Raw genomic sequence first — 143,043 nt, 5'->3', positions numbered from 1 at the left:
AGCGGGGGGTGCAGATAAGGAATAGCTCTTTTTGAAAAATTAAACAATTGTTTAAATTTATACTGCAAAATATTCTAGCCCATAACGTCCCCTCTTGGCAATTATGAAGGCTAATTTTACTAAAAACCGTATTTCGATACCTGAGATGGGTACAGCACAGATAGCCACACACACACAATCATAGAAAGCTAATTTGTTATTCTTCAATAAATAACATCTGTTCTCCCACCGGAAGATATTGTTGTAATAATACACATTATACAATATACCCCAGTAAGATAACCTATTGTTCTATAGACCCCTCCGATACAGGTTAAATGCTTTCTAAACTTCTATTTTATAAGTGTATCAGGTCTGTATATGCCTTTTTGTATTGAAATATCAGTATCAGCAAAGAATGTAACTAATATCTTTATATAATCACTGTACTATTCCAAACTTATGTGGTATTTTCGGATTAACTAGTTTGTCTAAAACTATTAGATAGTTAGATAGTTAAATCCTCTAATAACAGCATATTAGTAAGCAGTTTTATGGAGACTACTTGACAACTTGACTGAGTTTACGTGCGTGAGAGAAATTTTGATAATGGGTAATTTTAACGAAATGAACACAATATTTATTATAAAACAAACGTAAAGAAATCACAGCGTACTTACTTTCACACAGAAAAATCAGCCACTATTATGGAACATGAATACATTCACAGCTTTCTCTCCAGATAAGTATCTATAGAACTAAAACACAATTATTTTATAGTATGGTCTTTATTTGACGAATTCCCAACAGAACTTAACTTAGAAAGTGACTTGAATTCTATAGTTAAATTCAATCTTTTTTTATTAAGTTGACATTACCACTTCGTTACCTTAGTTCTCTCATACCATTAGTCGGTTGTAAAACACAGATGTTGTCAGTTCGGCCAGTAAAATATATTACAGTTGTTAGTTTTTTTTCCAATATGGGTGATTTATGATATTTTAATATCTATCTGGTAGAAGAGACAGTTTTAACTACAGAAAACAAAGAAGCAAAGGACTATAACTATGAAATAAGGCACACTGTAATAATAAAATGTCCGAAGGTTTTATATGGAGAAAGACAAGTGAGAGTTTCATAGTTGGTTGAACGAAAAAGACAGTAGTCGGAGTGAAGAAAACAAAACCTTGTTGACAAATAATTTAACAAAAATAACGACAGGCAATCACGCATATTAGTATTACTGAGTTTTAAACAATAAAAAAATTATTCAACCCTCTCCGAGTAACTAGACTGTAAGTATGAAGGTTTATTAAACAACGCCCATCATGGATGACCCATTGCATAGCTTCGCGTTTACAAAGAATTAACAAAAAGATTGCATTTACTTAGAAACTTAATTTGAATGAAAATAAAATTGAACTTACTGAAAAACTAGCAACATAGTACTTATTCTAGTCACATTAAGTAACTCCTGTGACTCTGTATACCGAACCACATTTTAGTCATATTTGAAAGTGTAGGGTAATACCACACTTATTCTAAATGCTGTAACACTACTATTATCATATTTCTTAACATATCTAAACACTCTTACAATACATCAAAACAACTTTACATCTGATTTTAAAATATCTCTACATGTGTGAGGGATAAGTTAGCGAATTGGATAGAAGAGTTGCTGTATGGTAAAAAGCAGAAGGCTGTTACAAATGGAGTTCAGTCAAATTGGATTAATGAAGCAAGCGGAGTACCTCAGAGCTCAGCCTTAGTATTTTGTTTTTTAATTTACAGCAATGGCATAGATAAAAGAATGGTCAATAAATTACTTAAATTTGTACATAATATTAAAGTCTTGGTTGTTGCTAGCTGTGAAGAGAATATTGTTGATTTACAAAAGGATTTAGATTGTTCACTGAGTTAGGCAAATAAATGCTAGATAGGTTTTAATTATAATGTAAATGTAAGATAATGCACGTGGGTTATCATAATTTGAATTATATGCATAATTTGGATGGGAATAATCTTAACATTGTTATGAGGGAAAGGGGTCTTGGTGTAACAGTTGAACAGTCTCTAAAGCCATCCAAATAGTGTGCTGTTGCTAGTGTTAATACAAATAGGACTTTATGTTGTATTTACAGAAATATTGAATTCAAGTATAAAGAGGACATAATTTCATTGTATAGGTCACTGATTAAGCCACTTTTAGAATACCGTGTTCAGTCTTGGGCTCCTTGCCTTGAAAAAGACATTGAAGTGTTGGAAAGGATTCAGAGAAAAGTTACTAGAATAGTGCATGGGATGGAAGAGTTATGATGCGAAGCAGGGTTAAATCTAGCAATTTTTTTTTTTTTCAAAAAAGGAAAGTTAGGTCGGATTTAGGTTTTAAGATTGTAAAGGAAGTTGATAGTGTTGATGTTCTTTCGTTTTTCATACTTATTAATGAGAATAGGACAGTTATGGAACACAAATATAAATTCTAGCAGAGCATGATTCAGTTTCAGCTAAGACAGTTTTATTTTTCTAACAAGATAGTTAGTCTTTGGAATGGGTTGCCTTCAAATGTGGTAGCAGTAAATTTAGCTGAGTTTAAGAAAAAGCTTGATAAGTATATGAATGATAAGGACTGACTTTAAGACTTTTTTTTATAAATTTGTTATTTATTGTTTTAGTTTAGTTTAGAGGATAGAACAGCTAAGAAACATCAATAGTTCCCATATTGTACCCAAACATTATTTTTGTTAGATTGACAGAAATAAGCCGTTAACAAGTTGGTAAATCATTGTTCGTTTTCGTAAACTTTTGCAAATGCGAAACACATGGTAACAGAGGAGTAGCTGCACTAAATAAAAGCCCACTGATTTTTAACCGTAGCTCATGTATTATTAGTTCTATGAATTTTTTCTTATAGAATTAATGAGAAATAGCTTTCCACGATCATTAGATCAAAACTGATTACTTAAGACTCGACGGATAAATATAAAATCAGAAATTAAGAAACAACATATTGATCCGAGACACCTTATCTATCTTAATGGCTTTCTCTGACAGCTAAGTTTTGAATTAAACTTTAGTAGTATCTCTGTTCCAATTATATTTAAAATAGTAATTAAAACTTGAAGTAGTGATACATTATCGACACGTCTCACGCGTATAAAAACAATGAAATTAGAATGTATATACCAGTTATATAAAGGTGCAATATGAAAACTGTAGTTATATCAAAGATTTATAAAGACGTATTTGTTAAAGTGGTTAAGTTAGACAAAAAAAATTAAAGGAAATAGGCTCCACCTCCTCATATATTTTAGTTTACATTAAAAAACAAAAATGGAACAGATGGATATTAAATGGTTGGAGAAGACTATAACAATGAAACTACGATAAACACCATGCTGAAGTCATGAAGGATATTAGCGAAACAAGAACAAATTTTCACTTCTTCATGAATATAACAAAAAATCCAGTTTTATCTTTTTAGATATTTTCTTACAAGATAATACAACAGATTGAAGATTTACGATATATTTCTGAACTAGGTTTCTTAAACAAAAATATTTAAGTAATTATCTTTCATACCAGTGAAAAGAATGTATAACCTAAGAATATCCTCTTCCCGAAATTGGGCCGAACGCGACCCCTTGTCAATAAAACGTATTCAGAATTTTGAGGGCATGTTAAAGTTCTCAAAGCATTGGCGGTTAATGCTATTGATTAGTTATATTCTCGTTAGTCTGCCAGTTCAAAATTGAGAAAGAAAAATGTAAATAACCATTGTGTAGCTATGTGTGAATAACCGAAACAAACTAGACCAAGCAACTGTAAAAGTTTTACTTATTTAATATTTAATACAAAGCTATATAATGGTAATCAGTACAGATTAAAATTCGTCTGAGTTAATAGTCCGACAAATCTAGTATTTGCGTTCCACTGATTTCCATTTGTCAGCAGTTGTGATTGTTGATAAAAGTGCAAAAGCCAGTGGTAAGGAGTTAATTAACAAATTGTTTTTTTGTATTTTATTCTAAAGGTCATTTATTTATAAAATGCCTAAACACTCTAATTCACACTATGTATTTCAAATAAATAAATATAAAATATAATAATAATAAATGTGATGTAATCTCAAGAGGGCGGAAAAATTTACACTTGAGTGTAGGCAGATAGAGTGGTTAATACATCTGCCAGTTATTTATCATGGAGGCAGTTTCAAATTCGTTAAATGAGGTTGAAAAAGAAATCGTCTGTAAGTTAAAATATTTAAATTGTCCTTTATTAGGAAATTTAGAGAACTGGTGGGTTCAAGAGCTAATCTTCTCTCCAGGTGAGCACAGAAATAAGTTATTATGTTGGGTGTTTTCAAGAATCGATTTTCAACTCGAAAGACTTGTTACGTCGTTAAGTAGTGAAAATAACCTGCCCAACATGATTAATTATGTCGTTTCAATTGATAAAACTTGCAAATCTTATAGTTATAATGCCCCATCTCAACTTCCAGAAACACTTGCAAGCATCGCTGGTGCCTTTGGCCTTGGATATTCTACCAAAGAATGTATAAATTTTGCAAACGGGACTTCATCTGTAAGAGAACAATGTATTTGGTGGAAATCTCTTCTAAATGTTTTATGTTGTAACGTAAAAGAGTTTACCAGTTTATCCAAAAGCGATGCTGACAGACCTAATGTCGATGGTTCTGTTGATATTGCATTAAGTAGTGAGGAACACAACCAATATCCTTGTATTGAAAGTGGCTTCATTCAGACATGTTCTGCTCTTGACAATATGGTTTGTGAACCAGGTTTGCAATTCATTCTTAGTGAAAACATTTCACTTTTACCTCCAGATTTAAAGTGTGAGCAGGAAAGAGTGTTGAAAGCCTTTGAACAACAAGAAGAAAAATCATATGGGAGAATTCCAAAGTATCCAAGCATATCTGAACTTCAGGAAAGTTTATTGCAACTTCAACAAAAATTGGATGAGAAGAAAAACATACTGCATATATTGAAAGAAGAAGTGGGGGATCTTGAATTTAACTATATTGATGGTAACATGTCAGCCACGGACAAACGTTTGAAATTAGTTCTTTCAGATCTCCATCAACTGTGCACCACGTTTACTTGCTTATATGAAGAACTGAAGCCATGGCTAGACAGGTCACAACCAGCACTTTTAACCCTGGGTGAAAAATTTGAGACATTACAGAAAGAGACTGAGAAATTTTGTAATGTACTTCAGAATTTGTCTGAAACAAGAAGTGTATTTACTCAGTTTAAAGAACTTTATGAATTGAGTGGTAAATTAAGTCAGCCATTTGTTCTTCCTTCATATTTAGAAGGGTGTATTGAAGAGTGTACAAATATTTTGGAAACTGCAGCAAGTGTTAAAGATTAGTTTGTCAAGTTTCAAGTGTTGGTGAAAATCAGATTGTTGAATGTTATAAGAGGAAAACTTATTTTTAACATTAAACAATTTCTCTCAGTGTTTATATGACATTTTGTTATTGTATGTTTGTCTCCTAAATAATGTAGGACTAACATACGTGGAAGAAGTTAATTGTATTACAACAAAATATCACATTTAAATGTGCTGGAACTTTTATTGCCAATGGGATAAAACAATTTCTAGTTTACACATGGCACAGTATCTTGTATCTTCTGTAAAAGATGTATCTATACAAGTTAAAATCAGCATGAAACTAAGGGCTATGAAAGAACTTGGTAGATTTTAATAATAGTTTTGATCTTGTTGTTTTATAAGAAGTTTAAATACCATGGTAAAGTGGCCTTGTGTATGTGGACTAATATATCACCTCATAAATCTTGTTCATACCTTGTCATCAACATTATTTGAATGTGTTTTTGACTTTCTTTATTGTACAGTAAATTTTAGCACTCTTACAATAAAAGGATACTTTCGTGAGAAGCCTCTCAGGTTTACGAAACAAGAGTTTCAAACTGTGTTACTGAAAAAAACTGCTACTGAAAATGTAACTAGAAGCTATGTTTAAAGGAATTAATGAAGAATAATGAATATGAACAAACCTACTTAATGGTATTTTGGTTTTGAGGAAGAATGATACATTAATTCTAGAAATTGTTTGAATAAATCAAGTTGTGTGTTAGTAAAATATTCTGTAAAATAATGTACTTTATTATATTAAACCTTGTGTGTTACAAAATTCACTGTGAAGAGTGAACAGATAATACAGAAACATATAAATTGTTTTCTAACAAGTTTTTATAAATATTTATTTATGTACTGGTCATGGCTGAAGTTCTACTGTAAAGTGTAAGTAATCCAGAAAAGTCAACATATCTGAATGTTCATCTTGTCTATGAACGCAACAAAATAGTTGAAAACTTTAGGTTATCAGTACAATGTCTTCCATCTGGTCAAGTGTTTAAAAACACTTATTAAAACTATCATCTACATTCTTAGTCTGATTTCAGAGCCAGACCAAAAGAAATAGTGGTCATGAGTAGCCCAAAATTGATGTATTCTTTTATTAGATAGTATAATTAAATTTTAAGTTTTGTGTTTAAAAATGTATTTTAAAACTAATTTTCTTGGATGACTGACTAAATCCCTTCAGCGATAGTAGCTAAATATAACGTGTTTTCTTAGCCACAGTTATAATGATGAGAACTAATGTATGTTGGTTAACTTTATTTTTTAAGCTAACCAATTCTGGTAATTAGAAATTAATTCAATGAATAAATATGTCAGGTTAGTAGACTGTTGCTTTTTGCTGTAATTTCTCGTATTGAATATATTTGTTACTGGTTTATGTTTTTAGAATATAACCTTGCATGTTAACACATCAGACATTCAACTGGAAGCTTTTAGTAATGTCTTTTCACTTATTTCAATCCTGTGATTTTTACACAGATTCTTTGTAGTGATACACATTTAAACTGGTATCTAGAGATATCAGTACTGTAACTAATAGTAACATTACAAAGTAGTTGGCATGTTCAACTTGAAATAAATAAACAATAATTTGAAAACAACTTTGCAATTTTTCTTTCAGTTATATAGTCTGGAGATGAAATTGTGTGAATAGAATGGAGTGAACCCACAATCAATATAAGATCTATAATACAGAAAATACAAGATTAAGGTACACAATAACTGAGTATTCTGATAATAACTAACATGTTACAAAAATAATAATTAAAATATTGTTAGACACACAGTATTTATCATAATCACCTAAAGAATCGTCACCATGTCAAAACTTGGGGTGAAGGTTTTTCCACTGATCTGGAAAGTAAAATATTTTGATAACTCTATTAATAAAGAAATGAAATATTTCTTCCTTTAGAAACTCCTTGAATCAATGCTCAAGAAATGAACTGTTTATTTTTGATAACTCCTTGAATAAAGAAATGAACTATTTCCTTTTGATAACTCCTTAAATAAAGAAATAAACTTTAATTTTGATAACTCTGAATAAAGAAATAAACTATTTAATTTTAATAACTCCTTGAATAAAGAAATGAACTATTTCCTTTTGATAACTCCTTAAATAAAGAAATAAACTTTAATTTTGATAACTCTGAATAAAGAAATAAACTATTTAATTTTAATAACTCCTTGAATAAAGAAATGAACTATTTCCTTTTAATAACTCTGAATAAAGAAATAAATTATTTAATTTTAATAACTCTGAATAAAGAAATAAACTATTTAATTTTAATAACTCCTTGAATAAAGAAATGAACTGTTTATTTTTTATAACTCCTTGAATAAAGAAATGAACTATTTCCTTTTGATAACTCCTTGAATAAAGAAATAAACTTTAATTTTGATAACTCTGAATAAAGAAATAAACTATTTAATTTTAATAACTCCTTGAATAAAGAAATGAACTATTTCCTTTTAATAACTCTGAATAAAGAAATAAACTATTTAATTTTAATAACTCCTTGAATAAAGAAATGAACTATTTCCTTTTAATAACTCTGAATAAAGAAATGAACTATTTTTTTTTGATAACTCTTTGAATAAAGAAATAAACTATTTAATTTTGATAACTCCTTGAATCGAGAATTGAACTATTTAATATTGATAACTCCTTGAATTAATAATCATGAAATGAACTTTTTCTTTTCAATAACTCCTTGAACCAATAATCAAGAAATAAACTATTTACTTTTGATAACTTCTTGAATCAAGAAATGAATTATTTATTTTTGATAACTCCTTGAATATAGAAATGGACTATTTACTTTTAATAACTCCTTGAATAAAGAAATTAGCTATTTAATTTTGATATTATAAACCACCACTTCTTACTGATTAATTACTCATTATTTTGATGACTAATTAGTGGGTTGTGTGTATGTTTATGTGGTATTCTTAGTTAATAACATTTATTTCACAAATCATACAAATGTGGAACTGATGTTTAAAAACCTTTTCTACAGACAGTGTGTAGTCAATTATTCTACAAACTTTACTGAGTGGATTTTTAATGATACCCTAAGCAGTGTGCAGTGCACGGGATTACAGTTCAGGAAGTAACCTTATTTTCATGGTTTAAGTCGTGCCTGTCAGCACCACTCCATTTATTTTACTTAGTATTTTATCACACTCACCAAAGTGGCCAGAGTCTGATTTAATACTGATATGAATAATATCACATGTATGAGTGATGTTAAATATCCTTCCATCTGTGTTGGCATCACAGAACTAGCTACAACAGTTCTGAAAGAGGTTTTCTTCCTTTTTTTTGCTCAGTGTGATGCAACATGAAATAATATTGCTAACATGTTCAGCTTTAGTTCATCAAATTTAAAAAACAAATTGTGCAATTTTGGATGATAGGAACAGTTGATACCTCATTTGTGTTTTTGAATCAAATTGACAATGATTCACAAAATTTCATGTGCTTCAGACTTTGAATTGAGTTCAAGAACTTGTAATCCATGAGTTTCAAACATTCCTCAATCAAATTGTTTCCTTTTTTCCTTTCCTCCTCAGTCTTGAGGCTCCATTCATAACTTGAATCTGATGATGCGTATCCATGTACTCTTACAGTGTGTTAGTTTCCTTTTTGCAATGAGAAGACAAAAGCTGCATACACTATTTGAAATTATGAGTTGCTACATAGGTGTAATAATATTAGTTAAATTTATTTACACCATGAGGCATTCTCACATGTAATTCAACTTCCAACCATTGATTCATCAATGATCAAATCCTTTTCTTCCTGTTTGGCAAGTTTTCTTCAAATGGTTACTGAGACTGTGATGTCTGATGACCAAATTTCACCCTGGAGTGGGTGGTCACTATTTTAGCCCCTGACATTCACTTTGTTTTTATGTCTACTTAGTGCAACATTTAGTTGCTACTCTGGCTGAGAAAGCAAAACTGCAACACCAACTCTAAGTTAATAAAACATTGCTTGCTAGGCAGCTGTTTTATACTTTGTTAAAAGACTGCCTAACTAGTGTTTATTTTCATTTGGTTTTTAGATGGCTGTACTCTGCTTGAGAAGTCATCAGACCAGATTAGCCACATCCTTAATTCATAAAAAAACTTTCTGCTTTATGGTACTAAAATACTGTCATTGCACTTAACCAATTTGTTATCCTGATGTGCCTCTCAAGTGTATTTTAATTTGATGTGAGTCTGTTCCAAGAGTGTATATAGGATGTCCAACTTTCTGTTGCCGATTCCTTTATCTCCACAGATCACTCAAATTCCCTATGGAATAATTAAACTGTGATCAGAAAGACAAGATATCATGAAACTAATTAAGAAATGGCTAGATCTTGATGATGTGGCCATTTTGTAATTCTCCACTTCATCATAAACAAAAACAATAGTATATCAATCAAGTTAGTATAAAACATGAAATATTAGTCATCAATTTAAAAAAAACTTACAATATTAATTTAAAACACTTCTTTTTAACTATAGGAAAGACTATTGTATTCCACATACTTTATCCTACATATATTATACTTGTTTTTTCTATGATATTTGACACTTCATTTACAGAGAAATAACTCCTCTTCTAGAGTTTCACTTCAAAGATATTCAATTGGGTATTTTTAAAGTAGACAGTGAGTCACTGTGTTCAAAAGAACTAAGTTAACAGGGTATTTTTAAAGTAGACAGTGAGTCATTATGTTCAAAAGCAAAGGAACTAAATGAATTGGGTATTTTTAAAATAGTGAGTCATAGGAGTCCAATGAACTAAGTGAATTGGGTATTTTAAAATAGTGAGTTATAGAGTCCAATGAACTAAGTGAATTAGGTATTTTTGAAATAGTGAGTCATTGTGTTCAAAATAAATAAGGAATAGGGTATTTTAAAATAGACAGTGAGTGATTGTGTTCCAGAAAAGTAAGTGGTTGGATGTTTTTAAAATAAACAGTGAGTGTATGGTTGAAAAGAAAAAATGAATATGGTATTTTTAAAATAGATAGTGTTTCACTGTGTTCAAAAGAACTCAGTAGATTTGGTATTTTCAAATAGACAGGGAATATTTGGGTTCAGATGGAAAATAACTAAATTAATAGGGTATTTTTAAAATAGACAGTGAGTCATTGATTGAAAAAGTAAGTGAATTGGGTATTTTTAAAATAGAAAGTGAGTCATTGTGTTCAAAAGAAATAAATGAATTGGGTATTTTTAAAATAGACAGTGAGTCGTTGTGTTCAAAACAACTTGGTGAATAGAGTATTTTGAAAATGACAACGAGTGATTGGATTTAAAAGCAAACGAATTTAGTTAATTGACAGTGAGTGAGTCTATTTTTAAAATAGACAGTAAGTCATTGTGTTCAAATAAAATAAGTGAAATGGGTAGTTTTAAAATAGTGGCTTCATGGGTTCAAAAGAACTAAGTGAATAATGTATTTTTAAAATAGAAAGTGGGTCATTGTGTTCAAAAGAAAAAAGTGAATATGGTATTTTTAAAATAGTGAGTGATTCAGTTAAAAAACTAAGTGAATTCAGTATTTTTAAGTAGACGGTGAGTGACTGGATTCAAAAGCATAGGAACTAAGTTAATAGGGTATTTTTAAAGTAGAGAGTGAGTCACTGTGTTCAAAAGAACTAAGTGAAAAAGGTATTTTTAAAATAGAAAATGAGACATTATGTTCAAAAGAATTATTTCTTTTATTCACTTATGTGAATAGTGATTTTTTCAAAGGGACAGTGAGTGATAGGTTTAAAAAAAGGATTAATTTAATAAGGTATTTTGTATTTTAAAAATAGACAGCAAGTCATTGGGTTCAAAAGAACTAAGTGAATTTTGTATTTTGAAAATGACAGTGAGTGATTGGGTTCAAAAGAACTAAGTGAATTTTGTATTTTAACACTCCTATGAAAAGCGGGGCCTAATAGGCCCCAGAGCAACTTGAAAGGTTATTAATATTAGGCTAATAATTTTGTATTTAAATGAAATTGCCATTTAAATCCATTAATGAATGGATTAACGAGATTCCCACTGTCCCTATCTACTATCTAGCGAAACCACAGCCAGGGGAACGGGCTTGGAGAAATCAGGACTAGAAACGTCTTTTCGTAGGAGTGTTAAAAATAGACAGCAAGTCATTGGGTTCAAAAGAATTAAGTGAATTTGGTATTTTAAAAATGGACAGTGAGTGATTGGGTTCAAAAGAACTAAGTGAATTTTGTATTTTAAAAATAGACAGTCATTGTGTTCAAAAGAACTAAGTGAATTTTGTATTTTGAAAATGACAGTGAGTGATTGGGTTCAAAAGAACCAAGTGAATTTTGTATTTTAAAAATAGAAAGTAAATCATTTTTTTCAAAAGAACTAAGTAAAGTCAGTGTTTTTAAAGTAGACAGTGACTGATTGGGTTCAACAGCAAAGCCCCTCTGTGTGGATTTCTGTATGTGGTGACGGGAACTCCCAAGTAAGGTTCTGTTTTTTCAGTTTATCTCCTCTGGGATCTAAACATCCACCCACGTGTTTGCTGTACATGATGACCTGTGAAGGAGAGGAGAGGAGAGGATCCTGGTGGTTTAGGGGTGCAACCCTAACACACCACTTTGGTCTTGAATTCCTGTAGACGAGCGGCCTTGGGGTTGCTCCCTTGGGCTAGGGTCAACCAAGTACCCATGTTGGATGTTCTCAACAGGTATTGTGGACATTATATCTGATGCTGGTGTTTGAGTATAGTGCTCACAAAACCCTAGCGTTGCTGCAGTATCCTTGTTTGACATTGTAGTGCGTCCCCTCGTAGGGCGCCCTGCTGGGTGGGGTCAGTGGGCACCGAAATTTCCCTTTCTTTATAATAGATACTCCAATTAAAAATCATAAAATAGTGAAAAAACAGTCTATAGGTAAACAACCACGTCTTGAAGATTCTAAGCAGCAATCCTCACCATCTGTAACACCTGTTGTACCTTATTTTCTTATACTACATTCTCTTTCAGACAAACCTTTAGGGCAAGTATCTCCCTTTTCATTCAGAAGGGACTATAGGGATTTGCTGGCTCTCTAAAGACAATAAAGAAGCTTCGATATGGTGATATATTGGTGGAAATATCCATATCTCTTGCATTCAAAGGCAATTGGAGATATACCTATTGAGGTTACACCTCATGCTACTTTGAATTGATCATGAGGAGTTATTGTTGAGAGGGATTTGAAGAACATCCCAAGTTGGAGATTCTCACTGGTTTCTCCATCCAAGGAGTTTCTGCAGTGAGGCATATCTCCACTCATAAAGATGGAATTACTATGCTGACCAATATCCTCATTCTGACATTTATGTCACCATGTTTGCCTGCCACCATCAAAGCAGGTTATCTTAATTGCAGAGTATGGCCATACATTCCAAATCCTGTCAGGTGTTTCCAGTGTCAGCGGTTTAGTCACTCAAAGACACCATGTTGTGGTTCCTTGACATGTACTCATTGTGGTGGCAAGGACCACGATGCCTATGAGTGTGAAACAGACCCTCATTGCATCAATTGCAGTGGCTCTTATATGTCCTACTTTTGTTCTTGCCCAAAATGGTTTGAAGAAAGAGTTGGAGCATTTGGAAACAATTCATAACATTACTTACCCTGAGGATCGAAAGTTGCTGTCCACCACTTCATCTTGGATGTATGCTGCTGCACTTCATTCCACTAATACAGTGGGAGTACAGACGGATTTCTCTGTGCCTCCAAAAGAATCATTCTCAAACCAACTGAAAAGTCTTTTGACCTCCATGGTTAAAAAAGTTGACGTCAACACCCATCTTTATCCATAACATACATTACATCAAACCCCATGATCCACTTCCATTGGCTCTAGGTATGGGCATTTTCTCAGGTATATCATCTACTCCCACCCCAAGATGCAAAACAATCATTCGTTCACATCCTTAGACACTGGAATCCCCTTCCAACAGCAAAGACCTGCCCAATCGACAAAGAGCAGGATCTATGGAGGTTGACAGACCTCCCTTGAATAAGGACAGTAAGGAAAAAGGACGTGGTCATAAACAGAAGGGTTCTCCACCGAATTCGCCTACACATAAATAAAAAGGGCCATCATGATACAATGGAACTGTCGAGGTTTACATTCTAATATGGATGACATCAAAACACTTTTTTCCTACCATCCTGTTTGTCTTTCATTATGGGAAACATTTCTGAAACCTGCCGATACAGTCACCTTTCGGCCATTTCTGTTGGTTGATCAGCATGTGCACACCCTGTTGTTGCCATTCAACACACCCTTGGAGACTGTAGACATCAATGTTTCCTCGGGTCATATCATCACTGTTTATTCTGTCGCCTTGAGAGACATATGATCAATCAGACCTTGATGCTTTCATTGAACAGTTGCCGTCTCCCTTTTAATCCTGCGGTACTTTAATGGACATTATCCTCTCTGGGAAGTGCTGATACAGATAGCAGGGGTCACTATGTAGGACATATGCTCTCTGATCACAACTTTTCTCTTTTCAATACTGGATCTTTTACTTATTAATCTACACCTAGTCAGTCCTTTACTGCTATTGATCTCTCAATTTGCTCCCCTTCATTATTTTCCTATTTTTTATGGAGAGTTGACAATAATCCATGAGGCAGTGAGCATTTTCTTATAATCTTGAGAGATACTGGCCGTGGTCGATGCCACCTGACCCGCATGACCAGGTGGAAGCTGGATCAGGAAAACTGGCCCTCTTTCACTGCTCTCGCAGAACTTGATCCTGCCATTGCCTGTAAGCCATCAATAGACAACTGTGTGGCAGCAGTAACTGACTGTATTATAGAAGCAGCTGGTCAATGCATTCTTAAAACCTTGACATGTTTCCACTATATCCTCATCCCTGGTGGAATCCTGCCTGCCACATGGCACAAAAATGAGCCTGGGATACTTTTCGTAGGTATCCCACACTCTCGCATTGCTTTGCTTTCCAGCAGACCCATACATATGCTTGGTGGGTAAAACATCAAAGCCAGATGGAACCTTGGATTAAGTTAACAACCAGCATATCTTATCACAACCAGCAAGTCGTATGGGACAAGATTTGAAAGGTCAGTGGACAGTATAATTCTGTCCCCTTTCGATCTTGCTCTCTGATGGCCAAGAAGTAGCTGATACCTGGAGCATCACCAATACTCTAGGTGAAAGCTTTTGCTGGGTATCTAGCACTTCTGTTTCTTCTTTCACCTTCTTAAACATCAAGATTCGGGCAGAGCAATCACCTCTTTCCTTTTGAGCTGATTGTCTCTATGACTATAAATGTCCCTTTACAGTGGTAGAACTCACACTGGCCCTTCATCAGTCTGGCAGTACCTCATTTGGACCTGATGATATACACCATGAAATACTGTTCCATCTATCTCCTGCTTCTCTTGCTGTTTTTCTGATTGTTTTTAACAGGATCTGGCAGGAGAATGTTTTTCCTGATGCCTTGCACCAGGCTCTACTCCTACCTTTCTCCAAGCCTGGGAAGTATCCCAGGATTTCTCCAAACTACCGTCCAATTGCTTTGATGAGCCATCTCTGTAAGACCTTAGACAGGATGGTTAATGCTTGTTTTTTTTTGGTTCCTCAACTCACACAACCTCCTCTCACCCACCCAGTGTGGGTTCCAACAACAGCACTGCACCATGGACCATCTTATTTGACTTGAAACGTCAATCAGAGAAGCCTTTTTCAAACGACAACATTTTGTGTCAATATTTTTGAAACAGAGTGAGTGAGTAGGTTCAAAAGCAAAGGCACTATGTTAATAAGCTAGTTTTAAAAGAGTGTGTAACTGGATTCAAAAGAAATAAGTGAATTGGGTATTTTTAAAATAGACAGTGAGTGATTGGGTTCAAATGAACTAAGTGAATTCAGTATTTTTAAAATACTGAGTCATTGGGTTCAAAAGAACTAAGTGAATTGGGTATTTTTAAAATACTGAGTCACTATGTTAAAAAAAACTAAGTAAATGGGGTATTTGTAAAACAGAAAGTGAGTCATTGGTTTCAAAGGAAGTAAGTATATAGGGTATTTTTAAAATAGGCAATGAATTATTGGTTTCAAAAGCAAAGGAACTATGTTAATATAGTATTTTTAAAGTAGACAGTGAGTGATAGGGTTCAAAAGCAAAGGAACTATAGTAATAGGATATTTTCGAAATACAGTGAGTGATTGGGTTGAAAAGAAAAGGAACTAAGTGAATTGGGTATTTTTAAAATAGTGAGTCATTGAGTTCAAACATTGTTGATATTCTCGATATTGTTTAACTTTAATTTGTTAAGCAAGAAGTTCTCAAACCTTACAGATTTATGACCCACTTCAGTCATATATACCATGGAATCAGAGGTCAATGTATAGCCTTAAATTTTACTAGAACCCATGGACCATTGGGAAAAGATGAGGGTAATTGTTCTAGTATTCTTGCTTACAGTTTGGTGGAGCTATTATAGATAATTTCAAAATAACAATATAGTTATCTTTTACTGTGGCTCTTGTTCTTTGTCCAACCAATGGGCCACTTTGGATAGACATGGATAGAAAGATTATTTACTTCCATATCAACCAGTGTGTAATCAACTGTCTGTATTCCAACCTCCCAGTGGTTTAGCTGTAAGCTTGGTGTTTCCTACAGTAGTCATAGTGTAAATAACCATTGTATAGCTTTGTGTTTCATAAAATGAAATAAACATTCTCTATTTGAAATGTAAGCAATACTTCATTTCCTTGAATTAACAAACCATGACCATGTAATTTTTGTTTGGCTCCAACAAATTACAAAATTCTTACTTCTCAACAATTTTCTGGGTATTAGTGATATTTTAAGTTTTTAGCCATAAACGTACTAAAACATGTATCACCAACACAATGAAACCATAAAACACAACATAAGCTTGTTTATTCTCCAAACAATGAGAAAACTGAGAGAAAAATATCTTCTTTCAATTTGATGTTTTCAAATCTTACCCTCTTCCACACTATCTGAAGGTTTATAAAGTTAAAAACATGGTTTTGATAATCATTTGTGGACATAGCACATTGTGTTACTTTGTACTTGAAAACCAACAAACAAACAAATTGTAGAGGATTTATGTGAACCATAAGACATGTATAATTAGATGAGGAACTAATCTGTATACAGAGAGATGGAATTAAGTTGTAGACTAAATACAATTAATTAACACTGTAGGTCTAAGAAATTGAATTGGTAACACCAAGAAAATGATTTAAAAGCACATCAATTTTTCATAACAAGAAAGGTAAGTGAATCTGAGTTATTTTAATTATGTGACACCAACACTCTTTAGCATATGTTGGATAGTTTACAGAGAATTTCTGCAGAAAGAACAGTATGGCCAAGTTTCCATACCAATGTTTTCTAGAGTATACATGAAGTTACAGAGTCTTGATGTCTGCTAGTTGGTACAGGACAAGTTTTGGGTAATTGTGTAGGTATGTTGTTCCATCAGGGAATTTTCTGACAAGAAGGATATGAATTCTGTATAGAACAAACTTTAATAATAACAGGAACAAATTAATGGAAGCCCTTTAACTTGTTCATTTCCAGGAACACCATCATGATTCAAATAGAAATAATTCTTCCTCCAGAATGTTGACATCTCCATGAGAAATTGAGGTAAGAAGACTGTTTAAAAGGTTTGAATAGATAACATGAGAAAAAGAACTAAGAATAAGGTAATGTTAAACAGTTTACAAGTTTAGGAGTGAAACTAACAGAGTGATTCAGGAGCTGATAAGACCCAAGTCTCTGAAGTTCTAGATACAAATTGCACACATGATGTGTTCAGTATAAGACTTCTATAAGTCATCCTTATAAATTCTCTTGAAACTATAATATCAGCAAGATAATTTAGGATAGTTTCATTACTTGTAATCTCTGTCTGGGTAAACAATAATATTTAATTGTTAAACCCAAAACAAACTACTGTTTTAAATAGAAAGAAGAAGAGGTATCAGTAAATAAAATAGAAAATGTCAGTACACAATTGAGAACTAGTATGTAGAGTACATACTGTTCACAGTGATAAAGACAAGAATGAAAGATCCAAGGTTACTGTACCTACAGTGGTATACGACCATTCCATGCATTAGCATCTACCCACCCTGAGCTGATACATACAACTATTCAAGTTATTTTTCCATCTTTCTTGGGTTTCAAATATTAAGAAAGCTCAAATAATTACTCAATCTTCCCTGTTATTAACAGGCATATCATGTGAGTTCACTACTGACTGTTACCATGTTATTAACGGGCATATCATGTGTGTTCACTATTGACCGTTACCCTGTTATTAACGGGCATATCATGTGTGTTCACTATTGACCGTTACCCTGTTATTAATGGGCATATCATGTGTGTTCACTATTGACCGTTACCCTGTTATTAACGGGCATATCATGTGTGTTCACTACTGACCGTTACCCTGTTATTAACAGGCATATCATGTGTGTTCACTACTGACCGTTACCCTGTTATTAACAGGCATATCATGTGTGTTCACTACTGACCGTTACCCTGTTATTAACAGGCATATCATGTGTGTTCACTATTGACCGTTACCCTGTTATTAACGGGCATATCATGTGTGTTCACTATTGACCGTTACCCTGTTATTAATGGGCATATCATGTGTGTTCACTATTGACCGTTACCCTGTTATTAACGGGCATATCATGTGTGTTCACTACTGACCGTTACCCTGTTATTAACAGGCATATCATGTGTGTTCACTACTGACCGTTACCCTGTTATTAACAGGCATATCATGTGTGTTCACTACTGACCGTTACCCTGTTATTAACAGGCATATCATGTGTGTTCACTACTGACCGTTACCCTGTTATTAACGGGCATATCATGTGTTCACTATTGACCGTTACCCTGTTATTAACAGGCATATCATGTGTGTTCACTACTGACCATTACCCTGTTATTAACGGGCATATCATGTGTGTTCACTATTGACCGTTACCCTGTTATTAACAGGCATATCATGTGTGTTCACTATTGACCGTTACCCTGTTATTAACGAGCATATCATATGTGTTCACTATTCACCATTACCCTGTTATTAACGGGCATATCATGTGTGTTCACTACTGACCGTTACCCTGTTATTAACAGGCATATCATGTGTGTTCACTATTGACCGTTACCCTGTTATTAACGGGCATATCATGTGTGCTCACTATTGACCGTTACCCTGTTATTGACAGGCATATCATATGTGTTCACTATTCACCATTACCCTGTTATTAACGGGCATATCATGTGTGTTCACTACTGACCGTTACCCTGTTATTAACGGGCATATCATGTGTGTTCACTATTGACCGTTACTCTGTTATTAACGGGCATATCATGTGTGTTCACTACTGACCGTTACCCTGTTATTAACGGGCATATCGTGTGTGTTCACTACTGACCGTTACCCAGTTATTAACGGGCATATCATATGTGTTCACTATTCACCATTACCCTGTTATTAACGAGCATATCATGTGTGTTCACTACTGACCGTTACCCTGTTATTAACGGGCATATCATGTGTGTTCACTATTGACCGTTACTCTGTTATTAACGGGCATATCATGTGTGTTCACTACTGACCATTACTCTGTTATTAACGGGCATATCGTGTGTGTTCACTACTGACCGTTACCCTGTTCTCCTATAATAAGGACAACTTACAGCATAGAGACACAATTGTTCTTTTTTTATAGGAAATCAAATATGAAATAATGGCTAGGAGATACCATGCTCTTTATACACTTTATGCTGTAAATACATAGAATACTTTATGTTTGGGTGCCAAGTTGGCTTTGTTTGTATATATATTTTTACTATATAAGGCCAGACTTGACCTGGGGCAGTTTGATTTCCAACCTTTCAGATTTGAAAATGTTAATAGATTTCCAATCAAGCACATTGAACAATAGTAGACTTCCATGAGCTTACACAGTTTGAGGTATTTCTCAGATTTAATGGATTACATTTTAATTTTTGTTTTCACATTAACATTTAGTATTAAAGAAATGAGTAATTCTGGCTTTAACAAAGACTATGGCTTCTGAGGAAGGAAAAATGTGTTCAAATGAATAGATTTAATGGTTTAAATTATCTGTTTTACTTTTCATTAAACTTGCTCTTCTGGATTTACTTTTAACTTGTGTGTGTGACGATCACATGAAGTGGCAAAAGAAACTAATAGTAATAATGGTTTTTCATTTTTCTCTTACCATTTCTACTTATTGGTGAGATACATGTGCCTTGTTGTTTGGTATGTAGTGTTAAAAATAAAAGATGTTTGGATTTGACCATTTGTGTCCCATCTCTCTTCCTGTATGACAAACTTAGTTTAAGTTTGGAGAGAAGCACACCCTATAGCTCAGTATCTATTAATTCTTCTAAAGTAAACTTAGGAGCCAGAAAATACCACAACAAAATTTAGCCTCTCCAACCACTTACTAATAAACTGTTGCTGTAGAGCCAAATGTACCTCAGATGTTGGAGAAAGATAATAAGTAATTTTATAATATTTTGTTTTATTTTGAAGAACATCAAGTTTCTAAAACACATATAAAGAAGTAAAATTTAAGTACCATCATAATCCAGTTCTAAAGAGATTAAAGTTTAATAAAACCATGACCAGCTTCTATAATGTGTTAATATTCCTGGAGCTGCATCTTGTCCATTTTGGACAAGGTTTCAAATGATTATTTAGCAGCAATACTATGTACTTGATTTCATTTACTAAGGAGATTTTTCCATCTCCCTGTGGCTTGGCATGACTACGCGGGTCAAGGTGTTTGACTCATGATCTGAGGGTCACGGGTTCGAATCCCAGTTGCACCAAACATACTCGCCCCTTTAACCATGGGCATTATTATTTCATGGTCAATCCCACTATTTGTTGGAAAAAGAGTAGCCCAAGAGTTGGTGGTGATGACTAGCTGCCTTCCCTCTATCCTTACACTGCTAAATTAAGGACAGATAGCCATCGAGTATCTTGTGTTTTTGTTACGGGTAATACTCATGGCTCATCGAGTATCTTGTGTTATCATGGCTCATATATAGTTACATTTAACTGCACAAAAGGGAAATTTCCAAATATCACCCCAGGTCTGAACTAGCTCCAAAGTCTTATTGAAGAGTACAAAATGGTACATTCATCTAGACAAACAGCATCATCATTTCTTCTGTAAAGGCACTGCATAAAATACTGTATGACTCGATTTCCAGTTCTATGGTTCCAATCTTGTAAAAGTTGTTTGGCGTTTATTGGTGCAAAGCAACTGAGCTATCTGTGCCAAACAACTAGCAAAGAAAAAAAAAAGTAAAATCATTAAAATATGTTAAGACAAAAAAAAGTCCAATTTTTTTATATAAAAACTTAAATAGAGTTAAAAAGACCAATGGCCCTGAAAAACACAACTGAGGTGGACAGTGTCATCATCGCATATGTCAGTGGTGAACCCATAGTAAAAACATATTTAAAATAGTGCCTTCGCACTCGGTCGTAATGATGGCACAACAGTAAAATGTGGGTTATTGTGACTTGAGTGTCACACAGACCGCACATCGGTGCGTTAGTCCCAGATGAAAGAAAATGATGAGTTAGAAACTGACAAATACGTAATGTAGGGAGAAAACTTCCTCCTTCTGATTCTTACAGAAGCAAAATGGCCAGAGAGCAACAAAAAGTTTGATCTGGAAAAGGTTGTAATCATGTTCCTCACTCCATGTCAGTTGCTAACTGGGACAGAGTCGAGCCTTGCATACAGGACTGTAGTACATGTATGGGACAGGCAAAGTGGTGATAGTGCTAGAACAGACAGACTTAGCTGTGGTGTCAGTTAGCTCATTCTCCCATGACTACCAAAGTGGAATGATATCCAGAAAAACTGGATAGAAGTAATTGATAAAGTTAAATGGGCCAGTCGGTTTTGAAATCAACAAAAACAAGGTGAGAACTAATGTGAAGCAATTCCATGGCCAGTAGAGAGCTAAGTGAATCAGTATAAATAGTACAGTTTATGTACTGCAAAGCTTCTACATGATCCAGGGTGAGAGAAATGAGGTACAATTCGGCAGTGAACACAGAGACTGTAGAGGGGATCCTGTGTACAACCACCAAACCACAACATACCATGGCAGAGCCTACAGAGTCACATGATTTCAAACCTTTGATATAAATGGAAATGGAAGGATGGTTTGAAAGATGTTTGTCAAATAGAAAATGATACTTCAAATCATTAGTATCCACCTTCCTCAGATGACTCAAAGAAAAATCACAGTGGGGATGGTAATAAGCCATGGTGAGATGGATTAATTAGTGGAGACAGCAATTCAGCCAGCTGTGCCTAGATACAAAGGCCAAAGGGAACGATGGAAAACCATCTATTCTTATAAAGTGTTGCTGACTGAGAAAGGAAAACATCATCTCAGATGGGATGCTGTGGCAAGAATTGAAATTTTGAAGTATACAGTAAAGACAGTTGCAAATGGCAGGTTCATGAAACTCAGTGTACCAACTCTGGACTGGAGAAATGAGGAAAACACCCATGCAGATAAAGTCATAGATGGTGAATGGAGTCCAAAACCTTCAAGGCCAAGATCCTTGCAGAAGCATAGACCAGTGACCTATAGTCCAATTTCGATTGAATGAGGGCACAATAAATCTTTAGCATAACATAAATCCACTCTCAAAGAGGTGAGGTGGAAGAGAGGACATGGAGGATGTTCAATGTCTTTGTGCACTTGACTTATAGTTGCTTGATGTGTGGAATGAAAGTCAATTTGTGGTTAAATATAAGCCCCAAGAACTTTGCCTCAAGGACAACAGGAAGCACAACTTCATCAGGATAGAGCTCAGGATCAGGGTGAATATCCCGTTAGTGGCAAAAGTGGTTCTATGACATTTCACAGCCACAATTTCGCACCCGATTCTTGACAGCCAACAATTTAACAGCCGAGCTCGTTGGTAGCGGACAATTTTGCACCTAGGAAAATTGGCAGCGGATGATTACCCAGCCAAGCAATACATAGTTAAGTTATGGTGTTGTTCATGATGTTACTACTGTTAACTTAACAACAAATTAACATCGAGTGGTAGGGGAGAGAGCACAAGATCTGGTGGACTATTTCGAGGACACCTGGATCGATAGACCTCATCAACGACGGGTAGGTGGGTGGAGAAACTGATTCGCCTCTGGAACGTGCACAAAAGGACAATCCAATGCTTCGAACGCACGAACAATAAAATAGAAGGGGGACATCAAGAAATAAACAAGCTAGTAGGAATCCGAGCCCCCAACTTCTTTGTATTGTTTGAACATCTGAAAAAGAATACCAAATGAATCTAAATCTTCTGGAACAAACGATTGCAGGGCATGAACTGCCAAGGAAAAAGGTAAAGTACGAGACTGTAAATCAAAGAGTCCAACGTATAGTTAACAAATATCAAAAAAGGGATCTTATTCGATTCCTTCGAGGAATTAGCTACTGCTTTAAACTGTGATCAAATTTGGCAGCACAGCTGTATTATTTTAACTGTGAATAAATGTGGCTACATGGCTGTATGATATATGAGTCTTTTTTTCTTAAACTGTAATGTTGATGTAAATACTCAGCTGGGTAATCATCCGCTGCCGGCTGTCAAATTGTTGGCTGCCAAGAGTCGAGCGTGAAATTGTGGCTGCGAAATGTCGGGATACTGGCAAAAGTGCATGCAAACAATTTCAAAGAAAGAGAGAAGGTAAAACCGTTTGTTGTGTTTCACATCAACAAATGATTGAGGACAGTCTATAACTGCCACTTAATAATCCTCATACTTAACAACTGATACAAAATGTGGAAGTTGTCGACATAGAGTCCATTTCCAATTGTAAGAGGGAGTTGTGCGGTGATGACATTTATCTTTATACTGAAACGTGTGGCATGCAATACACAGTCCTGATGGACTTCAAGTTCCTGTGGGAGAGAACGAGAAAGTGTCAAATTCACTCGAGCTTGAAATCCCTTGCTTATCAAAAATATTTTAATCAAACAGGCAAATGGCCATGTAACCCATACGGCCATGCAACCTATATGGCCATGCAACCCATATGAATGAAGATCTTGCAAAATGCCATTCCTCCATGTAATACAATAAACCTTCTCAAAGTAAAAAAAAAAAAAAAGATGTTGTGGCTTGAGAAAGCCTTCATGGATTGATGTTTCTAATCGAATCAGGTAATCCACGGTGGAACACTGTCATCAGAACCCACACTGGGTGTACAAAAGCAGATTGATTTAAGAAACTAACAAGATGAGCATTAACAGTCCTCTCTAAGATCTTACAGAGACAGCTCATCAAAGCCATTAGATGGTAGTTCAAAGGAATCTTGGGATCCTTTCCAGGTTTAGAAAAGGGAGTACAATAGCATGGCACCAAGCATTGGGAAAAACATTTTTTGCAAGATCCGGTTAAAAACAATCAGAAGAAAGCAAGAGAGATGGGACACCATCTCGTAATGAATATCACCAGGTCTGACTGATGTACTGCCAGGCCTATGAAGAGCAAGTTTGAGTTCCACCAGTGTAAAGGGGGTGATTACAGTCAAAAGGAAAGAGGTGATTGCTTTGCCCAAGTCTTGATGGCTAAGAAGGAGGAGGAAGAAGCAGAAGTGCTAGATACCCAGCAAAAAGCTTTCATCTAGAGCATTGGTGATGCTCCAGATATCAGCTACTTCCTGGCCATCAGAGAGCAAGATCAAAAGGGAAAGAAGTATACTGCCTACTGAATCTTGTCCAATATGAATTTGGAACTGGTGATAGTAGATATGTTAGTTGAGTACTTAATTCAAGATTCCTTCTGGCTTTATCATCTTGCCTGCTGAAATATGGATACCCATAATAGGTATCCCAGGCCCTGGGTCAAGTGGACAGGTCTCTATCAGGGGATGGAGATATTCCAGTGACTGAGGGCATGAATAAATAATCGTTCTGCATCTTGGGGCTGAAGAAGATGGACTTGAGGAAATCCAGAAGCTGATGCCAAATGAAGTGGATCATGAAAGCCATTGAAAGGAATGGTGAGAACAGAGATAGGTGTTGACATTTACTCTTCAACTCTCTTAATCATGGAGGGCAAAATGTTCCTCATGTTGTTTAGAAATTACTCTGTTGGAGGCATGGAGAGATATGTCTGCAATCTTACTGTAGCAGTGGAATGGAGCACAGCAGAATATGTCTGAGATGGAGTGGAGAACAATAAATTCCTTGCCTCTGGGAAGGAGATATTGCTCACAGTCTTTATGCTCTGCACCTATTTCTCTTCCACTCACTTAGAGCAAGATCAAAAGTATGAGGGGTGTGAACCAGTGCTGTTAACACAGTATGATTCCAGTTTGCACTTGTAAGCATTGTAGTCTTTGTCATCACATCAAGCACACGTTAAATAACTACAACATGATGTTTTTGAGTGACTGCATCTTTGACACTGGGAACATCTGAGAGAGTTGGGAACGTATGGTTGTATCTTACAGTTTAGGTATCCTGCCTTGATAGTGGCAGGTGGATATAGTGATGTAAAAATGAAACTAGTACATTTGTAGGTCAGCATTATTCCATCCTTCTGAGTGGAGATACAATGCAGTGCAGAAATAATTTGGCTGAATGAACCAGCAGGGATCTATTCTGGAATGTTCATTAATCCCTTTCAACTATAACTCCTCTGGAAGAATTCAAACTTGCATGAACCTCATTGGGTGCATCCCCCATGGCCTTCTACTTCCAGAGGAGATAGTGTGTTGTGATGAAGATGTTTCCACCAAATTGTCTCCTTAACATAGCTTCCTTATTGACTTTAAGGACTCAGCAAGCCTCTCTAATCCCTTTAGAACAAAAAAGGGAGACATCTGCCCTAAGAACTTCTGAGATAAGGAATGCAGAATAAGAAATCTGGGTATAGAATCTGACTGTGATGGTGCTTGTTGAACAGTCATGTATTCAAGGCTGTTTACTAATTATCATTGTTTTCTTAGTTTTAGTTTTTTGTTCATGGATGGGGAATACATTTCAGTGCCTACCAACCATGGAGCCCTATGAAGGAACACACTGCAATGCCAAACAAGGGCATTGCAGAAACCCAAAGGTTTTATGAATATTATACACTAGCACCAGCATCAGGAACAATGTCCACAACACTTATTGAGAATGTCCAACACTGATATTCATTTGACCCTAGCCTAAGTGGATTAGCTGATTGACCATGAAGGGCCACCCCAAATCTACCCATCTACAAGAATTCAAGGCCAAAGTGATGTGTTAAGCTGGACCCCTCAACCACCAGAATTCTCTCCTTCCCTTCACGGGTCATCATGCACAGCAAACACATGGGTGGATATTCAAATCCAAGAAAAGGTAAACTGAAAGTACAGAACCTTCTCTGGGAGGTCCCTTCACTACAAACAGGAATTCACCTTGAGGGGCTCTAACAAAAGCTTTTATGGAAGATAAAGTATTTCAAATTATGACTGCAAGTTCTTACCCATGTAAATAACTGTGCAACCATTACAAATTTCTACCCCTGTATCCAAGATTATAAGGTGTTTTTGAAAAGCAATCAACCCAAACATTATAAAAAGCAGAGTCACTATCTAGAACAACAGGCACCAATAATCCATGACTGCCCAAAGCCAGATAAGTGATTTCTTAAAGACCACCAAAACAATCAGTCACACTCATACCTTTTTGAAGTCCTACTTAATGTGAAAATAGTTTATGATAATGTTTTCAGAGACAAAATGAATCAAACATTAATCATTTGTTCCATTATAACTTAATCTTACGATAACAGAAAATAAAGTATGGATTTCCAGGCTTAAGAACTAGACATTTCATACTCTGTCCAATTGCTTGGCCAAATACCAACAATCCAGTAGTCATTAAATAAATTCAAAGGAAATCCATAAATGTAAAATGTAGAGTAGGTGACATCATTCAGACAATACAGAAGAGGTATTATGTTAAGAAAGTGCAGATTGTATGTCTAACTCAAAAACAATTCATCAATTGAACAGATTTAGTCCCCCTATCAATAAATTGATGTTGTAGAGCCAAAGGTGTCTCAGATGTTGAGGAAAGATAATAAGTCATTTTTCCCTAATAACATTACAGGCTTGATTACAGGTTTTATTTTGAAGAACATCATGTTTCTAAGGCACGTATAAAGAAGCAGAATATAAGGCTAACGTTACATTTTCTCTTGTATTAAACATTATGTAATTCTGTAAAACTGGGTTGAGGAATCATGTGATCATGTATGGAATGAAAGTCACTAGAAGCCAAGTTGGTAGCAAATGTATTACTTCATTCATTAGGGGTGGTAAAAATTCAACTTTCATTCTTCATAATGACAACTTAAATTCATATACAATAATTTTTGTAATATAATCAAGCTTGAGGATGTTTAATAACTGTCTTGAGAATATACACATACTGGACCAGTACTTGGTTAATGTATATAAAGTATTTTCAAATGAAACTAATTTTCCAAAATGTATCAGGTAGGTTATTTGGATAATAACAGCATATTTGTTCAAGAAGTAAGGGGTGTGTTATATTATAGTATTAAATAACTTGACTGAGTTTCTTTAAAAGTAAAATTATGACTGGTAAAATGAACAAAACCTGTATTGTAACAAACAAACAGAAGACACAATATGCATATTTACACAGACATAATTACAGGCAATTCTTCTGGTATATGTTTAGTTTCATAACTTTCTTTCTCTCAAGGTTTACTTCCATTGAACTAAATAGGATGGTCTCTTACGTATGTTCTTTTCACAATGCTCTGTTAGTAAAATTGGATAAAAAAAGTACACCTGAATCTTGTAGCTTAACTTCCTTTCTTTGTTCAGTAGACAGTATCATCTCGTTATTTTTGTTCTCCCACAGCATTAATCCACTGGCAATTTTACTGAATGTCACCTTGGTCAGTAAAAATATTAGTGTCTTTCCTTATAGCCTGGATGCTGTACGTTACTGCAATATTTTCCTTTAACTTTTCTACAAACTTCAACACTTGTGCACTATCGTAAATTGGTGTAGGTTTACGTTATATGCAACATTCAAAACATTCAATTTTAAGATTAAAGAAAAGTAAAATTACTTGTATAAAGTATCTCATTAACCATAATAGCAAAAAGTTTAGATACATCACGGAAACACTCTGACTGATTTAACACTATTTTTAAATAACTTTTCACCTTTTAACTTTAGCCATGGCCAAGTTTCAATTCATTCTACACGTATTCCCTATTTATAATCTAGTTCTGAATGAAAGAGAAAAACAAGATGCCAGTTTATGTAGAATTTTCTCGGGGATTCTAGACCTATCTCAACATAACGTATTTCCCAGCTAATATACAAATTATAAATTTAAAATATATCGTATAACCCCAATATAGACCACAAAAAAGAAACTTTTACAACAAGGTTATCTTAACGACTTTCTGCACCACATTTAGCCGCCATTATAGCATGGAAATTTCAGAGCCGAAAATTTTTGAAACGTTTTAGAAAATATACATTTTGCCTACATATCACGCATATTAGGTTAATGTAGTAAACAGTGTAAACTCAAATTTAAACAGATGCATATATAAAATTAAGCACGATATGGTTGCGAATTACATAAATTAAACCATATATATAAAAAAAAATTATTTATACATATTCAGTTAAAGTGCATAACCGGTAACGTATTTCCTTTAATAATTGTACGCAACTGCTCAACATTAGTACGAGATTACCACACTAAATCAGTGCTCGGAAACCATTTCTATGACAAATCTGACACAAACTGTTAAAAAGTAAAATGCTTTCGTTTCTAAATTATAGCTTTAACACATCTCATTGTGGTAAACTTTTATCTGCGCATATTTTGAAGAGTTAAAATTATACAGTTTTTAAATACTTGTGTGAAATGAATGCAACTTCGATATTCGAAGTCAGATCAAGCTAAAATGTCCTTTTTTAATATGCGGTAATGCATGGAAGTGTTAGTGAGTTACCGTCCAGAACCTGCATGATGTACTCAGCCGTGCGGACCACAGTTGGGGTACTTACCCAGGGGTACATAGTTGTAGAATGCTTGTGAAGTTGTGGGCACATTTGTTAAAAAGGAATTAAACTATTGGTTTTTTAGAAGCTCAATATTTATAGTAAAGATACAAATGTTTTGTTAGAGGAGTGACTGTTGCGTGGGTTAATTCTTCGTGGTAAGTTTGGTAACCTTCAAACTTTTGTAGATATGAAATGATTAGTTTTAGCAACGTTAGAGTCAAAAGACTATCACTTTGTATTTCACGTTAAGGCTAGTAACAGCGAATTATGCGGTACGCTGGCGCAGGTAGTTTTGAAAACGCTACGGTTAGGCTCGCTGCTCATGCCTAACGCAGTAACGGTGATTAAAAACTATCGTTGTTTCTAAAACGTTAAGTTTGGGTCGTGGGAATGTAGTTTTTTCATGTTATAGTTATCATTATCTATGTACATAGATTTAAGGCATATATAGTACTATTCATAAGGAACGAACAAACTTAAAGTAATGTTAAGAGTTAACCTATAAATTGTGTACCCAACGGGAAAACGAAAAGACTAAAATTAAACCTAGTAAAGATTTATCTGTAACGGTTAATTGTACTTTAGTATTAGGATGTTAGGGCTCAGGTTACTGTAGTACAGGCAGTACAGAAAAACCTTGGCCGCAGCTAGAAACTGGTACTAAGGTCAGAGAGATGTGCTTTATGCAATCTGCACAGTGCTTATTGGAAGAGAGGAGATAGTAACCCATTAGATGGAGGTAGGATGCTTCTGTGTTTTAATGGTATAACTTTCAATTTAGAATTAGCACTTTCACATTTTCTTTATCAACTTAAGTGTGAACAGAATTTTAGGTAATATAATTTGTGTTATTTTGGAATAAACAAGTGTGTTGGATATAAATGTAGCTGATTTTAGAGATGTTTTCAGTTGTTGACTAGTGTTTACCCACATTAGTAAGTTGTTAGATAATGCAGTGAGAAAACTATTAATGAATTAAGAATTCATGAAAGTGCATGGTGACTGAAGTTGTTTGTACCATCAGTCCAAACCTTACTCATGTTGCAGACCACAATATATGCTTACAGTTCTTTGTTCCATTAATTCCAATTTGAATTTAGTGTTTCTGCCACCTGGTGTTGCTTATATTTTTACCCCTTGCTTTGCTCTTGACAGCAGATGTTTTTGATCTGATCTCTTCTGAAGCATTGTCCATTAGTAAGTATCTTTCATCAAACCTGTTTGAATATCTGCATATTTCACTTTATATTTGAGGCTAAATGCTGTTTAAAAAGTCTACTGTGTATTTGATCTAGCGTTTTGTATGATGGTAGATATCTGTGTTTTGGATCTTAGAAGATTACACTCTGTACTGTTGTCTGGTCTACAACCTTCTGTGCAAGTTGAATCTCTAAATTCTGTTATATCTGGTTCCATGCCTGTACTATCCAAGCTCCAAACTACTTAGAATTTGCCATTCATTCAAGGGAATTTTGTTCTGGTACCTGTGTTGTTGTTTTTTTCATATACTGTGTCTTCTTAGTATTTATATGTCATCCTGTTGTCATGCCAGTTATTTCTGCATGTAGTCTTTTGGTTAGTTCTTAAATTTTGGACATTGAAGAATTATCATTAAGAAATGGAAGGTATTGTAGAAGCTCTTTATGTAGAATATGTTTGTGCAGATTGGTTACTTAATCATGTGACGAAATTCATAGTTTATATATCACAACAAAAACTTGGTATTTACTGTTTTTCTGTAAGGTATAATGGTTTGTGGCATTTACTACTTGAATGTAATAACCTCTGACTCTGTGTGAACCGAGTTTTACCACCTGAATGTAATAACCACTGATTCTATGTGAACCGAGTTTTACCACCTTAATGTAATAACCTCTGATACTGTGTGAACCGAGTTTTATCCACCTGAATGTAATAACCTCTGATTATGTGTGAACCGAGTTTTATCCACCTGAATGTAATAACCACTGATTCTGTGTGAACCGAGTTTTACCACCTTAATGTAATAACCTCTGATTCTGTGTGAACCGAGTTTTACCACCTTAATGTAATAACCTCTGATTCTGTGTGAACCGAGTTTTATCCACCTGAATGTAATAACCTCTGATTATGTATGAACTGAGTTTTACCACCTGAATGTAACAACCTCTGATTCTGTGTGAACCGAGTTTTACCACCTGAATGTAATAACCACTGATTCTGTGTGAACCGAGTTTTACCACCTTAATGTAATAACCTCTGATTCTGTGTGAACCGAGTTTTATCCACCTGAATGTAATAACCTCTGATTCTGTGTGAACCGAGTTTTATCCACCTGAATGTAATAACCTCTGATTATGTGTGAACCGAGTTTTATCCACCTGAATGTAATAACCTCTGATTCTGTGTGAACCGAGTTTTATCCACCTGAATGTAATAACCTCTGATTATGTATGAACTGAGTTTTACCACCTGAATGTAACAACCTCTGATTCTGTGTGAACCAAGTTTTACCTTCTGAATGTAACAACCTCTGATTCTGTGTGAACCAAGTTTTACCACCTGAATGTAACAACCTCTGATTCTGTGTGAACCAAGTTTTACTGGCTGAATGTAACAACCTCTTATTCTGTGTGAACCAAGTTTTACCACCTGAATGTAACAACCTCTGATTCTGTGTGAACCAAGTTTTACCTTCTGAATGTAACAACCTCTGATTCTGTGTGAACCAAGTTTTACCACCTGAATGTAACAACCTCTGATTCTGTGTGAACCAAGTTTTACCTTCTGAATGTAACAACCTCTGATTCTGTGTGAACCAAGTTTTACCTTCTGAATGTAACAAGCTCTGATTCTGTGTGAACCAAGTTTTACCTTCTGAATGTAACAAGCTCTGATTCTGTGTGAACCAAGTTTTACCTTCTGAATGTAACAACCTCTGATTCTGTGTGAACAGAGTTTTACCATCTGAATGTAACAACCTCTGATTCTGTGTGAACCAAGTTTTACCATCTGAATGTAACAACCTCTGATTCTGTGTGAACCAAGTTTTACCTTCTGAATGTAACAACCTCTGATTCTGTGTGAACCAAGTTTTACCATCTGAATGTAACAACCTCTGATTCTGTGTGAACCAAGTTTTACCATCTGAATGTAACAACCTCTGATTCTGTGTGAATTAAGTTTTACCTTCTGAATGTAACAACCTCTGATTCTGTGTGAACCAAGTTTTACCTTCTGAATGTAACAACCTCTGATTCTGTGTGAACCAAGTTTTACCACCTGAATGTAACAACCTCTGATTCTGTGTGAACCAGGTTTTATCACCTGAATGTAACAACCTCTGATTCTGTGTGAACAAGTTTTACCTTCTGAATGTAACAACCTCTGATTCTGTGTGAACCAAGTTTTATCACCTGAATGTAACAACTTCTGATTCTGTGTGAACAGAGTTTTACCTTCTGAATGTAACAACCTCTGATTCTTTGTGAACCAAGTTTTACCACCTGAATGTAACAACTTCTGATTCTGTGTGAACCAAGTTTTACCTTCTGAATGTAACAAGCTCTGATTCTGTGTGAACCAAGTTTTACCTTCTGAATGTAACAAGCTCTGATTCTGTGTGAACGAAGTTTTACCATTTGCATATAACAACCTCTGATTCTGTGTGAACCAAGTTTTAACACCTGAATAAAACAACTGCTTCTGTGTAACCAGGTTTTACTGCCTGAATGTGACAACCTCTGATTCTATGTAACCAAATTTTACTGCCTGAATGTAACAACCTCTGATTCTGTGTGAACAAAGTTTTACCATCTGAATGTAACAACCTCTGATTCTGTGTGAACCAAGTTTTACCATCTGAATGTAACAACCTCTGATTCTGTGTGAACAAAGTTTTACCATCTGAATGTAACAACCTCTGATTCTGTGTGAACAAAGTTTTACCATCTGAATGTAACAACCTCTGATTCTGTGTGAACAAAGTTTTACCATCTGAATGTAACAACCTCTGATTCTGTGTGAACAAAGTTTTACCATCTGAATGTAACAACCTCTGATTCTGTGTGAACCAAGTTTTACCGGCTGAATGTAACAACCTCTGATTCTGTTTGAACCAAGTTTTGAAAATGGTGAAAGTTTTGATTGTGGGGGACTGTGTTTTATTGTTTACAACTTATAAGGGTAGTAGACTGGTCTGACTAATTACTGTGAAGTACCACATTACTCATACAATTAGGTAAAATACATTTTGTTAAGTCTGTATCAGAATTTTATTTTCAGTAATCATATCAAACAGCGAGCTGTTTCATCAGTTCATTTCTTACTGATACTTAGTTGTCTGTTTTAGTTTCATTACCTGTGTTATATATAAAACATTAGTTACCTTTTATTAGTCTCATTGTAAAGTACTTCACTGCAAGACATTTATATATGTTTTACATATTTAGTTTGCTGTACTTAATAGTTGGAGCATTTTATAGTAATGAGTAAGACAGATTGTTATGTTGATAAAAATATTATTGGTATTCATTTTTTAAAGTAATTTGTATATAGTAGACTTTGGTTTCTGTTAATGTTTTATTCAGTAATCTAAGATTTCAAAAATGTCCTTTTTATCAAGTTGTAAGGTCTTTCACAGACACTGTAAAATTGAGGGGTAATATTTTACTTGTATCTACTTGATTAGTAAAAAGTAAAACAAAATATTATTTTTATAATTAGTGACTTAAAGACAGCAAATTACTTCCATTGACTTGTGACCAATATTGCTGTAACTACTACCTGAAATTCTAAATGAATAGAAGTAGCTTTACTACTTTCAACAGACCACTACTTCAAATACTTGATTGACTTATCCACAATTGTGCTAAGAATGTAAGTTTATGGATTTACAATGCTGAAATCAGGGGTTTGATTCCCCTCGGTGGACTCGGCAGATAGCCCAAAGTGGCTTTACTACAAGAAAACACACTCCACCTCTGTGTGATCCAAATAATGATAACTCATGTGAATTACCTTCCCCTTACTTTAATTCAAAGTCATTTGCTAAGTATTTAATATCACATGATGGATCATAGTGACAAAAATCTATTCAGTCAAGAAGAAATAATTTCATCCACCAATTAAAAACAAATCAAGTGACCATTCCAAACTAAATAAAAAAGAGTGAACCTATTTCAGATAAAGATTTTTAGTTTTGAAAATTAGTTGTATATATGATGTTTATGTATTTAATTTGTATAGAAAGTCCAGAGATATACTGTATTTTTGACTTTGTTTTTTAACAAGTGTTTTGTCATTCTGTGTGACTTGTATGACTGGTTTAATTAGAGTTATTACACCACTTTGTTTATTCACCAATTTGTTGGAGAATTATGACGTGCTGTATTCTGTAGCATTCAAGTACCATAAAGGTTATGGTAAGCGTGATCAAGTAAGACACATTTAAGAATTTGATATTTTTAATAAAATATTAAAATAGCTAGAAATAAAAATGTAAATGTAAACTGATTTTGAATAAATATTACTTGTTACAGAAACTTCAGTAATCTGTTTTGTTTGTGTTCATAGTTAAGGAAGTATGTACAATTAACTGGACTACTTAGTGAGTTAGATTTCAGGTGTGATCTCTATAATTAACTTGTTGTGGTCAGGAGATAATGGTAGTTGAGATCTTTATATTTTAACCATGGCCTCAAGATAACCAAATAAATCACCAAAGATGTTAATCAGAAATTGAAGACCTTTATGGACGTTGCATTGAAAACACTCAAATCATCACATTTCCTTAGGTTATTTTGGACACAGATTTGTAGTAATTTCTGCATGTTATGCACTCATTCTCTCAGTAACACTCCCGGTATTGTTTCTCTTCCAGAAGGAGTTTTAAAGCAGGAAAATCACCATATTTGGAAGATTGTTTGTCTGTGTTATTAAATTGTATGTGGCCTCCACTTGTTTTTACTGTGTGGTTTGAAACTTGGTTTGGCAGTTGGACATAGAATAGTTTTATGATATGTGCTATAAATAAATTGGAGAAAGCTGGTCACTTCTTCAAATGGAGTGCTATATTAAGATTAATATTTGGTCTAAAGTCCAAAAGCTACAACATTATTGTGTCTTTTGTGAAAATGTACCCAAAAATCCTATTGTGAAGTGCAGAAATTTACCACAAGACTTCCAGATATACCATTCATGTGTGAAGTTGACAAAACATCAGGGTCATTTGTTTGAACTGTTTTCTAATAGATATGCCTGTGTTAACTTTTCTTGTATTTCTATATTATCATGGCATACTAAATACACTGTATTGAAATTTCATTATTTGAGTCATAAATACTCAAATTTTCCCAAAGTGTTAATAATCTAGAATAATACATTTGACATCCATTTAGTTGAATGTATATGTTTATTTATCATTCACATTTTTGCTTATTACACATCTCATATAAGGTTTAAGAGGAATATTTCAATGTACTTATTTTTGTTCATTACAGGACATCCATTCATGTCAAAGAAGAAAAAGAAAACGACATGATCATGCAATCAGAGCTCTAGTAACTAATACATCAGAGAATATTGGTCAAGGATGGTGTTTGATTTTGATGTGAAAATCTTCTGTCAGAACCTGCGTGCTACCAAACCACCTTATGAATGTCCTGTTCCAGGATGTTCCAGAATTTACAAAAGTTTTTCTGGAATTCAGTTTCATTTATACAATTTTGATCATGAGAATTCTGTTGTTAGTCCACAGTCAGCACCTCTACAGAAGTGTAATCAGAAAAAAGGTAGGTGGCACCACAGACAAAGCCGACGCTCTCCATCTCCTCCTGATTATTTTCCCACTGCTCAGGAGGCTTTGACATATGCTGAATCTCAGCGTGTTGTAGAAGTGGACGTGGAGGGAAGAACCCATAGAATCAGCATCAGTGAACCAATAAATGTTATAATAGCTGATGTAGTAGATAGTGAAACAAATAAACATGAAGAAAAGTTAAAACCAGAAGAAAAGATTGAAAAACCTCCTTCAAAAGTAGGAAAAAACCCTGAAAACTCTAAAATCCACAAAGAAAGTGGATCAACTGTTCTTCCAGAGGCATCATTTCAAATACTTCCTGATTATGATGCCCCAATTGCTCCAGCTAGACCAGCAGTTTATTACAAGTTTGTGGAAAAGTCTCCAGAAGAACTTGATGAAGAAGTGGAATATGACATGGATGAAGAGGTTTGTCAAGTCTCTTCTCCAAATCCTTATCTTTGTTTCATTGTACCAAACAATGCCTTTTTACATATAAGTTGAGATATTTTGTAAATATGATACCTTACAGTTCTAGCATTGTATTTTTATTTTAATTATGTTCAGAGGAAATATAATCAGTTGTGTATGAAGTTTCTAACATTCATGAGGGATTCTAAAACTGTAGTGCAGGTATTGTTAATAATGTTTGTGCACTTACCAAATCAGGAAATTTGCAGACAGGTACTTAAACGAGTTTTTACATCTTATAAATCTGTTTACAAATTATTAAATGTTCATATCTTTTTGTAAAAACACCCTTAGGACTGTGCATGGCTTGACCTAATGAACGCAAAGAGAAAAACTGATGGTTTTCCAGAAATTTCAGCTGATACTTTTGAAATGTTGATGGATAGGCTTGAAAAAGAATCCCATTTTCAGAATCAATGTTCTGGGAAAGATGTGAGTTCTGTTGACGAGGATGCTGTTTGTTGCATCTGTAATGATGGAGAATGTGAGAACACCAATGCTATTCTTTTCTGTGATATGTGTAATCTGCCTGTTCATCAAGTAAGTGTCAAGTAGTGAACATCTTGTTTAAAGTTAGTACTGTCTTTACAATGATATATGTAATCTGTCTGTTCATCAAGTAAGTGTCAAGTAGTGAACATCTTGTTTAAAGTTAGTACTGTCTTTACAATGATATATGTAATCTGTCTGTTCATCAAGTGAGTGTCAAGTAGTGAACATCTTGTTTAAAGTTACCACTGTCTTTACAATGATATATGTAATCTGTCTGTTTATCAAGTAAGTGTCAAGTAGTGAACATCTTGTTTAAAGTTAGTACTGTCTTTACAATGATATATGTAATCTGTCTGTTCATCAAGTAAGTGTCAAGTAGTGAACATCATGTTTAAAGTTAGTACTGTCTTAACAATGATATATGTAATTTGTCTGTTCATCAAGTAAGTGTCAAGTAGTGAACATCTTGTTTAAAGTTAGTACTGTCTTTACAATGATATATGTAATCTGTCTGTTCATCAAGTAAGTGTCAAGTAGTGAACATCTTGTTTAAAGTTAGTACTGTCTTTACAATGATATATGTAATCTGTCTGTTCATCAAGTGAGTGTCAAGTAGTGAACATCTTGTTTAAAGTTAGTACTGTCTTTACAATGATGTATGTAATCTGTCTGTTCATCAAGTGAGTGTCAAGTAGTGAACATCTTGTTTAAAGTTAGTACTGTCTTTACAATGATGTATGTAATCTGTCTGTTCATCAAGTGAGTGTCAAGTAGTGAACATCTTGTTTAAAGTTAGTACTGTCTTTACAATGATATATGTAATCTGTCTGTTTAACAAGTAAGTGTCAAGTAGTGAACATCATGTTTAAAGTTAGTACTGTATTTACAATCATATATGTAATCTGTCTGTTTATCAAGTGTGTCAAGTAGTGAACATCTTGTTTAAAGTTAGTACTGTCTTTACAATGATATATGTAATCTGTCTGTTCATCAAGTGAGTGTCAAGTAGTGAACATCTTGTTTAAAGTTAGTACTGTCTTTACAATGATATATGTAATCTGTTTGTTCATCAAGTGAGTGTCAAGTAGTGAACATCTTGTTTAAAGTTAGTACTGTCTTTACAGTGATATATGTAATCTGTCTGTTCATCAAGTGAGTGTCAAGTAGTGAACATCTTGTTTAAAGTTAGTACTGTCTTTACAATGATATATGTAATCTGTCTGTTCATCAAGTGAGTGTCAAGTAGTGAACATCTTGTTTAAAGTTAGTACTGTCTTTACAATGATATATGTAATCTGTCTGTTCATCAAGTAAGTGTCAAGTAGTGAACATCTTGTTTAAAGTTAGTACTGTCTTTACAATGATATATGTAATCTGTTTGTTCATCAAGTAAGTGTCAAGTAGTGAACATCTTGTTTAAAGTTAGTACTGTCTTTACAATGATATATGTAATCTGTGTTCATCTGTTCATCAAGTTAGTACTGTCTTTACAATGTGTCAAGTAGTGAACATCTTGTTTAAAGTTAGTACTGTCTTTACAATGATATATGTAATCTGTCTGTTCATCAAGTGAGTGTCAAGTAGTGAACATCTTGTTTAAAGTTAGTACTGTCTTTACAATGATATATGTAATCTGTCTGTTCATCAAGTAAGTGTCAAGTAGTGAACATCTTGTTTAAAGTTAGTACTGTCTTTACAATGATATATGTAATCTGTCTGTTCATCAAGTGAGTGTCAAGTAGTGAACATCTTGTTTAAAGTTAGTACTGTCTTTACAATGATATATGTAATCTGTCTGTTCATCAAGTGAGTGTCAAGTAGTGAACATCTTGTTTAAAGTTAGTACTGTCTTTACAATGATATATGTAATCTGTCTGTTCATCAAGTGAGTGTCAAGTAGTGAACATCTTGTTTAAAGTTAGTACTGTCTTTACAATGATATATGTAATCTGTCTGTTCATCAAGTGAGTGTCAAGTAGTGAACATCTTGTTTAAAGTTAGTACTGTCTTTACAATGATGATATGTAATCTGTCTGTTGTTCATCAAGTGAGTGTCAAGTAGTGAACATCTTGTTTAAAGTTAGTACTGTCTTTACAATGATATATGTAATCTGTCTGTTCATCAAGTGAGTGTCAAGTAGTGAACATCTTGTTTAAAGTTAGTACTGTCTTTACAATGATATATGTAATCTGTCTGTTCATCAAGTGAGTGTCAAGTAGTGAACATCTTGTTTAAAGTTAGTACTGTCTTTACAATGATATATGTAATCTGTCTGTTCATCAAGTGAGTGTCAAGTAGTGAACATCTTGTTTAAAGTTAGTACTGTCTTTACAATGATATATGTAATCTGTCTGTTCATCAAGTGAGTGTCAAGTAGTGAACATCTTGTTTAAAGTTAGTACTGTCTTTACAATGATATATGTAATCTGTCTGTTCATCAAGTGAGTGTCAAGTAGTGAACATCTTGTTTAAAGTTAGTACTGTCTTTACAATGATATATGTAATCTGTCTGTTCATCAAGTGAGTGTCAAGTAGTGAACATCTTGTTTAAAGTTAGTACTGTCTTTACAATGATATATGTAATCTGTCTGTTCATCAAGTGAGTGTCAAGTAGTGAACATCTTGTTTAAAGTTAGTACTGTCTTTACAATGATATATGTAATCTGTCTGTTCATCAAGTAAGTGTCAAGTAGTGAACATCTTGTTTAAAGTTAGTACTGTCTTTACAATGATATATGTAATCTGTCTGTTCATCAAGTGAGTGTCAAGTAGTGAACATCTTGTTTAAAGTTAGTACTGTCTTTACAATGATCTTTACAAGTGATATATGTAATCTGTTTAAAGTTAGTACTGTTTTACAATCAATATGTAATCTGTCTGTTCAGTGTCAAGTAGTGAACATCTTGTTTAAAGTTAGTACTGTCTTTACAATGATATATGTAATCTGTCTGTTCATCAAGTGAGTGTCAAGTAGTGAACATCTTGTTTAAAGTTAGTACTGTCTTTACAATGATATATGTAATCTGTCTGTTCATCAAGTGAGTGTCAAGTAGTGAACATCTTGTTTAAAGTTAGTACTGTCTTTACAATGATATATGTAATCTGTCTGTTCATCAAGTGAGTGTCAAGTAGTGAACATCTTGTTTAAAGTTAGTACTGTCTTTACAATGATATATGTAATCTGTCTGTTCATCAAGTGAGTGTCAAGTAGTGAACATCTTGTTTAAAGTTAGTACTGTCTTTACTTTACAATGATATATCTTGTTTAAAGTTAGTACTGTAATCTGTCTGTTCATCAAGTGAGTGTCAAGTAGTGAACATCTTGTTTAAAGTTAGTACTGTCTTTACAATGATATATGTAATCTGTCTGTTCATCAAGTGTCAAGTAGTGAACATCTTGTTTAAAGTTAGTACTGTCTTTACAATGATATATGTAATCTGTCTGTTCATCAAGTGAGTGTCAAGTAGTGAACATCTTGTTTAAAGTTAGTACTGTCTTTACAATGATATATGTAATCTGTCTGTTCATCAAGTGAGTGTCAAGTAGTGAACATCTTGTTTAAAGTTAGTACTGTCTTTACAATGATATATGTAATCTGTCTGTTCATCAAGTGAGTGTCAAGTAGTGAACATCTTGTTTAAAGTTAGTACTGTCTTTACAATGATATATGTAATCTGTCTGTTCATCAAGTTAGTAACAATGATATATGTGTCAAGTAGTGAACATCTTGTTTAAAGTTAGTACTGTCTTTACAATGATATATGTAATCTGTCTGTTCATCAAGTGAGTGTCAAGTAGTGAACATCTTGTTTAAAGTTAGTACTGTCTTTACAATGATATATGTAATCTGTCTGTTTATCAAGTGAGTGTCAAGTAGTGAACATCTTGTTTAAAGTTAGTACTGTCTTTACAATGATATATGTAATCTGTCTGTTCATCAAGTGAGTGTCAAGTAGTGAACATCTTGTTTAAAGTTAGTACTGTCTTTACAATGATATATGTAATCTGTCTGTTCATCAAGTAAGTGTCAAGTAGTGAACATCTTGTTTAAAGTTAGTACTGTCTTTACAATGATATATGTAATCTGTCTGTTCATCAAGTGAGTGTCAAGTAGTGAACATCTTGTTTAAAGTTAGTACTGTCTTTACAATGATATATGTAATCTGTCTGTGTTGTCAAGTAGTGAACAAGTTTAAAGTGTCAAATGTAGTGAACATCATCTTGTTTAAAGTTAGTACTGTCTTTACAATGATATATGTAATCTGTCAAGTGTTAGTGAACATCAAAAGTTAGTACTGTCTTTACAATGATATATGTAATCTGTCTGTTCATCAAGTAAGTGTCAAGTAGTGAACATCTTGTTTAACATCTTGTTTAAAGTTAGTACTGTCTTTACAATGATATATGTAATCTGTCTGTTCATCAAGTGAGTGTCAAGTAGTGAACATCTTGTTTAAAGTTAGTACTGTCTTTACAATGATATATGTAATCTGTCTGTTCATCAAGTGAGTGTCAAGTAGTGAACATCTTGTTTAAAGTTAGTACTGTCTTTACAATGATATATGTAATCTGTCTGTTTATCAAGTAAGTGTCAAGTAGTGAACATCTTGTTTAAAGTTAGTACTGTCTTTACAATGATATATGTAATCTGTCTGTTCATCAAGTGTGTCAAGTAGTGAACATCTTGTTTAAAGTTAGTACTGTCTTTACAATGATATATGTAATCTGTCTGTTCATCAAGTAAGTGTCAAGTAGTGAACATCTTGTTTAAAGTTAGTACTGTCTTTACAATGATATATGTAATCTGTCTGTTCATCAAGTGAGTGTCAAGTAGTGAACATCTTGTTTAAAGTTAGTACTGTCTTTACAATGATATATGTAATCTGTCTGTTCATCAAGTGAGTGTCAAGTAGTGAACATCTTGTTTAAAGTTAGTACTGTCTTTACAATGATATATGTAATCTGTCTGTTCATCAAGTAAGTGTCAAGTAGTGAACATCTTGTTTAAAGTTAGTACTGTCTTTACAGTGATATATGTAATCTGTCTGTTCATCAAGTGAGTGTCAAGTGTCATCATTGTTTAAAGTTAGTACTGTCTTTACAATGATATATGTAATCTGTCTGTTCATCAAGTGAGTGTCAAGTAGTGAACATCTTGTTTAAAGTTAGTACTGTCTTTACAATGATATATGTAATCTGTCTGTTCATCAAGTGAGTGTCAAGTAGTGAACATCTTGTTTAAAGTTAGTACTGTCTTTACAATGATATATGTAATCTGTCTGTTCATCAAGTGAGTGTCAAGTAGTGAACATCTTGTTTAAAGTTAGTACTGTCTTTACAATGATATATGTAATCTGTCTGTTCATCAAGTGAGTGTCAAGTAGTGAACATCTTGTTTAAAGTTAGTACTGTCTTTACAATGATATATGTAATCTGTCTGTTCATCAAGTGAGTGTCAAGTAGTGAACATCTTGTTTAAAGTTAGTACTGTCTTTACAATGATATATGTAATCTGTCTGTTCATCAAGTGAGTGTCAAGTAGTGAACATCTTGTTTAAAGTTAGTACTGTCTTTACAATGATATATGTAATCTGTCTGTTCATCAAGTAAGTGTCAAGTAGTGAACATCTTGTTTAAAGTTAGTACTGTCTTTACAATGATATATGTAATCTGTCTGTTCATCAAGTGAGTGTCAAGTAGTGAACATCTTGTTTAAAGTTAGTACTGTCTTTACAATGATATATGTAATCTGTCTGTTCATCAAGTGAGTGTCAAGTAGTGAACATCTTGTTTAAAGTTAGTACTGTCTTTACAATGATATATGTAATCTGTCTGTTCATCAAGTGAGTGTCAAGTAGTGAACATCTTGTTTAAAGTTAGTACTGTCTTTACAATGATATATGTAATCTGTCAAGTGTTCATCAAGTTAGTACTGTCTTTACAGTATATGTCAAGTAGTGAACATCTTGTTTAAAGTTAGTACTGTCTTTACAATGATATATGTAATCTGTCTGTTCATCAAGTGAGTGTCAAGTAGTGAACATCTTGTTTAAAGTTAGTACTGTCTTTACAATGATATATGTAATCTGTCTGTTCATCAAGTAAGTGTCAAGTAGTGAACATCTTGTTTAAAGTTAGTACTGTCTTTACAATGATATATGTAATCTGTCTGTTCATCAAGTGAGTGTCAAGTAGTGAACATCTTGTTTAAAGTTAGTACTGTCTTTACAATGATATATGTAATCTGTCTGTTCATCAAGTGTGTCAAGTAGTGAACATCTTGTTTAAAGTTAGTACTGTCTTTACAATGATATATGTAATCTGTCTGTTCATCAAGTGAGTGTCAAGTAGTGAACATCTTGTTTAAAGTTAGTACTGTCTTTACAATGATATATGTAATCTGTCTGTTTATCAAGTGATGTCAAGTAGTGAACATCTTGTTTAAAGTTAGTACTGTCTTTACAATGATATATGTAATCTGTCTGTTCATCAAGTGAGTGTCAAGTAGTGAACATCTTGTTTAAAGTTAGTACTGTCTTTACAATGATATATGTAATCTGTCTGTTCATCAAGTGAGTGTCAAGTAGTGAACATCTTGTTTAAAGTTAGTACTGTCTTTACAATGATATATGTAATCTGTCTGTTCATCAAGTGTGTCAAGTAGTGAACATCTTGTTTAAAGTTAGTACTGTCTTTACAATGATATATGTAATCTGTCTGTTCATCAAGTGAGTGTCAAGTAGTGAACATCTTGTTTAAAGTTAGTACTGTCTTTACAATGATATATGTAATCTGTCTGTTCATCAAGTGAGTGTCAAGTAGTGAACATCTTGTTTAAAGTTAGTACTGTCTTTACAATGATATATGTAATCTGTCTGTTCATCAAGTGAGTGTCAAGTAGTGAACATCTTGTTTAAAGTTAGTACTGTCTTTACAATGATATATGTAATCTGTCTGTTCATCAAGTGAGTGTCAAGTAGTGAACATCTTGTTTTAAAGTTAGTACTGTCTTTACAATGATATATGTAATCTGTCTGTTCATCAAGTGAGTGTCAAGTAGTGAACATCTTGTTTAAAGTTAGTACTGTCTTTACAATGATATATGTAATCTGTCTGTTCATCAAGTGAGTGTCAAGTAGTGAACATCTTGTTTAAAGTTAGTACTGTCTTTACAATGATATATGTAATCTGTCTGTTCATCAAGTGTGTCAAGTAGTGAACATCTTGTTTAAAGTTAGTACTGTCTTTACAATGATATATGTAATCTGTCTGTTCATCAAGTGAGTGTCAAGTAGTGAACATCTTGTTTAAAGTTAGTACTGTCTTTACAATGATATATGTAATCTGTCTGTTCATCAAGTGAGTGTCAAGTAGTGAACATCTTGTTTAAAGTTAGTACTGTCTTTACAATGATATATGTAATCTGTCTGTTCATCAAGTGAGTGTCAAGTAGTGAACATCTTGTTTAAAGTTAGTTGTCTTTACAATGATATATGTAATCTGTCTGTTTATCAAGTCAAGTAGTGAACATCTTGTTTAAAGTTAGTACTGTCTTTAAATGATATATGTAATCTGTCTGTTTATCAAGTGAGTGTCAAGTAGTGAACATCTTGTTTAAAGTTAGTACTGTCTTTACAATGATATATGTAATCTGTCTGTTTATCAAGTGTCAAGTAGTGAACATCATGTTTAAAGTTAGTACTGTCTTTACAATGATATATGTAATCTGTCTGTTTATCAAGTGAGTGTCAAGTAGTGAACATCTTGTTTAAAGTTAGTACTGTCTTTACAATGATATATGTTTAATCTGTCAAGTTGAACATCAAGTTAGTACTGTCTGTTAGTGTCAAGTAGTGAACATCTTGTTTAAAGTTAGTACTGTCTTTACAATGATATATGTAATCTGTCTGTTCATCAAGTGAGTCAAGTAGTGAACATCTTGTTTAAAGTTAGCACTGTCTTTACAATGATATATGTAATCTGTGTTTAAAGTGTCAAGTAGTGAACATCTTGTTTAAAGTTAGTACTGTCTTTACAATGATATATGTAATCTGTCTGTTTCAAGTAAGTGTCAAGTAGTGAACATCTTGTTTAAAGTTAGTACTGTCTTTACAATGATATATGTAATCTGTCTGTTCATCAAGTAAGTGTCAAGTAGTGAACATCTTCTTTAAAGCTAGTACTGTCTTTACAATGATATATGTAATCTGCCTGTTCATCAAGTAAGTGTCAAGTAGTGAACATCTTGTTTAAAGTTAGTACTGTCTTTACAATGATATATGTAATCTGCCTGTTCATCAAGTAAGTGTCAAGTAGTGAACATCTTGTTTAAAGTTAGTACTGTCTTTACAATGATATATGTAATCTGTCTGTTCATCAAGTGAGTGTCAAGTAGTGAACATCTGTGTTTAAAGTTAGTACTGTCTTTACAATGATATATGTAATCTGTCTGTTCATGAAGTGAGTGTCAAGTAGTGAACATCTTGTTTAAAGTTAGTACTGTCTTTACAATGATATATGTAATCTGTCTGTTTAACAAGTAAGTGTCAAGTAGTGAACATCATGTTTAAAGTTAGTACTGTCTTTACAATGATATATGTAATCTGTCTGTTTATCAAGTGTCAAGTAGTGAACATCATGTTTAAAGTTAGTACTGTATTTACAATCATATATGTAATCTGTATGTTTATCAAGTGTCAAGTAGTGAACATTTTGTTTAAAGTTAGTAAGTAGTGAACATTGTCTTTACAATGATATATGTAATCTGTTTGTTCATCAAGTGAGTGTCAAGTAGTGAACATCTTGTTTAAAGTTAGTACTGTCTTTACAATGATATATGTAATCTGTCTGTTCATCAAGTGAGTGTCAAGTAGTGAACATCTTGTTTAAAGTTAGTACTGTCTTTACAATGATATATGTAATCTGTCTGTTCATCAAGTGAGTGTCAAGTAGTGAACATCTTGTTTAAAGTTAGTACTGTCTTTACAATGATATATGTAATCTGTCTGTTCATCAAGTAAGTGTCAAGTAGTGAACATCTTGTTTAAAGTTAGTACTGTCTTTACAATGATATATGTAATCTGTTTGTTCATCAAGTGAGTGTCAAGTAGTGAACATCTTGTTTAAAGTTAGTACTGTCTTTACAATGATATATGTAATCTGTCTGTTCATCAAGTGAGTGTCAAGTAGTGAACATCTTGTTTAAAGTTAGTACTGTCTTTACAATGATATATGTAATCTGTCTGTTCATCAAGTAAGTGTCAAGTAGTGAACATCTTGTTTAAAGTTAGTACTGTCTTTACAATGATATATGTAATCTGTTTGTTCATCAAGTAAGTGTCAAGTAGTGAACATCTTGTTTAAAGTTAGTACTGTCTTTACAATGATATATGTAATCTGTTTGTTCATCAAGTGAGTGTCAAGTAGTGAACATCTTGTTTAAAGTTAGTACTGTCTTTACAATGATATATGTAATCTGTCTGTTCATCAAGTGAGTGTCAAGTAGTGAACATCTTGTTTAAAGTTAGTACTGTCTTTACAATGATATATGTAATCTGTCTGTTCATCAAGTGAGTGTCAAGTAGTGAACATCTTGTTTAAAGTTAGTACTGTCTTTACAATGATATATGTAATCTGTCTGTTCATCAAGTGAGTGTCAAGTAGTGAACATCTTGTTTAAAGTTAGTACTGTCTTTACAATGATATATGTAATCTGTCTGTTCATCAAGTGAGTGTCAAGTAGTGAACATCTTGTTTAAAGTTAGTACTGTCTTTACAATGATATATGTAATCTGTCTGTTCATCAAGTGTCAAGTAGTGAACATCTTGTTTAAAGTTAGTACTGTCTTTACAATGATATATGTAATCTGTCTGTTCATCAAGTGAGTGTCAAATAGTGAACATCATGTTTAAAGTTAGTACTGTCTTTACAATGATATATGTAATCTGTCTTGTTCATCAAGTAAGTGTCAAGTAGTGAACATCTTGTTTAAAGTTAGTACTGTCTTTACAATGATATATGTAATCTGTCTGTTCATCAAGTTAGTGTCAAGTAGTGAACATCATGTTTAAAGTTAGTACTGTCTTTACAATGATATACGTAATCTGTATGTTTATGAAGTGAGTGTCAAGTAGTGAACATCTTGTTTAAAGTTAGTACTGTCTTTACAATGATATATGTAATCTGTATGTTTATCAAGTGTCAAGTAGTGAACATCATGTTTAAAGTTAGTACTGTCTTTACAATCATATATGTAATCTGTATGTTTATCAAGTGAGTGTCAAGTAGTGAACATCTTGTTTAAAGTTAGTGCTGTCTTTACAATGATATATGTAATCTGTCTGTTTAACAAGTAAGTGTGAAGTAGTGAACATCTTGTTTAAAGTTAGTACTGTCTTTACAATGATATATGTAATCTGTCTGTTTATCAAGTGTCAAGTAGTGAACATCTTGTTTAAAGTTAGTACTGTCTTTACAATGATATATGTAATCTGTATGTTTATCAAGTGTCAAGTAGTGAACATCATGTTTAAAGTTAGTACTGTCTTTACAATGATATATGTAATCTGTTTGTTCATCAAGTGAGTGTCAAGTAGTGAACATCTTGTTTAAAGTTAGTACTGTCTTTACAATGATATATGTAATCTGTCTGTGTAACAAGTAAGTGTCAAGTAGTGAACATCTTGTTTAAAGTTAGTACTGTCTTTACAATGATATATGTAATCTGTCTGTTTGACAAGTAAGTGTCAAGTAGTGAACATCATGTTTAAAGTTAGTACTGTCTTTACAATGATATATGTAATCTGTCTGTTTATCAAGTGAGTGTCAAGTAGTGAACATCTTGTTTAAAGTTAGTACTGTCTTGACGATGTATGTAATCTGTCTGTTTATCAAGTGAGTGTCAAGTAGTGAACATCTTGTTTAAAGTTAGTTCTGTCTTTACAATGATATATGTAATCTGTCTGTTCATTAAGTGAGTGTCAAGTAGTGAACATCATGTTTAAAGTTAGTACTGTCTTTACAATGTATGTAATCTGTCTGTTTATCAAGTGAGTGTCAAGTAGTGAACATCTTGTTTAAAGTTAGTACTGTCTGTACAATGATATATGTAATCTGTCTGTTCATCAAGTGAGTGTCAAGTAGTGAACATCTTGTTTGAAGTTAGTACTGTCTTTACAATGATATATGTAATCTGTCTGTTCATCAAGTAAGTGTCAAGTAGTGAACATCGTGTTTAAAGTTAGTACTGTCTTCTGTGATATTTGTAATCAGTTCTTTATCATAAAATGTGTGAAGGCTTTCTGCAGAATATGACACAATACAAGGGCTAGCTGTAGAATATAACACTCTATTAAGACTAACCAGGGAATATGATATAATACAAAGGTTTCCTGCTGCATGTGTGACACTATGAAGGTTTCTTACTGAATGTATCACACTTCTAAGGTTTCCTGTTGAATGTGTCACATTATGCACACAAGCTATGGAATGTGATGTACTATAAAGTCTAACTATAGAATGTGACATATCACAAAGGTTTACTGAAAAGTAATAACATATTCATGTCGTCAACCATTTGTGGATCAGTGTTTTCAGTTTTGCTTACAGAAAGTTATACAAGCTATATTTGTTTGGTTATAATAGCACAAACTTTATATGTAACAGTATTTTAGTATTTAGAATAATACTATTAAATTTGCATACAAAAGAAATACAAATTTGGCTCCTCAGTGTTAATTATAATCAGGAACATAAATGTTATAACTCAGAATTTCTCCACAGGAGTGTTATGGAGTGCCATATATCCCTGAAGGTCAGTGGCTGTGTCGACGCTGTCTCCAGTCGCCCTCACGAGCAGTTGACTGTGTATTATGTCCCAACAAAGGGGGTGCTTTCAAACAGACAGACAGTGGGAGGTGGGCTCATGTGGTGTGTGCCCTGTGGGTCCCAGAAGTGTGTTTTGCCAACACTGTATTCCTTGAACCTATTGATAGCATAGAAAACATCCCACCTGCTCGTTGGAAATTAACATGTTATATATGCAAGCAGCGAGGGCTCGGGGCATGTATCCAGTGTCATAAGGCAAACTGCTACACAGGTAGGACTTGAAAAAAGGTAATAATTTTTAAAACAAGTACGTTAATTGTTAGGTAATGTTAATAAAGCTAACATTCCTCACAACTAGGTTAAAAATTAAATAGTAGTACTCATAGCTTGTATACAAACTGCAAAAGTGAAATGCAACCTGGTTAGAGGGGTATCTGTATATGTCGTACTAACGCAGTGCAGAGATGTACTGTATGACATTTTAATCTGATTCCATGGTTGCTGATTGGGAGTGAAAATATTCATTGTTGACTTTTTTATGATTAGATTAGAAAATGACGATTTTCTGTTTACTGCTCTATCATTATTGGTAGTGTATCAACCAACCTCATCATCACTGTTGTTGGTAGTGTATCAACCAACCTCATCATCACTGTTGTTGGTTGTGTATCAACCAACATCATAATCACTGTTGTTGGTTGTGTATCAACCAAGTTCATCATCACTGTTCTTGGTAGTGTGTCAACCAAGTTCATCATCACTGTTGTTGGTAGTGTATAAACCAACATCATAATCACTGTTGTTGGCTGTGTATCAACCAAGTTCATCATCACTGTTGTTGGTAGTGTATCAACCAACCTCATCATCACTGTTGTTGGTAGTGTATCAACCAACATCATAATCACTGTTGTTGGTTGTGTATCAACCAAGTTCATCATCACTGTTGTTGGTAGTGTGTCAACCAAGTTCATCATCACTGTTGTTGGTAGTGTATAAACCAACATCATAATCACTGTTGTTGGCTGTGTATCAACCAAGTTCATCATCACTGTTGTTGGTAGTGTATCAACCAACCTCATCATCACTGTTGTTGGTAGTGTGTCAACCAAGTTCATCATCACTGTTGTTGGTAGTGTATCAACCAACATCATAATCACTGTTGTTGGTTGTGTATCAACCAAGTTCATCATCACTGTTGTTGGTAGTGTATCAACCAACCTCATCATCACTGTTGTTGGTAGTGTATTAACCAACCTCATCTCACTGTTGTTGGTTGTGTATCAACCAAGTTCATCATCACTGTTGTTGGTAGTGTATCAACCAACCTCATCATCACTGTTGTTGGTAGTGTAACCAACATCATAATCACTGTTGTTGGTTGTGTATCAACCAAGTTCATCATCACTGTTGTTGGTAGTGTATCAACCAAGTTCATCATCACTGTTGTTGGTAGTGTATTAACCAACATCATAATCACTGTTGTTGGCTGTGTATCAACCAAGTTCATCATCACTGTTGTTGGTAGTGTATCAACCAACATCATCAATCACTGTTGTTGGTTGTGTATCAACCAAGTTCATCATCACTGTTGTTGGTAGTGTGTCAACCAAGTTCATCATCACTGTTGTTGGTAGTGTATAAACCAACATCATAATCACTGTTGTTGGCTGTGTATCAACCAAGTTCATCATCACTGTTGTTGGTAGTGTATCAACCAACCTCATCATCACTGTTGTTGGTAGTGTGTCAACCAAGTTCATCATCACTGTTGTTGGTAGTGTATCAACCAACATCATAATCACTGTTGTTGGTTGTGTATCAACCAAGTTCATCATCACTGTTGTTGGTAGTGTATCAACCAACCTCATCATCACTGTTGTTGGTAGTGTATTAACCAACCTCATCATCACTGTTGTTGGTAGTGTATCAACCAAGTTCATCATCACTGTTGTTGGTAGTGTATCAACCAACCTCATCATCACTGTTGTTGGTAGTGTGTCAACCAACATCATCATCACTGTTGTTGGTAGTGTATCAACCAACATCATAATCACTGTTGTTGGTAGTGTATCAACCAACATCATAATCACTGTTGTTGGTTGTGTATCAACCAAGTTCATCATCACTGTTGTTGGTAGTGTATCAACCAACATCATAATCACTGTTGTTGGCTGTGTATCAACCAAGTTCATCATCACTGTTGTTGGTAGTGTATCAACCAACCTCATCATCACTGTTGTTGGTAGTGTATCAACCAACATCATCATCACTGTTGTTGGTTGTGTATCAACCAAGTTCATCATCACTGTTGTTGGTTGTGTATCAACCAACATCATAATCACTGTTGTTGGTAGTGTGTCAACCAAGTTCATCATCACTGTTGTTGGTAGTGTGTTAACCAACCTTATTATCATTATTAAAGAAATGTATACTAGATTTCATTTGCAGAGTCCCTTAAATTGTTCTTTGGTTTTGTTTGAAGAATAAATAAAACCATTTTTTTATGTTGGAAAATGCAGTCTGTTTCCATCCATTAACATACTGCGTAAAAATGAATGCTTGTTTAATTATATTTCTTGTGAACAAGTAAAATGATTTACATCATAATGGAATGTTCAAAATGTGTCTGTTCTTTCAGCATTTCACGTGACTTGTGCTCAACTGGCAGGATTATTCATGAAAATGGAAGCTGTCCGAGAAAGTGGTGCTAATGGAACTTCTTACAATGTTAGAAAGACGGCCTACTGTGATGTCCATACTCCTGCAGATAATGAAGGGGTAAGGATGGTTACTTGTATTTCAAAATGTTTGTACAGGTGTTTGTGTAGTTTCCTATGTATTAGACCTGCAAGAAAAGACTTAACACTATAAGAATCTAGTCAAAATTATGGAGATACAAGTAACAAAACCCAAGTGTTTCTTATTTCAATACTGATTTTCCTAATGCTGTAGAATTAATTTTCCGAAATGTCATACTTTTAATGTTCCAAAAAAGTAAACATTATTTTATTTCTTTTTTCTCCTAAATTTTCATCATACCTTCTTCAATGTCTTCTTAATCAGGCAGAGGACGACGAAGGTAAAGTTGATAGTTTAAAAAAGGCCAAAGCTAAAGCCAAGTCTCGTGAAAAGATGAGAAAGGCAAGGAAGATTCTTGCTGAAAAGAGGTCAGCTGTTCCTGTTGTCTCTATTCCGACTATTTCTCCAGACAGGTATGATATTTACTGTAGTGTACTAATCTGTATTGATTGTTGTCTGTAGTCTCTACTCCATCTATTTCTCCAGACAGGTATGATATTTACTGTAGTGTACTAATCTGTATTGATTGTTGTCTGTAGTCTCTATTCCATCTATTTCACCAGACAGGTATGATATTTACTGTAGTGTACTAATCTGTATTGATTATTGTCTGTAGTCTCTACTCCAACTATTTCTCCAGACAGGTATGATATTTACTGTAGTGTACTAATCTGTATTGATTGTTGTCTGTAGTCTCTACTCCATCTATTTCTCCAGACAGGTATGATATTTACTGTAGTGTACTAATCTGTATTGATTGTTGTCTGTAGTCTCTACTCCATCTATTTCTCCAGACAGGTATGATATTTACTGTAGTGTACTAATCTGTATTGATTGTTGTCTGTAGTCTCTATTCCATCTATTTCACCAGACAGGTATGATATTTACTGTAGTGTACTAATCTGTATTGATTGTTGTCTGTAGTCTCTACTCCATCTATTTCTCCAGACAGGTATGATATTTACTGTAGTGTACTAATCTGTATTGATTGTTGTCTGTAGTCTCTACTCCATCTATTTCACCAGACAGGTATGGTATTTACTGTAGTGTACTAATCTGTATTGATTGTTGTCTGTAGTCTCTACTCCATCTATTTCACAAGACAGGTATGATATTTATTGTAGTGTACTAATCTGTATTGATTGTTGTCTGTAGTCTCTACTCCATCTATTTCACCAGACAGGTATGATATTTACTGAAGTGTACTAATCTGTATTGATTGTTGTCTGTAGTCTCTACTCCATCTATTTCTCCAGACAGGTATGATATTTACTGTAGTGTACTAATCTGTATTGATTGTTGTCTGTAGTCTCTACTCCATCTATTTCTCCAGACAGGTATGATATTTACTGAAGTTTACTAATCTGTATTGATTGTTGTCTGTAGTCTCTACTCCATCTATTTCTCCAGACAGGTATGATATTTACTGTAGTGTACTAATCTGTATTGATTGTTGTCTGTAGTCTCTACTCCATCTATTTCTTCAGACAGGTATGATATTTACTGTAGTGTACTAATCTGTATTGATTGTTGTCTGTAGTCTCGACTCCATCTATTTCTCCAGACAGGTATGATATTTACTGTAGTGTACTAATCTGTATTGATTGTTGTCTGTAGTTTCTACTCCAACTATTTCACCAGACAGGTATGATATTTACTGTAGTTTACTAATCTGTATTGATTGTTGTCTGTAGTCTCTACTCCATCTATTTCTCCAGACAGGTATGATATTTACTGTAGTGTACTAATCTGTATTGATTGTTGTCTGTAGTCTCTACTCCAAATATTTCTCCAGACAGGTATGATATTTACTGTAGTGTACTAATCTGTATTGATTGTTGTCTGTAGTCTCTACTCCAACTATTTCTCCAGACAGGTATGATATTTACTGTAGTGTACTAATCTGTATTGATTGTTGTCTGTAGTCTCTACTCCATCTATTTCTCCAGACAGGTATGATATTTACTGTAGTGTACTAATCTGTATTGATTGTTGTCTGTAGTCTCTACTCCATCTATTTCACCAGACAGGTATGATATTTACTGTAGTGTACTAATCTGTATTGATTGTTGTCTGTAGTCTCTACTCCATCTATTTCTCCAGACAGGTATGATATTTACTGTAGTGTACTAATCTGTATTGATTGTTGTCTGTAGTCTCTACTCCATCTATTTCTAATCTGTATTGATTGTTGTCTGTAGTCCAGACAGGTATGATATTTACTGTAGTGTACTAATCTGTATTGATTGTTGTCTGTAGTCTCTACTCTATCTATTTCTCCAGACAGGTATGATATTTACTGTAGTGTACTAATCTGTATTGATTGTTGTCTGTAGTCTCTACTCCATCTATTTCTCCAGACAGGTATGATATTTACTGTAGTGTACTAATCTGTATTGATTGTTGTCTGTAGTCTCTACTCCATCTATTTCACCAGACAGGTATGATATTTACTGTAGTTTACTAATCTGTATTGATTGTTGTCTGTAGTCTCTACTCCATCTATTTCACCAGACAGGTATGATATTTACTGTAGTGTACTAATCTGTATTGATTGTTGTCTGTAGTCTCTACTCCAAATATTTCTCCAGACAGGTATGATATTTACTGTAGTGTACTAATCTGTATCGATTGTTGTCTGTAGTCTCTACTCCATCTATTTCTCCAGACAGGTATGATATTTACTGTAGTGTACTGATCTGTATCGATTGTTGTCTGTAGTCTCTACTCCATCTATTTCACCAGACAGGTATGATATTTACTGTAGTGTACTAATCTGTATTGATTGTTGTCTGTAGTCTCTACTCCATCTATTTCTCCAGACAGGTATGATATTTACTGTAGTGTACTAATCTGTATTGATTGTTGTCTGTAGTCTCTACTCCAACTATTTCACCAGACAGGTATGATATTTACTGTAGTGTACTAATCTGTATTGATTGTTGTCTGTAGTCTCTACTCCATCTATTTCACCAGACAGGTATGATATTTACTGTAGTGTACTAATCTGTATTGATTGTTGTCTGTAGTCTCTACTCCATCTATTTCTCCAGACAGGTATGATATTTACTGTAGTGTACTAATCTGTATTGATTGTTGTCTGTAGTCTCTACTCCATCTATTTCACCAGACAGGTATGATATTTACTGTAGTTTACTAATCTGTATTGATTGTTGTCTGTAGTCTCTACTCCATCTATTTCACCAGACAGGTATGATATTTACTGTAGTGTACTAATCTGTATTGATTGTTGTCTGTAGTCTCTACTCCAAATATTTCTCCAGACAGGTATGATATTTACTGTAGTGTACTAATCTGTATTGATTGTTGTCTGTAGTCTCTACTCCATCTATTTCTCCAGACAGGTATGATATTTACTGTAGTGTACTAATCTGTATCGATTGTTGTCTGTAGTCTCTACTCCATCTATTTCACCAGACAGGTATGATATTTACTGTAGTGTACTAATCTGTATTGATTGTTGTCTGTAGTCTCTACTCCAACTATTTCTCCAGACAGGTATGATATTTACTGTAGTGTACTAATCTGTATTGATTGTTGTCTGTAGTCTTTACTCCATCTATTTCTCCAGACAGGTATGATATTTACTGTAGTGTACTAATCTGTATTGATTGTTGTCTGTAGTCTCTACTCCATCTATTTCACCAGACAGGTATGATATTTACTGTAGTTTACTAATCTGTATTGATTGTTGTCTGTAGTCTCTACTCCATCTATTTCACCAGACAGGTATGATATTTACTGTAGTGTACTAATCTGTATTGATTGTTGTCTGTAGTCTCTACTCCAAATATTTCTCCAGACAGGTATGATATTTACTGTAGTGTACTAATCTGTATTGATTGTTGTCTGTAGTCTCTACTCCATCTATTTCTCCAGACAGGTATGATATTTACTGTAGTGTACTAATCTGTATCGATTGTTGTCTGTAGTCTCTACTCCATCTATTTCACCAGACAGGTATGATATTTACTGAAGTGTACTAATCTGTATTGATTGTTGTCTGTAGTCTCTACTCCATCTATTTCTCCAGACAGGTATGGTATTTACTGTAGTGTACTAATCTGTATTGATTGTTGTCTGTAGTCTCTACTTCAACTATTTCACCAGACAGGTATGATATTTACTGTAGTGTACTAATCTGTATTGATTGTTGTCTGTAGTCTCTACTCCATCTATTTCTCCAGACAGGTATGATATTTACTGTAGTGTACTAATCTGTATTGATTGTTGTCTGTAGTGTCTACTCCATCTATTTCACGAGACAGGTATGATATTTATTGTAGTGTACTAATCTGTATTGATTGTTGTCTGTAGTGTCTACTCCATCTATTTCACGAGACAGGTATGATATTTATTGTAGTGTACTAATCTGTATTGATTGTTGTCTGTAGTCTCTACTCCAACTATTTCTCCAGACAGGTATGATATTTACTGTAGTGTACTAATCTGTATCGATTGTTGTTTTTAGTCTGTACTCCATTTATTTCTCCAATTATTTCTGTGAACAGGTCCATGTGTTATCTTTTTTGATGTTTTGTTTAGATATGAGATAATTTGACAGATTACCTCACATAAAGTTCGTTTTTTTTTCAACTACATGTTGTCACATTGGAACATTATATTGTCACATTAATTGCTAGTTTGTTGTTAAATTTTTGCAGTATATTTTCTTGTATATAAACAGTTGAATGTGTTTATTTTGAAGAAATTTGCTGTTGTTATTAAATGATAACGTTGAAAAATTAGTACTCTATTTTATGATGGTCTGAAGGAGTGTTAGCACTTAGTCTATAGTTTATGCCTGTTTTATAACACTCTTCTTAAAATCCAATACTTCTTTTAGCAGTTTAGAAATAGTGCCTAAATATATTGACAACTTTCTCACACTACAGCTAATACTAAAGGGGTTTTTCCTTTGTCCATCTAAGTTTCTGCCTGATTTTTTCTCACATGTTCCTTTCTCTCAACCCTACTTAATCACTTTTAGTGATATTTGTCTCGTAACACTCTCTATCCATGTTAATCTCTTTCTCAATATAGTATAGAAGCACCTCATTCAGTTAATGCTGTCATTTTTTCTCATTGAAGCATCACTAATGGGTTTCTCGTTGTTATGATCATTTAGAGATACTGTGATCATACTCTGTCTTATGTAGTTAATATTTGTTTAAAAATATTTTTATGATTGAGAAGCTAGTTTACTGTGTGAATTCCCATATTATTATTTCTGGCACAGAGGCAAATTAGGTTTCTTCTATCCCACCTCCGATATCTAGTGTCATACAACAAATGTGGTAATGGTGGGAGGGTCATTCTCAGTTGAGTCTGTCAGTGATCTTATTTGTAGTGGGATGCAAACATATATTCTGTTTAATGGTATTTCTCTAGGGGTTTAAAGTCAGTGTTTTGTTTTCCTGAAACTAAATTTCATACTGTAGAATGACAGTAGGATAGTTTAAAATGGAAGTAGTAAATTTCCTGGTTTTCATAAGTACTTATAACTTAAACTTACTCACAATATGCTTGTCTCATGAGCTTGTTGTGTGTTAATAAACATTTATTTTAAATATTGAACATTTCTGTAATTTATTTATAACTTCCTTGATAATGAAGACACCTGTTATTGTTTTTCTAAGTTGCAGTTTATTTACATTTAATAGCTAAGTAAGTTGAAATGATTATTAACTTGATAGGTTAGAGTGATACAGTGGAGCGCCATTAAGCCGCTGTAGCAAATCTTGTCCCAAAATTTTTGATGTATTAAATCTACTACCTGGGTTTTTAAAGTTTCTCACACTCTCCTTGCCTTTATAACTTCAAGGGGATATTTAAAAGGATTTGCTTTAATTTGGGAAATAAATAAAATATATTACAATAGAAATCGACCGTTAATCTACCTTATCCGCTCTCTATGTCAGCTTTATGGAGGCCGCCATTGTTACCGAATCACATTTCACCATACATTAAAGTTAATCCGCGGTAAATCCGTGAAAAAAGTGATCAATAATTAATGTATTATTTTTAATTCGATAATCCGATATTTTTATGGAATTGTATAAATATTGGCCACAAACCCAATAGAAATCACTTCAGTTTCTGAATTAATAGTGAGCATATCATGTTGACATGGTGGCCCGCATGTAACACAGGAAATTTTACAGGGAAAAGCGAACCATCGCAATGCATTGGTCGTTTGTGTTAAAACGGCACTTGTCAATTGTATCTGAATAGTCTATACATTAATATTATAATTATCACGCAATGGCCCAGATGAGGCTCCTCGGCGGAGCTGTTGGCGACTTCGGCTTTTCAGTCACAAAGGTTTAAGCCATGGTTAAGCAGGTTGACCCCCCAAATACTTTGTTGACAAAGAGGTCTTAGAGAAATAATCTTAAAGTAGTTCAAGTGGATAGGACGATATTTTGAAAAAGTTCCATTTTCAAACCGAAGACAGACAGATGGAAGTTGTTAGAGTTATCTTTTTTCATCTGAGCTGGTTTGAGGATAAGTCTTCGTGTCACTCTCAGTTAGACTGGTTTTGTAGATAAGTCTTCATGTCACTCTCAGTTAGACTGGTTTTGTAGATAAGTCTTCGTGTCACTCTCAGTTAGACTGGTTTTGTAGATAAGTCTTCGTGTCATTCTCAGACTGGTTTTGTAGATACGTCTTCGTGTCATTCTCAGACTGGTTTTGTAGATACGTCTTCGGGTGTCACTCTCAGCTAGACTGGTTTTGTAGATACGTCTTCAGGTGTCACTCTCAGCTAGACTGGTTTTGTAGATAAGTCTTTGTGTTACTCTCAGTTAGACTGGTTTTGTAGATACGTCTTCAGGTGTTACTCTCAGCTAGACTGGTTTTGTAGATACGTCTTCAGGTGTCACTCTCAGCTAGACTGGTTTTGTAGATAAGTCTTCGTGTCACTCTCAGCTAGACTGGTTTTGTAGATACGTCTTCAGGTGTCACTCTCAGTTAGACTGGTTTTGTAGATAAGTCTTCGTGTCACTCTCAGTTAGACTGGTTTTGTAGATAAGTTCACCATGAAGACTATGTACAACTAATATAACAGAATAACTAAAATGCTTGTTTCTATAAATTCCAGATTTTTACCATCAAGGTATTCCAGATGACATAGATATGCTTCTGTTATGACTGAGATATAATAGATTGTATTGTGCACTAAAGACGTTTAACTCACATCTGTCCAAAACTACTTTATTGAGACAAAGTTGTGTCTGTGCATCAGATGTTTTGTTTAAAGTTTAAAGCTGTGATAATCACAATAAATGTGTTTCTTAACACACAACATTATTACAATTTTCATAGACTGACCAAGATAGCATCAATGATTTCTATGCCAAAGAAACATCAGTTTCTACAGAGGTTGTTAGGATACTGGACCTTGAAGAGACAGAATCGAAATGGAGTGCCGTTGTTGAGACGGTTGCAAATAGCTCATCAGACTCGTCGGGACCAGGTTTGTTGGCCTGTGAGTTTTGTATTTGTTTGTAAAAGAAAGATGAACTACAGAGAAGTGACTTTATTAAATATGTTTAAATATGTGCAAGCTCACACTGGAAAAATAGCAGTCTTGTAACTTACTGGGTTAACATCAAAAACATTTGTGTAATTATGAACTCTTAAAAAAATTTAAAAAAGTCAGAAAATGTTTAATGTTCACAATAAATAAGTGAAGGAAGAATTGTTTTTCATTTTAGGTTTGTTTGTAAGACAGCCAACCAGTATGTAGTCTTACATTTACAGCATGAAATTAACATTAGAAGTAGTATAACAGTTGATAATAAATAAGTTTAAATTGATAATTAAAAAAAAATTATTAGGACAAGAAACAAATTAGTATTCATAATAACTTGTTGTTTTCTGTGTGTAACTTATAGAAACATGTTTTCTCATATAGCCCTTTATTCCATGAAAATCAAGTTTATTACCTTTAAGTTATACAATTATTAGTGCATTACACTTTTAATGATGTAAGTTTGACTTGTAAACGTATGTATCTTGTATACTATTTTTATTATCTCCTAAAGCAATATTCATGGAAGTTTTTTTCTGTGAGAACTGTTGTGTGGGACTATTGGCAAGGTGGCAGTCATCAGACACAGAGGTTGAGTGTGTTATATTAAACCAATTTTGTAGACTAGCAACCTTGTTAAAGCCCATGTCAATACAACTAGTTAGGTTTTATCTGATGATTGTGTTTGTCAAAGTTGCCCTGCACCATAAGTTCCATTGCAAATGGTGCTGTCTTAAGGATCCTTGTATAATTTCCATGACTTCTTCAGTGTATGAGGACAATGCTTGCCCATTTCAACAATCTGATCCTACAGATACCTGTAGATGTTGTTTCTGATGACTGGCATACCTTGGAAATACCATGAATACTTGTTTCATTCTTCAGGTGTTTGAAAGATTTAATGATTGAATTATCATAAAATTATCTTGGTTAACCCATACCATGATTTCTTAGACAGCTTTTTTATAATGGTAGTTACTGTTGCCTTAGACATGTGGATGGCTTTAAATACTCACCTTTGTATTCAACACTCTCTTAGAACAATTCTGGATCTCCATTTTGATCAGTCTTGCCTAAATCCATTAAGTAAAAGTGATGTGCAAGTTTTAGAAATTCTAAATCCCTGATCTGATCACATTTTTATGATATGAGTGTATTAATACCTTGCAGTACAGAATCTTATTTAGTAATACTAAACTGCCTGTGAAGTAGTCAACAATCTAGTTCTTCCACAACAGTTGTGGTTGGTCGGAGACTTGCTGATTTATGTATTTAAATTTGATTTTATATTATCTACTCGGCCATCTTTAGAACATGACAGGACATTCTGACAAGGACTGTAATGACATTATGAGGCACAGCCTACTGTAATACTAGTTGTAGACTTGATGTACTTAGTCTGTTCTAGTAATGGTGGTAGGACTACTGTTTTTTCTCCAGTCATAATGGACAAAATTACAGTTGTAATTTCTGACAGTCAAAACATGGTTAAAGAAATAATATTTAAACTTGAATAATTTTAAACTTCAGATAACAGTCAAACTCTAAACAACAGCAGAATACAAAGTTACAGCTCTATGATTTTAGAAATTATTTCAGTCTTCAGGAACTTTCAGAACATTTACTGACTTTGTATAAAATATTCATCTGTTCCTAATAAGTATTTTTCTCAGTTTCTATGAAGTAAAACTTAAAAGTAATTAATTAATTTTTCAATAGTGCTTATAGGAATATAAAACAACAGGAAAAACCTTTCCTAAAAGTTTCAAAATGATTTTGATATGAGCAAATGAAACGATAAGAGTTTTCATTTGTATAAGTTGTTTAATATAAGATTTGGTGTTCTGCATTAATAGTAATATTAATTTTTATAGCTACTTACTTAAATCTGTGCAAGTTATTTAGTATACAACTAAAGATAACAAATGTTAAAAATTGAATTAATAACAAATTGGAACAAGCATCTACATACATACAGACAAATATTAAGACAGTCCAAGTTATTTAACACCATGAAAAGTTTGAAGGAAGAAATGACATTTCAAAAGTGTTTGTAAAAATAAGTTTAATTTAAGTGTAGGAATAAAACTAAAAAACAGTTTCACCATAAGATCATTAAGCTGAAAAACATGATCAGTATACAAATACATACTGTTAAAGCAAAATGGAATCCACAAGTTAAACCTTACATTTCCCTAAATCATAACCATTTTTAAAAGCTGTACATATGATGTTATGTCAGATTCATTTCAAGGAAATGGTTTTCCGTTCTACAGCTATCTTAGGAGACTTGTAGTGTGGCTAATATATTCTGTACCCTTCCTTACTTTCTCTCAGAAATTCTTTAAAATATTTTCTCTTGTATATTTGAGAAGTAAATATGTTTTAGTATTAATTTCTCAGCTGTAGCTGGAAAAGCTATTGAGGTTACATAAATTCCAACTTTGTTTTAGCACTTTCTGAAAAGTAGAATTAACATAAGGATTTTCTTCCATGTTGTTACAGTTAAACTGATACAGTATTTATTGTCAGAAATACAGCACCCTCCTGGTATATTACAGTATTTATTGTCAGAAATACAGCACCCTCCTGGTATACCTTCTGTCTTGATAGTTTTCGCATGAATTCTAAAAATTTGATCAATTCTTTTGATATAATTGTTAGGCAAATTTTTGTATGTAATATAACGAGACATGTGCATGAAGATTTGTAGTTTTAGTTCAAAATATGTGTACGTGTATTACTAGTTTTAATATTTGGATAATTTGAATTTGTAACATCGTAAAGTCATCTCACTTAATTGTTATGTAACTCATGTGATAGGTTACTTCATATTGACTACTCCATATTGAAGTGAAATGCTATGAACTAAATTACTAGCTACCCCTGGTGTTTATGATTACTGTACTCCATATTGAAGTGAAATGCTATGAACTGTAAATTACTAGCTACCCCTGGTGTTTATGATGACTGTACCCCATTATTGAAGTGAAATGCTATGAACTGTAAATTACTAGCTACCCCTGGTGTTTATGATTACTGTACTCCATATTGAAGTGAAATGCTATGAAGTGTAAATTACTAGCTACCCCTGGTGTTTATGATGACTGTACCCCATATTGAAGTGAAATGCTATGAAGTGTAAATTACTAGCTACCCCTGGTGTTTATGATTACCGTACTCCATATTGAAGTGAAATGCTATGAACTGTAAATTACTAGCTACCACTGGTGTTTATGATTACTGTACTCCATATTGAAGTGAAATGCTATGAACTGTAAATTACTAGCTACCCCTGGTGTTTATGATGACTGTACTCCATATTGAAGTGAAATGCTATGAAGTGTAAATTACTAGCTACCCCTGGTGTTTATGATTACTGTACTCCATATTGAAGTGAAATGCTATGAAGTGTAAATTACTAGCTACCCCTGGTGTTTATGATGACTGTACTCCATATTGAAGTGAAATGCTATGAAGTGTAAATTACTAGCTACCCCTGGTGTTTATGATTACTGTACTCCATATTGAAGTGAAATGCTATGAACTGTAAATGACTAGCTACCCCTGGTGTTTATGATTACTGTACTCCATATTGAAGTGAAATGCTATGAAGTGTAAATTACTAGCTATCTCTGGTGTTTATGATTACTGTACTCCATATTGAAGTGAAATGCTATGAAGTGTAAATTACTAGCTACCCCTGGTGTTTATGATGACTGTACTCCATATTGAAGTGAAATGCTATGAAGTGTAAATGACTAGCTACCCCCTGGTGTTTATGATTACTGTACTCCATATTGAAGTGAAATGCTATGAAGTGTAAATTACTAGCTACCCCTGGTGTTTATGATGACTGTACTCCATATTGAGTGAAATGCTATGAAGTGTAAATGGGTGATTAGCTACGTTCTTGCCTAAAGCACTTACAAGGTCTAAAAGTTTATTTATTGTTGTTATTTCATAAAATATAAGACATATTAAATTGCCAATGCTGGTAGAATTTGATTAATTATACATAGTGTCCTCTTAAATGTTACTGATTTCAGTTGTTTTTACTTCAGTTTTAAATGTTGTTATATAAACAAATGCATCATTTTTATTTCCTGCATTATCACTGCATAATACGTAATCTTCTCGTGCACAATTTCAAATCGTGGCTGCATAATGTTGTTATTATTTTGCTGCATAAAAATTGGGGCCCTATTAAAAGAAGGACATAGTACTAGCCACAGACCCCAGCTTAAAAGATATAACTTTCTGTTGTGTTTCCTAGAAGGATACAGACAAACAAACAAACAAATTGAAGGAACAGCTGAAGTACTGGCAGCGACTACGGCAGGATCTAGAACGTTCAAGGCTTCTGATTGAGCTAGTACGTAAACGAGAGAAGCTTAAACGAGAATACGTAAGTCCAAGTATTGACAGTTTTCACCTCTTTAAATGTTTTAAAAATTACTTTTCCATTGTTCAGTATGCTGGCTTTGATAACTGGACTCATTTTGTTTTTAGTTCATGGTCAATGTTGATATTCATTGGGTGAAATGTTTTAAAAATCTGACCTATATCCAGTGGTGTTGAATCCCATATTTCAGTATGATATTACCCATAACATACTTGTTTTACTTTACAGGTGGAAGCATTTCTCTTAACACTTCTTCACTCAGTATCAAATTCAAATTTATTTATAGAGTACTGAGATTAACAGCAAGAGAACATGTTATCATCATTATAACTGGTCAGATACTTCGTGTAGGAACTACTGTACTTGTCCCATTTCTCAAATAAAAATACAATTTTTAAACTTTGTTTAACCTCTGCTTTTACTAGATTGAAGTAAAATATGGCTGTTGAACATTTTTGTACCATTTCTGTGTCAGGATTTCAAGCTATAGGGTTAAGCATATAGCACTATCTTGTGTTGGTTAATGTATGCTGTAAAGGGACACTGGTCCTTCCTTACAGGATAAACAGTCTCTAAACAGCTTGGGCTATTAGTTAATTCAGTCATTTTGTTTCCTTAAATGTAAAAATATTTTAAATTTGATTTTTGTACTGAAACAGTCGAATGTTGTGTATCAGTTATTTTGTTACAGAGCCACGTAATCACAGATCTATATAGTACTTTTAAAATACTGCCACACTTGTGGTTGAGGTAAAGCTGTTACAGTGGAACAGAAAAAGTATGTCATAAATGAAACTCTGATTTGTTTAATGGTAGAAGTAACAGAGAGAGATAAACTATACATTTTTAATGTTTTAGTGAAGTCAGATGATAAAGTGTATGAATTGTAATGTGGAAAACAAACATATTGTACTAATTTATATTTGTTTCCTGACAGTCTTATCATCAGACATATACAGAAACTGATACTGCCATATAATTCCTTTCATTTAGCAGCTACAGTATATTTTGTTGCTATTGATATTATATGCTGTTTCTGACTTTATTTGGAAAATATACTCTAAGAACACAAAGTATGAATATCATAGTGTGAGATCACATCTGGTTGTTCAGAGTAGTTAATTATTACAATATGTTTTTTTATATTGTAGTAACACTAAGAACGAACATGATTCAGTTTAGTTTCCCAGTGTGCTACGAACTCCTTGAAAAGTGTCCTGAAAGAACAACATAGGTCTACAAGAATTTTCATTAAGCATTTTTTAATATCCTTAGTTATGTTATGAAAACACTAGGTTAAAAAATATCAGTTTAACACGAAAATAAAATATCCTATAACCCAAGGCTCTCAGGTTATACATTTTTTTTCACTTTGAATACATTACTTAAGTCAATATATTAGTAAATGTTTATCAAACAAAGATGAATAAAATTTGAATGGTATATATCCAGTAGGATAGGATGTGGATAAGACAGTAGCAACAGAACACACCTTATACTTCATGAACTTACAAGTACTTGTATATATTCTGCTATCTGTTTGGAAATTATTTTAATATTGACAGATGTCTTTCTATAAGAATCGTGTTCAGTTTTATATTTGATGACTGTTTTTGAAGTTATTCAAATATTGATTATTTTAGCTTTGCTTTTAGTTTAAGGTTCCACTTTTGTCTTTAGTTGTTCGTCCCTTAAATTAAGGAACAATGCCCTTCATCATGTGATGACTGGACGTGGTGATACATTACTTTGTCTATGCCCTTCATCGTGTGATGACTGGATGTGGTGATACATTACTTTGTCTATGCCCTTCATCATGTGATGACTAGATGTGGTGATACATTACTTTGTCTACTTCATCATGTGATGACTGGATGTGGTGATACATTACTTTGTCTATGCCCTTCATCATGTGATGACTGGATGTGGTGATACATTACTTTGTCTATGCCCTTCATCATGTGATGACTGGATGTGGTGATACATTACTTTGTCTATGCCCTTCATCATGTGATGACTGGATGTGGTGATACATTACTTTGTCTATGCCCTTCATCATGTGATGACTGGATGTGGTGATACATTATTTTGTCTATGCCCTTCATCATGTGATGACTGGATGTGGTGATACATTATTTTGTCTATGCCCTTCATCATGTGATGACTGGATGTGGTGATACATTACTTTATCTATGCCCTTCATCATGTGATGACTGGATGTGGTGATACATTACTTTGTCTACTTCATCATGTGATGACTGGATGTGGTGATACATTACTTTGTCTATGCCCTTCATCATGTGATGACTGGATGTGGTGATACATTACTTTGTCTATGCCCTTCATCATGTGATGACTGGATGTGGTGATACATTACTTTATCTATGCCCTTCATCATGTGATGACTGGATGTGGTGATACATTACTTTGTCTATGCCCTTCATCATGTGATGACTGGATGTGGTGATACATTACTTTGTCTATGCCCTTCATCATGTGATGACTGGATGTGGTGATACATTACTTTGTCTACTTCATCATGTGATGACTGGATGTGATGATACATTACTTTGTCTACTTCATCATGTGATGACTGGATGTGGTGATACATTACTTTGTCTATGCCCTTCATCATGTGATGACTGGATGTGGTGATATATTACTTTGTCTATGCCCTTCATCATGTGATGACTGGATGTGGTGATACATTACTTTGTCTACTTCATTCATAATCTGTTGTGTCATTGATTCACAAGATGTAAAAATTTGTAGTTTTTTATCAAGTGACAGATTAATTAATAAGAAGTAGTATAGTTTAATAAATAAATAAATGTATCATATGTCAGTAATAACTACATGTAGCATAGCACTAAATACATATAACTTAATAAATAAATACATCTAGTATAGTTTAGTAAATACAGGAAGAATAGACTAATAACAAAATATATATAGCATATATTAAATACAAGTAGCATAAATTAATAAATAAATACATGTAGAATATGTATATAACACAAGTTAATATATTATAAAGGGTCATAAGGCATGAGTTAATACATTATAAAGGATCATAAAGCATGAGTCGATACATTACAAAGGGTCTTAAGTCTTGAGTTGATACATTATATAGGGTCTAAACATGTGGTAAGGAACTTGAGAGAAGAATGTAAGCAGAACATTTAACCTAGTTTCTGTGTGTATATACCACAGTGTACATGAAGAAGTATTACGGTAAACCTAGTTTCTGTGTGTATATACCACAGTGTACATGAAGAAGTATTACGGTAAACCTAGTTTCTGTGTGTATATACCACAGTGTATATGAAGAAGTATTACGGTAAACCTAGTTTCTGTGTGTATATACCACAGTGTACATGAAGAAGTATTACGGTAAACCTAGTTTCTGTGTGTATATACCACAGTGTACATGAAGAAGTATTACGGTAAACCTAGTTTCTGTGTGTAAATACCACAGTGAACATGAAGAAGTATTACGGTAATCCTAGTTTCTGTGTGTATATACCACAGTGTACATGAAGAAGTATTACGGTAAACCTAGTTTCTGTGTGTATATACCACAGTGTACATGAAGAAGTATTACGGTAAACCTAGTTTCTGTGTGTATATACCACAGTGTACATGAAGAAGTATTACGGTAAACCTAGTTTCTGTGTGTATATATCACAGTGTACATGAAGAAGTATTACGGTAAACCTAATTTCTGTGTGTATATACCACAGTGTACATGAAGAAGTATTACGATAAACCTAGTTTCTGTGTGTATATACTACAGTGTACATGAAGAAGTATTACGGTAAACCTAGTTTCTGTGTGTATATACCACAGTGTACATGAAGAAGTATTACGGTAAACCTAGTTTCTGTGTGTATATACCACAGTGTACATGAAGAAGTATTACGGTAAACCTAGTTTCTGTGTGTATATACCACAGTGTACACGAAGAAGTATTACGGTAAACCTAGTTTCTGTGTGTATATACCACAGTGTACATGAAGAAGTATTACGGTAACATAGATTGAAGAAAAGTAAACTTGTGTGTCACTTGATGACAAAAATAAAGTTGAAGTATTTGTTTAAGGTTTTCAAACAAAGGAATTAATATAAAACTTAATAATATTGATATAAATTGATAGTAAAGTCACTTAATTAAGTTTTAAATATAAATAGCAAAAGCTTGTATCACAAGAAGAAATGTTCAGAAAGGGAACCTGTAAGTGTAGGGTTGAACAGCCTATAGTATTTTTTATGAGTTGTACAGTTGTAGTGTGAGATGAGACAACATCATTACAGGTTGTGTTTGTTGAGTTGTTAAAAGAAAGATGTTTGTTGTACTATATAGATCAGAGTTTAGTTGTAGTGTGAGATGAGACAACATCATTACAGGTTGTGTTTGTTGAGTTGTTAAAAGAAAGATGTTTGTTGTACTATATAGATCAGAGTTGTACAGTTGTAGTGTAAGATGAGACAACATCATTACAGGTTGTGTTTGTTGAGTTGTTAAAAGAAAGATGTTTGTTGTACTATATAGATCAGAGTTTAGTTGTAGTGTGAGATGAGACAACATCATTACAGGTTGTGTTTGTTGAGTTGTTAAAAGAAAGATGTTTGTTGTACTATATAGATCAGAGTTGTACAGTTGTAGTGTGAGATAAGACAACACCATTACAGGTTGTGTTTGTTGAGATGTTAAAAGAAAGATGTTTGTTTTACTATATAGATCAGAGTTGTACAGTTGTAGTGTGAGATAAGACAACATCATTACAGGTTGTGTTTGTTGAGTTGTTAAAAGAAAGATGTTTGTTGTACTATATAGATCAGAGTTGTACAGTTGTAGTGTGAGATGAGACAACATCATTACAGGTTGTGTTTGTTGAGCTGTTAAAAGAAAGATGTTTGTTGTACTATATAGATCAGAGTTGTACAGTTGTAGTGTGAGATGAGACAACATCATTACAGGTTGTGTTTGTTGAGTTGTTAAAAGAAAGATGTTTGTTGTACTATATAGATCAGAGTTGTACAGTTGTAGTGTGAGATGAGACAACATCATTACAGGTTGTGTTTGTTGAGTTGTTAAAAGAAAGATGTTTGTTGTACTATATAGATCAGAGTTTAGTTGTAGTGTGAGATAAGACAACACCATTACAGGTTGTGTTTGTTGAGTTGTTAAAAGAAAGATGTTTGTTGTACTATATAGATCAGAGTTGTACAGTTGTAGTGTGAGATGAGACAACATCATTACAGGTTGTGTTTGTTGAGTTGTTAAAAGAAAGACGTTTGTTTTACTATATAGATCAGAGTTGTACAGTTGTAGTGTGAGATAAGACAACACCATTACAGGTTGTGTTTGTTGAGTTGTTAAAAGAAAGATGTTTGTTGTACTATATAGATCAGAGTTGTACAGTTGTAGTGTGAGATGAGACAACACCATTACAGGTTGTGTTTGTTGAGTTGTTAAAAGAAAGATGTTTGTTGTACTATATAGATCAGAGTTGTACAGTTGTAGTGTGAGATGAGACAACATCATTACAGGTTGTGTTTGTTGAGTTGTTAAAAGAAAGACGTTTGTTTTACTATTTAGTTCAGAGTTGTACAGTTGTAGTGTGAGATGAGACAACATCATTACAGGTTGTGTTTGTTGAGTTGTTAAAAGAAAGACGTTTGTTTTACTATTTAGTTCAGAGTTGTACAGTTGTAGTGTGAGATGAGACAACATCATTACAGGTTGTGTTTGTTGAGTTGTTAAAGAAAGACGTTTGTTTTACTATTTAGTTCAGAGTTGTACAGTTGTAGTGTGAGATGAGACAACATCATTACAGGTTGTGTTTGTTGAGTTGTTAAAAGAAAGATGTTTGTTGTACTATATAGATCAGAGTTTAGTTGTAGTGTGAGATGAGACAACATCATTACAGGTTGTGTTTGTTGAGTTGTTAAAAGAAAGATGTTTGTTGTACTATATAGATCAGAGTTGTACAGTTGTAGTGTGAGATGAGACTACATCATTACAGGTTTTGTTTGTTGAGTTGTTAAAAGAAAGATGTTTGTTTTACTATATAGATCAGAGTTTAGTTGGAGTGTGAGATGAGACTACATCATTACAGGTTGTGTTTGTTGAGTTGTTAAAATAAGACATCTGTTGTACTATTTGGGTCAGAGTTGTTCATTTGGAATGTGAGATCAGACTACATCTGTTACAGGTTATGTTTGTTGAATTGTTAAAATAAAAATGTTTGTTTTACTATGTAGATCAGAGTTGTTCAGTTGGAGTGTGAGATGAGACTACATCCGTTACAGATTATGCTGGCTGAGCTCTTAGACCAGTTACAGGAGAAAGACACGGCCAACATTTTTGCTGAACCAGTAGATCTGAATGAGGTATGTTTCATGTTTCATTATATTTTTACTTGATAATTAACTCATTATAGTTAAAATTAACATCTTTTATTGATGTGCTGCTTTCTCCAGTTAATAGCTAAAGATAATTATTTTGGTTTGAAGACATTTATTTTGTTGATTCATATACTTAAAGATCTTTGAATCTGTGAGGAATGTCTGAAGAAAGGTGATGTTTCTATAGAAAGTTGTTTAAAAGGTTTAGCATAACTCAAAAAATACCATTTATTTTACTGATCTAAAAATTATGTTAATTTATTATAATCTTAATTACTTTTTAATTAAGATTTACATTAATAAATCCAATATATTTCCAACTAAGACATTATGCTTTTTGAATTAGACAATAGAAGCTGCTGTTTTTTAAAGGAGAACGTTTACTGGAAGTAATAGAGAATGATTAATACATGGATCTTGTTGTCTTTATAGGTACATTGTAGTAATACAAACACAAGTAATATTAGTTTTAAGGATAACTAATATCTGTGTTTACATAAAAGTCACAGTGTTGACAGCAGTCATGATCTACTACAGGGTACTTTAATGTGTTTAAACTGTTAACAAGAAGCCACTAAAGCATCACTCTTGAGCCACGATTTGATTGTTTAAGGTCTAGAATTACTTATATCTATAGTTCAAAAGTTTCAAAAGCAGAAGTGTGGTGGTACCATCGTGGTTTCATACATTCAAACTGTTTTTAGGTGCCAGATTACCTTGATTTTATTACTCATCCAATGGATTTCTCAACAATGAGAAGAAAACTGAATCATCATGAGTATGGGAATTTCAGTGATTTTGAAGGTGATTTTAACCTTATTGTGAAGAACTGTATGACGTACAATGCAAAAGACACTTTTTATTACAGAGGGGCTCTTAAGATGAGAGATCAGGTGAGCTATGTTTGACTACGTTTCTTTTGTATATTAGACAGAAAACCGACTTTTACAAAATGAGGTGAAAATGAATTGTTAAAATTGATTGAAATATTTAAAAACTATAAATAAAAAGTTATTATTATTGTACCTTAATTATGATGTAAATCATATTCAAACTGGTGAATCTAACATATTTTGAAACCCATCAGTATACAGCTTGTACACCACTAAGTTCCCTATTGCTGACCTTATTTCATAGCTTGTTCAGCATTCCAGTTGATTTTCTTAACACACTTTGTAGATGGCCACATCTACTGTCCAATCCACATACATTCCAGTTCCATCAGAAAATCAGTATCTGAGAAATTACAACATTATACTAAAATAAGAAACATATAATGTTAAAATCTATATACAACTAAACCATTTCTATCCTTGATGATGAGAAACACTTGAAATAAAAATGTATCTGGTATTTGTTTTATCAGTTTTATTGATAAGTAGAGAACAATGTTTTGAACTTCCCAGGTCACCTTCAGGTTTTTCTTAACGTTGTTCTCTGCTTATCAATAAAAGTGATAATACCCATACCAGCTGTTCTAGGATACATTTTCAAAACGTTTCTAATTCAGGCTAATCTATATTCTCTAAACTGTTGACTGTACATGTTTTAATATTTGTCATATTATCATCAGTAGTGAACTAATGTGTGACTACATATTTCATTGTTTATCATGTCATCATCAGTAGTGAACTGATGTGGGACTACATATTTCATTGTTTATCATGTCATCATCAGTAGTGAACTAATGTGTGACTACATATTTCATTGTTTATCATGTCATCATCAGCAGTGAACTAATGTATGACTACATATTTCATTGTTTATCATGTCATCATCAGCAGTGAACTAATGTGTGACTACATATTTCATTGTTTATCATGTCATCATCAGTAGTGAACTGATGTGGGACTACATATTTCATTGTTTATCATGTCATCATCAGTAGTGAACTGATGTGGGACTACATATTTCATTGTTTATCATGTCATCATCAGTAGTGAACTAATGTGTGACTACATATTTCATTGTTTATCATGTCATCATCAGCAGTGAACTAATGTATGACTACATATTTCATTGTTTATCATGTCATCATCAGCAGTGAACTAATGTGTGACTACATATTTCATTGTTTATCATGTCATCATCAGTAGTGAACTGATGTGGGACTACATATTTCATTGTTTATCATGTCATCATCAGTAGTGAACTAATCTGTTATTCTATATATTACAATACCTGAACACCATGAATGTACCATGAACATATCTAAACACCATGAATATCTTGTGTATGTTTCTCGAAAGCATGAATGAAGGGTTAGCACTGGGATCTGCACCTTTACCATTGTTGTGTGACTTATGTTTGAACATTTGGAAGAAATGATACAAAATTTAAACCTGATACTTAGATGAGATACGTACATGACACATTCATAGTGTTAAGATATGTACATGGCACATTCATAGTGTCAAGATATGTACATTGGACATTCATGGTGTTGAGATATGTACATGGCACATTCGTGGTGTTGAGATAAGTATGTGACACGTTCAAGGTGTCGAGATACGTGACATATTTATGGTGTTGAGATATTGTGATAAGGTATCAACAGAGAGTTTAAGTTCTTTGAATAAGAAAGAATCATCTCTACAACTTACCTATGATATTTAAGAAAAACATTTGTGTTTTTTAGACATATTTTAAAAGGGATGAACAAGAAGGGAACTTAAAAACATTTGTTTATTGCATTTATTCTTATGCTAAGACACTAAGAATCAGGTCATACAAAAGGAAAAAAAATTGTCCATAATTTACACATATGTTTGTAGAATTTTGAAGATATATACAAAACAAGAAACTTAAAAATTCAGTTCTTGCTATTAAAGATATCCAATTTAAAAATGATTTAACCCAACTATTGTAGATACAATGGTTAACAAATTCACTAATGCTGTAATAATGTATTAAGATGTTACCTTAAAACCTAGTTACAATAAAATTAAAAAGGAATGTTTGGTGTTACCATATTTTACAGGTTTAACTTCCAGTTTATTCAGAGTTTAAAAACAACAGATATGTTACTCTATGTTTAAATGGAATAATAAGATAAAATATATTTTAGATAACACAGTTAATGAAACAATGATGACTTTATGAAACTGAATGTTTATATAGAACTATGGATATTGGAGTGACAGAACATAATTTACAGTGTTGTTTAGCAGAACATAATGGATGTGTAACAAATGAAATAACTGGAAATTGGGCTTCACTAGAACATGTACAAAACTAGAACATAAAATATGATGGTAAAACAGTAATAATGGCTTAATCAAAGGCATTAGAGCCACTAATATGAATAATTAAGTAGAGACAAAACCAGAAGACGTCTCTGAGATTTATGCAGAAATGTAAACTAATAATTCACATGATCTATTTAAAAATGTGTAAGTATAACACTTGCACACACACTCCTGATGATCACCATAAAGCATGTAGAGGCCATAGATTTCCCTGAATTAAAAATGATTTTCACTTGTGTGTTTATTTTAGTGTTATATGTTGTATTTATTATTTTAACATTATACAAAGGTGCAAAGGAAATGCTGACTACACCATACCTTTGTAATGTATGGTGCATGCAATTGTCAAAGATGATACAGTATGTAATATTGACAGATATTAAGTTGTATCTTCTGTTGTTGTATAGTTTAGTACATTTAAACTTTATAAGAGTGTCATCTATTATGTAGTGTTATAAACAATATCTGGCTGTGAATTATTAACTACATTTTGTCTGTCGTAGGGTGGTGCTATAATACGACAAGCCAGGCGACATGCTGAGTTAGTTGGGTATGACCTAAACACTGGAATTCATCTGAAAGTAGCTCCTCAATATGTTAATGATGTCATTGATGAAGATAAAGTAACTGAAGATAGTAAGTGTATTCTAAACTCTGTTGAGAATGAATAATTGTATAAATTGTGTGTTCAGACTGTACTTATAATGGTAATTTGAATTATTCTAGGTGAACTTAGTAAGTTTATCAATGTATTTTGAGTAACACTGGAATATTCTTTGATAGATTGTTTAGGTAGAGTATTCATAATGAAACTTTGTGGAATGGACGGCAACTTCCTGTTGTGGAGACACAAATGTAGAGTCTGAAGACTTTCAGAATGTCATCCTGTACATTTGTGTCTCCACAACAGGCAGTTGTTGTCCATTCTAGAAAGTTTCACCAAGTGTGGAATAGTTTTACAAATGTAGCAAGTGATTTCAAACATAGTTAAAAGAAAGCTTGCTACTCTTAGGCTTTACATGTTTTATTTATGTGATTGAACATTAAGTGCCAAATCAGTATATTCACATGATATTTAACCATTTTGTGACAGGCTTGGTATGATATACATATATATATGAGTTAAGTATTTATACTATAACTTTTGATGCAGTATGGGTACATTCATCCACACACTGGCCCCTCCGCCTTATCAGTGTAGGACTTTAGCTTAAGTGTCAACGGATTGTATCTATGGTTTGAATGTTAACATTTTTCTAAACTGAAAATGTATTTCCAATAAAACTTATCTACACTGATAGGCTTTCTGCCCCACCTCCCCACAATAAGAACCAGTGTAAGTCTTGAAAAAGTGATTACATTATCTAAGTGAGGTGCTTAAACCAGGATAGAGAGAGCATTTATGAGGGTGGAGAAGTATGCAGATTAAATATTAATAAGAGTGTTTAAGTGTATTACAGAAGAGTGGACCAGCAGTTAGATAGATGGGTAAAACAAATATTAAAGAATAGCTGTATTTTCAGCTGAGGTAAGTACTAATAGAAATAAGTTTTTAGTTTAAGAAAATGTTAACTTGCCCACCATCATTGTCCTGAGGGTTTTCCTAACATTTATATTACCCAGCATCAGTGTCCTGAGGGTTTTCCTAACATTTATGTTACAAACCATCATTGTCCTGAGGGTTTTCCTAACATTTATGTAACACACCATCGTTGTCCTGAGGGTTTTCCTAACGTTTATATTACCCAGCATCGTTCTCCTAACATTTATATTACCCAGCATCGTTCTCCTGAGGGTTTTCCTAACATTTATATTACCCAGCATCAGTGTCCTGAGGGTTTTCCTAACATTTATATTACTCAGCATCAGTGTCCTGAGGGTTTTTCTAACATTTATATTACCCAGCATCAGTGTCCTGAGGGTTTTCCTAACATTTATATGACCCAGCATTAATGTTGTGATAGTTTCCTAACATTTATACGACCTAACATTAATGCCCTGAGGAGTTTTGTAACATTTACATTACCTAGCATCAATGTCCTGAGGGTTTCCTACCATTTATATGACCCAGCATCAGTGTCCTGAGGGTTTTCCTAACATTTATGTTACCCAGCATTAATGTTGTGATAGTTTCCTAACGTTTATATTACCCAGCATTAAAGCCCTGAGGGGTTTCCTAACATTTATGTTACACACCATCGATGTCTTGAGGGGTTTCCGAACATTTATGTTACACACCATCGATGTCTTGAGGGGTTTCCTAACATTTATGTTACCAATCATCAATGTCCTGAGGGTTAACTGACATTTATACGACCCAGCATTAATGCCCTGAGGGGTTTTGTAACATTTATATTACCCAGCATCAATGTCCTGAGGGTTTCCTAACATTTATACGACCTAGCATTAATGCTCTGAGGAGTTTTGTAACATTTACATTACCTAGCATCAATGTAGGAGTTTTGTAACATTTACATTACCTAGCATCCTGAGGGTTTCCTAACATTTATATGACCCAGCATCAGTGTCCTGAGGGTTTTCCTAACATTTATGTTACCCAGCATTAATGTTGTGATAGTTTCCTAACGTTTATATTACCCAGCATTAAAGCCCTGAGGGGTTTCCTAACATTTATGTTACACACCATCAATGTCTTGAGGGGTTTCCTAACATTTATGTTACAAACCATCATTGTCCTGAGGGTTTTCCTAACATTTATGTAACACACCATCGTTGTCCTGAGGGTTTTCCTAACGTTTATATTACCCAGCATCGTTCTCCTAACATTTATATTACCCAGCATCGTTCTCCTGAGGGTTTTCCTAACATTTATATTACCCAGCATCAGTGTCCTGAGGGTTTTCCTAACATTTATATTACTCAGCATCAGTGTCCTGAGGGTTTTTCTAACATTTATATTACCCAGCATCAGTGTCCTGAGGGTTTTCCTAACATTTATATGACCCAGCATTAATGTTGTGATAGTTTCCTAACATTTATACGACCTAACATTAATGCCCTGAGGAGTTTTGTAACATTTACATTACCTAGCATCAATGTCCTGAGGGTTTCCTACCATTTATATGACCCAGCATCAGTGTCCTGAGGGTTTTCCTAACATTTATGTTACCCAGCATTAATGTTGTGATAGTTTCCTAACGTTTATATTACCCAGCATTAAAGCCCTGAGGGGTTTCCTAACATTTATGTTACACACCATCGATGTCTTGAGGGGTTTCCGAACATTTATGTTACCAATCATCAATGTCCTGAGGGTTAACTGACATTTATACGACCCAGCATTAATGCCCTGAGGGGTTTTGTAACATTTATATTACCCAGCATCAATGTCCTGAGGGTTTCCTAACATTTATACGACCTAGCATTAATGCCCTGAGGAGTTTTGTTACATTTACATTACCTAGCATCAATGTAGGAGTTTTGTAACATTTACATTACCTAGCATCCTGAGGGTTTCCTAACATTTATATGACCCAGCATCAGTGTCCTGAGGGTTTTCCTAACATTTATGTTACCCAGCATTAATGTTGTGATAGTTTCCTAACGTTTATATTACCCAGCATTAAAGCCCTGAGGGGTTTTATAACATTTATGTTACACACCATCAATGTCTTGAGGGGTTTCCTAACATTTATGTTACCAATCATCAATGTCCTGAGGGTTCCCTGACATTTATACGACCCAGCATTAATGCCCTGAGGGGTTTTGTAACATTTATATTACCCAGCATCAATGTCCTGAGGGGTTTCCTAACATTTATGTTACCCATCATCAATGTCCTGAGGGTTTCCTAACATTTATACGACCTAGCATTAATGCCCTGAGGAGTGTTGTAACATTTACAAAACCTAGCATCAATGTCCTGAGGGTTTCCTAACATATGCATTATCCAGCATCAATGTCCTGAAGGGTTTTCTAAAATTTATGTTACATAGCATCAATGTGTTGAAGGTGTTCCAAATATTTTGATTACCTAGTGTAACGTCATTACCTATGTTCTTGCCATGAAGGTTTTCCTAGCATGTAATTGCCCATAAGGTGTTACTAACATATAATTGCTCTTGTCATTGTGCTGAAGGTGTTTCTAACATATAATTGCTCTTGTCATTGTGCTGAAGGTGTTTCTAACATATAATTGCTCTTGTCATTGTGCTGAAGGTGTTATTAACGTATAATTGTCAATGTTATTGTGCTGAAGGTGTTTCTAACATATAATTGTCAATGTTATTGTGCTGAAGGTGTTTCTAACATACAATTCCCCATGTCATTGTGCTGAAGGTGTTTCTAACATATAATTCGCCATGTCATTGTGCTGAAGGTGTTTCTAACATATAATTCGCCATGTCATTGTGCTGAAGGTGTTTCTAACATATAATTCGCCATGTCATTGTGCTGAAGGTGTTTCTAACATATAATTCCCCATGCCATTGTGCTGAAGGTGTTATTAACATACAATTCCCCATGTCATTGTGCTGAAGGTGTTATTAACATACAATTCCCCATGTCATTGTGCTGAAGGTGTTATTAACATACAATTCCTCATGTCATTGTGCTGAAGGTGTTTATAACATACAATTGTCAATGTTATTGTGCTGAAGGTGTTTCTAACATATAATTGTCAATGTTATTGTGCTGAAGGTGTTTCTAACATATAATTGCTCTTGTCATTGTGCTGAAGGTGTTTCTAACATATAATTGTCAATGTTATTGTGCTGAAGGTGTTTCTAACAAATAATTGTCAATGTCATTGTGCTGAAGGTATTTCTGACATATAATTCCCCATGTCATTGTGCTGAAGGTGTTTCTAACATATAATTGCCCATGTCATTGTGCTGAAGGTGTTTCTAACATATAATTGCCCATGTCATTGTGCTGAAGGTGTTTCTAACATATAATTGCCCATGTCATTGTGCTGAAGGTGTTTCTAACATATAATTGCCCATGTCATTGTGCTGAAGGTGTTTCTAACAAATAATTGTCAATGTTATTGTGCTGAAGGTGTTTCTAACAAATAATTGTCAATGTCATTGTGCTGAAGGTATTTCTGACATATAATTCCCCATGTCTTTGTGCTGAAGGTGTTTCTAACATATAATTGCCCATGTCATTGTGCTGAAGGTGTTTCTAACATATAATTGCCCATGTCATTGTGCTGAAGGTGTTTCTAACATATAATTGCCCATGTCATTGTGCTGAAGGTGTTTCTAATATATAATTCCCCATGTCATTGTGCTGAAGGTGTTTCTAACATATAATTCCCCATGTCATTGTGCTGAAGGTATTTCTGACATATAATTCCCCATGTCATTGTGCTGAAGGTGTTTCTAACATATAATCCCCCATGTCATTGTGCTGAAGGTGTTTCTAACATATAATTTGCCATATCATTGTGCTGAAGGTGTTTCTAACATATAATTCCTCATGTCATTGTGCTGAAGGTGTTTCTAATATATAATTCCCCATATCATTGTGCTGAAGGTGTTAGTGACATACAATTCCCCATGTGATTGTGCTGAAGGTGTTTCTAACATATAATTTGCCATGTCATTGTGCTGAAGGTGTTTCTAACATATACTTCGCCATGTCATTGTGCTGAAGGTGTTTCTAACATATAATTCCCCATGTCATTGTGCTGAAGGTGTTTCTAACATATAATTCCCCATGTCATTGTGCTGAAGGTGTTTCTAACATATAATTCCCCTTGCCATTGTGCTGAAGGTGTTTCTAACATATAATTCCCCATGTCATTGTGCTGAAGGTGTTTCTAACATATAATTGCCCATGTCATTGTGCTGAAGGTGTTTCTAACATATAATTGCCCATGTCATTGTGCTGAAGGTGTTTCTAACATATAATTCGCCATGTCATTGTGCTGAAGGTGTTTCTAACATATAATTTGCCATGTCATTGTGCTGAAGGTGTTTCTAACATATAATTCACCATGTCATTGTGCTGAAGGTGTTTCTAACATATAATTGCCCATGTCATTGTGCTGAAGGTGTTACTAACATACAATTCCCCATGTCATTGTGCTGAAGGTGTTTGTAACATACAATTGCCCATGTCATTGTGCTGAAGGTGTTTGTAACATACAATTGCCCATGTCATTGTGCTGAAGGTGTTTGTAACATACAATTGCCCATGTCATTGTGCTGAAGGTGTTTCTAACATACACTTCCCCATGCCATTGTGCTGAAGGTGTTTCTAACATATAATTCCCCATGTCATTGTGCTGAAGGCGTTTCTAACAAATAATTACCTACTATCAATGTGTTGAAGGTGTCCGTAACATTTGGATTTTCCACTGTAAATTATTTTAGAAATGGTTCTAATATTGGCTAATGTAATGGTTCCTAATATATTCCTTACTTTGAGATTACCCTCTGTGAATGTCTAATGGTAAGTTAATGGGTTAAATTTCAGAACATTTGATCACCATTTCTTCATGTCCAACAAGTTGGCTGGTAGACTGTTACCAGCAACAAGTAAATAAAATAATTAATTTAGTAACTTGGAGTATGTAGCATCATGAAACTAGTAAATAAAATAATTAATTTAGTAACCTGGAGTACGTAGCATCATGCAACTAGTAAATAAAATAATTAATTTAGTAACCTGGAGTATGTAGCATCATGCAACTAGTAAATAAAATAATTAATTTAGTAACCTGGAGTATGTAGCATCATGAAACTATTAAATAAAATAATTAATTTAGTAACCTGGAGTATGTAGCATCATGAAACTAGTAAATAAAATAATTAATTTAGTAACCTGAGTATGTAGCATCATGAAACTAGTAAATAAAATAATTAATTTAGTAACCTGGGTATGTAGCATCATGAAACTAGTAAATAAAATAATTAATTTAGTAACCTGGAGTATGTAGCATCATGAAACTAGTAAATAAAATAATTAATTTAGTAATTTGAGTATGTAGCATCATGAAACTAGTAAATAAAATAATTAATTTAGTAACCTGAGTATGTGGCATCATGAAACTAGTAAATAAAATAATTAATTTAGTAACCTGGAGTATGTGGCATCATGAAACTAGTTAATAAAATAATTAATTTAGTAACCTGGAGTATGTAGCATCATGAAACTAGTAAATAAAATAATTAATTTAGTAATTTGGAGTATGTAGCATCATGAAACTAGTAAATAAAATAATTAATTTAGTAACCTGGAGTATGTAGCATCATGAAACTAGTAAATAAAATAATTAATTTAGTAACCTGGAGTATGTAGCATCATGAAACTAGTTAATAAAATAATTAATTTAGTAACCTGGAGTATGTAGCATCATGAAACTAGTAAATAAAATAATTAATTTAGTAACCTGGAGTATGTAGCATCATGAAACTAGTAAATAAAATAATTAATTTAGTAACCTGGAGTATGTAGCATCATGAAACTAGTAAATAAAATAATTAATTTAGTAACCTGGGTATGTAGCATCATGAAACTAGTAAATAAAATAATTAATTTAGTAACCTGGAGTATGTAGCATCATGAAACTAGTAAATAAAATAATTAATTTAGTAACCTGGAGTATGTAGCATCATGAAACTAGTAAATAAAATAATTAATTTAGTAACTAGCATCATGCAACTATTAAATAAAATAATTAATTTAGTAACCTGGAGTATGTAGCATCATGAAACTAGTAAATAAAATAATTAATTTAGTAACCTGGGGTATGTAGCATCATGAAACTAGTAAATAAAATAATTAATTTAGTAACCTGGAGTATGTAGCATCATGAAACTAGTAAATAAAATAATTAATTTAGTAATTTGGAGTATGTAGCATCATGAAACTAGTAAATAAAATAATTAATTTAGTAACCTGGAGTATGTAGCATCATGAAACTAGTAAATAAAATAATTAATTTAGTAACCTGGAGTATGTAGCATCATGAAACTAGTTAATAAAATAATTAATTTAGTAACCTGAGTATGTAGCATCATGAAACTAGTAAATAAAATAATTAATTTAGTAACCTGGAGTATGTAGCATCATGAAACTAGTAAATAAAATAATTAATTTAGTAACCTGGAGTATGTAGCATCATGAAACTAGTAAATAAAATAATTAATTTAGTAACCTGGAGTATGTAGCATCATGAAACTAGTTAATAAAATAATTAATTTAGTAACCTGGAGTATGTAGCATCATGAAACTAGTAAATAAAATAATTAATTTAGTAACCTGGAGTATGTAGCATCATGAAACTAGTAAATAAAATAATTAATTTAGTAACCTGGAGTATGTAGCATCATGAAACTAGTAAATAAAATAATTAATTTAGTAACCTGGGTATGTAGCATCATGAAACTAGTAAATAAAATAATTAATTTAGTAACCTGGGTATGTAGCATCATGAAACTAGTAAATAAAATAATTAATTTAGTAACCTGGAGTATGTAGCATCATGAAACTAGTAAATAAAATAATTAATTTAGTAACCTGGAGTATGTAGCATCATGAAACTAGTAAATAAAATAATTAATTTAGTAATTTGGAGTATGTAGCATCATGAAACTAGTAAATAAAATAATTAATTTAGTAACCTGGAGTATGTGGCATCATGAAACTATTAAATAAAATAATTAATTTAGTAACCTGGAGTATGTAGCATCATGAAACTAGTAAATAAAATAATTAATTTAATAACCTGGAGTATGTAGCATCATGAAACTATTAAATAAAATAATTAATTTAGTAACCTGGAGTATGTAGCATCATGAAACTAGTAAATAAAATAATTAATTTAGTAACCTGGGGTATGTAGCATCATGAAACTAGTTAATAAAATAATTAATTTAGTAACCTGGAGTATGTAGCATCATGAAACTAGTAAATAAAATAATTAATTTAGTAACCTGAGTATGTAGCATCATGAAACTAGTAAATAAAATAATTAATTTAGTAACCTGGAGTATGTAGCATCATGAAACTAGTAAATAAAATAATTAATTTAGTAACCTGGAGTATGTAGCATCATGAAACTAGTAAATAAAATAATTAATTTAGTTACCTGGAGTATGTAGCATCATGAAACTAGTAAATAAAATAATTAATTTAGTAACCTGAGTATGTAGCATCATGAAACTAGTAAATAAAATAATTAATTTAGTAACCTGGAGTATGTAGCATCATGAAACTAGTAAATAAAATAATTAATTTAGTAACCTGGAGTATGTAGCATCATGAAACTAGTAAATAAAATAATTAATTTAGTAACCTGAGTATGTAGCATCATGAAACTAGTAAATAAAATAATTAATTTAGTAACCTGGAGTATGTAGCATCATGAAACTATTAAATAAAATAATTAATTTAGTAACCTGGAGTATGTAGCATCATGAAACTAGTAAATAAAATAATTAATTTAGTAACCTGGGGTATGTAGCATCATGAAACTAGTAAATAAAATAATTAATTTAGTAACCTGGAGTATGTAGCATCATGAAACTAGTAAATAAAATAATTAATTTAGTAACCTGGGGTATGTAGCATCATGAAACTAGTAAATAAAATAATTAATTTAGTAACCTGGAGTATGTAGCATCATGAAACTAGTAAATAAAATAATTAATTTAGTAACCTGGAGTATGTAGCATCATGAAACTAGTAAATAAAATAATTAATTTAGTAACCTGGAGTATGTAGCATCATGAAACTATTAAATAAAATAATTAATTTAGTAACCTGGAGTATGTAGCATCATGAAACTAGTAAATAAAATAATTAATTTAGTAACCTGGGGTATGTAGCATCATGAAACTAGTAAATAAAATAATTAATTTAGTAACCTGGAGTATGTAGCATCATGAAACTAGTAAATAAAATAATTAATTTAGTAACCTGGGGTATGTAGCATCATGAAACTAGTAAATAAAATAATTAATTTAGTAACCTGGAGTATGTAGCATCGTGAAACTAAAACTTATTGAAAGCATCATTTTTTTAGTTAGCACCCTCAGTAGTTCGAATCAGGATTTTATATTTTAGTTTGAAGTTATAGATATGAGTTAAACTCTTACAGCCTTTTTTCTTTTTTTTCACCAAGAATGGCGAGCACTTTGGTTTTCTCCCATATCAGTATTAAAATTCTAGTAATTGTAATATTTAAATTTTGTTTTAAAGAAGTGTTCACAGAGAAAATTCTGTTGTTTAAACCAACTTGGTGTTGAAGAAAACATGACAACGTGGGTTTCTTTAGAAGCCAGGTACATGAAGTTGTATCTAATTATTGTAAATGTTGTAGTAAGTATGAATTAGAAAGAATTTAAAAAGATTATCTCAGCATCTCTGTATTGAAGTTTCTTTCTATTCTGAATATAACACATTGAGGTCTTTTAGTGAGAAAATTTTTGATATAATGTTTGATTCATGAATAATGATATTAAGAAAAAAATAACATAATTATAGTAAGATTTTCTTGATCATTGAATTTTTAATGAGAATGGGAGAAATAAACTCATATGGTTTATCTTTAAGTGGATGCATTTCTGAACTCTGAAGAACGAGAAAGCCTGCCACTGGAAGAACAGCTTCAGAGACTGCTGGAAATGTTAGATAAAACAGTAAACATTAAGCATGGAGGTCAGTCAAATGAGTTGTCATTATTGACAGTTCCTAATTAACATTGAATATTTTAAATCAATATTTAGTAATAGATTAAATCTCTTAAAATTAATACTTTCTTTACAGTATGGCAGTCTTGTCACAAAACGTTCTTTTAATATGTTTGCTGCTACAGTTAGATTGTCCGTGTTTCTGTTAGTTAGATTGTGCATGTTTCTATTGGTTAAATTGTAGATGTTTCTATTAGTTATGTTGTCTATGTTTCTGTTAGTTAAATTGTACATGTTCCTATTAGTTATGTTGTACATGTCTCTATTAGTTATGTTGTCTATGTTTCTGTGAGTTAAATTGTACATGTTTCTATTAGTTATGTTGTACATGTTTCTATTAGTTATGTTGTCTATGTTTCTGTTGGTTAAATTGTACATGTTTCTATTGGTTAAATTGTACATGTTTCTATTAGTTATGTTGTCTATGTTTCTGTTAGTTAAATTGTACATGTTCCTATTAGTTATGTTGTACATGTTTCTATTAGTTATGTTGTCTATGTTTCTGTTAGTTAAATTGTACATGTTTCTATTAGTTATGTTGTACATGTTCCTATTAGTTATGTTGTACATGTTTCTATTAGTTATGTTGTCTGTTTCTGTGAGTTAAATTGTACATATTTCTATTAGTTATGTTGTCTATGTTTCTGTTAGTTAAATTGTACATGTTTCTATTAGTTATGTTGTCTATGTTTCTGTTAGTTAAATTGTACATGTTTCTATTAGTTATGTTGTCTATGTTTCTGTTAGTTAAATTGTATATGTTTCTATTAGTTATGTTGTCCATGTTTCTGTTAATTAGATTGTACATGTTTCTATTAGTTATGTTGTACATGTTTCTATTGGTTAAATTGTACATGTTTCTATGAGTTATGTTGTACATGTTTCTATTAGTTATGTTGTACATGTTTCTATTGGTTAAATTGTACATGTTTCTATTAGTTAGATTGTACATGTTTCTATGAGTTATGTTGTACATGTTTCTATGAGTTATGTTGTACATGTTTCTATTGGTTATGTTGTACATGTTTCTATTGGTTAGATTGTACATGTTTCTATTAGTTAGATTGTACATGTTTCTATTAGTTAGATTGTACATGTTTCTATTAGTTATGTTGTACATGTTTCTATTGGTTAAATTGTACATGTTTCTATTGGTTAAATTATACATGTTTCTATTGGTTAAATTATACATATTTCTATTAGTTAGATTATACATGTTCCTATTAGTTATGTTGTACATGTTCCTATTAGTTATGTTGTACATGTTTCTATTAGTTAAATTGTACTTGTAACTTGTCCTGAAAAAATTACAGTGATACCTCAACCCTATCAGTATCCTTATGTGAAATCAGTACTATCAGTATCCTTATGTGAAATCAGTACTATCAGTATCCTTATGTGAAATCAGTACTATCAGTATCCTTATGTGAAATCAGTACTATCAGTGTCCTTATGTGAAATCAGTACTATCAGTGTCCTTATGTGAAATCAGTACTATCAGTGTCCTTATGTGAAATCAGTACTATCAGTGTCCTTATGTGAAATCAGTACTATCAGTATCCTTATGTGAAATCAGTACTCTCTACCTGTTCACCATGTTTTCCATTTCTGATTTTGTACTGTGTTGATATTTTGACACTCACCACCTGCAATGTATGTACACCATATTTTTGTAGTAATTTTACTCACTTTTCCAGGTGTTAATATGTTGACGGTCACTACATGTGAGGTGTGTTCAGCATAGTTTCATATGGTCATTTTACTGATTTTGTACTCTAGAGTATGACTGGAAACCTTATATTGAGTAACTCGTACCCTGTTGTCCTCATTTTTACGTGGATATGCTTCTTGACTACATTTTGTACTGTTACCTGAGGGATGTGGTTGTCTTATGACACTGACCATTATGTTTTCATTATCTCTCATGTTACAAGATGCTAAACTTTGCATACTGTAGTTGGGGTGTAACTTGTTTCAGTTTCCTTTTTTGGATGGTCCTTGTTGTCTAAGTTGATCTACATCTATTTGTTTTTCAATGCTGTTAAGTACAAGTGATGTATCCTTGAGAATTTTAAATCATTAATCTGAACATGTATTTATGAATTAATCCATAGTAATTTGCTTTGGAAAGGACTGTTACTTAGTTTTCCCCAAACTAATTGGTATTTGGTGTCATCACGTTATCAAAATGTTCTACTGTTACTTTATTTCAACTGTGGTTGTCAGGTGACTTGCTAAATTTGACTGGAATATTTCATTGTAATATAATTGTAAGAGATAAAAGTTGATAAGCAACAAGAAACTGTAGATTGGAACTTGAACACCATTGGCTGACAAGGACAGTATATCTCAGGACAGTTGGTATGTGTATTAACACTTTTACTAATAAAGCAGAAAACAATGTTTTGACTTTCTCAGGTCATCTTCAGGTGAACGATGAGAGTTTGACCTTTGCAGGGCACATGTGTTCTTTTATGTATTCATCAACATCAACAAATTTCCTCCAAAAAATTATACACATACACCTAGATAAACAACAAACAAATGGTAATAACTCCCAAGATACAACAAACTGCAAAACCTTACACTGTTGCATACCGTACATTATCGACATCAGTGAAAAAATAACCAACATTTGGAAAAAAACTTATAACAAAACAAAAAATTCCAGTAAACACCAAATTTATTCAAAAACCAGGTACAAAACTAAGGTCCGTCATATGTAAAAACTACACTGACAAACACAATACCAACATAATATATAAAATACAATGCAACAACTGTCACTACTTCTGTATTGGAGAAACAAACAGAAAAATGGAAACTAAATTCAAAGAACACAATGAACACCTTCACATGTTTTTGAACACTGGATATCAAATAAACACAACATTACCATAGAAAACACCCAGATACTAAGTAGGGAAACAAATATAAACAAATGCAAAATCAAAGAAGCTCTACTTATACAGCAACTAAAACCAAAATTAAACCAATATAAAGGAACACCTTAATAGCTATGCTAACTAATAACCTGACATCACCTACAATCCAGTACCCAGTTTATAATCTTTTCCCAAAGACATGTGCCTGGCAAAGATCAGTTGCTAACTCTTTTTGTTAATCTGAAAATGAACTAAGGAGGTTGGAACATTCTTTTCTGCTTTATTAATAAAAGTTTTAAAACCCACACCAGGTGTCTTGAAATACAAATTTTCTTCAAATGGGTTTCTAGTCATCATGAATAACAAGGATAATGTTCTCTTCAAGAGTACAAGCAAGGCCTGTCTTCCTTCACTCATAACTACTGACTACTCAGTATTTGTTGTAGTTGGACAGCTCATTTACCACTAGTTACATTAATATAATGTATTCAACCTGTGGATGGTGTAACAGAGATTTAGAACAACGTTTTGTTGACATTACCCTTATCATTCTTAATTCTGTAGAAACTATTAAGAAAAATGTTTATAATGTAAAGTTTTATTTTGTACATGATGTGTAAAACTAAAGGTTTCAGAAAATTATCCTGAATATTATTTATTATGCTTCTCTTTCAATCAGTTGGGGAACTTTAGGTTAACTGGATCTTTATTCATTTAGTTTCTTTTCCTTGCAGGGGCTCGCACAAAACGAAGCAAGCACTTAAAGACAGAGATAACAAAAGTTCGGAGAAAGATTTCTATGAGAGAAAGTGGAATGAGCTGGAGCAAACTTGAACAACAGGATACCTCTGAAACCGAGTCTGAAAGAGAGAAAGATTTATTTGTTGAGAAGAACAAAAGAACAAAGGAAGCAGAAAACAGAAAAGAGAAAGAAAAGGAAAAAATGAAAGAAAACAAAACAGAGGAACCTGAAAAGAAGGAAGAAGGTGTTACCAAAAACAAAAATAACAAAATCCCCCCAGCTTTACCACTGCTTCCCCGAGAAAAAGGTAATATTAGAGTGTGGTTCATTTGATACATTTTCAAAATAATTTGAGTACAAAAATATTTATTTAAAAATATTATCCTAGTAACAAGAGTTATTTGTAAAACATTGCATAAAAAATAAGCTAATCCCAGCAATAAGTATTTTTCTAAATTGAGAACTTCTTACCTCTTTTTGTCTTCCATAATGGACTTTCCCTGTTATGGAAGAGACTATTTTCTCATATAAAATAAGACCAATATATTGTATTAAATGAATTGAATGGTATTCATCCCACCGAGAGGCATAATCTCTAAAAGTGTAAAATTTAAATATTACTTATCCTAACTGTAATTTTCATGTTGGTATGTAGGAGTCTTATTATGTGGGTAAATACGTTCTCTTGTTAGATTTTAAAAGTTGTGATCCAGTTTTATTCAGCAAAAGGAAATTTTTTAATTATTGTTTGAAATTTGGGCAAAGCTATTCAAGAGCTTTTCTTTGCTAGCTGTCTAATCTTAGTGATAAACCAGAGGAAAGTAGCTTTTCAACAAGACCCACTGCTAAATGTTATTGAACCAAATAATGGGATTTGCCTGTTTCTCTTATAACTCATCCATGATCCAGAGTTTTTCATGAAATTTGTTTTTATGGTAATCGTAGAACCTTACATCTACAGTCTGCCACACTAATCTCGGACCCTAACATGCCCTCTTTTTACAATTTATCAGTTTTTTGTGGTGTTATGTGTTACTTTAAGAAAATTACAAATAGTTTTTAAACAAAAGTTATAAAAATATTTGATAATCACATAGTTATTTAACTCACTTCTAAACAAATAAAGTCTTATTTTTTCACTTTCATCTCCGTGTCCATTTAGACTGAACATTTGTTTTTGCTAAATTATTGAGCTTAGACAATTTTTTTTATTTTTAAAGCTTTGGAAGATGACATAACCTCCACAAGTTCTGAGTCTTTACCACTGCCTTCTCCACTGTCACCACCTTCTCTGACCTTTTCTGTTTCACCACAACCTCCACCCGTTGCTCCAAAAAGAAGTCCAAAAACCAGAGGGTTAAAAAAGACTGTGAAAAAGAAAGCCTCTAAAACAGCTGCAAAGTCAGCAACTAGTATTCGCTCACCCAAACGTGTTACCTCACCCCCAGCACTACCCCCAGCAAAATCCCCTAAACTCAGTAAACGGACAGCATCCTCTCCCCCTCCACATCTTTCCAGTCCCTCAACAAGTCCTCTTCCTACAAGGTCTCATAAAAGTGGTGGAGCTGTATCTGGCCGGTCCCCCAAAAGAAACACGTCGCCTCCTGTGCTAAAGCCTCAGGCCCCTATTCCAAGTAGCAAACCAAAGGATTGGGACAAAGAGCACCCACATTCTCACAGAGGTAGCTCTTGAGATTTAGCTCATAAGTAGTAATACTTAAACATTTTAAGACCTCCTTGTGTGTAGCATAGTATATATTGGTTGAGAGATTTGTTGCAAATGTGTTTAAAATAATAAACTGTGATAATTTGTTAAAACAAAAAAAATATTATTTTGAAGAATATTTTTAAACATCTATTTTAAACTGTTAGTACCAGGAGAAACACTGCCCTACAGGTTGATATGTGTGCTAGTGATAGCTAATTGCAGTATACCTCATTGAAATAATTTAGAAAGAGTGATTATTTTCCAGAAAAGGATTTTCTGGGAAAAAACACATGGGAGGAGTGTTTAGATAATGGTGCTGTAAACTGTAATGTCTTTTCATGTGTAAATATGTTACCCTTTACTGAAAAAAGTTTTTTGAAAAACTAAGTTTTCTTAGTACTATATTTAAAAATTACATCAGTGAAGATATAATTAAATCATCACATACAACTTTAGTGAAACTTGTGTTTTTCTCTTGAAGAGAGTACATTTATTTAAATTGTTCTGGTATAAAACAAATGGTTATTGCACACTTTGTAGTTATTTTTCTAATTATCTGAACCTTGAATGTACAAAATATAAAATATTGTTATTGGATTTAGTTAGTAGTGCAATTGAATAGATGGTGCCAAGTGGTATTTCTGCTTTTAGTGATGTACATAGATAGATACATATGTGTGTCCATTATAGTAAGAATTGTGAAGATGAGATTCTTTACAATTTAGTGTGTGGTCAAAAAATATCTTTCAAAATTGATTATCTTCCTGATATAAATTCTTCAATTTTAGTTTAATAAAATGTGTAATATTTTGTAAGACATCAAACAGCCACAAAGAGTAAATTACAGTTTATATGTTCCTGATAATAAATTTAAAGAAGATACAGCTAATATTAAAAAATATCCAGGAGCAAAGATCATTATATGATCACATGATACTGTGCCCCCTGCACTCATAAAGAAGCACTTAGGGAAAAGTACACTATTCCTTATGCTACAGTTACCTTCTCTTGTTATTCAGGAAGGACTCAGAAACATTTGGCTACCCCAGTTCTGGCTGAACCACCAGAAAAGTTGCCTAAGAAAGATAAACCTTTTACTGGTAGATCTCGAAGAGCAAGTACAGTCAAGCAGTCACAAGATCGAGAAAAGGAACGCGAGAAAAAAAAAGATAGTGAACACAAGAAAGAAGGTAAGGATGTGTGTGGATGATAGATATCTATGTCATATTGTACATAGAGCGTGAACACAAGAAAGAAGAATAGGATGTGTGTGGATGATAGATATCTATGTAATATTGAACATAGAGCGTGAACACAAGAAAGAAGGTAAGGATGTGTGTGGATGATAGATATCTATGTCATATTGTACATAGAGAGTAAACACAAGAAAGAAGGTAAGGAGTTGTGTGGATGATAGATATCTATGTAATATTGTACATTGAGAGTAAACACAAGAAAGAAGATAAGGAGTTGTGTGGATGATAGATATCTATGTAATATTATGCAACGAGAGTGAACACAAGAAAGAAGGTAAGGATGTGTGTGATGATAGATATCTATGTAATATTGTACATAGAGAGTGAACACAAGAAAAGAAGGTAAGGATGTGTGTGGATGATAGATATCTATGTCATATTGTACATAGAGAGTAAACACAAGAAAGAAGGTAAGGAGTTGTGTGGATGATAGATATCTATGTAATATTGTACATTGAGAGTAAACACAAGAAAGAAGATAAGGAGTTGTGTGGATGATAGATATCTATGTAATATTGTACATAGAGAGTAAACACAAGAAAGAAGGTAAGGAGTTGTGTGGATGATAGATATCTATGTAATATTGTACATAGAGAGTAAACACAAGAAAAGAAAGGTAAGGAGTTGTGTGGATGATAGATATCTATGTAATATTGTACATAGAGAGTAAACACAAGAAAGAAGGTAAGGAGTTGTGTGGATGATAGATATCTATGTAATATTGTACATAGAGAGTAAACACAAGAAAGAAGGTAAGGAGTTGTGTGGATGATAGATATCTATGTAATATTGTACATTGAGAGTAAACACAAGAATGAAGGTAAGGATGAGTGTGGATGATAGATATCTATGTAATATTGTACATAGAGAGTAAACACAAGAAAGAAGGTAAGGATGTGTGTGGATGATAGATATCTATGTAATATTGTACATAGAGAGTAAACACAAGAAAGAAGGTAAGGAGTTGTGTGGATGATAGATATCTATGTCATATTGTACATAGAGAGTAAACACAAGAAAGAAGGTAAGGAGTTGTGTGGATGATAGATATCTATGTAATATTGTACATTGAGAGTAAACACAAGAAAGAAGGTAAGGAGTTGTGTGGATGATAGATATCTATGTAATATTGAACATAGAGAGTAAACACAAGAAAGAAGGTAAGGATGTGTGTGGATGATAGATATCTATGTAATATTGTACATAGAGAGTAAACACAAGAAAGAAGGTAAGGATGTGTGTGGATGATAGATATCTATGTCATATTGTACATAGAGAGTAAACACAAGAATGAAGGTAAGGAGTTGTGTGGATGATAGATATCTATGTAATATTGTACATAGAGAGTAAACACAAGAAAGAAGGTAAGGATGTGTGTGGATGATAGATATCTATGTAATATTGTACATAGAGAGTAAACACAAGAATGAAGGTAAGGAGTTGTGTGGATGATAGATATCTATGTAATATTGTACATAGAGAGTAAACACAAGAAAGAAGGTAAGGATGTGTGTGGATGATAGATATCTATGTCATATTGTACATAGAGAGTAAACACAAGAATGAAGGTAAGGAGTTGTGTGGATGATAGATATCTATGTAATATTGTACGTAGAGAGTGAACACAAGAAAGAAGGTAAGGATGTGTGTGGATGATAGATATCCATGTAATATTGTATATAGAGAGTGAACACAAGAATGAAGGTAAGGATGTGTGTGGATAATTATTTTGTGTTTCCTAATAATTTATGTTATATTATATGTAAAAAAAGGAAATTCTTTACAACAGAAATAATAGTTTATAAAACAAGATAAAGTAATACACAATTATCTTTGTGTATAAGTGATAAAGCAATCTAACCTAACACAGTTTTTATACAGTTCTGATTGTGTGCAGTTGATAAAGCTAGTTATCCTAACACAGTTGTTACACATTTCTAATTGTGTGTAATTGATAAAGCAAGGCCATATACCATTGTGTTTTTTTCATGAGGTGTGTTAATATAACACATTCTCATTATATGTAGACTGTAAAGTATGTCAGTGTAACACAAGTGTTATGTTCAGTTTATAAGGATGGGTTGTCTAACAATGCCACAACAAAGTTCTCATGTAGCAAGCTTTGTTCAAAATGACATGGTATTTGCTGTTTCCACAATTTATTTTTGTTTATTGTAGTATAGTGTCTTCACATTATCATTTTACACATTACCTGATGCATTAAAACATTTAAGTTCAAAATTGGTTAATTTACTTTGTAAAACTCTGAATAATTGTGCTAAAACTATGAAAATATACTTAGTAATTAACATTCTTACTAAGATGTTTGTTATAATATTTCAGTAATTATTGTAAGTGAATTTTTTTTTATTGTTTGCTGTTATAAATATTTTGAGGGTATTTCATCCACAATCTTAGGGTTTACTTTGACTATATTGTTACAAATGCATTCGTAAATAAAAACTGTTAAGGTTTTTGATGGTTTTTCATTATGTTTGTGGAAAACTGAATAACACTGTAAACATGTTTCGTATTATTGATCGTCTATTAGTCAGATAGTATTTTACTGACAAGAAGGCCCCTTTACTGAGTTGAAGGTAGGTTTTAGTAACTGTACCTTTCTTTAACTGTAAACAAGGAATCACCTGTACTGATTTGGAAGTAGATCTCTCTAACAGTAGAGAAGGAATCACCTGTACTGATTTGAACCTAGAGTTCTTTAACTCTAAACATGGAATCATATGTACTGATTTGGAAGTAGATTTATTAAACTTTAGACAGGGAAACACCTCTACTGATTTGGTACTGGATTTCTTTAACTATGGACAAGGAATCACCTGTACTGATTTGGAAGTGGGTTTCTTTAACTGTAGACAAGAAATCACCTTTACTGATTTTTTTAACAGTTTTAAAGTAAGTATTGCTGATTGGAAATAAGTAAAATATATGCAAGAGAATGTTTATAATAAATGTAACAAATTGTATATTATGCATACCCTATGTTTTTGTTTTATAACTTATTGTGTTGATCCCATGTTGTGTACTCATATTTTGTTGCATACACCTTGTGTATATCTGTTGTTGTGGTATAATATTATTTATATCCCATGTTGTGTACTCTGTTTTGTTGCATACACCTTGTGTATATCTGTTGTTGTGGTATAACATTATTTATATCCCATGTTGTGTACTCTTATATTGTTGCATACACCTTGTGTATATCTGTTGTTGTGGAATAACATTATTTATATTCCATGTTGTGTGCTCTGTTTTGTTGCATACACCTTGTGTATATCTGTTGTTGTGGTATAACATTATTTATATCCTATGTTGTGTACTCGTATTTTGTTGCATACACCTTGTGTATATCTGTTGTTGTGGTATAACATTATTCATATCCCATGCTGTGCAGAGCCCTCGTGTTGTGGTATAGTGCACATTCTACTGTGTGTGAAATATGTGCTTATTGTTGAAATTGTGTAAGGATGGAAAGAAAAGGACAGATATGACCTGAAGCTTATGAAAAAGCAGTATTTCTATAGTCCTACGCATTCCAAATTGTTTTTAACTGAAGTGACCTAAGGAGGTTGTAATGTTGTTCAGTACTTTATATTACTGAGTTTTAATACCCATACCAGCTGTCTTTAGAATATGTTACATACTGTGTAGGGACAATAACCCTACTGCTACGTACTGTATAGAGAGAATAACATTTTATGTTACATACTTTATAGGGAAACTAATCTTCTGTTATGTACACTAAATATTCTCTGTAGGGAGAATAACCCTTACTGCTACATTCTCTATATTGAAAATAACCTTCACTGTTACATACTCTACAGGGAGGATGTATGTCAATGTTACATACACTAATATGTTCTATAGAGAGAATATCTCTCTTACGTACTGTATAGAGAGAATATCATTGTTACGTACTCTATAGGGAGAATAAATATCACTGTTACGTACTCTATAGGGAGAATAAATATCACTGTTATGTACTCTATAGTGAGAATAACCTTCATTGCTACACTCTATAGTGAGAATAACCTTCATTGCTACACACTCTATAGTGAGAATAACCTTCATTGTTACACACTATATAGTGAGAATAACCTTCACTGCTACACACTCTATAGTGAGAATAACTGTCACTGCTACACACTCTATAGTGAGAATAACCTTCATTGCTACACACTCTACAGTGAGAATAACCTTCATTGCTACACACTCTACAGTGAGAATAACCTTCATTGCTACACACTCTACAGTGAGAATAACCTTCATTGCTACACACTCTATAGTGAGAATAACCTTCACTGCTACATACTCTATAGTGAGAATAACCTTCATTGCTACACACTCTACAGTGAGAATAACCTTCATTGCTACACACTCTATAGTGAGAATAACCTTCATTGTTACATACTATATAGTGAGAATAACCTTCACTGCTGCACACTCTATAGTGAGAATAATCTTCATTGCTACACACTCTATAGTGAGAATAACCTTCATTGCTACACACTCTATAGTGAGAATAACATTCACTGTTACATACTCTATAGTGAGAATAACCTTCACTGTTACATACTCTACAGGGAGGATGTATGTCAATGTTACATACACTAATATGTTCTATAGAGAGAATATCTCTGTTACATACTGTATAGAGAGAATATCTCTGTTACGTACTCTATAGGGAGAATAAATATTACTGTTACATACTCTATAGGGAGAATAAATATCACTGTTACGTACTCTATAGGGAGAATAAATATCACTGTTATGTACTCTATAGTGAGAATAACCTTCATTGCTACACACTCTATAGTGAGAATAACCTTCATTGCTACACACTCTATAGTGAGAATAACCTTCATTGCTACACACTCTATAGTGAGAATAACCTTCATTGCTACAGACTCTACAGTGACAATAACCTTCAGTGCTACATACTGTGTAGTGAGAATAACCTTCATTGCTACACACTATAGTGAGAATAACCTTCATTGCTACACACTCTATAGTGAGAATAACCTTCATTGCTACACACTCTACAGTGAGAATAACCTTCACTGCAACATACTGTATAGTGACAATAACCTTCACTGCTACATACTGTATAGTGAGAATAACCTTCATTGCTACACTCTCTATAGTGAGAATAACCTTCACTGCTACACACTATAGTGAGAATAACCTTCATTGCTACACACTATAGTGAGAATAACCTTCATTGATACACACTCTATAGTGAGAATAACCTTCACTGCTACATACTCTATAGTGAGAATAACCTTCACTGCTACATACTATATAGTGAGAATAATCTTCATTGCTACACACTCTATAGTGAGAATAACCTTCATTGCTACACACTCTATAGTGAGAATAACCTTCACTGCTACATACTCTATAGTGAGAATAACCTTCACTGTTACATACTCTACAGGGAGGATGTATGTCAATGTTACATACACTAATATGTTCTATAGAGAGAATATCTCTGTCACATACTGTATAGAGAGAATATCTCTGTTACGTACTCTATAGGGAGAATAAATATCACTGTTATGTACTCTATAGTTAGAATAACCTTCATTGATACACACTCTATAGTGAAAATAACCTTTACTGCTACACACTCTATAGTGAGAATAACCTTCACTGCTACACACTCTATAGTGAGAATAACCTTCATTGCTACACACTCTACAGTGAGAATAACCTTCACTGCAACATACTGTATAGTGACAATAACCTTCACTGCTACATACTGTATAGTGAGAATAACCTTCATTGCTACTCACTCTATAGTGAGAATAACCTTCATTGCTACACACTCTATAGTGAGAATAACCTTCACTGTTACATACTCTATAGTGAGAATAACCTTCACTGTTACATACTCTACAGGGAGGATGTATGTCAATGTTACATACACTAATATGTTCTATAGAGAGAATATCTCTGTTACATACTGTATAGAGAGAATATCTGTTACGTACTTTATAGGGAGAATAAATATCTCTGTTACGTACTCTATAGGGAGAATAAATATCACTGTTACATACTCTATAGGGAGAATAAATATCACTGTTACGTACTCTATAGGGAGAATAAATATCTCTGTTACGTACTCTATAGGGAGAATAAATATCACTGTTACATACTCTATAGGGAGAATGAATATCACTGTTACGTACTCTATAGGGAGAATAAATATCACTGTTATGTACTCTATAGTGAGAATAACCTTCATTGCTACACACTCTACAGTGAGAATAACCTTCACTGCTACATACTGTATAGTGAGAATAACCTTCATTGCTACACTCTCTATAGTGAGAATAACCTTCACTGCTACACACTATAGTGAGAATAACCTTCACTGCTACACACTATAGTGAGATTAACCTTCATTGCTACACACTCTATAGTGAGAATAACCTTCATTGCTACACACTCTATAGTGAGAATAACCTTCATTGCTACACACTCTATAGTGAGAATAACCTTCACTGTTACATACTCTATAGTGAGAATAATCTTCATTGCTACACACTCTATAGTGAGAATAACCTTCATTGCTACACACTCTATAGTGAGAATAACCTTCACTGTTACATACTCTACAGGGAGGATGTATGTCAATGTTACATACACTAATATGTTCTATAGAGAGAATATCTCTGTTACATACTGTACAGAGAGAATATCTCTGTTACGTACTCTATAGGGAGAATAAATATCACTGTTACATACTCTATAGGGAGAATAAATATCACTGTTACGTACTCTATAGGGAGAATAAATATCTCTGTTACGTACTCTATAGGGAGAATAAATATCACTGTTACCTACTCTATAGGGAGAATGAATATCACTGTTACGTACTCTATAGGGAGAATAAATATCACTGTTATGTACTCTATAGTGAGAATAACCTTCATTGCTACACACTCTATAGTGAGAATAACCTTCATTGTTACACACTCTATAGTGAAAATAACCTATACTGCTACACACTCTATAGTGAGAATAACCTTCATTGCTACACACTCTACAGTGACAATAACCTTCAGTGCTACATACTGTGTAGTGAGAATAACCTTCATTGCTACACACTCTATAGTGAGAATAACCTTCAGTGCTGCATACTGTGTAGTGAGAATAACCTTCATTGCTACACACTCTATAGTGAGAATAACCTTCATTGCTACACACTCTATAGTGAGAATAACCTTCATTGCTACACACTCTACAGTGAGAATAACCTTCACTGCAACATACTGTATAGTGACAATAACCTTCACTGCTACATACTGTATAGTGAGAATAACCTTCATTGCTACACACTCTACAGTGAGAATAACCTTCATTGCTACACTCTCTATAGTGAGAATAACCTTCACTGCTACACACTATAGTGAGAATAACCTTCATTGCTACACACTCTATAGTGAGAATAACTTTCATTGCTACACACTCTATAGTGAGAATAACCTTCACTGCTACATACTCTACAGTGAGAATAACCTTCACTGCTACATACTCTATAGTGAGAATAATTTTTATTGCTACACACTCTATAGTGAGAATAACCTTCATTGCTACACACTCTATAGTGAGAATAACCTTCACTGCTACATACTCTATAGTGAGAATAACCTTCACTGTTACATACTCTACAGGGAGGATGTATGTCAATGTTACATACACTAATATGTTCTATAGAGAGAATATCTCTGTCACATACTGTATAGAGAGAATATCTCTGTTACGTACTCTATAGGGAGAATAAATATCATTGTTACGTACTCTTTTGGGAGAATAAATATCACTGTTACGTACTCTATAGGGAGAATAAATATCACTGTTATGTACTCTATAGTTAGAATAACCTTCATTGATACACACTCTATAGTGAAAATAACCTTTACTGCTACACACTCTATAGTGAGAATAACCTTTACTGCTACACACTCTATAGTGAGAATAACCTTCATTGCTACACACTCTACAGTGAGAATAACCTTCACTGCAACATACTGTATAGTGACAATAACCTTCACTGCTACATACTGTATAGTGAGAATAACCTTCATTGCTACACACTCTATAGTGAGAATGACCTTCATTGCTACACACACTATAGTGAGAATAACCTTCACTGTTACATACTCTACAGGGAGGATGTATGTCAATGTTACATACACTAATATGTTCTATAGAGAGAATATCTCTGTGACATACTGTATAGAGAGAATATCTCTGTTACGTACTTTATAGGGAGAATAAATATCTCTGTTACGTACTCTATAGGGAGAATAAATATCACTGTTACATACTCTATAGGGAGAATAAATATCACTGTTACATACTCTATAGGGAGAATAAATATCACAGTTACGTTCTCTATAGGGAGAATAAATATCACTGTTATGTACTCTATAGTGAGAATAACTTTCATTGTTACACACTCTATAGTGAAAATAACCTTTACTGCTACACACTCTATAGTGAGAATAACCTTCATTGCTACACACTCTACAGTGACAATAACCTTCAGTGCTACATACTGTGTAGTGAGAATAACCTTCATTGCTACACACTCTATAGTGAGAATAACCTTCATTGCTACACACTCTATAGTGAGAATAACCTTCATTGCTACACACTCTACAGTGAGAATAACCTTCACTGCTACATACTGTATAGTGAGAATAACCTTCATTGCTACACACTCTACTGTGAGAATAACCTTCATTGCTACACTCTCTATAGTGAGAATAACCTTCACTGCTACACACTATAGTGAGAATAACCTTCACTGCTACATACTGTATAGTGAGAATAACCTTCATTGCTACACACTCTACTGTGAGAATAACCTTCATTGCTACACTCTCTATAGTGAGAATAACCTTCACTGCTACACACTATAGTGAGAATAACCTTCATTGCTACACACTTTATAGTGAGAATAACCTTCATTGCTACACACTCTATAGTGAGAATAACCTTCATTGCTACACACTCTATAGTGAGAATAACCTTCACTGCTACATACTCTATAGTGAGAATAACCTTCACTGCTACATACTCTATAGTGAGAATAATCTTCATTGCTACACACTATAGTGAGAATAACCTTCATTGCTACACACTCTATAGTGAGAATAACCTTCACTGCTACATACTCTATAGTGAGAATAACCTTCACTGTTACATACTCTACAGGGAGGATGTATGTCAATGTTACATACACTAATATGTTCTATAGAGAGAATATCTCTGTCACATACTGTATAGAGAGAATATCTCTGTTACGTACTCTATAGGGAGAATAAATATCACTGTTACGTACTCTATAGGGAGAATAAATATCACTGTTATGTACTCTATAGTTAGAATAACCTTCATTGATACACACTCTATAGTGAAGATAACCTTTACTGCTACACACTCTATAGTGAAAATAACCTTTACTGCTACACACTCTATAGTGAGAATAACCTTTACTGCTACACACTCTATAGTGAGAATAACCTTCATTGCTACACACTCTACAGTGAGAATAACCTTCACTGCAACATACTGTATAGTGACAATAACCTTCACTGCTACATACTGTATAGTGAGAATAACCTTCATTGCTACACACTCTATAGTGAGAATGACCTTCATTGCTACACACACTATAGTGAGAATAACCTTCACTGTTACATACTCTACAGGGAGGATGTATGTCAATGTTACATACACTAATATGTTCTATAGAGAGAATATCTCTGTGACATACTGTATAGAGAGAATATCTCTGTTACGTACTTTATAGGGAGAATAAATATCTCTGTTACGTACTCTATAGGGAGAATAAATATCACTGTTACATACTCTATAGGGAGAATAAATATCACTGTTACATACTCTATAGGAGAATAAATATCACTGTTACGCACTCTATAGGAGAATAAATATCACTGTTATGTACTCTATAGTGAGAATAACTTTCATTGTTACACACTGTATAGTGAAAATAACCTTTACTGCTACACACTCTATAGTGAGAATAACCTTCATTGCTACACACTCTACAGTGACAATAACCTTCAGTGCTACATACTGTGTAGTGAGAATAACCTTCATTGCTACACACTCTATAGTGAGAATAACCTTCATTGCTACACACTCTATAGTGAGAATAACCTTCATTGCTACACACTCTACAGTGAGAATAACCTTCACTGCTACATACTGTATAGTGAGAATAACCTTCATTGCTACACACTCTACTGTGAGAATAACCTTCATTGCTACACTCTCTATAGTGAGAATAACCTTCACTGCTACACACTATAGTGAGAATAACCTTCACTGCTACATACTGTATAGTGAGAATAACCTTCATTGCTACACACTCTACTGTGAGAATAACCTTCATTGCTACACTCTCTATAGTGAGAATAACCTTCACTGCTACACACTATAGTGAGAATAACCTTCATTGCTACACACTCTATAGTGAGAATAACCTTCATTGCTACACACTCTATAGTGAGAATAACCTTCACTGCTACATACTCTATAGTGAGAATAACCTTCACTGCTACATACTCTATAGTGAGAATAATCTTCATTGCTACACACTATAGTGAGAATAACCTTCATTGCTACACACTCTATAGTGAGAATAACCTTCACTGCTACATACTCTATAGTGAGAATAACCTTCACTGTTACATACTCTACAGGGAGGATGTATGTCAATGTTACATACACTAATATGTTCTATAGAGAGAATATCTCTGTCACATACTGTATAGAGAGAATATCTCTGTTACGTACTCTATAGGGAGAATAAATATCACTGTTACGTACTCTATAGGGAGAATAAATATCACTGTTATGTACTCTATAGTTAGAATAACCTTCATTGATACACACTCTATAGTGAAGATAACCTTTACTGCTACACACTCTATAGTGAGAATAACCTTTACTGCTACACACTCTATAGTGAGAATAACCTTCATTGCTACACACTCTACAGTGAGAATAACCTTCACTGCAACATACTGTATAGTGACAATAACCTTCACTGCTACATACTGTATAGTGAGAATAACCTTCATTGCTACACACTATAGTGAGAATAACCTTCATTGCTACACACTCTATAGTGAGAATAACCTTCACTGCTACAACCTCTATAGTGAGAATAACCTTCATTGCTACACACTATAGTGAGAATAACCTTCACTTCTACATACTGTATAGTGAGAATAACCTTCATTGCTACACACTATAGTGAGAATAACCTTTACTGCTACATACTGTATAGTGAGAATAACCTTCATTGCTACACACTATGGTGAGAATAACCTTCACTGCTACACACTTTATAGTGAGAATAACCTTCATTGCTGCACACTCTATAGTGAGAATAACCTTCAATGCTACATACTGTATAGTGAGAATAACCTTCATTGCTACACACTCTATTGTGAGAATAACCTTCACTGCTACACACACTATAGTGAGAATAACCTTCACTGCTACACACTGTATAGTGAGAATAACCTTCATTGCTACACACTCTACAGTGAGAATAACCACTGCAACATACTGTATAGTGAGAATAACCTTCACTGCAACATACTGTATAGTGAGAATAACCTTCACTGCAACATACTGTATAGTGAGAATAACCTTCACTGCAACATACTGTATAGTGAGAATAGCCTTCACTGCTACATACTGTATAGTGAGAATAACCTTCACTGCTACACGCTCTATAGTGAGAATCAACTTCACTGCTACATACTCTATAGTGAGAATAACCTTCACTGCTACACACTCTATAGTGAGAATAACCTTCATTGCTACACACTATAGTGAGAATAACCTTCATTGCTACACACTATAGTGATAATAACCTTCATTGCTACATACTATATAGTGAGAATTAATTATTTCTGCTATGTATTTATTCTTCAGGGAGAAAGAAACGTTTTTCTACAAATTACTCTTCTAGATAAATGTTTTTCTACTAATTACTCTCCCAGGTAAATATCTTTTTCTTTCTACTAATTACTTTCCAAAGTAAATATCTTTTCTACCAATTACTCTCCCAGGTAAATATCTTATTTTTTCTACTAATTACTCTCCCAGGTAAATATTTTATTTTTTCTACTAATTACTCTTCCAGGTAAATATCTTATTTTTCTGCTAATTACTCTCCTAGATAAATGTTTTTCTACTAATTACTCTCCAAAGTAAATATCTTTTCTACTAATTACTCTCCAAAGTAAATATCTTTTCTACTAATTACTCTCCAAAGTAAATATCTTTTCTACTAATTACTCTCCCAGGTAAATATCTTATTTTTCTACTAATTACCCTCCCAGGTAAATATCTTATTTTTTCTACTGATTACTCTTCCAGGTAAATATCTTATTTTTTCTACTGATTACTCTTCCAGGTAAATATCTTATTTTTTCTACTGATTACTCTCCCAAGTAAATATCTTATTTTTTCTACTGATTACTCTCCCAGATAAATATCTTATTTTTTCTACTAATTACTCTCCCAGGTAAATATCTTATTTTTTCTACTAATTACTTTCCCAGGTAAATATCTTGTTTTTTCTACTGATTACTCTCCCAGGTAAATATCTTGTTTTTTCTACTGATTACTCTCCCAGGTAAATATCTTGTTTTTCTACTGATTACTCTCCCAGGTAAATATCTTGTTTTTTCTACTGATTACTCTTCCAGGTAAATATCTTGTTTTTTCTACTGATTACTCTCCCAGGTAAATATCTTGTTTTTTCTACTGATTACTCTTCCAGGTAAATATTTTGTTTTGTACATACTCTTCATGAAGAATACTCTTCCTCACTTATATTGCACCATGTGACATTAGAAACTATATTAGGTAATGTCAGACATTGCATGATGCTGCAGTCAAACAGTCAGTGAATTGACAACTATTTCATCACATTTTGTACAAGTTAACTGAGTGTACCAATTCTGGTGTTTATCACAAGGGACATAAACCCACCACTTTATTGTAGTAATGAATGTGATGTATTTACAGTTTTATGTAACTGTTTTAATTGTATTATAGCATATACTATGCTGGAAAAGTTATCCTTAAAATCAGTTGTAGATGTAGATGCTGGTTCTAACTGTATTGTTTTTCTACCTTTAGCTTTCCTCTACTGCATGTTATTGTTCATCACAGTGATACCTTGAGAGTTTTAAAGAACTGTTAATTATTACTTATACTAACCTAGAGCTATCCATCTGTCATGGTCGTATCTTTTCTTTCCTTAAGTTCATTGTCTTATTTATTTTTTGTTAATTAGTTTCAACTGTATTTATATATATATATCTTGTGTTTTAACTTTTGTTCCTCTTTTTGATTAACTTGTTCTTTTTTTATAAATTTTGAGTATGTTTCTCAAAGTAGTAGTCAGTTTCTTTTGCAAGCCTTGGCATTGGCTGGGTAGTAAGTTCAAATGTTGAAGTTGAGTTCATACGAATTTCTAGTGCAAAGATGTATATCTTGTGACTTTATGTGTATGCGTGTTTCTGTTTAATTATGTGTATGGGTGGTCACTTTGAACAGGATGTAGAAAAAATAATTATACCAGTTGTTAGTGTCAGACATAGCTTATCTGGTTTAATTCTAGTTTTTATTTCATTATTAAAGAACTGACGTTCATAAATTGAATAATTGACCATTAGAACATAAACTGACCAACCCTTTGCTACAAAGTGTATAACACCAATATCTGACAGTTTCACAATTTAGATGTTGAATAAATACAATGTTTGTTGTGTTGCATGTATTTTACATTTCTTGAGAAATAATTGTGAATTATGCTTGTGCTCTACATACTATATATCATTATTTTCGGTTGTTTTCTCTTGAACGTTTTGTATGTTTTCATTTGTTTAGTTTCCTTTCTCTCTTTCTTTCTGTCTCTTTTTCCGTGTGGACAATTAGCTAGTGGAACAGGGGCAAACAGGACAGTGTATGGCACAAATCCTAAAGCAACTAACCATATAGAGGAAACAACAGCTGACAACAAGAAGGTTGTCAGACAAACAACTACAGGAAATGGAGGGGAGGGTTCAGACGATCCATTGTCGACATCTGGGGTAAATCGCAGAACAGCCATATTGTTTAAAAGAAAACTGTTGGTTCACGGAGAGGTGGATCACACAGTTCAGGCTTAAAGCGAATGGGTGCAAGGACAAGAAAGAGTACTGATAAAAGTGACCATATGTCCAGTTTGACTTCTTCCTCCTCTCCTGTTCCAGCATTTCTAGACTCGGCTACTACCGTAACCAATGTGTTCACCATGACAGCAGCGTCTCTAGTGTCAGCCGTCAAAGATCGACCAGGTGAGATACTTTTAACATTCTAATCTTATTAGTATAACTGTGTAATATTATAGTTTCATGTCTAGTGTCAGCATGTCAAAGGTTGACAAAGTGAGGTACATGCATGTGTCTGTTAAAATTGTATTTTATAATGTTAGTGCTAGCACTTGAGTGAGCCTCCACTAGCTGGAATAAATAGAGACTTATTGTATTTCTACATAAAAATATCAAAGTTTTAATTTTCTAATTTATTGCTTGCTTAAGTTTTATAACATTCAAATTCTTCTTATATTGACTTGGTTTGCACATGATGTTTACTTTGCCCAGATAATACAGTATTATAAAGATAGATGTCAAAGTATTTGAGTGAAACTGTTGTTTGATGAATTATGTAAAATGGGACAGAATGTTTCTTTTTTTAACACCACAGCAAACAATGTTGATGTTGATGTTTTGAACTGAAACAGACTTTAAATGAAAACTTTCAGTATTATTGAAAATGTGAAGGTTTATTGTAGTCTGGAACACATCAGTTTCTTTTATCCACAGTGTTAAAATATGTGCATTTACACATAAAACAATGTGTTAACAAGGACACTGATATTTCTGTACATGTCCTGATGTTAGCAGTTGGAGATCATTTAAGTTATCATTTGATTTTAATTTTTTGAAAAATACTAGCTTGTTATTTTTACATAAATAATAAGTATCTAAGCATCGTAACATTCATTTTCCTTAGAAGTGTTGTTTCTTTCTTTGATACTAATGGTCAAAGACAAGAATATGATACACTGGTGTCAGTTGATTTCACTGACAGCAAACATATAATGATACTATGTTCTGACTAAATAAACACTTTTCAATGTGTTTGAAGAGTTTCTAACAGTGAAACTTTCTTAGCTCTTTAATATCTTAATAAAATAATGTTTGTGTTGCCATGTGTAAATACAGATGTCCCATACAATAACACAACTCATGTCTTTTATTAAATTTCAAGTAGTTTTATTGAGAGTTGTGAGCATGTTTCTGCTTTCATTTCTGAAGCTAAACGACGAAGCCGATCTGCAAGTCAGACTGTTGAGCCAGCATCGCCAAAGCAGAAACCAGCAGCTGCTCCTCTGACATCACTGGGGGCATTCCCTTCATCTCCATTGCCCCAGACAGACAGCTTTAAGATATACAGATCAACTTATCGTAAGTGTTCCTCTATTAACAACTGAAAATCTTTGGGGACCTTACATTCTTCTCTGTTGTTCCAGACAGACAATTTAAAAAGCACATATTAACTTCTTATATGTTTTCTCAGTCAACTTGTGTATAATATTAGATCCTTAGATATATTTGTATCTTTTTTGACCCACAGTTGTTTAAAAAGATGTTCCAATCAACCTCTGTTAATGCTCAATATACAATCTAAGATATATACTTCAACCTCTCACAATCTTTCTCAGTTATTTCTTACAATATAAATCTTAGAAACAGAAATTTATTACAGTAAAAAATGTCATTCTTCACAAAAACATATGATATGCATACACACATACATGACAAAAAACTAATGTAACATATAGACATTGACAGAAGCTAAGTTGATATAACTAGTGTGATATATGTTAGAAGATGCTATTGTGATATGCATGATATAAGAAAATAAGAAACTAGGATGACATACATGTCAGAAGTTGTTAGTGTGATATACATATTGTAAAAGCTATTATTATTATTTTATTTATATATAGTAATGAAGAATGTACAGGGAGTGGACAGAAAAGTGACCCCTTGGAAATGTTGTTAATTTGTTATTTTAATGTAAAATATATATGTAAAACTATATGCTTTTAAATGTACTCAACGAGATCTGTTCAAGTGTGATCTCAAATCCACTGGCTTTAGTAAGTACATGAACTTTTCATGGTTTTAGTTACATAAACAGGGTTGTGTAAACATAAACAGGGTTGTGTAAATATAAACAGTGTTGTGTAAACATAAACAGGGTTGTATTACTGTTGTAGTTTCTTAAATCTTCCTATTCCAACTAGCCTACTAAATAATCAAAGAAGTTTATCTGCATTAGTGGAGTCGTTGAAAGATATCTTAGAAATAAGAGATTTAATGCTATAGAATGGTCAAGTCATTCACCTGTTATCAGTCTGATTGAATATTTATGGGCTGAGTTAAAATGATTAACAAAAATTCATAAACGTAATATGGAGGATGAATTTTTTTGAAGAGCTAGTAGAAGGAAGTCAGTCAGTCAGGAGCATCTGCACGTGTCACGTAGACGTGAAGCAAGACAGGAATCCAAAGGAATAATGACTAAATGTTAACTTGTGAAACTTGTTGGTGTTACTTTGAGTTTCAGTTTTACATTCAGTTATTGTAGAGAAACTTGTTTCATCATTTAGTTCCAGTATTTACTAAAGCCAGTGTTAAAACTAGGATTTGAGATCATGTTTGAACAGATCTTGTTGAGTGCTTTCTAAACACATATAATTTTACATATTTTTTTATTATCTAGTAAATGATTAACATATTAACAACATTTGAAAGGGGTCATCCCCTGTATAATCAGTGTATTTTTAACATGTAGTAGTATTGTAATATGTTCAGTTTATGTTTTAATGCTGTTGTATTGGAGATTGCTTTACAACATAGACTACAAAAGTTGTTATTTCTTGAATTCTGATACAGATTGCCTGTTTTGGTTTTAACTCATGACCATTGAGTTTTAGATACAACTATTACATGTTTAATTAATGTCAGTTTTGATTATGTCAAGGATCGACGGTTATAAACTAACATCACAAAGAGTGCATGACATACAATACCAAGTGGTCATGTATATTAATAACATTTACAAAGAGTGCATGACATATGATACCAAGTGGTCATGTATATTAATAACATTTACAAAGAGTGCATGACATATGATACCAAGTGGTCGTGTATATTAATAACATTTACAAAGAGTGCATGACATATGATACCAAGTGGTCGTATATATTAATAACATTTACAAAGAGTGCATGACATATGATACCAAGTGGTCATGTATATTAATAACATTTACAAAGAGTGCATGACATATGATACCAAGTGGTCATGTATATTAATAACATTTACAAAGAGTGCATGACATATGATACCAAGTGGTCATGTATATTAATAACATTTACAAAGAGTGCATGACATATGATACCAAGTGGTCGTATATATATTCATAACATTTACAAAGAGTGCATGACACGATACCAAGTGGTCGTGTATATTAATAACATTTACAAAGAGTGCATGACACGATACCAAGTGGTCGTATATATTAATAACATTTACAAAGAGTGCATGACATGTGATATCAAGTGGTCGTGTATATTAATAACATTTACAAAGAGTGCATGACACGATACCAAGTGGTCGTATATATTCATAACATTTACAAAGAGTGCATGACACGATACCAAGTGGTCGTATATATTCATAACATTTACAAAGAGTGCATGAAACGATACCAAGTGGTCGTATATACTAATAACATTTACAAAGAGTGCATGACATGTGATATCAAGTGGTCGTGTATATTAATAACATTTACAAAGAGTGCATGACATATGATATCAAGTGGTCGTGTATATTAATAACATTTACAAAGAGTGCATGACATATGATACCAAGTGGTCGTGTATATTAATAACATTTACAAAGAGTGCATGACATATGATATCAAGTGGTCGTGTATATTAATAACATTTACAAAGAGTGCATGACATATGATACCAAGTGGTCATGTATATTAATAACATTTACAAAGAGTGCATGACATATGATATCAAGTGGTCGTGTATATTAATAACATTTACAAAGAGTGCATGACATATGATATCAAGTGGTCGTGTATATTAATAACATTTACAAAGAGTGCATGACATATGATATCAAGTGGTCGTGTATATTAATAACATTTACAAAGAGTGCATGACATATGATATCAAGTGGTCGTGTATATTAATAACATTTACAAAGAGTGCATGACATTTGATACCAAGTGGTCGTGTATATTAATAACATTTACAAAGTATATTAATAACATTTACAAAGAGTGCGTGACATATGATACCAAGTGGTCGTGTATATTAATAACATTTACAAAGAGTGCATGACATATGATACCAAGTTGTCGTGTATATTAATAACATTTACAAAGAGTGTATGACATATGATACCAAGTGGTCGTATATATTAATAACATTTACAAAGAGTGCATGACATATGATACCAAGTGGTCGTATATATTAATAACATTTACAAAGAGTGCATGACATATGATACCAAGTGGTCGTGTATATTAATAACATTTACAAAGAGTGCATGACATATGATACCAAGTGGTCGTGTATATTAATAACATTTACAAAGAGTGCATGACATATGATACCAAGTGGTCGTGTATATTAATAACATTTACAAAGAGTGCATGACACGATACCAAGTGGTCGTATATATTCATAACATTTACAAAGAGTGCATGACACGATACCAAGTGGTCGTATATATTCATAACATTTACAAAGAGTGCATGAAACGATACCAAGTGGTCGTATATACTAATAACATTTACAAAGAGTGCATGACATGTGATATCAAGTGGTCGTGTATATTCATAACATTTACAAAGAGTGCATGACATATGATATCAAGTGGTCGTGTATATTAATAACATTTACAAAGAGTGCATGACATATGATACCAAGTGGTGGTGTGTATATTAATAACATTTACAAAGAGTGCATGACATATGATACCAAGTGGTCGTGTATATTAATAACATTTACAAAGAGTGCATGACATATGATATCAAGTGGTCGTGTATATTAATAACATTTACAAAGAGTGCATGACATATGATACCAAGTGGTCATGTATATTAATAACATTTACAAAGAGTGCATGACATATGATATCAAGTGGTCGTGTATATTAATAACATTTACAAAGAGTGCATGACATATGATATCAAGTGGTCGTGTATATTAATAACATTTACAAAGAGTGCATGACATATGATATCAAGTGGTGCGTGTATATTAATAACATTTACAAAGAGTGCATGACATTTGATACCAAGTGGTCGTGTATATTAATAACATTTACAAAGAGTGCGTGACATATGATACCAAGTGGTCGTGTATATTAATAACATTTACAAAGAGTGCATGACATATGATACCAAGTGGTCGTGTATATTAATAACATTTACAAAGAGTGCATGACATATGATACCAAGTGGTCATATATATTAATAACATTTACAAAGAGTGCATGACATATTATACCAAGTGATCGTGTATATTAATAACATTTACAAAGAGTGCATGACATATGATATCAAGTGGTCGTGTATATTAATAACATTTACAAAGAGTGCATGACATATGATACCAAGTGGTCATGTATATTCATAACATTTTCATGGTAGGTTCTAGAACAATCACAATTTGTGAGGAACCATTTTGAAAATGGTTTCTTGCTTAAACATTATCAGAAGCCACTGGTGATAGTTTGTTGTTGTTACTTCAGAAGACCAAGGAAGTGACACAGATCATCAATCAGAGACAAGTAGTGACACAAGTGATAGTTCAAGTAGCAGTGACAGTCAGTCAGAAAGTGAAAGTGACATTGAGGAAGGGGGTGAGTCACAAGGTGCCACCACTGGTGACGATGACACCAGTACGCTTAGTGAACCAAGGAAAGGTAACTACTGCTGTTATTAGTCACAACTGAAGGATAACAATGTGGCTTCCTTCTAGTATGAATAGAAAGTTATGTTTAATTTGATGACTTAATTTTTGCCTTTTTAACTTTTACATAATGCTTACTGTTTTTATATATGAATATTTGATTTCATTAAACTACCCATACAAGATGTGAATTACTCATTATTATAAAGTCATATTTTAGTTTCATTATTTCTTACATGTATTAATTTTCAACTGGCTCCAAATTGACCTTTACGTTCAGTTCTTCCTTTACATTTTCTTACTTTAATTGTCAAAATGTAAGATAAGACATTTTTATACACTAGTTAGGTATCTTTAATAGTGAATTATACAGAAATTTTCCTCAACTAATTGCTCATGTCAAAATACTTTAAACAGAATTTACAAACTAATTTAAATGAAGGTCATTACTGATCAGTTATTCAATTCAGTGAGACTTCCAAAGTTCCCACAAATCGTGGAAAAGTTGAACAGTTATAGTGTTACACCTCGAAATGGTCTATCTAATGTAAACATTTCACTGATCAAAAAACGTAATTAAAATGTGTTTAATTAAATAACATTTTGTGAGTTTAAAAAGCTTGAATATTGGAATATATACTAGGGGGTCATTCAAGGCTGTTGACTGTCATGACAAATGTATGTAATGTTCTTAAAATTCCAAAGAAATTGTTTTTGTAACTTATTCTTGATTCTGTTGATGGTAATCAGCAGGTTAAGTAACTTATTCTTGATTCTGTTGTGGTAGTCAGCAGGTTGAGTAACTTATTCTTGATTCTGTTGTGGTAGTCAGCAGGTTAAGTAACTTATTCTTGATTCTGTTGTGGTAGTCAGCAGGTTAAGTAACTTATTCTTGATTCTGTTGTGGTAGTCAGCAGGTTAAGTAACTTATTCTTAATTCTGTTGTGGTAGTCAGCAGGTTAAGTAACTTGTTCTTAATTCTGTTGTGGTAGTCAGCAGGTTAAGTAACTTGTTCTTAATTCTGTTGGTGGTATTCCGTGGGTTAACTAACTTATTCTTGATTCTCTTCATGATAATCAGCAAGTTAAGTAAGTTATTCTTGATGCTGTTGGTGGTAATCAGCAGATTAAGTTACTTACTGTTGATTGTGTATGTTAGATAACTGCTTATTATTGTTGTTCTTGGTACTTGTATGTTAGATAACTGCTTATTATTGTTGTTCTTGGTACTTGTACATTAGATAACTATTGTTGTTCTTGGTACTTGTATGTTAGATAACTGCTTATTATTGTTGTTCTTGGTACTTGTACATTAGATAACTATTGTTGTTCTTGGTACTTGTATGTTAGATAACTGCTTATTATTGTTGTTCTTGGTACTTGTACATTAGATAACTATTGTTGTTCTTGGTACTTGTACATTAGATAACTGCTTATTATTGTTGTTCTTGGTACTTGTGCATTAGATAACTATTGTTGTTCTTGGTACTTGTACATTAGATAACTGCTTATTATTGTTGTTCTTGGTACTTGTACATTAGATAACTGCTTATTATTGTTGTTCTTGGTACTTGTACATTAGATAACTGCTTATTATTGTTGTTCTTGGTACTTGTATGTTAGATAACTGCTTATTATTGTTGTTCTTGGTACTTGTATGTTAGATAACTGCTTATTATTGTTGTTCTTGGTACTTGTGCATTAGATAACTATTGTTGTTCTTGGTACTTGTACATTAGATAACTGCTTATTATTGTTGTTCTTGGTACTTGTACATTAGATAACTGCTTATTATTGTTGTTCTTGGTACTTGTACATTAGATAACTGCTTATTATTGTTGTTCTTGGTACTTGTATGTTAGATAACTGCTTATTATTGTTGTTCTTGGTACTTGTATGTTAGATAACTGCTTATTATTGTTGTTCTTGGTACTTGTATGTTAGATAACTGCTTATTATTGTTGTTCTTGGAACTTGTATGTTAGATAACTGCTTATTATTGTTGTTCTTGGAACTTGTATGTTAGATAACTGCTTGTTATTGTTATTCTTGGTACTTATAATGTTAGATAACTGCTTGTTATTGTTATTCTTGGTACATGTATGTTAGATAACTGCATATTATTGTTGTTCTTGGTACTTGTATATTAGAAAACTGCTTATTATTGTTGTTCTTGGTACTTGTACATTAGATAACTGCTTGTTATTGTTATTCTTGGTACTTGTATGTTAGATAACTGCTTATTATTGTTGTTCTTGGTACTTGTACGTTAGATAACTGCTTGTTATTGTTATTCTTGGTACATGTATGTTAGATAATTGCTTATTATTGTTGTTCTTGGTACTTGTACATTAGGTAACTGCTTATTATTGTTGTTCTTGGTACTTGTACATTAGATAACTGCTTATTATTGTTGTTCTTGGTACTTGTACATTAGATAACTGCTTATTATTGTTGTTCTTGGTACTTGTACATTAGATAACTGCTTATTATTGTTGTTCTTGGTACTTGTATGTTAGATAACTGCTTATTATTGTTGTTCTTGGTACTTGTGCATTAGATAACTTATTGTTGTTCTTGGTACTTGTACATTAGATAACTGCTTATTATTGTTGTTCTTGGTACTTGTACATTAGATAACTGCTTATTATTGTTGTTCTTGGTACTTGTACATTAGATAACTGCTTATTATTGTTGTTCTTGGTACTTGTATGTTAGATAACTGCTTATTATTGTTGTTCTTGGTACTTGTATGTTAGATAACTGCTTATTATTGTTGTTCTTGGTACTTGTATGTTAGATAACTGCTTATTATTGTTGTTCTTGGAACTTGTATGTTAGATAACTGCTTATTATTGTTGTTCTTGGAACTTGTATGTTAGATAACTGCTTGTTATTGTTATTCTTGGTACTTATATGTTAGATAACTGCTTGTTATTGTTATTCTTGGTACATGTATGTTAGATAATTGCATATTATTGTTGTTCTTGGTACTTGTATATTAGAAAACTGCTTATTATTGTTGTTCTTGGTACTTGTACATTAGATAACTGCTTGTTATTGTTATTCTTGGTACTTGTATGTTAGATAACTGCTTATTATTGTTGTTCTTGGTACTTGTACGTTAGATAACTGCTTGTTATTGTTATTCTTGGTATGTATGTTAGATAATTGCTTATTATTGTTGTTCTTGGTACTTGTACATTAGGTAACTGCTTATTATTGTTGTTCTTGGTACTTGTACATTAGATAACTGCTTATTATTGTTGTTCTTGGTACTTGTACATTAGATAACTGCTTATTATTGTTGTTCTTGGTACTTGTACATTAGATAACTGCTTATTATTGTTGTTCTTGGTACTTGTACATTAGATAACTGCTTATTATTGTTGTTCTTGGTACTTGTACATTAGATAACTGCTTATTATTGTTGTTCTTGGTACTTGTACATTAGATAACTGCTTATTATTGTTGTTCTTGGTACTTGTACATTAGATAACTGCTTATTATTGTTGTTCTTGGTACTTGTACATTAGATAACTGCTTATTATTGTTGTTCTTGGTACTTGTATGTTAGATAACTGCTTATTATTGTTGTTCTTGGTACTTGTACGTTAGATAACTGCTTGTTATTGTTATTCTTGGTACTTGTATGTTAGATAACTGCTTATTATTGTTGTTCTTGGTACTTGTACATTAGGTAACTGCTTATTATTGTTGTTCTTGGTACTTGTACATTAGGTAACTGCTTATTATTGTTGTTCTTGGTACTTGTACATTAGATAACTGCTTATTATTGTTGTTCTTGGTACTTGTACATCAGATAACTGCTTATTATTGTTGTTCTTGGTACTTGTACATTAGATAACTGCATATTATTGTTGTTCTTGGTACTTGTACATTAGATAACTGCTTATTATTGTTGTTCTTGGTACTTGTACATTAGATAACTGCTTATTATTGTTCTTGGTACTTGTACATTAGATAACTGCTTATTATTGTTGTTCTTGGTACTTGTATGTTAGATAACTGCTTATTATTGTTGTTCTTGGTACTTGTACGTTAGATAACTGCTTATTATTGTTGTTCTTGGTACTTGTATGTTAGATAACTGCTTGTTATTGTTATTCTTGGTACTTGTATGTTAGATAACTGCTTATTATTGTTATTCTTGGTACTTGTATGTTAGATAACTGCTTATTGTTATTCTTGGTACTTGTATGTTAGATAATTGCTTATTATTGTTGTTCTTGGTACTTGTACATTAGATAACTGCTTATTATTGTTGTTCTTGGAACTTGTATGTTAGATAACTGCTTATTATTGTTCTTCTTGGAACTTGTATGTTAGATACCTGCTTATTATTGTTGTTATTGATACTTGTAAGTATGTTAGGTAACTGCTTATTGTTATTCTTGGAAGTTGTATGTAAGATAACTGCTTATTGTTGTTCTTGGTACTTGTGAGTATGCTAGATAACTGGTTATTATTGTTGTTGCTATTTGTGGATGTTGGATAGCTGGTTATCATCATTGTTCTTGTTATTTATGCATATTGGATAACTGGTTATTATCATTCTTGTTATTTGTGAGTGTTGGATAACTGGTTATTATCGTTGTTCTTATTTGAGATTGTTGGATAACTGGTTGATATTGTTCTTGTTATTTGTGAGTATTGTATAACTGGTTATTGTCGTTGTTGTTATTTGTGAGTGTTGGATAAATGGTTATTATCGTTGTTCTCGTTATTTGCAAGTGTTGGATAAGTGGTTATTATTGTTGTTATTTGTGTGTGTTGGAGAACTGGTTATTATCGTTTTTGTTATTTGTGAGTGTTGGATAACTGCTTATTATTGTTGTTGTTATTTGTGAGTGTTGGATAACTGGTTATTATTGTTGCTGTTATTTGTGAGTGTTGGATAACTGGTTATTATTGTTGCTGTTATTTGTGAGTGTTGGATAAGTGGTTATTATTTTCTTGTTATTTGTGAGTGTTGGATAACTGGTTATTATTGTTTTGTTATTTGTGAGTGTTGGATAAGTGGTTATTATTATTGTTCTTGTTATTTGTGAGTGTTGGATAAGTGGTTATTATTATTGTTCTTGTTATTTGTGAGTGTTGGATAAGTGGTTATTATTATTGTTCTTGTTATTTGTGAGTGTTGGATAACTAGTTATTATCGTTGTTTTGTTATTTGTGAGTGTTGGATAACTGGTTATTATTGTTTTTATTTTTGAGTGTTGGATAAGTGGTTATTATTATTGTTCTTGTTATTTGTGAGTGTTGGATAAGTGGTTATTATTATTGTTCTTGTTATTTGTGAGTGTTGGATAAGTGGTTATTATTATTGTTCTTGTTATTTGTGAGTGTTGGATAACTGGTTATTATCGTTGTTGTTATTTGTAAGTGTTGGATAACTGGTTATTGTTGTTCTTGTTGTTTGTGAGTGTTAGATAACTGGTTATTATTATTGTTCTTATTTGTGAGTGTTGGATAACTGGTTATTATTGTTGTTCTTATTTGTGAGTGTTGGATAACTGGTTATTATTGTTGTTTTTGTTATTTGTGAGTGTTGGATAAGTGGTTATTATTATTTTTCTTGTTATTTGTGAGTGTTGGATAACTGGTTATTGTCGTTGTTGTTATTTGTTGTTGGATAACTGGTTATTGTTGTTCTTGTTGTTTGTGAGTGTTAGATAACTGGTTATTATTATTGTTCTTATTTGTGAGTGTTGGATAACTGGTTATTATTGTTGTTTTTGTTATTTGTGAGTGTTGGATAACTGGTTATTATTGTTGTTTTTGTTATTTGTGAGTGTAAGATAACCGGTTATTATTATTGTTCTTATTTGTGAGTGTTGGATAACTTGTTATTATTGTTGTTCTTGTTATTTGTGACTGTTGGATAACTGGTTATTTTTGCTGATTTTTTGATGAACCTTGTGACAACTTTAAACCTTGTTAATATTGTTCTTCTGACAAGTCAATATCTTGGATAGAAGGTGAAAATAAGACCAGTGTATTTCATGTTCTGATCTGAACTATTATTATTATTATGTTTAGCTGTTAATAAAACATTTAATTTTGTTGTATGTTCAGGTTAGTATAGATTGCAAAAGTACCTTTATATGTGGGTAAGTCATAATAGTTTGTATGTTATATGTGTAATTTGGGAAATATTCTAAGTTACTTTATATGTCGGTAAGTCATTATAGTGTGTATGTTATATGTGTAATTTGGGAAATATTCTAAGTTACTTTATATGTCGGTAAGTCATTATAGTGTATGATGTGTAATTTGGGAAATATTCTAAAAGTTACTTTATATGTGGGTAAGTCATAATAGTGTGTATGTTATATGTGTAATTTGGGAAATATTCTAAAAGTTACTTTATATGTGGGTAAGTCATTATAGTGTGTATGTTATATGTGTAATTTGGGAAATATTCTAAAAGTTACTTTATATGTGGGTAAGTCATAATAGTTTGTATGTTATATGTGTAATTTGGGAAATATTCTAAAAGTTACTTTATATGTGGGTAAGTCATAATAGTGTGTATGTTATATGTGTAATTTGGGAAATATTCTAAAAGTTACTTTATATGTGGGTAAGTCATTATAGTGTGTATGTTATATGTGTAATTTGGGAAATATTCTACAAGTTACTTTATATGTGGGTAAGTCATTATAGTGTGTATGTTATATGTGTAATTTGGGAAATGTTCTAAAAGTTACTTTATATGTGGGTAAGTCATGATAGTTTGTATGTTATATGTGTAATTTGGGAAATATTCTAAAAGTTCAGGCTTAAACTTCCTGTAACAATTGTGCAATTCTAGAATATTGAAGTTACCCACTTTATCACTGGGCAACTAATTGTACTTCTCAGTTACCATGATGTATCACCTTTATTCTCAACCATTTTACTATTACTTAGTGACCTAGATGGATTACGTTTATTCTCAACCACAGCACTAGTATTTGTACTTCTTAGTGACCTAGAGGGATGGATTACGTTTATTCTCAACCACACTACTAGTATATGTACTTGTCAATGACCCAGATTGATTACATTTATTCTCAACCACATTACTATTAATTGTACTTGTCAGTGACCCAGATTAATTTCCTTTATCCTCAATAACAGTACTAGTATTTGTACTTGTTAGTAACCCAGATGGATTACCTTTATTCTCAACCACAGTACTAGTATTTGTACTTGTCAGTGACCCAGATGGATTATGTTTATTCTCAACCACAGTACTAGTATTTGTACTTGTTAGTGATCCAGATGGATTACATTTATTCTCAACCACAGTACTAGTATTTGCACTTGTTAGTGACCCAGATGGATTATTTTTATTTTCAACCACAGTACTAGTATTTGCACTTGTTAGTGATCCAGATGGATTACATTTATTCTCAACCACAGTATTTGTACTTGTCAGTGACCCAGATGGATTACCTTTATTTTCAATAACAGTTCTAGTATTTGTACTTGTTAGTGACCTAGATGGATTACCTTTATTCTCTGTCACTTGCTAGGTAACTACATTTGTTGGTAACCTGGTAGCATTATGAATCTGCAAGAATGAATCTTGAGAAATTTCTTCTGATTCCTCCAGTGAACAGTATTTTCCTTGAACTTTAATATATACCTCATATGTGTTAGTACCAGTGGTATACCTGTGATAATTGCTGTCTCTAGTATGTAATGATTTATAGTAATAAGTGCCATTATTTTTTAAATCTGTGATATACCTGTTAAAAATGTAGTCTGTATTTACATAAGAACAGTAGTATTTAATAATAGGCTACCAACCGATAATACAGATGTAAGAATGAGTTTTGTTGATGGTACGTATTTAGACAGAATGTTGATCTGTGGCTTCAGGTGTGATGTGTACTATGTAACTGAGGGTTTATATATTGTTACAAAAACACAGGTGTGATGTGTACTATGTAACTGAGGGTTTATATATTGTTACAAAAACACAGGTGTGATGTGTACCATGTAACTAAGGGTTTATATATTGCTACAAAGACACAGGTGTGACGTGTACTATGTAACTGAGGGTTTATATATTGTTACAAAGACCCAGGTGTGATGTGTACTATGTAACTGAGGGTTTATATATTGTTACAAAGACCCAGGTGTGATGTGTACTATGTAACTGAGGGTTTATATATTGTTACAAAGACACAGGTGTGATGTGTACTATGTAACTGAGGGTTTATATATTGTTACAAAGACACAGGTGTGATGTGTACTGTGTAACTGAGGGTTTATATATTGTTACAAAGACAGGTGTGATGTGTACTGTGTAACTGAGGGTTTATATATTGTTACAAAGACACAGGTGTGACGTGTACTATGTAACTGAGGGTTTTTATATTGTTACAAAGACACAGGTGTGGTGTGTACTATGTAACTGAGGGTTTATATATTGTTACAAAGACACAGGTGTGACGTGTACTATGTAACTGAGGGTTTATATATTGTTACAAAGACACAGGTGTGACGTGTACTATGTAACTGAGGGTTTATATATTGTTACAAAGACACAGGTGTGATGTGTACTGTGTAACTGAGGGTTTATATATTGTTATAAAGACACAGGTGTGATGTGTACTGTGTAACTGAGGGTTTATATATTGTTATAAAGACACAGGTGTGATGTGCACTGTGTAACTGAGGGTTTATATATTGTTATAAAGACACAGGTGTGATGTGTACTATGTAACTGAGGGTTTATATATTGTTACAAAGACACAGGTGTGATGTGTACTATGTAACTGAGGGTTTTTATATTGTTACAAAGACACAGGTGTGGTGTGTACTATGTAACTCAGGGTTTATATATTGTTACAAAGACACAGGTGTGATGTGTACTATGTAACTGAGGGTTTATATATTGTTACAAAGGCACAGGTGTGATGTGTACTATGTAACTGAGGGTTTTTATATTGTTACAAAGACACAGGTGTGGTGTGTGCTATGTAACTCAGGGTTTATATATTGTTATAAAGACACAGGTGTGATGTGTACTATGTAACTGAGGGTTTATATATTGTTACAAAGACACAGGTGTGATGTGTACTATGTAACTGAGGGTTTTATATTGTTACAAAGACACAGGTGTGGTGTGTACTATGTAACTCAGGGTTTATATATTGTTACAAAGACACAGGTGTGATGTGTACTATGTAACTGAGGGTTTATATATTGTTACAAAGACACAGGTGTGATGTGTACTATGTAACTGAGGGTTTTTATATTGTTACAAAGACACAGGTGTGATGTGTACTATGTAACTCAGGGTTTATATATTGTTACAAAGACACAGGTGTGATGTGTACTATGTAACTGAGGGTTTATATATTGTTACAAAGACACAGGTGTGATGTGTACTATGTAACTGAGGGTTTATATATTGTTACAAAGACACAGGTGTGATGTGTACTATGTAACTGAGGGTTTTTATATTGTTACAAAGACACAGGTGTGGTGTGTACTATGTAACTCAGGGTTTATATATTGTTACAAAGACACAGGTGTGATGTGTACTATGTAACTGAGGGTTTATATATTGTTACAAAGACACAGGTGTGATGTGTACTGTGTAACTGAGGGTTTATATATTGTTACAAAGACACAGGTATGATGTGTACTATGTAACTGAGGGTTTATATATTGTTACAAAGACACAGGTGTGATGTGTACTGTGTAACTGAGGGTTTTTACTATAAAGACAGAATGGAAAGATGAAATGCGATAGAAATGATGTCAGCAGGAAGCAGGAAAGAAGCGTATGAGAAGTAAATAGACTTCCACATAAATAGCTGGTGTTTCAGGAGCTGTTATCATGATTTAGTGAGAGATTGTTTGGCTTGATAGTTTCTGTTTCTCTTTTAGAGTTTGGTTGACACCAGAGTAGAATTTCATCACAAAGTATTTGTGACTCATTTCATATTAATTTGTTAAACTGTATATCTGGAATGATGATATGTTAAAGTGGATGTGACATTTTTGTGCTTTGCATATCATTTGTAAGGACCTTAATGTTTGCCCTGTTTCTCTCCACTTTCATAATGGATACTATGGATATCTTCATCGTGTTCCTTTGGTAAGGATTTTGTCTGATAAGGAAGTAAGTTTTTAATCTTATGTGAAAGTTTGAATACAGTTTTACATCAGTGCTTGAGTTATTAAATAGGCTGGTGATTTCTCTACCAACATCTGGCATGAAAGGGAATGAAACTCTTCTCGTATGTCAACCAAAGTTTAGAAACTGTGGAAATCATCAAACCAGGCAATCTCTGACTGAACCATGATAATGAAAATGGGAACATAAGCCATATTTGGCAAGTTGTATTCACTTGACTAGACTTGACATTTACATGTATTCTGGTACCTGCCAACATCATTTCTGTCATGTTTCATTCCTTTGGTTTTGTAACTATATAGTAACTCTATATTGCTCAGTAAAGATCACTCCAGAAGACATAGATTAATATTCTGTTGTAACAGACAGTATGTTCCACTATCAATAACGCTTAATGTTTATATCATTTTTTGTGTACCTATTATTATATTAATGTAATTTGTTACTTACTCAAATAAATGACAGTAGTTTGTACCACTGTTTTAAAATCTTCATCTTTAAAATCTGTGGTCCATATTTATGTAATAATAAAGTTATATAGTACTGCTGTTTCCTTAATCTATGATGTACCTATTGTAACTGTGGTGAATACTTATAATATTATGTAGTACCTCTGTTTCCTTAATCTATGATATACCTATTGTAACTGGTCCATATTTATATTATAATAATATTATGTAGAACCACTGTTTCCTTAATCTGTGGTATGCCTGGCATTTTGTATGGCTGTTTTTAAAACTGTTTTTCATATTTTTATAATAATGATTCCATTAAATTAGTATCATTATTTTCAGGGATTACTGTGTAACTAAAATCTAGAAAGTGTGTGTTTTCTGTTCAGGTGGTCTGTCCAGGCTTTCTCACAATGATGGGCAACCTTTGATTTCTCTCCAGCCACTAGACTTGGTGTGGGCAAAGTGTCGAGGTTATCCTTGGTACCCTGCTCTTGTAAGTCACTTTCATGTACATCTGTTTAGACATTAGACACTTGAGCTACGAGGAAGTGGTGGAGTTTTTAATTTGTAACAAAGTTGTTTGGTTGGACTTCCACCGTGTTAACTGTTGAGATAAACTGTGACAAAGAATTTATCTATATGTTTGTATTTACCCTTGAATGCATTTCAGTCTAAAATATTATACAGATACTTTCTGTTTAACTCAGGATAATAAGATTTATTGTTTGACTAATATCTGAAAACAGTGTGACCTGCAAGGTAGCATCTGATATAAAATTATTTCTGTGAGCAGGGTTTGAGAAAAAAAATATGTATTGCTAATGACCAAGTGACACTGTATCTTTATAGTTCAATCTGAGAAAGCATGGTACGTGTTTGACAGTCGATTGAAAGGGTTATATTAACCATTTGTGTAGTTTTTGAGGGATATTTTACACACTTGAATAATGTGTAAGAGAAATATTATTATCTTATTAGCTAATGACTAAGAAATACAATTACACCTATTTGGGTGTTATTTAACAGGAAACACTTTACTTATTGGCTCTTGTCTGAAAAGTAATCCTTTGTTTAACTAGAATCTGAGAGATAATAACATTTGACCAGTTTTGCTAGTGTTTGAGCAATAATATTTTGCTTGTTTTTGCTACTCTGAGAAAACATTTTACTTGTTTGACTAGGGTGCAAGAGAGAACATTTTACTTGTTTGGTTTCTCTGAGAGAGAACATTTAATTTGTTTGACTAGAGTGTTAGAGAGAACATTTTACTTGTTTGACTAAAGTCTGAGAAAGAACATTTTACTTGTTTGACAAGAGTCTGAGAGAGAACATTTTATTTGTTTATATGCAAAAACAGCTCGTTTGGGTTGAGAAAATATTTTACATAGAAGAGTTTAACAACGTTCGACCTTCGGTCATCGTCAGGTTCACAAAGAAAGAGGTAACTGACCAGAAGCCGTTTTTGCATATAAATTTCTCAACAAGTGGGTTTCTCGACATCACTGATTTTATTTGTTTGACTAGGGTGCAAGAGAGAACATTTTACTTGTTTGACTAAGATGCAAGAGAGAACATCTTACTTATTTCAATAGTGTGAGAGAGAACATTTTACTTGTTTATTTAGAGTGTGAGAGAGAACATTTTACTTGTTTGACTAGAGTCTGAGAAAGAACATTTTACTTGTTTGGTTAGAGTGTGATAGAAAACATTTAACTTGTTTGACTGGAGTGTTAGAGGGAACATCATACATGTTTGAGTAAGGTGTGAGAGAGAACATTTTACTTGTTTGGTTAGAGTTGGAGGAGGTATGGATAGTGTCAAATATTTGATGTTTGTTATATTGATGATAAATAAATTGCAGCTATTTTAATGTTCTTGAGATGAATCTTTGTCCATTATCATTAGAGATATATTTTCAGATAGTATTTAAACAGGGTGACTAAAATAAGGCTATAACACATCTTTTGTAGATCATTAATCCAGATATGCCCAAATCTGGATTTTTTCATAATGGAGTGCCTATCCCAGTGCCTCCAGATGATGTCCTTGCCCTTCGGTCAAATCAAGAACAACCTGTTTATCTTGTTTTATTTTTTGATGCCAAAAGAACGTGGTAAGTTGTAACTTATCAAACTTCAACTACTAACAAAGTGTGCTCATAGATAAAAGAACGTGGCAAGTTGTAACTTATCAAACTTCAACTACTAACAAAGTGTGCTCATAGATAAAAGAACGTGGTAAGTTGTAACTTATCAAACTTCAACTACTAACAAAGTGTGCTCATAGATAAAAGAACGTGGCAAGTTGTAACTTATCAAACTTCAACTACTAACAAAGTGTGCTCCTAGATAAAAGAGCGTGTCAAGTTGTAACTTATCAAACTTCAACTAGTAACAAAGTGTGCTCATAGATAAAAGAACGTGGCAAGTTGTAACTTATCAAACTTCAACCACTAACAAAGTGTGCTCATAGATAAAAGAACATGGTAAGTTGTAACTTATCAAACTTCAACCACTAACAAAGTGTGCTCGTAGATAAAAGAATGTGGTAAGTTGTAACTTATCAAACTTCAACCACTAACAAAGTGTGCTCGTAGATAAAAGAACATGGTAAGTTGTAACTTATCAAACTTCAACTACTAACAAAGTGTGCTTATAGATAAAAGAATGTGGCAAGTTGTAACTTATCAAACTTCAACCACTAACAAAGTGTGCTTATAGATAAAAGAATGTGGCAAGTTGTAACTTATCAAACTTCAACCACTAACAAAGTGTGCTCATAGATAAAAGAACGTGGTAAGTTGTAACTTATCAGACTTCAACCACTAACAAAGTGTGCTCATAGATAAAAGAACGTGGTAAGTTGTAACTTATCAGACTTCAACCACTAACAAAGTGTGCTCAAGATAAAAGAACGTGGTAAGTTGTAACTTATCAGACTTCAACCACTAACAAAGTGTGCTCATAAAGAATGTGGTAAGTTGTAACTTATCAGACTTCAACCACTAACAAAGTGTGCTCAAGATAAAAGAACGTGGTAAGTTGTAACTTATCAGACTTCAACCACTAACAAAGTGTGCTCGTAGATAAAAGAATGTGGCAAGTTTTAACTTATCAGACTTCAACCACTAACAAAGTGTGCTCGTAGATAAAAGAACGTGGTAAGTTGTAACTTATCAGACTTCAACCACTAACAAAGTGTGCTCGTAGATAAAAGAATGTGGCAAGTTTTAACTTATCAGACTTCAACCACTAACAAAGTGTGCTCATAGATAAAAGAGCATGGTAAGTTGTAACTTATCAAACTTCAACTACTAAAAAATGTGCTAATAGATGAAATAATTTGGTAAGCTGTAACTTACAAAAGTTCAACTACTAACAAAGTGTGCTCACAGATAAAAGAATGTGGTAAGTGTAACTTATCAAACTTTAACTACTAACAAAGTGTGCTCACAGATAAAAGAATGTGGTAAGTGTAACTTATCAAACTTCAACTACTAACAAAGTGTGCTTATAGATAAAAGAATGTGGTAAGTTGTAACTTATCAAACTTCAACTACTAGAGTGATAAGTTTGTGTAGATTTCTGTCAGGTTTAGTTTGTACTTACTAGAGTTCTATTACTATAAGGAGGAGTTGTTGACTGATTTTTGTAGTATTGACTGACTTCTCTACTGTTGTATAGTTATTGACTGACTTCTCTACTGTTGTCTAGTTATTGACTGAATTCTCTACTGTTGTTATTGATTGACTGAACTTCCATCTACTTATTTACTAACTTCTACTACTATTCAGTTATTGACTGACTTCTCTATGTTTGTATAATTATTGACTGACTTTATTGGTGTATAATTATTGATTGACTTCTCTACTGTTGTATAATTAGTGACTGACTTCTCTACTGTTGTACAATTAGTGACTGACTTTTACTACTATGTAGTTATTGACTGACTTCTCTACTGTTGCATAATTATTGACTGATTTCTACTGCTGCCTAGTTATTGACTGACTTCTCTAATGTTGTATAATTATTGACTGACTTTAGTACTGTATAGTTGCTGTTGTTTGATATATCTACCACTATCTATTAATTTTAAGGGCCTTTTATAAAACTATCAGATTTAAGAGTAGAAATAATTTTTCGTTTAATTAATTTAGGCAGTGGTTACCTCACAATAAACTGGAGCCTCTTGGAGTTGACTCGACACTAGACAAAGCAAAACTAGTCGAGTCTCAAAACCCACCGAGCGAAAAGCTGTGAAAAAAGCATTTGAAAAAGCAATCCTCCATCGATGTCGTGTTACGGGTGAGTCAACAGGGTTATCTGGAGAGTCTAGTAATGATGAGTGATTGGAATCGCTTGATTTGGAAACTGTGAGATACATTTCTCTTATTGACAAGAATGGAAGTGATATTCATGACATTACCATTAAAGTATTTCTGTGTAAATATAACCTGTACAGTAGAGCCACACGGTACTTTCTAATTGTACACAAGACTTTACTACATTCAGAGGAATTCTACAGTTTTTATCCAGTTTTAAAGTCAATACAAAATGTAATTTAAGAATAAATATTTAAGTCAGAACCATCTTTTTTATGTTCATATATTCTGGTGTATGATCTGATGTGTTGTGAAGAATATCTGGTGTCTTTTAATGAAAATGTTTACCTGTTATATTTTTAAAGAATTCGTTCAAGTGAATAATCATTATTATTATCTTATAATTGTGTGTTTGGTGTCTAGTGAATGAAGAGGTTGTGTAAAATTGATGATTTAACATAAAAATGATTTGTATGGTCACTTTTAATGAAATATATATTTTGTGTCAAACTAGTTACAAAGAAGAAAAGTCATTGAGGTTGTTGTCAAACCAAGACATTAAAATGTGATACTGATGTATTTTTTCTGGAATGTCTGAGAATGAGAAACATTTTACACAGTTGTTTATTGAATTACTAGGAGGTCAAGTTATCATGGTTTCCTATTTTGTTATTCAACTAATTTTTCTACTAGTACTGTAGGTGCATTTATAAAATAATGCAGTAACCAGATAGATGTTGAACATTATATTACACTTTTAGTTCATCTGACAATATGTTAAAGATACTTTTTTCATCTGTTACAACTTCATATTCATTGTTGTATGTATACAGTTTCTGGTGGTTGTTTTTAAAACAAGTTTTCGTTAATTATGTTTTATTTTTAATAAATGCATTTCTTAGTATTGTTACAATGCATTACTTGGTTGTATTATGAAACATTAAACATTCTCAGTGAAAACTTTATTCTGAGTGCAACTAATCTTTGTATGCTTTCATTTAATAAACTGATATGAGAAAATAAATCTCAGATTTGTTTCTGTGAGATTAGTGTTTCCAGTGCTTTTGAAATGATGTCTGAAAGTTTAACTTCATATGTTGTCATGGCTTAGTTTTGGAAAAACCAAAAATGAAATTAAAAATAGCAAAAAATGTGGTGAAAACTGTAAGAAAACTACAGAGAGATATTTTATCAGTTATAGTGTTTTGAAGGGTTTGGCTATTGTTTTGTTACTGTAAGCATAATGGAAGTAAACACATTAAATGATTGTGAATTCAGAATAAACATTTGATAATTAACGTAAAATATAAAACTTGTTTCTGAAATCACAGTAGTTACTAAAAACTATATAATTTCATGTTTAATGAGTTAGTTAAATAAATCAGGAAGAGAAACATTCCACTTCCTGTGTCTACTAATGACACAAGTAGGCCTGTTTTATTTACAAACTCTGTTGTTTAGACTACCATTTATCATAAGTCTATGTTAAAGATTCTGGTGCATCACTCCTGTCATGGTTCATTAGGTTGATGGTGTTTGGAAAGTTTGAAGATTCTGATGCATCACTCCTGTCTTAGCTCACAAGGTTGATGGTGTTTGGAGGGTTTGAATATTTTGATGGAGTACTCCCATCTTAATTCATGAGGTTGATGATGTTTGGGGAGGGGTAAAGATTCTGATGGAGTACTTCTCCCTTCATTCATGAGGTTGATGATGTTTGGAAAAGTTAATAATTCTGATGAAGTACTTCTCTCTTGATTCATGAAGTTGATGATGTTTGGAGAAGTTAATAATTCTGATGAAGTACTTCTCTCTTGATTCATGAGGTTGATGATGTTTGGAGAAGTTAATGATTCTGATGAAGTACTTCTCTCTTGATTCATGAGGTTGATGATATTTGGAGAAGTTAATGATTCTGATGAAGTACTTCTCTCTTGATTCATGAGGTTGATGATGTTTGGAGAAGTTGTTGATTCTGATGAAGTACTTCTCTCTTGATTCATGAGGTTGATGATGTTTGGAGAAGTTAATGATTCTGATGAAGTACTTCTCTCTTGATTCATGAGGTTGATGATGTTTGGAGAAGTTAATGATTTTGATGGAGTACTTCTCTCTTGATTCATGAGGTTGATGATGTCAGAAAGATCTATACTAATACTGCATCCAACGTGTTGTCAAGAGTCAGATGTAACAGAGCCAATAAGTACTGTTTCTACAGTACTTTATAAAAGTGTTATTACATGGTTAAAAATTAGATTTCAGGTCATATTCAAAGAACTATGGAAATCATGGGTGAAACATCAAAATTGTATTAATTTTCATATTTAGTACAACAGAAATTCAGTGGAAGTGCTTTGGTTAAACAAATAGTTGATATTTTCAGTTCCCTTTTGCTTTAAAAACTGTTGCAGTCTTTCAGGCATTGTTTCAATATATTTTATCAAAGTGTCCATTGGAATTTTACTCCAAATGTCTAATGCACTTACATAAAGTTTCTTTGAAGTAACTTGTCAATGTTTGACCCATGAAACCCCAGATCTCTTTAATTGGTAGAGACTGGGCCTTTTTGTGGGCCATTACATCATTTGAATGACTCCAGCAGCATCTTTGTTAGCTAAGTATTTTCTTTATAGATTGGATGAATGTTTGGGGTTATTGTGTTCTTTGTAGTAAAATAATCTACCAATAATACACAAACCACTGGGTATATTATGACACATCAGCATCTGATGGAAGTTGAACTGGTCCATTATTCCATCTATTTTGCAAATATCTCCTGTTGCCTCAGAATAAAAACATCCCCAAACCATCACACTGTCTCCCCATGATTCATGGTAGGCACTATGCACTGAGATAAGTATCTTTCACCTTTCTTTTGCAGAATGTACAACCTACACTTTAAACCAAACATTTCAAACTTGAACTCACCAACAGTCCAGTTTTGTACTTTTGCCAAATTTCAGTATTTTGACAATATTTGTAGACTGAAGTAAAGGTTTTTTTTAACTATTACACATGAAATATTCCGTTCTTGTTGAGTCTTCTTAATATTGGACACTTTTCTGTCATTTGGTAGATGCTAGTTTATCTCATGCTTCAGATCAGTGACAGTATTTCTTCTGTCCTGAAGGCTGTATAAACATAGATATTTAACATCAGTATAACTGAGTTTAGGTGTTCTACCTCTTCCTTTATTATTTTCAGATTTACCTGTCTTGGTCTCATGATCTGGATTGTACTTAGCAGTGATGTTGAGAAAACCCACTTGCAGGCTTCAACAGTTGGAACTTCTGTAAAGAGGAATATAACATCGAAACATGCCATTAAGGCTTTATGTTTGAGTTGATTAAGATTACACTTGAAATTAAAAGAGTCTTTGATGAATGAGCTGGCTGATGTTACAGATAGCCTTAGAACTCTATATCCGAGATCGTAACCCATCTATAGACATTCCCAGCAACCAATTAGTAACCCTCGTAGAATTCACCACGATGAAGACAAACTTCATGTTCAACAACCACAACTATATACAAAGAAGTGGCCTAAGTTCTAGCCAATATTTTTATGACACAAGTTGAAACACAAACAATTAACACAGCATTACATCCACCACTATACTGTTACAGATATATAGATGACACGGTTGCGGTATTCTGATCTACAGAACACATACTTAATTTTTCAATCACGTTAACTCTATACATCCCAACATTAACTTCACATGTGAAGAGGAAGAAAGCAATCAAATATCATTTCTTAACATCAAAATTACAAGAACTGACACACAATTCAAAACAGAAATCCACCAAAAATCACCCATACTGGACTATACATTCCTTGGGACTCAGCACATGAAACAAAACAAAAACTCAACATACTAAGAAACCAAATAAACACAGCCATAAAACTATGCTCACCAGATAAAATTAACGATGAATTAGACAAAATAAAACAATACTTCATCAACATCAATAAGTTTCCTTCACAAACCGTAGAAAACATTATACGCACACACCTAGACAGAAAGCAAAATCAACCAACTAAAGTAAATATATCTCATGAATCAAAAAATCAACGAAACCATATACTGCTGTATACCATATATTCCTGACATCAGCAAACAAATAACCAACATTTGGCAAAAATTAGTAACAAAATATGACATTCCAGTTAATACCAAATTTATTCAAAAACCAGGCACAAAACAGAGGTCTATACTATGTAAAAACTACACTGACAAACACCACACCAACAGTATTTATAAAATACAATGTGATAACTGTCACAACTTCTGTATTGGAGAAACAAGTAGAAAAATGGAAACCAGATTCAAAGAACATAAAAAGTCACCTTCACGTGTGTTCGAACACTGCAAGTCAAACAAACACAACATAACCATAGAAAACACTCAAATACTAAATAAATAAACAAACATAAACAAATGTAAAATTAAAGAAGCCTTACTTATACAACAACTCAAACCCAAAATAAACCAATATAAAGGAACTTTATACCTATATTAAAACAATAAAATAAATAATATAAAATTATATATTCAAACATCTAACATCGCCCTCTACATTCTGACACTCAGTTACACAACCCCTTTCAAAGATGTGGTCAGCTTCCGGTCAGTTACCTCTTTCTTTCTTTTGTGAATCTGACGATGACCGAGGAAGGTCAAAACGTTGTTCACTCCTCTACTTCTATATGTAAAAATTTTCTCAACCCAAACAAGTTGTTTTACATATATATTTTTATATATATATTTTTTGTACTTAGCAGTGTTTGGGGAACATTTGAAGTCTATAGTAATTTGTCTCGAGTCCAACCAGCATCACATAAAGCCTTTATGTGAATTCTCTTCACACAAATAAACCTTAATAAGAACAATGTTTAAGATTATATATTAAGTTTTATTATCATGACACAGTCCAGAAAGTGTAGAGAATTACCAGTAGAGCAGAGAGTTCACATTAAAGGCTTTATGTGATGCTGGTTGGACTCTTGAGACAAACTACTGTAAACTTGAAATGTTCCCCAAACACTGTCAAGTACAACACAGATCGTTAGAATATGACAGGTGAATTTGAAAATAATAAAGGAAGAGGTAGAACACCTAAACTCAGTTATACTGATGTTAAATATCTATGTTTATACAGCCTTCAGGACAGAAGAAATACTGTCACTGATCTGAAGCAGGAGATAAACTAGCATCTACCAAATGACAGAAAAGTGTCCAGTTCCACAGTAATTGATTTCTTCTATCATATACAACTACCACATGCTAGCTTCTTTCTATACAGCTAAGACAATGCATAACAGATGTTTCAAACCCTAGATTTAATGAGTATGTTCATTCAAACAGAACCCTTACAACATACCCTGGGTACAAGTATATGGTAATTCTAAACAATAAGTATTTTAACTCTGGCTAATTCAGTTATCAACAAGAACCAGTAAAGAATTATCATAGTGTTAACATTTTGTTATGGTATAGAAGGTTTAAGAACATTAAATGGAAAGAATGACATAATACTATCTTGTTCTAATGGTTTTACACAGTCACAAACTTTAATACAATGTTTTAGGAATAACATTAAATAATGATTGGTATAACAATCAACTTTGTTATTTGTACCTGAACATTGTCTAAGTTAATTTATTATAATACAAAATAACAGAAATATACCTATAAGTTTAACATAGCCACATCACCTGCCAGTGATGGTATACACCCAATGCCAGTAACATTATGTATGTAGTAACTGTAGAAAACTTAACATAGCCACATGAACCTTTACAGCTGGTGTACACGTGGTAACATATATATTTGTTAGTAGATTGAAAGCAGTCTACAAATGTTATTTATGAAGAAGAAAGTTTGTTATAGTTTTAAAATTTGAGATAAATGTTTTGTCTGAGTTATTACTTTGAAATATGTGATTGCTATTAAACTTACATTGTTGAAATTAAGTTAAATATTTTGCATCAGGTGACACGTATTTCAGCTTGTATTTCATAAATCTAACACCAGGAGGTACAGTAGGAATGTGACATATTGTTCTCTGAAGTAAAGTGCAAGTCCCACATATCATTGATATTATGTTTGAGAAAACTAGATGTTCCTACTGACAGTATATTTGCATTGAGATTCATTAATGTTGTAATCGGAAGACACTAGACACCGAATGATTTACTTGTTGGAGGCTTGTATTGGTTTGGGCTGTGTATCTGGTTGATTGGGTGTTTTTGTTTGATTCTTTTTGGTAGGACTTATACTTTGGTTGATTGTGTTTTGGTCAGAGAGTATGTTTTGTTTCAAGGTGTGTTTCTACTTAAGGTTTAGTAAAATGTGTTTTTGTTAGAGTATTTCCTTCAGTCTAAATAGATCATAACTGACCCAAACAGTTATTGTAACTAATTCAGTATATCACTCTTAACTAAAACTATAAAATGAGATCAAACAATAACCGAGAAAGCATTTACCAACCAGATCAGTATTCTTAACAACTTTGGCCGTAAGTAAAACAATACCTCGAAATCCACATTATGTATACAAAGTAATAAACAGTAAACATAATAAACTTAACTAGTGCTGTTCAAAAAACAAACAAAGACTGTTGGCTTTCGAGCAGCTTAACATCTGTAGAAGTGTAGGAGAAGGTCAATAATGATAGTATGGATGTAACAGTTTAAATATGGAGTCTGATGACAGGTCAATAATGATAATACGGATGTAACAGTTTAAATATGGAGTCTGGTAGCAGGTCAGTAACAGAGACAAAGGAATTTCTGAATGCTCTCGGTTATATTTGCCCTTAACTTTCTGTTTGTGGTCAACTAAGTTTAAACCAAAAAAACTGCCACAATTTTGATGTGGTAACTAACCAAAGTTGTTATTACTCACGCACAAGTTTTAGTAAGAGATTAAGGAGTAGCTTTGAATCAGTTAGGGTTTACTGAAGAATTACAAATCAGATTTAATCTTGTAACTGATAACTCCAACTATAAACGATGAATAACTTTAATCTAACTGTAAACAATAAATAACTCAAATTTAATTTCTAAATGTAAACTGTATAACTATAAGAGTTTAGTCTGAAAAATGTAATCAGTAAATAACTTTAAGAACTTAGTATCAAAATGTAAACAGTAAATAACTTTAAGAACTTAGTCTCAAAATGTAAACAGTAAATAACTTTAAGAACTTAGTCTCAAAATGTAAACAGTCAAAAACTTTAAGAACTTAGTCTCAAAATGTAAACAGTAAACAACTTTAAGAACTTAGTATCAAAATGTAAACAGTAAATAACTTTAAGAACTCAGTCTCAAAATGTAAAGAGTAAATAACTTTAAGAACTTAGTATCAAAATGTAAAGAGTAAATAACTTTAAGAACTTAGTATCAAAATGTAAAGAGTAAATAACTTTAAGAACTTAGTATCAAAATGTAAAGAGTAAATAACTTTAAGAACTTAGTATCAAAATGTAAAGAGTAAATAACTTTAAGAACTTAGTATCAAAATGTAAACAGTAAATAACTTTAAGAACTTAGTATCAAAATGTAAACAGTAAATAACTTTAAGAACTCAGTCTCAAAATGTAAACAGTAAATAACTTTAAGAACTCAGTCTCAAAATGTAAACAGTAAATAATTTTAAGAACTCAGTCTCAAAATGTAAACAGTAAATAACTTTAAGAATTCAGTCTCAAAATGTAAACAGTAAATAACTTTAAGAACTTAGTATCAAAATGTAAACAGTAAATAACTTTAAGAACTCAGTCTCAAAATGTAAACAGTAAATAACTTTAAGAACTTAGTATCAAAATGTGAACAGTAAATAACTTTAAGAACTCAGTCTCAAAATGTAAAGAGTAAATAACTTTAAGAACTTAGTATCAAAATGTAAACAGTAAATAATTTTAAGAATTTAATCTCAAAGTGTAAACAGTAAATAGCTAATACAGTGGAACCCCTCTAAAACAACCACTCTCATGACTGAGACAAACTGGCCTAATTAGAGGGGTTCCACTGTACATAATTAAGGATTATGTAAACAAGAAAAGGGACTTTGATTGAATGACCGCTTTCAAGGGGTGACCAAATTTGATGGGTGGCTGCTTAGAGGGGTTCCACTGTAATTTAATCTCTAACTGTAATCAACAAATAACTTTTAATAATGTAGTCTCAAACTGTAAACAGTAAATAACCAATAATGTAGTCTCAAACTGTAAACAGTAAATAACCAATAATGTAGTCTCAAACTGTAAACAGTAAATAACTAATAATTTAATCTCTAACTGTAAACAGTAAATAACTAATAATTTAATCTCTAACTGTAAACTGTAAATAACTAATAATTTAATCTCTAACTGTAAACAGTAAATAACTTTAAGAATTTAAACTCTAACTGTAAACAGTAAATAACTAATAATTTAGTCTCTAAATGTAAACAACAGAGAAATTCTAGAAGCTATTTTCAGATAGTTGCATTATGTTTAGCAGCGAATTTCAAACATTGAAAAAATGGTGTATAAAAGTGCATACCATGTAACTTAATAAGGTCAACCAATTTTATTCTGTAATGTTGTAAATGTCTTAATGGATCCTAGCCTTGTATTGTCTAAATATATGTGTGTCTGTATATATATATTAAGCACAAAGTATCTGTGTCTGTTTGTCTGTTATCTAACAACTGAGTTACTGGACCAATCTGAAGCAAATTTTATGACATGATAGCTTGGAACAAGGACACGCTGTTGGTTAACAGTTCCTATACTTCCCATTATTGTTGTTATTGAGCATTTATTACACTATGTAACACAAATTTTGTTCCTGGATAGTATGCGTTATTTCTTAATTACTTATGTTGTAAAAGTACAGAAAATGGCCATTATTCTCTTCAAACTTTGCTTTTGTTACCTGGATAATGAAATTTAGAAACTAACCTATTTTATACGTAAAAACAGGCAAATTTGCACATTTTCATTTACATAAGGTTTGAATAAAACAACATATGAATCAAGATTTGCATGTTTTATACTAAAGTTATGCAAAAATGTTTAGAAGTGAATAGTTTTTGAGATTTGCAACTGTAATGTAAATCGACATTCGACTTTGTTAGACCAAGATCTCTGATCAAGTCATTGAGGTCTCTTTGGTTGGTGTAGAGTGGGTTTCTCTCTCCAGCTGCACCTATGAAATTGTAATCTGGATCTTAAACGTCTACCTCCTCTTCTGATTTGCTGCTCTCTTCTGAAAATGGCTGCTTTCTCTCTGGTAGAGTGGGTACAAGGAGCTCAGGGCAGTGTGGCACTGGATGATGGAAGGGTCCACCATGCAGAAGTAACAATTGTTTGAGTGGTCAGTGTGTTCACACCAAATTCTTGGAATAGAGAACTTCATGGCTCTCTCTTCCCCTCTGTACCATCCTGCAAAATAGCAAAATAAAATTATTATAAAGAATAAATTTAGTTCATCCACAACTAATATGTGAGAGGTTCATGCAAAATATTTTATATGTGATGTTTTTCTATACTATTGGAAATAAAAAAAAAAGATATTTAAAATGTAAAAGGTCTAACATTTGTATAATATAAAATCTTACAAATCAAGCAAACAAAAATTGTCCGTCTTACCTTCTAGAGTTTTTATGCAGTGCTCACAGGTATAATGAGGTATCCAGGGTTTGTCTTGATCCCTGACAGGCATTCCAAAATATGTCTTGTAGGCATTTTAGTAGATACTGTCACAGAGTACTTCTTCACTCTTGTCTTGATAAATTTTCCACATACATGGCAGAATTCATCTGGAGAATGCTTGCAGCTTCTTGATGCCACCTCTGATAAAATCAGATAGGTCTATGTGTTCACTTGGGCAGCTAGAACTAAACTTTAGTGGTGTGTGGTGAGCCCCTGTATATATATATTACTGTGGAAGGTTCTAGAAAATTCTCGTAAGTTCTACAACATTTTAGAAAGTTCTTCAAAATTCTTGTAAGTTTGAGAAAATTCTCTATCAGCTATTCAGCACTGAATCTACCTGGAATGTTCTGTAAAATGGGTAAATTTGAAAATTTCATTAGCCAGGTCACAAAAGCAAAGTTTGAAGAGAAAATAGGTCTTTCCCATTTACTTTAGGCATAAGCAATTGGGAAATAACACTTTCTGCCCAGGAACAAAAAAAGTAAAAATTTTGTTACATAGTGTTATCTTTGATGTAAGTTAATTACACTCACAGATGGCGCAACGTATTTATATTAAAACAAAAAAAAAACTTAAATTTTTATAACACAACTTACGCATAGTGTGGAGAAGTCATACAGAAGTTATATATCTCATAAAGTGCTTTAGCTCCATCTATGAAAAAATGCAATAAAAAACAGAAAGACCGTCACTATTATATGAACTCAAGTGAAGTTTCCAGTCCAGCAGCCACCCTTGTTTGTTTTGAATTTCGCGCAAAGCTACACGAGGGTTATCTGCCTTATCCGTCCCTAATTTAGCAGTGTAAGACTAGAAGGAGGACAGCTAGTCATCACCACCCACCACCAACTCTTGGGCTACTCTTTTACCAACGAACAGTGGGATTGATCGTAACATTATAACGCCCCCACGGCTGAAAGGGCGAGCATGTTTGATGTGACGGGGATTCGAACCCGATGCCCTCGGATTACAAGTCGAGTGCCTTAACTACCTGGCTATGCTGGGCCTCAACAACCACCCTAAGGCTGATATGAAAATCCATTTCTTAAGTTACATTCCTATTTTGACACATGACCTTTCCATTTCGGCACATAAGATGCTTCTGCAGCCAATGATAATCAGTTAATTAACCACGTGAAACTCTGTATAAGAACTGGATATTGAAAGCAGGTTACAGGAGGCACACCAGCCGCCACTACATCTTTATATAAAGTCACCATACTTTAAGCATACACACTATGTTCTTAAAGCTTATACAAGCGTTGGTGAGGTATTATGAATACTGTAATAATATATTTATAAATAAATCAAATAGAAAAATGTGAAAGGTTTGGAATTAAAACTATTATTTACTTTTATTTTATTCATCTACTGGGCTCGTGTGTAAACTGAATGAACGCTTATTTAACATATGGAAAGAAACAAACAAAATCGAACAACTTTTACTCTCGACGTGTGGTTAGTTTTCTGATTACGACAAACGTAAATGATTTAACTTTCAATTTCTACATCAGCGTTTCAACTGATCATATATAGTCGTGTTCTCCACGTTCTTTCAACTTTATAACAGCTTGTAGTTTCAAATGCGAAAGGCTTCTTTACAAGGCAATTTCGTCAGAAGCACACCACTACTTCCTGCATGCTTTCCATAATGCTTCTTGTATACGAAGACGAATGCTTACTATTTCCCTGCTCAACAGTTGGATTGGATGGAATAGCACAAATGCCCGTTTTATTTTACAGCTGCTTGAAGTATGCAACTGTTATTAAACTGACAAGTCGTAGAAACAACTTGTGTGCACGTGACTTTTCTCGCTCCTCAGACAATAATCATTCTTAATTATGTTGCATACTGTTGCCTGGATCTCTTGAACGTTTCTTTCCACTGACCTTTCTGTTTAAGATATTCGTTTGTTATAAGAAATTGTACTTTGCTTACCACGGCTTGCTTGAGTACGACTTGTTGGAGGTCTCTCTTTGGATGGTTCTGGTTCTCCAAAGTGATTATATTCATTTTTTCCAATTCAGCTAAGTACAAATACCTTTTCTGAACGTATTTTTATGATATTAGTATATAAATATTTCGTGTCAGAAAGGATTGTTACATTCCGTTCTCAAATGCGATCAATTATTGGAGGAATCACCCTGCCTACGTAATGTCAACATTGTCGTTCCTCCGCGACTATACATTGGCTGTGGTTGTCACATGACATACCGATTTGCTTATGCAAAATTCGGTGGCAGATTTGAGGTTGTGTAGGCTCAGGGGCTAATAATTTTTGTGGGCTCTACATCCCATGTAAGTTTACGCTAGAATAAAATTATCATTGGACCCGCTGAAGATCACAGGCCCTGGGGCTGAGCCCCCTCTAGCCCCTACCTAAATACGCCACTGGCAAAATTGTGTCAGTATAACGAACTAAACCTCCTGTTTATCCATAAGTTTACTTCACCAGCCAATGAAGTTTCACATTAATATTGCTCACGCGCATAACACGAGCAGTATTGCGTGAATTCACGATCTATAAAACAAAGTCCAGCTGAGCGTTAGATATATATTGAAATACGTCGCGTAAACAGAACATCAGATTATATTGTAGACCTCAAAAGTAAGTCTACTTTCGAAATGATTAAAACCAAATGATACATCGGATCGCTACATCTTGAAGGTAAGTTTGATTGTTTTTAATGGCCCATACATCAAAATTATATACCTGCGTCATGTTTACTAATTTACAACGCAATTATCGAATGGTAATACAGTTTTTCTGACTAACTCCTATTTAGACTAAATGTGATAAGTAGTGTGGAAGTCTGTTTTACTTTTCTAAGAGTAAAATCCCTTTTTCAGTTTCGTATGAAATGTACTATATATGTTCGACCACACTTGTTAAGATTTTATAAAATTTGTACCGAGAAAATGTTCATCTTAATATAGTTACACAAAATACCAGTCGTAAAAACCAGCAGTTTGACGCAGTTATACAAAACAGCAGTTTCACACAGTTAGACAAAATACCAGTCGCAAAAACCAGCAGTTTCACACAATTAAATAAAATACGAGTCTTGCTCTTCAGTGTAAATATTGAATGTGGACTCTGCTGTCTTTCCACTAATCACTGTAATAAACAAGTGGACTCTGCTGTCTTTCCACTAATTACTGTAATAAACAAGTGGACTCTGCTGTCTTTCCACTAATTACTTAATAAACAAATGGACTTTGCTGTTTTTCCACTCTTTAGTGTAATAAATAGTTGAATGTCGTTAAATTTCCAATAGATTATGTTAGATAAATAAATAAAGCCTTGTTAAAGGTCCAGATAATGAAGTAAACATTGTTAAGTTTGCATTATATGATGTGAAAGGTAAGTAAACGTTATTATTGTTTCATATAATTGTATTGAACTAACGAACTCGTCAAAGTTGATGAAACTCTCTATTCTAAAATATTGATTAATGTTTTTATTAAGATAAATGCTCCAGACAGTTATGTATATTAACCGTAGCGTTTAGTTGGTAGATGAAGGCTTTCCTCCTGATTGGCTTGGGTTTGTTTCAGGATTGACCTAAGTGATTGGATTACAAACTTACAGTATCCTAAGAAAGCTGTGAACGTTCTTTTCTTCTACATGTTTTGCTCTAAATTGTCAAACAATTTGTCCATGAATGTTGTACCTAGGGAGGGTCGTAACAACGTCCTTCAGTCATCAGTCTACTTGTGGCAGTATTGCACTGTCGAATGATCAGATATTCTTCACAACCAAAATGTGTAAATGGTAAACCTGTTGCTTATGGCACTACGACTCGCATCTAGAATGACTCACCAGTGTAACACTACACTCCTATCTGTAGCGACACATTAATCTAGCAGTACGACTCGTGTCTGCAGTGACTCACCAGTGTAACACTACACTCCTATCTGTAGCGACACATTAATCTAGCAGTACGACTCGTGTATGCAGTGACTCACCAGTGTAACACTACACTTCTATCTATAGAGACACATTAATCTAGCAGTACGACTCGTGTCTGCAGTGACTCACCAGTGTAACACTACACTCCTATCTGTAGCAACACATTAATCTAGCAGTACGACTCGTGTCTGCAGTGACTCACCGGTGTAACACTACACTTCTATCTGTAGCGACACATTAATCTAGCAGTACGACTCGTGTCTGCAGTGACTCACCAGTGTAACACTACACTCCTATCTGTAGCGACACATTAATCTAGCAGTACGACTCGTGTCTGCAGTGACTCACCAGTGTAACACTACACTCCTATCTGTAGCGACACATTAATCTAGCAGTACGACTCGTGTCTGCAGTGACTCACCAGTGTAACACTACACTCCTATCTGTAGAGACACATTAATCTAGCAGTACGACTCGTGTCTGCAGTGACTCACCAGTGTAACACTACACTCATATCTGTAGCGACACATTAATCTAGCAGTACAACTCGTGTCTGCAGTGACTCACCAGTGTAACACTACACCTATCTGTAGCGACACATTAATCTAGCAGTACGACTCGTGTCTGCAGTGACTCACCAGTGTAACACTACACTTCTATCTGTAGAGACACATTAATCTAGCAGTACGACTCGTGTCTGCAGTGACTCACCAGTGTAACACTACACTTCTATCTGTAGAGACACATTAATCTAGCAGTACAACTCGTGTCTGCAGTGACTCACCAGTGTAACACTACACCTATCTGTAGCGACACATTAATCTAGCAGTACGACTCGTGTCTGCAGTGACTCACCAGTGTAACACTACACTTCTATCTGTAGAGACACATTAATCTAGCAGTACGACTCGTGTCTGCAGTGACTCACCAGTGTAACACTACACTTCTCTCTGTAGAGACACATTAATCTAGCAGTACGACTCGTGTCTGCAGTGACTCACCAGTGTAACACTACACTCCTATCTGTAGCGACACATTAATCTAGCAGTACGACTCGTGTCTGCAGTGACTCACCAGTGTAACACTACACTCCTATCTGTAGCGACACATTAATCTAGCAGTACGACTCGTGTCTGCAGTGACTCACCAGTGTAACACTACACTCCTATCTGTAGAGACACATTAATCTAGCAGTACGACTCGTGTCTGCAGTGACTCACCAGTGTAACACTACACTTCTATCTGTAGCGACACATTAATCTAGCAGTACGACTCGTGTCTGCAGTGACTCACCAGTGTAACACTACACTCCTATCTGTAGAGACACATTAATCTAGCAGTACGACTCGTGTCTGCGGTGACTCACCAGTGTAACACTACACTTCTATCTGTAGCGACACATTAATCTATCAGTACGACTTGTGTCTGCGGTGACTCACCAGTGTAACACTACACTCCTATCTGTAGCGACACATTAATCTAGCAGTACGACTCGTGTCTGCAGTGACACACCAGTGTAACACTACACTTCTATCTGTAGAGACACATTAATCTAGCAATACGACTCGTGTCTGCAGTGACACACCATTGTAACACTACACTCCTATCTGTAGCAACACATTAATCTAGCAGTACGACTCGTGTCTGCAGTGACACACCAGTGTAACACCACTTCTATCTGTAGCGACACATTAATCTAGCAGTACGACTCGTGTCTGCAGTGACTCACCAGTGTAACACTACACTCCTATCTGTAGCGACACATTAATCTAGCAGTACGACTTGTGTCTGCAGTGACACACCAGTATAGCAGTACGACTCGTGTCTGCAGTGACACACCAGTATAGCAGTACGACTCGTGTCTGGAATAAAACATTAGAGTATTTGTTTGTGACCTTGAGCGGCCGGTCACTGAAACGGTATTTGATAGAGATGGCGCACGTGTTCATTGTTTTGTAAACTAACCGTAACGTGGCTTTACTTCTGTATTTATTACAAGGCTTAAGATATTAATTCATATATTTTCCACCAGTCTGTGTTTCTATACCTACATTTGGTCTTGTCTCTGTACACAAGTCTTAAAATAAAGAACGCAACAGGTAAACTCTCCTATTATTATTTGGAGGAACTTTTGGTAAACGTCATTACATCATTAGATCAAGTCAATGTAGTTACTAGGTGGTAACATTTATATAAAATCAGTATTAGTGTTTGTTAAATATTCCAGTTCGCCTTATTATGGTTTTCAGGTTAGATATAAAACATCTTAGACTATTTTCACCATTAATCCAAAATCTGTGTAATTTTTATTTGAAGCTACGAGTCAGTTGCAGGAAACGTTTTGATAAGTAGGAACTTAGGGAAACATCACGTGCTGTGATTTTTCAAGCTACAACTTTTCTGATCCAAAATTATTTACTTTCACACTTGGTACAACGTTTCCAGTCCAGACTTTTTTACCTTCACACGTGTAACAACGTTTTCAACTCTGTTTTCATTTTAAAACCTGTTACAACGTTTCCAACTCAGATTTCTTGACCTCCTCATGTGATGCAACGTTTTCAATCCACAATTTATTCGTACACATGCTACAACGTTTCAATCCACACTTTACTTTAACAGCTGTTACACTGTTTCCAACCCAGACAACCCTACAACGTTTTAGAAGGTTGATTTTAGATTCTTTTTCAGGGTTTTAACCAGCTTGTCTAACTAAATAATTCACAACACTGAGTCAGTACCATCAATTCTGAGTGTTATTGAAATTACTCTATAATTACTGGTTTACCGTGGTAGTAAAATATCATATATATAACATCCACTCCAATACTATACGAAGTCTAATCTTTCAACCTGGTCTTTTCAAGGATTACTAATGAGGGGCGGAAATCCCCGAGACTGGTATGGCTTACATAAAGACAATGACAAATCGGTTCTCGTGTTTACTTTGGAAGGTGATACTTAATCTGCAGTCTCTCCATGAAAATGATAGTCAAGCTTTGCTACCGGTTAATAAGTTCGTGTATTGAACAGGAAGTGTAGAACAAAACGATTATTTGATATTAATACTGGTTATCACATTATTAAACTGACATAAAATGCCTGTTGTGGGCGCCGAATGAATATATTAAGATCACTTGTTAAAAACACCGTTAGGACATTAGCCTAGTACCTAGCACGTGCGCCAAGTTTGGTCCCGCTAGTTTCAAACTTGGCGTCCCGAGGGGGGGGACATATGATGCTATATTTCGATTATTCTACCCTAAAACATATTATTATAGCCCCTTCCACCTTCACCATTGGCTAGAGTCTCGCGCTGCACCCACGGGACCACACTGAGTCTTTCTGCCAAGTTTGGTTCTTCTAGTTACAGAATTGTGGAAGAGGTTCGCAGACAAACGGAGACTTAATGGTAAATGTGAGGGCTTATAACGCGAAGGTTGGAGTTCTGTACCAACGGTTACAGAGCACAGTTAGCCCATTACATAGTTTTAGGTCTTAGAACGAAGAAACGTGAGTCAGTGTAGATAGTATTTATCCGAGAAAAAAAATAGATTGTAGTTAGATTAAATGAAGGAGTGATTTACTTTATTGATGACGAGAAACTCACGTGAAATAAATATACATCTCAGAATGGATGGTATGGGTATTAGACTTTTGTACTAATAAAGCAGAGAACAACGTGTCAATACCTACACCAGCCGTTCTGAGATACAGCGATTTACTTTGTTCGTATTCTGTGTAGTAAATTGGTCGACTTCTAAAACTTTCCAACCTGTAGTTGTTTAGATATACAACTGTATTACACTAGGGAACGTGTAACTTCTGTTCCTTACAAGATGGCTGAAAACAGTCAGTCTGTTAGTGTAACTTCTATTCTTTACAAGATGGCTGAAAACAGTCAGTCTGTTTGTGTAAGTTCTGTTCCTTACAAGATGGCTGAAAACAGTCAGTCTGTTTGTGTAACTTCTGTTCTTTACAAGATGGCTGAAAACAATCAGTCTGTTTGTGTAACTTCTGTTCTTTACAAGATGGCTGGAAACAGTCAGTCTGTTTGTGTAACTTCTGTTCTTTACAAGATGGCTGGAAACAGTCAGTCTGTTTGTGTAACTTCTGTTCCTTAGAAGATGGCTGAAAACAGTCAGTCTGTTTGTGTAACTTCTGTTCCTTACAAGATGGCTGGAAAGAGTCAGTCTGTTTGTGTAACTTCTGTTCCTTACAAGATGGCTGAAAACAGTCAGTCTGTTTGTGTAACTTCTGTTCCTTACAAGATGGCTGGAAAGAGTCAGTCTGTTTGTGTAACTTCTATTCTTTACAAGATGGCTGAAAACAGTCAGTCTGTTTGTGTAACTTCTGTTCCTTACAAGATGGCTGAAAACAGTCAGTCTGTTTGTGTAACTTCTATTCTTTACAAGATGGCTGAAAACAGTCAGTCTGTTTGTGTAAGTTCTGTTCCTTACAAGATGGCTGAAAACAGTCAGTCTGTTTGTGTAACTTCTGTTCTTTACAAGATGGCTGAAAACAATCAGTCT

At 33.3% G+C, this 143,043-nt stretch overlaps 1 protein-coding gene and 1 pseudogene across 9 annotated transcripts; both read left to right on the top strand.

Annotated features, from left to right (window-relative positions):
• Positions 1-28,248: 28,248 nt before the first annotated feature.
• Positions 28,249-104,068, top strand: LOC143256392 (peregrin-like). 8 transcript variants are annotated; one of them, XM_076513575.1, is made up of 16 exons: positions 28,249-29,309; positions 35,050-35,777; positions 36,114-36,359; positions 48,096-48,411; positions 50,779-50,918; positions 51,204-51,352; positions 58,287-58,449; positions 62,771-62,902; positions 69,167-69,295; positions 70,015-70,203; positions 73,062-73,194; positions 83,086-83,190; positions 86,842-87,156; positions 88,070-88,531; positions 89,577-89,747; positions 103,836-104,068. In XM_076513575.1, the coding sequence occupies exons 2-16, from the start codon at positions 35,142-35,144 to the stop codon at positions 104,066-104,068; spliced, it is 3,519 nt and encodes a 1,172-aa protein (XP_076369690.1). In that variant the 5' UTR covers positions 28,249-29,309; positions 35,050-35,141. The 8 variants fall into 8 exon arrangements, with proteins under 8 accessions (XP_076369690.1, XP_076369694.1, XP_076369696.1 ...); XM_076513579.1 differs by having other exon boundaries at positions 28,255-29,309; positions 58,287-58,437; XM_076513581.1 differs by having other exon boundaries at positions 28,514-28,725; positions 58,287-58,437; positions 62,774-62,902.
• A 5-nt stretch (positions 104,069-104,073) lies between these two features.
• On the top strand, positions 104,074-125,931 carry LOC143256393 (uncharacterized; annotated as a pseudogene). Its single transcript, XR_013031336.1, has 6 exons — positions 104,074-104,236; positions 105,260-105,409; positions 109,790-109,963; positions 120,956-121,062; positions 122,540-122,682; positions 124,726-125,931. The product of XR_013031336.1 is annotated as an uncharacterized LOC143256393 (transcript).
• The last annotated feature ends 17,112 nt before the right edge of the window (positions 125,932-143,043 follow it).

This window comes from Tachypleus tridentatus, chromosome 7, assembly GCF_004210375.1.
Source record: "Tachypleus tridentatus isolate NWPU-2018 chromosome 7, ASM421037v1, whole genome shotgun sequence".
Lineage (NCBI taxonomy): Eukaryota > Metazoa > Arthropoda > Merostomata > Xiphosura > Limulidae > Tachypleus > Tachypleus tridentatus.
Note: the sequence above shows the minus strand (reverse complement) of the source record. Positions and strands in the feature narration are given on the sequence as shown.

Bases quoted from the DNA above. Each gene is read 5' to 3' on its own strand.
- LOC143256392 (XM_076513575.1), top strand. From the start codon at position 35,142: ATGGTGTTTGATTTTGATGTGAAAATCTTCTGTCAGAACCTGCGTGCT. The intron at 50,919-51,203 runs GTAAGGATGGTT...CTTCTTAATCAG, and splicing joins CTCCTGCAGATAATGAAGGG to GCAGAGGACGACGAAGGTAA. The intron at 62,903-69,166 runs GTAAGTCCAAGT...TTTACTATGTAG, and splicing joins AGAAGCTTAAACGAGAATAC to ATCAGAGTTGTTCAGTTGGA.